The 144179-nt window shown below is 36.3% G+C and overlaps 2 protein-coding genes across 6 annotated transcripts; one reads left to right on the top strand and one right to left on the bottom strand.

Annotated features, from left to right (window-relative positions):
* Positions 1-61498: 61498 nt before the first annotated feature.
* On the bottom strand, positions 61499-90617 carry CEP44 (centrosomal protein 44). Of its 5 annotated transcripts, XM_087866585.1 has the most exons (13): positions 90058-90617; positions 88720-88828; positions 87732-87763; positions 82559-82697; positions 79707-79854; positions 78409-78555; positions 77914-78036; positions 69421-69591; positions 68191-68397; positions 67529-67604; positions 62767-62891; positions 62474-62511; positions 61499-61708 (listed from the first exon to the last, which is right to left on the bottom strand). In XM_087866585.1, exons 4-13 carry the CDS (start codon positions 82645-82647, stop codon positions 61666-61668), a joined length of 1167 nt encoding a protein of 388 aa, XP_087722711.1. In that variant the 5' UTR covers positions 82648-82697; positions 87732-87763; positions 88720-88828; positions 90058-90617; the 3' UTR covers positions 61499-61665. The 5 variants fall into 5 exon arrangements, with proteins under 5 accessions (XP_087722711.1, XP_045655375.2, XP_087722713.1 ...); XM_045799419.2 differs by lacking the exon at positions 88720-88828; XM_087866587.1 differs by lacking the exon at positions 88720-88828 and having other exon boundaries at positions 90242-90617.
* Positions 90618-90633: 16 nt separating this feature from the next.
* Positions 90634-141717, top strand: FBXO8 (F-box protein 8). Its single transcript, XM_045799421.2, has 6 exons — positions 90634-90887; positions 108276-108612; positions 111484-111610; positions 131720-131838; positions 132900-133096; positions 134508-141717. The coding sequence occupies exons 2-6, from the start codon at positions 108284-108286 to the stop codon at positions 134693-134695; spliced, it is 960 nt and encodes a 319-aa protein (XP_045655377.1). The 5' UTR covers positions 90634-90887; positions 108276-108283; the 3' UTR covers positions 134696-141717.
* The last annotated feature ends 2462 nt before the right edge of the window (positions 141718-144179 follow it).

Raw genomic sequence — 144179 nt, 5'->3', positions numbered from 1 at the left:
TTGGACACCTGTTTGGTCAGACACCTAAGCCTACTGCAGATACAGAGGTGAATAAGGCATCACTCCACTCTTAAAGTTGCTCAAAATCTATGTAGAAGCCAGGCTACACCTTCTTTTAGTCATGCCAATATGAACTGAGGTGGCTGGATGGTCCAAATACCTCTATTTCTCTTCTCCTTCCCTGGTCCCACCAGTCCCAACCACTATAGCCTCAGGATTTCTCCAGGGCTCTATGAATTCATTTCCTCAGTGTCTCCTACTCCCTATGAATCTCTCCTGAATTCCCAAAGCCCACGTCCTAAGAAGGAAGACTCAGCTGGGAAAGACCCCAGGGGACCCAGGACCAATTCTAAACTAATTATTTAACACACGCTTCCCATACCTATCCTAAGCACCAAAATAACACTCTAAGAGGAAAGAACATAGAGCAGGTGGCAAGACACCAAATAAAAAAATATCACTAACCAGTGACTATTACCTGAAATTGCATCTTTATGCAAGTGGGGGGGGGGGTGTTGGCAGATTTAACTCATTTCAAGGTAGGCAAACCTTTATGACAGTTCTAATAAGGCTCCCCTTGCAATCATTCCCTGAGCTGAAACGTATAAAGGGTAAATTAAGACTCAGCTCCAGGAGACTCAACTTGCTAGATTTTCTGAGTAAGGCATCTATTGTAATTTTGCTCTCCTAGCAACTACCGTGCTGGTCCCCAGCAGGGGCCCAAGGACTTTACTTTTGAACTATCACAAAACTTTTCCTTGCTGTGAAAGAACACAGAGCTTTCAAGCAGTCACAGAAGATAGACTTTTCCTTCCTTGCTCTCCCTGGAGAAAACTCTGAACTCCAAAGGAAAAAATAACCCATTATTTCCTAAGTCGGTAGTGGATTTGCTTCCCACAAAGGCACAGTAAATCCTTGGGAGAAATAGGTATCACTTGATTAACACTGTGGGCAAGGTCGGGTTTAGGTAGAACTGTGAAGTAGAAATACCATCAGCATCGTCCCAGGCTCTGCATCTCTCCTCCGTTTGGGCAACCCTATTCCTCTGAAGCTTACTGCTTCATGTCTTCTCCCACCCCACAAAGAACTGTCAGCCCTTATGAAAAGGATGGCCATTGCTGGGCAACAGAGACCTGAAAGTCAAACTTGACTTTGTCTCTGACATAGGGTACTTATCCCATCCTGAAAAGTAAAAAAAAAAAAAAAAAAAAAAGTGAATGCTAAAAATACCTAGAAATGCAAAAAAAAAAAAAATATATATATATATATATAAACATTCTTTAAATTACAGACCTAAACTATGAAAAAAGTAAAAGAAATTACCAGCAACCAAAAACAAGGAGGAAAAAGGAAGCTAGAATCATAAATGAATTGGTCTGGTGGTCCTCAGTGTTCTAAATTTCTTGTATTGTTAAAGGATTAGCTCTGGGTTCCGTCAGCTATCTGTGTTGAAAGTTTAAAGGTAACCACTAAAGAGCTAAAGTATGTATCTTCTAACCAGGGAAATCGAACTTAAAAAGCTCGTTATTCCATGAATAGTAGGGAAAGAAGAAAAAAAGTCATATTTTTAAAGTACACATTTAAAGAAGAAAATTCAATATATGTGCATCATCATAATAAAAATCAGTGGACTAAATCTGTCAAAGGACAAAGATTTTCAAGCTGGAACTTTTTAAAAAAGCCAACTACATGCTATTTCTAAAAGATACATGTAAACAAAAAGAATCAAAAAAATTAAAAGCAAAGCATAACAGAAGATACATACCCAAAGCAAAAGCATAGAAAAAGGTATGCATGACATACATAGAAAAAAAATGTACTAACTAAAAAAAGCTGAAATAGTTATATTAATATCAAACAAAAACAGATACTAAGACAAAATGCTTTTGGAGGGTAAAATGTCATATAAAGATACATGAAAAGTAAATCTTAGAGAATTTTTGAAAAAAATATAGATTACCTCTAAAACCCCCACATCAAGAAGAATTCCTTAAACAAGGAAAACAATCAATTAAAAAATGATACATTAAAAAAATCATTTCCAAAAGTATCCCATTACAAAATTAAGAGAAAAGCCAAAGCCTGGGGAGAGATATTTGTGAATAGGAGAAGTTCAGTGTGCTGAAATATAAAGAAATCAAGAAGCAAAAAGAAATAATTTAATGGAAAATATGCAAAAAATTTTTGTATGCAATTCACAAACTAGAAGTCCAATTGACCAATAAACATATGAAAAAATATATTCAACTAAACATAAACACTGCTAAACATATTTAGCAATCATGCTTTTTGGTATTTACCCAAAGGAGCTGTAAATTTGTGTCCGCACAAAAACCTGCACACAGATACTTATAACAGATTTATTAATAGTTGCTAAAATGGAGAGCAACCAAGATGCCCTTCGGTAGGTGAATGAATAAACTGTGTACACACAGAAAATAGAATATTATCGAGCACTACAAAGACATGAGCTATCAAGCCATGAAATGACATTAAAGAACCTTAAAGGCATATGACTAAGTGCAAAAAGCCAATCTGAAAAGGCTATGCAGTATATGATTCCAACTACATGACAGTCTAGAAGAGGTCAATCAGTAGAGGGATAGTAAAAAGATCAGCGGTTGTCAGAGGTTGGGAGTGAGAGTCTGAATAGGCAAAGGATTTTTAGGGCAGTGGAAAATCCTCTGTATGATGCTATAATGATGGTTGCATGTCATTATACATTTGTTCAAACCCATAAAATGTATGATATCAGGAGTAAATTCTTTTTTTTTTAAAGCCAATTGTATTTCTTTTTTTTTTTTTTTAAGATTTTGTTTATTTATTTGACAGAGATAGAGACAGCCAGCGAGAGAGGGAACACAAGCAGGGGGAGTGGGAGAGGAAGAAGCAGGCTCATAGCGGAGGAGCCTGATGTGGGGCTCGATCCCACAACGCTGGGATCACGCCCTGAGCCGAAGGCAGACGCTTTACCACTGTGCCACCCAGGCGTCCCATCAGGAGTAAATTCTGATGTATACTATGGACTTTGGGTGATTATGATGTGTCCGTGTAGGTCCATCAGTCATAACAAATGTACCCCTCTGGGAGATGATACTGACAATGGGAGACCCTCTATATGTATGTGGGTAGGGGACATATGAGAAATCTCTGTATCTTCTGCACAAATTTTTGGGAATCTAAAACCGCTTTTAAAAATAGTCAAATAAAAAAGATTTATTTATTTATCTTAGAGAGACAGAGAGAGAGAGAGAGAGAGAGAGAGAACATGCATGCACACGTGTAGGAGGAGGGGCAGAGGAGAGAATCTCAAGAAGACTCCCTGCTGAGCACAGAGCCCCACACGGGGCTTGATCTCCTGACCTATGACATCATGACCTGAGCTGAAATCATTAGCCAGTCGCTCAACCACCTGAATCATCCAGGCACTCCTCTAAAAAATAGTCTTAAAAAATATATATTTGCATATACACAACCTAGAAATAAAGGTACACGATACAACCACTATATCATTTCACACTGATCAGAATGGCAATTGTTGAAAACACTGGCAATGCCAAGTGTTATCGAAACTGTGAAATTATAGAGCTCTTTTCCACTGCTGGTTGAAGTATACCTGGGAAAAAACATTTTAAGTCCAATTTGTTAAAATCTAGCTGGGTTGGAAATGCATGCACCCCATAACTCAGAAATTCCAACCTAGACATATCTTCCGTAGGCCCCTCAAAACTGTGCATAGGAACCATAGAGAGGGAAGCTTACACCAGCAGGGGGTATAATAGCAAGGAATTGGAAACAAGCTAAATGTCTAACAATGAAATGGATGAATGTATTTTATTTTGTTGTATGTGGCTCTATTCAAGAAGTAAGCAAATGGCCCAGTCCTTTAGGTATCAATATGGTTGATTCTTATGAACACAATATCAAGTTACAGAGAAAATACAGTACAATTTCATTCAAATAAAATTTAAAGGTGTCCAAAATTGTGACATCTTTTTAGCAATACTTACATTTGTCACAATGCAACTGGGGAGGAAACGCAAACCATGTTGGCAGTATTGACAAGGTATTGTTTCCCAAGCTGGATGATCTAGACATGAGTATTCATTGTACTATGTCCTATACTGTTTGGTATGTTTTATTTCATATTATTAATTTTCTCTACATTACATATGTTGATATATCTAAAATATACATACATATTTACATGTTAATTTCATAATTTATATTTTAAATAAGTAAAAATTTAAAACGTCAACATTCTGACTTAAGTATCATTATTACATTTGAAACCAGAGAAGCTTTCTAGCAATGGAATATGGAAATAAAAAGCCCCTTGCCTTTAAACGATACTGCTCATTTTCTCTATCTTTCAAACTTTCAATCAGAGACAAATCTGGACACATGAGGCTTAGTTTTCCACTGTGCCCTTATAATTACTCCCAAACCAGTTATACTCTCTGATGGGTTCAAAATGCATTGCCTAAAGCTCATTACTTATGGCTTGCTTTCTAAATTGTTTGCTCTGACTGATCCTCTAGGAGTCAAGGACGCAGGCTTCTAAAAAATGAAATAACCAGGAATTCTCTGCGTGAACACTTCCAGCTCCAAGTCAGTCCTTGCAATCTTTCTCCTATCTCTCTTAACAGGAACCGTGTAACCTCAGTCTCCACGAGGTCCTTCTCCACAATTTCAATCATCAGCTCATCTGGATTACATTTTACTGTCAGGAGCAAGCTGATTACTGGATGCTTGCTGGTTGTTCTAGCAACTCAGAAAAATTCATCACTAAGCACTGAAACATACAGGGGAATTCAAGCTGTTATTTTTCCTATGAGATGTCCTATAAATGATCATTTCTTCTTCCAATAAAGTTATAGAAGTGGAGGTTTCTTTTTCTTTTTCTTTCTTACTTTTTTTTTTCCCCTAACGGATTCAAGCATATTCTGTTTCCATGACTCATTTGGTCCCTAGCAGTCATATTTTCTGAACTGAACTGCGTGGTGCGACAGGCCACGCAAACCTAATTAGTACAGCTGGGAGTTTGCAGCTGTATCCCAGCTCTCTCTGACGTCTCGCTGTAGCATCATTATGTCACAGTGTTTCTCTGCTGGAGGTGGGGAAGTAACTTGTGTAGTTTACTCTTTTTCATGATCAGGAAAATGGCAATGAGTCAATTCTGTTAAGCCCTCTGAATCTATTACAAATTTCCCAATTAATCTGAAGGAAAGAGTTCACAATACGTGCAAACATTTAGCTGTGATTGTGACCATGTTTGTACAACTGTGTGGCTGTGTTTGCAACCTTTTGAAAAAGAGTATAGCACATTCATATAGGAATATTAGGCATCCATTTAAGATTATGTTTGAAAATAATATATACTAGTATGGAAATCTATTCACAACATACTGTTAGGTGAAAGAAGTCAATATCAAAGCAATACACACACGTATATGTATTGTAATCTCTTTTTATATTTAAAAATATCAAGAATACGAAGTCAAAAGATATGTAACAGATGAAGGTAACAGTGGTTACTCCTATGCTGTTTTAATTACAAATGACTTTTTTTTTACCTTTTCGTAATCTGTATTTTTTAATCATGGTCATAACAATTATATATTATCTATATGTTAAAACAAAGAAAGAAAAGGAAAGAAATCCCCTGGATTTAAATCTACTTAAATTAAAATGTGAAATGACAGATTTACACGGACACCAAGTTTTGGGTTTTAAAGATGGAAAAACACTTCAAAAATGTGAAATCTCAATTTTCTTTCTGCATTGAATACATGAAAAAATGATTACTGGTATCGAAAAGCAAAATTACAAGAACATTTTATGTCAGCCTTTTGCAAAATTAATACAAGATAGAGCCAACTAAGGAAGGACTAGGAGAAATTAATCATATCAAGGAGCTACTAATTAATTCAAGCACTAAACCTCCTTATTGATGAAAGTTATCAACCATCCCAAAAAGGTGAATCCAAAGAACTTCGCGAATTGTTTCAGCTGTTATCAATGAGATTGGACACTTGGGCACGCCTGAGACAAGGTCGGAGCCACAGGCCTGAGAAAGAACGGTGATATATCCCTTGGTATGGAAATATTTTTTTTAAATGAGTGATTTTTTTTTTAATGTAGCTAATTTATTTATTTGTTGTAGAGAGAGCACGGGGCGGGGGAGGGGGGGAGGCGAGGAAGAGGAAGAGAGTCCCAGGCAGACTCTGCACTGAGCATGAAGCCCAATGCAGGGCTCAATCTCAGAACCCTGAGATCATGACCTGAGCAGAAGCCAAGAGTTGGCCACTTAACCGACCCCACCACCCAGGCACCCCTTGGTGTAGATCCATTTTTACTTCCTTAAGAATACCGGGCCTTAGGCAATGTTGTCTGTTACAAGTGTTTTAAGTATTTATTATTAAAGTGATGACTCACTAAATTCTACACCTGAAACTAGTATTACACTGTATGTTAACTAAATGGAATTGAAATTCTTGAAAAAGAAAAAAAATTATTATGATAATCTTTTACAGTTTCTTGGAATAGATTTTTCTCTCACTGAGAAAAGATGAAGACGTTTTTGAAATAGTGGTTTGGTATCAAAATGGCTTAACATTTATAAAAAATGAGATTGCCTTTCTTCTAGCATTTTTTATTAGTATAGTCATCTAGGCACTTTGGAATGGTGATAAAATCTTTAGATATCAATATACTACTAGGATTATTCTTAAAATCTTTATTTTTCTTAAATATGACTTTTTTCAATTAATCTTTGCAGTTAGTTCTATAAAAGTCTCTGAAAGGCCTCTAAGCTTCCAGTCACTCACCCTTGTGGAAGTAAACTTTTGAAACACAAAACAGAAAACACAAAAGCCCACCAAGTATGCTTTTTAAAAGATTCAATTGGCTTCCCATTGTTAAGCCAGAGTTGTTTTTCTTTTCTTTCTTTTTTTTTTAAGATTTTATTTATGTATCTGAGAGAGAGAGAGCGAGAGAGCAAGAGCAAGCAGGAGGAGCAGCAGAGGGAGACGCAGGCTCCCCAGTGAGCAGGGAGCCCGACTCAGGGCTTGATCCCCCAAGATCATGACCTGAGCCAAAGGCAGACGCTTAACCGACTGAACCACCCAGGCGCCCCAAGCCAGAGATTCTTAACCTCGCAGTGAGGTTGCAGATTTACTCACGCTAAATGTAGACACATTTTTACAAAGGAAAGAAAAAGCCACTTTGTTTCCTATTAACTGATCTACCATTACTCAAAAGCTCTCATCCTGAAGGGTAGCTGAAGGAAAGGAATCTGAAAAGTCAGATGAGGGGAAATTTTGGTGCATGCCCATCTACACAGTGTCAGATTGTTTAGATGAGTTGACTAAATGCTAAACCTCGGGCGCCTTGGAGGCTCAGTCGGTTAAGCATCTGCCTTCAGCTCAGGTTATGATCCCAGGGTCCTGGGATGGAGTCCCGCATCGGGCTCCCTGCTCACTGGGGAGCCTGCTTCTCCCTCTCCAGCTCCCCCTGCTTGTACATGTGTGCGCTCTCTCTCGCTCTCTCACTCTCTGTTAAATAAATAAATAAAATCATTAAAAAAAAAAAAAAAAAAAAACCTAAGTTCTATCTCCTCTCTTCATCTTCCTCCTAGGCAACAGCTTATGGGAAGTAGAGGTGACCCATGATATACTGGGGGGGGGGGGTTGAAGGTAGTGGGGGGCGAAGCTTATTTGAAACTCTTCATGAGTTTCTTCAGAGATTTCTCAGGACATTCTTCAGATCCTGGCTGGTCTGGACCATGAAGTGGCTATTCTGGGATCCTCCCCCCAGCCCCTGCCTCCCGGCGCCCAGCATTGGAAATGAAGTCCTACTGATCTCATCAACCTCCTGGACAGGTTCTTTGCCAGCCTCAACCATACTCGGTCCCTGTACACTGTATCCTCTTACTCCCAGCTAGGCTCTCCAGGCCGCCCAGCTCACTTCGCACCATCCTGTACTCCCAGCATATGGGTGCTTCTGTGTCCCAAGCATGTCAATCCCACCCCGAGGTCAACAGGTGCTTGAAGCTGACGCGTACACATTGTGTATATGAAAGGGCAAAAAGAGAAAGGTATGTTAATATTTTTCAAATTAGATCAATATATGACCTGTTCCCAGTCTACTCATCTAGTGTCATCTGGCAGCATATAATTCTGGCCAGACGGACATTTTGTCACAGCCTTTCAAATTTCCACTGTCTGCCAACATGGAATAAAGAATAACACTGACTAGGGGCACCCGGGTGGCTCTGTCGGTTAAGCATCTGCCTTCGGCTCAGGTCACGATCCCAGGGTCTTGGGATCGAGCCCTGCACCGGGCTCCCTGCTCAGGAGGGAGTCTGCTTCTGCCTCTGTCTGTCGCTCCCCCTGCTTGTGCTCTCTTTCTGACCAATAAATAAATAAAATCTTAAAAATAATAATAACACGGACCAGATTTACCCTCCCACCTGAAACAACCATAAAAATGGACAAGATATGAAACAATGGTTTACAGACATCAGACAACCAATAATATGGGACGTCTCATCCTTGAAGGAGAGGGAACAAGCAAGGTGAGCCCTGTATTTGTCCTAGCTCACTGACTAGAGACTTTCCAGATGTGGCACCGGAGAAAGAGCCCAGAAGTTTATTGACTGACCCGCATGGAGGAGACGGAGCTGAGGGCTCCAGGTGGGCAAGGCAGCTGTTGCTCACAGCAGAGAGAACTGGAGAGGAGGGACTTACACAGAGAGGGAGCTCCAGAGATCTACAGACGGTCATCCTTGAGTCCCCGGCTGAGTACTGATCAGCACTTGTACGTGGTGAGACTACCAGTAACTAGAGAAAGAAACACTCAGAAGGCACAGAGGACACAGCCCTGGGGCTCACCCAAAACTGGGAATAGCTCGAGTGGCCACCAGTGAGAACAGAGAATCTCATCATACAAGGGCCATTGGATTGAATACTCAAAAGATTACTGCCTTACTAATTAGCCCTAAAGACTGTTCTGATTCTACCTAACAAAACTTAAAATGAAGTAAAGCTATACACTCTTTACAAGTAATTTAGTAGTACAAGTAATTTACAAGTAATTTATCCTGGAATAAAATTCAAGAATATATAGAAATACAAAAATATCTAGCACCCAACAAGGTAAAATTTACATTCTCTGCATACAATCAAGACTAACCAGACATCCAGGGGCTCAGTTGGTTAAATGTGTTCTTTCGGCTCAGGTCATGATTCCGGAGTCTTGGGATTGAGACCTGCATTGGGCTTCCTGCTCAGAGGGGGAGCCTGCTTCTCCCTCTGCCTGCCACTCCCCCTGCTTGTTCTCTCTGTCAAATAAATAAAAAATCTTTATTTTTTTTTTAAAGATTTTATTTATTCGACAGAGATAGAGACAGCCAGCGAGAGAGGGAACACAAGCAGGGGGAGTGGAAGAGGAAGAAGCAGGCTCATAGCGGAAGAGCCTGATGTGGGCTCGATCCCATAACGCTGGGATCACGCCCTGAGCCGAAGGCAGACGCTTAACCGCTGTGCCACCCAGGCGCCCCATAAAAAATCTTTAAAAAAAATTTTAAAAGTAAGACTAGACACCTAAAAAGCAGAAAAATGTCCCCTTGATGAGGAGAAAAATCAATCAATAGAAACAGACCCAGAAATCATAGAGATTTTAGTAGACAAGAACATCAAATAGCTAGTATAATTGTATGCTGCATATTCAAGAAGCATTGAGCATGTGGAGACATGGAAGATATTTTAAAAAAGACTCAAACCACTACAGATGAAAAACGAAATGTCTGAGTATCTTCTGAACACAAACCCTTAACACATTCTGTTATCTCCGCCTGGAATACTCTTCCTCTCCGATTTCATTTGCTAAAATGTATTGTTACTCAGATTCCATCTCTATTATCACTTCCTCAAGGAAAACCTGCCTCATCTCCAAACTAGATCACACCCTTTGGCTACATGATGATACAAATCTATACAGGATCAATTTACTGTCCTTACCACAAATATACTTTAGGAGATTATATTAAATATTATTTAGGGGATTGTGTGTTTAATCCCTTCCTCCATCACTATCGAAGGTACCATGCTGACATGAGTCATGTTTGATTTTGTTTACTATCATCTCCAGTACCTTGCATAGTATTCGACATGTAAAAAAGATTTGATGTGGAAAGAGGAAAGGGGAGGGGGGTGGAAATAGCCAAGGGAAAGGAGAAAGTCTCTCTATATCTTCAGAAGGGTTTCAACCCAGAAGCATTATATATATTATAAAGTAAATCCAAAATGGCAGACAGTTTCAAATTTGACAGCTCAAATACACAAATCTTGATTGATGTACAAGTCTTGTTAAGAAAAACACGAAAGTGTTGCCTTTTCTTTAGCTATGGTCCCCAAGAGATACACAGAATTAGATTTCTGGTTCTGACACAGATATCCCTAATCTTTAACTTTATAATAAAATTGAACTTTGAACAACACGAGTTTGAACTGCACAAGTCCACTTACATGTGGATTTTTCCTAATAAATAAACGTATTTTCTCTTCTTTATGATTTTCTTAATAACGTTTTCTTTTCTCTAGTTTACTTTATTGTAAGAATGCAGATAACCTATAAAATAGGTGTTACTCAACTGCTTACGTTATCGGTAAGGCTTCTGGTCAACAGGAGGCTATTAGTAATTAAGTTTTGGAGAGAGTCAAAGTTATATTTTAACAACCTCAATGGAATACTTACAAGTATTAGATCTTTACTTGCTGCTTTGATTCTAATTGGGCCCTCAGATGGTAGAGCAGAAATCTGATGGAGACTGTAAAATGTACCTTTGCAGCAATAACATTGGAAAATTGGACCAACTCTATCCCTACTTATTGCGTGTTATAGAGGCTACTATCTCAGAATACCGGCGGAAAGAAGAGCATTGGTTGTACCGGGGCAATATGAGATATGGACAGGTTTTCTTTTACACAGCATCGCTAGGTGATTCCTTTCTTGAAAGATAATGTTAGCACTCTGATGATTGTCAAAAATTGGTTTTTGGGAGAATATTTAACTTCTGTATTATCATTTGTTGAATATTCAAATGGATGAGCTTAATTGATTTTAAGGTGCATTTTCTTTCGAGATAATGTAATGACTGCCAGTGTTGACTCTGCTACTTAAAATGTGTGATTAACAGGATTTGAATGTTTAAACATTTAACACTAAACATTTAAACATTTGAATTGGAAGTTAAAAATATGTTTAAATTATGCAAAGATGAGTAATGTCCTGCATAGCCCTGTTTGTCCCCTAAGAGAGAAGGCATCCATTAGCTCTCTGAAATTCTACCTAAGTAGTCTCCCAGTCCTCTTAAGATGGGATAGTCACTTTGATCTGTCTGTCCTCTGAAAAATTACAGACTACCCCAACTAGAAAAATGGGGTCCCCCTCTTCTTCCCAAGCTAGAAATTTGATGCAGTACTGGGACCCTTTAACTGTCACAATATACCTTTCTAGATTTTTCTCACAATAGGAAAATAAAGTTGCTGATATCTGAAAAAGTAAAGTGTGTTGTGATGTATCTTGTGCAAAACCTGTATTAGTTGAGAGAGGCTGTTATGCTAAGGTAACAAACATTACACATCATTTCTACCCACAATCGTTGACCAAAGCTAGTCACAAGGTTCCACATAATTGCATCAATTTTGAGAAATATGAGTGCCACTATCTCTAGTACAATCCTTATCACACTCTTTAAAGATATGACACTTGAGAAGAGAAATGCCAGCAATCTGTGTGTGTGTGTGTGTGTGTGTGTGTGTGTGTGTGTGTATGCTCATTTGCCCCTCTTGTGGCGTCACAGAAAACAGGGGCTAGGTTAATAAGAGAAGAAGAGTGCCTTGATAGTACTGCTAAAAGATAAACTGAAACATATTGAAAATTTTTAAGAGTTTCAGCAAACTTCGAGAAATGTGGTCTATGTTCCGACTGCTCCACTCACCAGCCATACCTCTGTCTCTCTCCCTCTCCTTGGACTTCCCTATTCTTTGAAACACACAATATTGAAATTAGGCCAATTAACAGCCCTACAACATTATCGTATAATAAACCCTAAGTGCTCAAGTGAAAGGAAGAGTCCCATCTCACATTTTAAATCAAAAGCTAGAAATGATTTTAGTGAGGAAGGCATGTCAAAAGCCAAGATCGGCCAAGACGCCTCTTGTATCAAATAGTTGGCCAGCTGTGAATGCGAAGGAAAGGTTCTTGAAGGAAAATGAAAGTTCTCCTCCACTGAACACACAAATGTTAAGATGAAACAGCTTCATTGCTGATATGGAGAAAGTTTGAGTGGTCTGGATAGAAGATCAAACCAGCCACCACATTCCCATAAGTCAAAGCCTAATACAGAGCAAGGCCCCAAATCTCTTCTGTTCTATGAAGGCCAGGAAACATGAGGAAGCTGCAGAAGGAAAGTTTGAAGTTGCAGGGGTTGGTTCTTGAGATTTCTGGAAAGAAGCCGTCTCCATAACGGAAGAGCACAAGATGAAGCAGCAAGGGCTGATGCAGAAGCCAGTTCTCCAGAAGCTCCAGCTCAGATAATCCATGAAGGTGGCTACACTGAACAACAGATTTTCAATGTAGACAAAACAGCCTTCTATTGGAAGAAGATGCCATCCAGGACTTTCATAGCTGGAGAGAAGTTAATCCCTGGCTTCCAAGCTTCAAAGGACAGGCTGACTTGCTTGTTAGGGGCTAATGCAGCTGGTGACTTCTAGTTGAAATCAATGCTCATAGACCACCCCAAAAACCTAGGGCCCTTAAGAACTGTGCTAAATCTACTCTACCTGTGCTCTATAAATGAAACAACATATGTGGATGACAGCACATCTGTTTATAACATGATTTACTGAGTATTTTAAGCCCCCTGCGAGACCCACTGCTCAGAAAAAAAGATTCCTTTCGAAATATGATTGTCTATTGACAGTGCACCTGGTCAGCCAAGAGCCCTGATGGAGATGACAATAGGATTCATGTTGTTTCCATGCCTGTGAACACAATATCCATTCTGCAGCCCATGGATCAAGGAGTAATTTTGACTTCCAGGTCTTATTATTTAAGGAATACATTTCTAAAGGCTCTAGCTGCCATGAATAGTGATTTGTTCGATGGATTTGGGCAAAGTAAATTGAAAACCTTCTGGAAAGAATTTACCACTCTAGATGCCATGAAGAAGATTTGTGATTCATGGGAAGGGTAAAATATCAACATGAACAGGAATTTGGAAGAAGTTGATTCCAACCATCATGGATGATGTTGAGGGGTTGAAGACTTCAGTGGAGGGATTGACTGGAGAGGTGGTGGAAATAACAAGAGAACTAGAGTTAGAAATGGAGCCTAAAGATGGGGCTGATTTGCTGCAATTTCATGATAAAACTTGAACGGATGAGGATTTTTTTTCTTATGGATGAGCAAAGGAAGTGGTTTCTTGAGATCAAATCTACTCCTGGTGAAGATGATGTGAAGATTGTTGAAATGACAGCAAACAATTTAAAATGTTACATAAAAGTAGTTGATAAAGTGGTGGCAGATTTGAGAAAATTGACCGCAACTGTGAAAGAAGTTCTCTGGGCAAAATGCTATCAAACAACATCACACACTATGGAGAAATCATTCTTGAAAGGTAGAGTCAATCGATGAGGCCGACTTCATTGTTGTCTTATTTTAAGAAACTGCCATGGCCACCCCAACCGTCAGCAACCACCACCCTGATCAGTCAGCAGCCATCAGTGCTAAGGCAAGACCCTCTGGCCACAAAAGATTATGACTCACCAAGAGCTCAGATGATAGAATTTTTCAGTAATAAATTATTTTTTAACTAAGATATGTACATTGTTTTTTAGACGTAATGCACATTCAGTAGACGGCAGTGTAATGTAAACATAAATGTTATATGCACTGGGAAACCGAAAACTTCACGTGACTCACTTATTGTGCTAGTCACTTTATTGAGGTGGTCTGCAACCAAGCCCACAGTATCTCCGAGGTGTGCCCGGGCATACTCCTTTCTAATACTCCTGTTGTCTTCCCCCATTCTCTCTTATACGCTTAAGTCATCTCTTCCAATGCTGCAGAAATAGCTGTCATTAACTTCACTGGAGGTAAATGTGTGCAGAAGTGGCTGTGGGGACAGTTTTGATGCTCCTTTTTAGCTTCCAGATTTCTAGCAAGTCAAGGAAGAGATGCGGGAGATTTAAGTTTTGCTTTCTGGGGAGAAAATCCAATCTTATGACTCTTGCTGGACTTAGGGGAGTAGAAACAGCATGAGTCCATAAGCCAGACTTGGGTCAAGCTGGAGAAGATTGGGTTAGATCAAGAAAGAAGTGGATGACAATGGGAATTGGAGGGGGTGAGGAATGGAGGTAATTAAAGATGTTAGTATCGGTAATAATGATGACAATAGCTAAAACTCACTAACACTCATAGGCTAAGGATGGTGTCTCCATCCCTGGACATCAACAAATTATTTCAAAACCAATGGTCATATTTTAAAACATATGTATCTGCAACTTCCAGAAAATGGTTTGAATAAGGACAAAAGATTATTTTATTTTCCTGATTGTTCAATAAACATTTGCTAAATAAAATTTTTAAGGTACTGTATTTCCCTAGAAATCTCTTTAAAAAAAAAAGAAAAAGAAAAACCATTATACTCATCAGACAAAAGGGTTTGAAATTCCAGGCATTGCCACAAAGTCACCTTTAAAAAAATTTTTTTTTGCTTGGGATATTTTGATCATGTGCTTAGATCTCATGATCTAAAAGGAAGGATACAGGAGCCATTACCCCATTTTCACAACTTACCGCAGAAGTATTTAACTGGAGGATGGCGAACCTGGTGGCAAGTTTTCTGGAAGTCACTGTGCTATCAACATGTGTTCTTCCAGGCACTCCTAGTTACATCAAGACTCTCCCACCACAGTCAGCTTGTGGTTGATTTGCCGAAGTCAGGGATCCGCTCTAACCCGGATGTCTGGAAGAGGGGGTGTTTGACCAAGCTGGGATTCCAGGAAAGTTACCAAGAAAGAATATCTTAATTGCTCATTAATTCGACCAAACTGAAATATACACCAGCATTTTCTGTTATGTTCTGAGGACACGAATGAGTAAGATATGGCTCTGCCCCTTGAATAATTGATACTCTGATTGGAGAAGTTCAGCCTAGAGAGGAAAATCTGTGATCCTTATAGCACACTCTAAATCAACTCGAAAATACTTTTAAGGAGCAAAATGCTGATTTTCCTGCTTAGAGACCATTTCAATTTATATTTATATTTCAATTTATATTTCAATTCCTCCTAAGGTATATATTATGTACATATTATATAACAATATATAATATATAGTAATATCTATAACAATAATATAAATATATAATGTAATGATATTCTCCATATGTATATGTGTGTGTGTGTGTATGCTATTTATAAGTTGTTTCCATATCTTGGCTATTGTGAATAATGCTGCAATGAACATTGAAGGCAGGTGTCTCTTCAAGATACTGATTTAATTTCCTTTGCATATATACCCAGAAGAGGGCTTGCTGGATCCTTCATACTGTTTCCCCACACAGCTGTACCTATTTACATTCTCACCAACAGTGCACAAGGGTTCCAAAAAGGATTAGGTCTTGAGACAGACAAACCAGGGCTTGAAAATATATTCGACCTGCTCCACGCTATGTGATCAAGGTCACCCCACCTTGCTGAATTCCTGTTTCCTTGAGGGTAAAAGGAAATTTTACCATAGGGTTCTGAAGATCTGGTGCTAAAGCCATTTTATAGTGCCTAGAACAATGTCAGGCATATACTAGTTACTAAAACAATTTTGCACCTCTTTTTTTTTCCTGCTCCTTTGCCTGACTCTACTCAGTCATGAAATTGGTAGCGCAGCTCGAAAGTAAACGCACCCGTTTGGTATGTATAGCCACGCTCTTCCAAAAGGGTTTGGAAACAATCTACTCCAGCATATTCGACCTCTCTGTTTTAATGTCAGCATGAATAAAAATGGAGTCATTACCTCTTGCTACTTTGCTGAGAGAACCGAGATGAGGATGACTCAGATGCTGTTTAAGACTCAATCTGAACATTCAAAAATAGGTTCCGTGTCAACAATAAGGCAGGGTAATCAGGTCACTTCTGCGGGCATGCTTGGAGGAGAATGCTCTGATCTCCATTACTATTTTAAAGCGCAAAGTATTGAAATTTGCCATGAGATTAGTTCCAAGGGGCCTCTCCTTTGTAATGCAGGGGACGGTTTCTTTTGTGAAAAGATTCAGGCAATTTCTCAGGAATGTGCTGCTTTGGAGTACAGATGCTGAGCACATGAATCAAATTAACTCTTATAGTAAAACATTAATCTATTCCCCTGGTGCTTTTCCCAAAAGTATTGAAAAGAAGTCGCTGAAAAATTGTTGCTAGGAAATTCTGGAGACCAACTGCAAGAAACAAAATGCAACTTCCGATCATTTGGGCAAGGTTGAGGCTTTTAAAAATGATGGTGATATGTTTCCCTCTAAGGTTAGTATATAATCCTCTTCATGGAAAGTAACACCTAGATTCTGAGCCCCAGGCCCATATTCTCTGACCGTCTGTAGCTATCTGTAATCCATACACCCTCCGAAAGAGTTGCTTGAATCCAGGATAGATTTTCAAGTGGAAAAGTCACAAGCAAAGAGGAAATCAGAAAAATGTGGGGGTTGGAGGGGTAGGGATTGGAGACAGTCGAACAAAAAGGAGTGAAAAATACATTTTAGGCAAAATTATCGGGTGCCTGAGCACATGCCAAGTTTTTAAGAAAAATAAACGTGATAAAAAGCATATGCCCCGTGGATTCTTAAGACACACTATTGATGAGTCGACTACCTCTCTTCATTAGCCTTGGTGAACCCAGAGAATTGTCTTTAGAAAACCTCTAAATTTCAAAATCCAAGATCATATTTATTATCAGAGCGAAGGCAAAAGTAGATAGTGATAAACATTGAAGAGGCGAGGGCATTTTAGTTGTTTTCTCTCATTACAGAACGACTGTAGTAAACTTACTCCTATTATTCATGAGTTAACGATTTTATTATTAACTTACAGAACTACAGAGAAAATAGACAATTTTATTTTTCTAGGGTAATATGTAACCGAATCAAAGCCGAGTTCATCTGCCCAATGCATAGCAAGCCCATTAAAACTGACCCGGAGACTTTGCAGGGAAGACAGGCAATTTATTGCTATGGCGCCACCCAGGAGAATGGGGAGCTAATGCTCAAAAGTCCCAAATTCTCTGCAAGTGAGGGTTTTTAATAAAGGACAAGACTTGGGGCAAGTGTCTCCTGAGAAGGTAGATGCCCTTGATTGGAGAAAATATTAGAGTCTTCCCTCTACTAAGGCATTAATATTAGCTCTTTATTTTATTTTTAAATATTTTATTTATTTATTTGAGGAAGAGAGTGAGCGAGAGAGAGAGCACAAGCAGGGGGAACAGCAGAGGGAGAGAGAGAGAAGCAGGCTCCCCACTGAGCGGGAAGCCTGATGTGGGGCTTGATCCCAGGACCTGGGATCATGACTTGAGCCAAAGGCAGACACTTAACCGACTGAGCCACCCAGGCATCCCTAGCTCTTTATTTTAAAACGCTCTACCATGCTACAGGTCTGTTATGCTTTAGTAGCATATATTATGCTTTAGGATCTTTCGATCCCAATCAGGTCACTTCTGTGGGCATGCTTGGAGGAGAATGCTCTAACTTACCCATTACTGATCCCAGCCAGGTAGTCGCAGCCCATGGGATTCGTTGGGCATCTGCATCCAGGACAGGCACAACACTAAACTCTTCCGAAGCACTCTCACACTCAAACCCCACAACAATGCTACACTGTATTACCATCCCGACCTCACTGTGGACCTCTCATTATAAGACATTTCACTTCTCTCTCATTGTCTAGCATCCATAACGTTTGGAGGGCGCTATGGAAGGCAGACTCAAAATGGAACCATTTGGTTGTTAAAGTCATTGCAATGCCATCGGGATGCCTGGGTGGCTTGGTGGGTTAAGCCCCTGCCTTTGGCTCAGGTCACGATCTCAGGGTCCTGGGATGGAGTCCCATGTCGGGGTCCTTGCTCAGCCAGGAGTCTGCTTCTCCCTCTGCTTGTGCTTTCTCTCTCTTTGACAAATAAATAAAATACTTAAAAAAAAAGTCATTACAATGCCTGATTCATGTGGAAATTTGCTTTAACACTACTATGAATGTTCAAGTGAGATTTGGAATGTGTCTCTCCGACATACACAGTCCCAGATCTATAGCCATCATTTTATTCCATGGACATTAAAATGACACGAAAGAACAGTAACACATGCAAATGAATACCTCAAAAATACCTCAAAAACATTGTCCTTGATGACAGTATGTATTTAGAATGAGATGTATGAATAAGTTAACCTCATTAATTAAGAGAAACATAGGATCCCTTGAAACTTGATGCTTAGTCAATGTTTCAATTTGCCCCTAGCAAGTACATTTTACAAAATACCCACCAAATGATACAGGGATTTTTCCTCAGCTTCATCAAAACAAAAGATGTGGAGTATTTTGAAATATGATATAATAAAAACGGCAGAATTTTATTCCTCTGCCTCATAAACTGGATTGCTTTAATCTATAAATCTAAAAGAAGGCTTTTTCCCAAATAAGAAATAAAGTGCAGCTGAATTTTGTGTAATTATTAGTAGGAAGAGGCAGAAATAAAGGAGTGGCTTAAAATTTCTGAAAGTTAAGATTTTGAAGCAGAAAAGCGTAAATGCCGTCCAGAGCTCAATGCCAAACTTTCTTTTCCTCTGAAATCGTTTTCATCCAGTTGGTTAGCCCAAGATTTATTTTACAGGTTTATTCTGCGTGTAGTCTCTGGCAGTGTTATTTATTAGACTTTATTAGTTTTAACTTACCCAACGCTAATGTTTTTTGATGAGTGGGTTTGGATCTTAAACCTTGCTAATCATGGATAATGTCATTACAGATTTTTGTTTGCTGAGGGCAAACCAAATTTGGCCCTTAATTTTCTCAGCTTTGTCTCCAACAAACGCCGAATGAACAAAATCCCAAACCTCTACTGCCATCCAGTGGTCCGTCTGAATTTTTGCAAATAAAATGATTTCCTTTACTGCAGCAAGCCATGATGAGCATTTGAAAAGGAATTTGTCCCCGTAAATTGCTAGAATGTTTTAAGTATTTTAACCTGAAGCAACTGAAAGCAAACACTTTTAAAAATAAACCATACATGTCTATTATATTTACATTATTATGAATAGTGTTATTTTTACCATTGCAACTAAACGATAAATACAGCAATAGCCCATTTCCATCTTACTGTGTTTCACATGTGATTTCTTTAACCTTTTATTATGATATAATTCAAAACTCATACGCAAAAATAATATATAGAATCCCATGAAGAGACCGCCAAACGTTTTTCAGAGTAATTGTACCATTTTAGATACCCACCAGCAATGGGTAAGAAATTCAGTTTGTTGGCTTTCTCATCCGCATTTGGAGTTGCCAGTATTTTTTTTTTTTTTAAGATTTATTTGTTTATTTGAGAAAGAGAGAAAGAGAGCAGGAGGAAGGGCAGAGGGAGAGGGAGATAAGCAGACTCCCTGCTGAGCAGGGACCACCCCCAGCCTCATCCCCGCCCCCGCTCCCCCCCTCCCAGACCTGGAGAGCAAGATTCCAAAGCTTAACCAAGTGAGCCACCCAAACAGCCCTGGTTTTGCCAGTATTTTTAATTTTAGCTGTTCTCATAGGTGTAGAGTGATATCTCGTTGTCGTTTTGATGTGCATTTTCTTAATACACATTCATAAATGAGGCCGAATAGCCTTTCATGTTTTTATTTGCCTTAAGCATCTTCTCCTTGGGTAATATTTATTTACGTCTTTGTCTATTTTCTAAATTTTTTTTATTGTTGACTTTTGCGAATTCTTTGTACATTTTAGCTATAACTCCTTTGTCAGATATGGGGTTTGAAAATACTGTCCCCTAGTGTGTGACTTGTGTTTTTTATTCTCTTAATACGGTCTTTCACAGAGCAAAAGCTTATTATTTTGCTGACATTCAATTTATCAAAAACATTTTTGATGGATCATGTTTTTGTTGTCATGTCCAAGTCCTCAGTCCTAGAGATAGTCTCTTTTGCTTTTTTCCTAAATGCTTTATAGTCTTACCTTTTGCATTTAAATCAATACTCTGAAGTGCATTTTTCAGGATGCCCATTGCTGCAGCACCATCTGTTGAAAATTCTTCCATTGAATTATCTCTGTACCTTTGTCAAAAATCAGTTGGGTGTGTTTGTGTATAACCGATGATTTTTATCTTGCTTTATATTGAACACATCGCATGATGAATCCCAACAACAATTTTTTATGAAGCTAATATAGAAACATCAGTAAGATGGGGCGTCCGGGTGGCTCGGTCGTTAAGCATCTGCCTGGGCTCGGGTCATGATCCCGGGGTCCTGGGATCGAGCCCCACATCAGGCTCCCTGCTCAGCAGAGACCCTGCTTCTCCTCTCCCACTCCCCCTGCTTGTGTTCCCTCTCTTGCTCTCTCTCTCTGCCAAATAGATAAGTAAAATCTTAAAAAAAAAAAAAAAGAAACATCAATAAGAGATCATTTTATAAAAATGAAAAGGAAAGCTCAATAAAATTAAATGGCTTAGCTAGGAAAACACAGAAAATTATTCCAAGTAATAATCACCTACTAGGTTACAGCCTAATTTTAAATGAAAAGCTGTATAACAGATCAGTAGAGAGCAGGGTCTTTGAAATGACTTCCATGGTTTAAATTCCAGTTGGGCTTTTATCAGCTACAGGACCTCGGTGCCCTAGCTACTAAAACTTTTCACGTGTGCATTTTGCATTTCCAAAGCATAAATAGTCAACTATCTCCTTGTGTTGCTGTTAGGCTAAGTTCATAGATGTAAAACACTTACTTAGGACTACGCTTGACATATTAAGAATGCAGTAAATGCCAGCTCTCATTAATCAAATCTGATAAAATATGTCTAATAATTCCAGAGACAGCTTGAATCAAACTTATCTTTTAGCATAAAATATATTCATCCTAAATCTTAAGCAAGTTCCCAAGTCCATTTCCTCACTGTAAAATGAGATTATTATGAGGAACAGACAAGCTCAGGCATTAGGAGAATGTATCACAGTGCTCAGTTATAAAGTATGTAGTCCTGTAGCAAAGACTACCTTTCTAAAGTGTAAAATACTGTCATTTTTTACCATTATCAATAAGATCAAACGTTTCTGAAGCCCTAATGTATATGTAAAGTATTGTTAGCTAAGAGGATTAAAAAGCAATAAAGGTGGTCCTTATGCTAGATTGCATCTTCTAGTCTACAGGCAAAAACTAGGGCAAACAAAATAGAAAAGGGAGGGAAGCTATTGCTCCTGTGGCTTATGAGACTAACCAGGTTCAATATCCATCATGCCTAAACATAGTTTGAGTGCTGGAGAACTCCAACACCAACGACTCTACTGACCCAGGTTTATATTATTTTTTTAAAGATTTTATTTATTTATTTATTTATTTATTTATTTATTTATTTATTCAAGAGAGAGAGAAGTGACAGCATGAGACGGGGGAGGAGCAGAGGGAGAGGCAGACTCCCTGCTGAGTGGGGAGCCCGGATGTGGTGCAGGCTGATAGATTCTGGGACTCAGGGATCACGACCTGAACCTGAAGGCAGACGCCTACCCGACTGAGCCACCCAGGTGCCCCGTCTCTTGACCCGGTGTGTAAAGACAGGGCCAACGTTTAGCAAACTCATGAAAATTAAATTTCTCTGATATCCTAAGAGAAAGAAACACAGATTAAGGAAATCTGCCGCAGAAGAACAGCAGTTTGATCGACTTAGCATACGTAAGAATTGATTACCAACAAAGAAAATTCCATATGGGACATTAAAGCACTGTGGTTACTTATCTCTTATGAAGATAATGATTTAATTCATAATTTATTGATAATTATTGATATTTATTGGTAAATACTGATAGTGTTATTTTTTTTAAAACAGATCACTATTTCGAGACCAAGGGAGAGTAGGCTACTTGTCTACTGAGTTCCTGGAGTCCCCTATTAACATCCCAGGGTGAGCCACATCACTGGCCCCACACCTCTGCCACCTCCTGTCAACTCACCAGTTTGTGGCATGTAGAGAGTGACACTTCAGCCCTTCACTGACAGCAAATACCTCGTAGAAGCAGAGAAGCAAGATGACTCAGGGAGGCCAACTGTACGGGCTACAGGCAAAGCCAAAGGCTGCACAGGGGAGTAGTTGCTGGGAAAGAAAAAAAACAAAAGAAAACAAACAAACTAGAGCAAGTTCAAGATTTAAAAAAAAAAAGTTATTCATATCCATGCTTGAAACTCAAAGTCTCTCTTAATCATAGGAAACAAACTGAGGGTTGCTGGAGGGGAGGAGTGGTGGGGATGGGGTAACTGGGTGATGGGCATTAAGGAGGGCACGTGACCTAATGAGCACTGGGTGTTGCACACAACTGGTGAATCACTGACCTCTACCTCTGAAACCAGTAACACATTATATGTTAACTAATTGCATTTAAATTTAAAAAATGGGAAAAAAAAAGAAACTCAAAGTCTCCTCTTGACTTCATTACTTTTTCCATCCTATTCTTACCCATTTTTGAAAAATAATAACATCGTACTCTTTTTCCTGTGTATTGCTTTGTTGTATATTTAGTATTTTGAAGACAGTACATCTTAGAATGGGGAAATATATATGTATTTCTTTTCAGGATTCTGTCCACGTCTTTTCAAAAGAAAGAGTCTTAACAGCATAGCCAAGATCTGAATGGTTAGCTGAAGCTGGACCATCTCTGGCACGGGGGTGGGAAAGAGAACTTGCTCACTGGGACAGGGCAAACTCCCGCCTCCTCTGAAATTTTCTGGGAGTGGTCCCAAACATGCATGTATGCTTCTTTTAACCAGTGACGACCTGTCTCTCTTTTTCCTCCCGTGTAAATAAGGTTCACAAACCCGAGGAAGTGTAATCATAACCAGTTTGGAGGGAGAGTGGACATAGGGATTGAGTCCAAGATTGCTGTTAACCTGTGGAAATGAAGGGGTATTGTTGGTTTTTGGCATTTTGAAAATAACTCATAAAACAAGAGTATCTGTACACAGCTTTATGGATATCAAAATATTCTCGTGTATATTATTTAAATTTCACCACCGAGATGTAAATAGCAAAGATATAATTGAATCAGTACAATAAAATATATAGCAGGAATTTGGGTTTCATTTTGCTTGCTAGGAAGCTTTGAATAATCCTTGAAACAGAATTGTCATTCTCTCAGGTAACATGATTTTATGCATGCAAAGAAATTTTTTAAAAAGGTGGAGAATTATATCAGAGTTAACCAAACAGATCCACTTACATGCAAATAGCAACCAGCAAAACAAAGTAAACTTCACTGGCAAATCCCACGACTCATAGGTAGCACTAAAATGTTAGGCAAACAACATATAAACCTATATTCTTTTTTTTTTTAAGATTTTATTTATTTATTCAACAGAGATAGAGACAGCCAGCGAGAGAGGGAACACAAGCAGGGGGAGTGGGAGAGGAAGAAGCAGGCTCATAGTGGAGGAGCCTGATGTGGGGCTCGATCCCATAACGCCGGGATCACGCCCTGAGCGGAAGGCAGACGCTTAACTGCTGTGCCACCCAGGTGCCCTATAAACCTATATTCTTGATGTGCTAAATTAAATAGTTCCACTTTCCTGAAGAAAAAGGAAAGGTTACATTGCCTGAAGAATTTAGCTCTTATTAACACTTTCCTCTAGGTAAAGATCAATAGCACATATCTCTGCGATAAAGTAAAAAGTAAAGTCAAGTCCAGTGAGTGAGAAATAAAGTATGAGAAGTCTTAAGAAAGGAAAACAACAAGGAGCATGGGCAAATGTCGAGAAGGTTCAGGAGAGGTGGGTTAGGGGATGGGTGAAATAGGCAGGTGAAGGGGATTACTAGCACGCTTACCTTGATGAACACCGAGTGACGTAGAGAACTGTTGAATCACTATATTGTACACCTGCAACTAATACAACACTACACGTTAATTACAGTAGAATTTGTTTTTTTTTTTTAAGATTTTATTTATTTATTTATTTGTCAGAGAGAGAGAGAGCACAAGCGGGGGAGGGGCAGACAGAGGGAGAAGCAGGCTCCTCTCTGAGCAAGGAGCCCGATGTGGGGCTCAATCCCAGGACCCTAGGATCATGACCTGAGCCGAAGGCAAACACTTAACAGGCTGAGCCACCCAGGCGTCCCAATTATACTGGAATTTAAAATAATTAATTCATTAATTTTAAAAAGAAGGTTCACGAGAATGTAGTACTTAAATTTTATATTGAGAAATGGGTAAAATTTGGATAGTCAAATGGAGGAACAAGCAAGATGTTTCAAGGAAAGGGGAAAGCAAGTCTGGGACACAGCTAGCAAAGCAGTTTGCATGGTGTAGACTGGTCACATTATGGACAAACGGGCATAAAGGTACTTGAGGCTAGACAAGCTGAGGGAACCACAGGGTCCTGGACAAAGGTTAAGGACTTAAAATTTTATTTATTATGTATTGTTTACTTATTATTAATTAAGTTCAATTTAATGAATTATTAATTAAATTCAAAATTTTAAAAAATTTATCCTTTTGAAAATGGGAAGTCATTGATGGCTTTTAATAGGAAAATGACATAAGTAAAGGTATTGTTTGGGAAAATTAACCCGATACTGGTATGCAGTCTGAATTAGGGAAGAGCGAAGCCAGAGGCGGGAGGACTAGCTAAGAGGCTACAGCAACAAGTCTCCCTGTAGATTGTCTGACCATCAGCAGAGGGAGTGGGAGCAGGAAGGCAGGATGCTGATCACTGATCCTGACCAGCACCGAAGGCTCACAACGTGCCGGCCCTGCCCAGAGCTCCCTCCGATCCTCTTAAACAGCCCTGTGAGGTGGACACTAAGCAAACTGCCCAAGGCCAATGTACCAAGTGTGTGATAAGTATATGACATTGAATACGCCCTCTGTACAATTGCCTCTGCCAGAGAAGCTCGAGGAAAGGTCAAGGAGGAAAGAAATACGCTTTCTTTGATCACCGGGGTATTTAGCCTGGCCTGTGAGCAAATTCCAGACAGAACTCAAAATTCTTGGGAAACTATGCTGCCCGACTCCCTCTGTTGAGGCTGGTCCCTTCTGAACTGCTCAAAGAAATGCTTCCTAGAAATTAAAAAAAAAAAAAATCATAGTAAACATTTTATTGTAAATATATTGAAAGAAGAAATCCACAGAGACTTCTAGATGGCAGAATTTCGACATTTTGGTGTTCAGACGTTGGCTCTCCTCATTTACATTCAGGGTACACAGACTTCTATCATATGCCTCTTTCACTAATAAGAAAGCGAAGCCTTGGGAATGCAAGCAGCTCATCCAAGGTCAAGCTGGTTCGTTACAGTGATCTGAACAAAATTACCATCTGGTCAATTACGCCCTAGATTCTTTCCAGTATACACCACCACCTTGCTATCTGGAGATGAGTTTATTTTTACGTAGTGGAAAAGAAAAAGGAAAAAGAGTGTGGCTGGTATTAATGAACTATCTCCACTGTTTTATACTTATTTTGCTATAAGCACTTCTGAATACTAAAATGTCTTCTGAGATTTCCTCATCCAACATTTGATTTATCATTATAAATCCATATATCAACAGGAGCGTTTTTCTGACTTCCGTTATCATAAAGAGGCATCGGCCTCTGTGAAAATCAATGTTGCTCATCTCATTAGCCATAAAGACGGTGCACCACGCTGGTTTCCTTAAGATGTAAGGGTGAAAACGATGTAAGTGCATTTCCTTCCCCATTTAAACTTAAACCACACATCTTATATATCTCCCTTCAAACACTCAATTGGGTGGGCAATTTGAGCTCTAATAGCAATGGATTATTCTCACCACAGTGAAAGAATAGAATTGAAATAGAAAAGAGCCAGCAAACTCATGTTACCCACACAGTGTTCATGGAACTATAAATTTCTAGCCACGGAAATTAGTATATTTATCAGACAACAGAAACTGTTAAAATTAATACATGGAATTAATTGAAGGGCTAAATGAAGTTTCTATAAAATTGGAGTGAGCAAATAGGTTACAGAGAAATGTGCCTATAATAAAAGGAAAGGAAATTCTGTCTCCAGTAATCAGTTCACATTTACCTGTGGTTTGTGAGATGCGTAAATCATGAGAAAAAACAATTTCCTTAAAGGTTTACTGACAAAATAAATTCTCTGATAAAAATAATGTATATTTTAAATAATTCTTTCAGATTTAAAAATTTAAAAGCTCAATCATTATGATGGCTTTGGAATAAAGTCTGCTGAAGGGGCACCTGGGTGGCTCAGTTGGTTAGGTGGCTGCCTTTGGCTCGGGTCATGATCCCGGAGTCCCAGAATTGAGCTCTGCCTCGGGCTCCCCGATCAGCAGAGAGCCTGCTTCTCCCTCTGCACCTCACCCTGCTCTCATGCTCTCTCACTCTCTCTCTCTCTCTCAAATATATAAATAGAATCTTAAAAATATAAATAAATAAATAAATAAATAAATAAATAAATAAATAAATAAATAAATAAATAAAAATGTCTGCTCTATTTAAGAATACTACTCTAGTGCCTGGTCCCCGGAAAAATGATGAAATAAACTGCCTTTTATTTTACTGAAACATTGTAAAAGAAGAAGTTAATGATATTGAGGGACTTTTAGAGGTCTGACGATTTTTTTTTTTATTATGTCTTGGTCACATGTGCAATGTAGACTTTTATTTTTAAACAAAGAACAAATATACTCCCAGTAACACTCTCACATCTTATTTAATCTAATTGCCAAATTGATTGACAGTTTATATTAGGATACAATAGGAGAGATTCCTGAAGAACGTGAACACAAAACCATTTTCTCATCTATACGTTTATTTGTGAATGTTGCATCGGTGTCACAGAATGGAAAAAACCTGGGACTTTTCCTTCATACCATGTTCAAAACTTTACTGATCTGATATGAGACACAACAAAAATTAAGCTAGAACCTCGGACAGAAATGGCGCTGACAGGAAATGAGTTGTGTCTTTTTACCAACATATAAGAATCCATTGTATAGGCTGCGATCTTAGAGTGTTTAACAGCAGCTGCTCAAATATTTGCTCTATAAGGACTCCTCCCTGCCCGAAGCCCGTCTAATATGAGCATGAATCAGCCAGGGATCTGCTGTCTGTCTCCATTAAAGCATCTTCTGAGAGTGTCCTGGAGCCTTCAGATGACACTGAGGGTGTGTAACATTTCATTGCGATGTCAGCACAGGTAAAAGTTACTTCTGTCAATAAGGCTGACCTTACTGCAGCTGGTTTGGTCTGGATTTGCTCTGAATGTGAGCTCCTCCCACACCTCCAATTCGAGTTACAGAGACTACCAAAGAAGGAATCAGGAACCTGGAGCATAATTTATTTGGGGGCTCTCAGTGAAGAAGGGAGGAAGTGGCCAAAATGAAAAACATAATGTCATTGGATGCCGGAAGAAACTGTTTCTCTGAATAAAATTTCTAGAAATGACACTTGACTTTGTAGTCAAAGTTGCGAAGAACACAACTACTTTCAAAATACCCGTGTGAGAAGAATGGTTCAAAAATAGTTTTATAGGGGCGCCTGGGTGGCACAGTGTTGAGCATCTGCCTTTGGCTCAGGGCATGATCCCGGCATTATGGGATCGAGCCCCACATCAGGCTCCTCCGCTATGAGCCTGCTTCTTCCTCTCCCACTCTCCCTGCTTGTGTTCCCTCTCTTGCTGGCTGTCTCTATCTCCGTCAAATAAATAAATAAAATCTTTTAAAAAAATGGTTTTATAAGGCAACTCCATTTAAAGAAAGACTCTTACATCATCATGATCTCTGGTAGGTGAGAGTAATTGAGTATTGAGGCATAAGGATATATTTGATTCAGGAAAAGGCAAGACTGAGTACAGATAAACAAGATCTGGAACATTCTTGATTTAAACTGAAGGATTAAACTGAATTTTACTACAGGTTAAAAATAACAGCCCACTCATAGAATGAACTTTGAAACAATGTGGACTCTTTCCTGTGTCTTTAATATTGGTGTAAGTCATGTGCTTTATGGGAGTTCATCTGACCCTTGGTGGTTTAGATACGACTGGATTGAACCCCATATTTCCATTTGCTACAGAAGTCCAAAACCATTCCTTGATTGTTGGCTACTTTCTGGACAGCTTACTACCTCATGACTTCCTCTGCTTCTTGGGTTCTTGTTCCATACATGCTGAAGAAGTGCTGCCTCATCTCGACCTGGGTGTAGAACAGCTCCTTTATTGTATTGTAAGCATGCGTGATTTTACTGATGACTGGAGAGGTGGGGGACAAAAACACATCAATTATGATACTGTCCTCTCCCCTAGGTCCATTTTTACCACTTACCAGAAGTTTTTCTCCTGGCTCTTTTTCTCTGCTTTTCTGTTTTGCTGGCTTGTCTCTTCTCTTGGCCCCACCTCTCTTACTCCACACTTCTCCTTCACCCCAACCCCACCTCCCATGCCTCTCAGCAGCAAAACAACACATTCCTCCCCTTATTTCATGCATAGAAGCTTCCTCCTTCTTCTGAAGTGACTAGCTGATACCTCCCAGCATTTATGAACGTGTTTTCTGAACAGAAACTGTTCACAGAGAAGAATTCTGGACTGACGGTTAGGACAATATTTTCTAACTCTATTACATTATGTCTGTATTTGAATAAGACAAATTTGGTGTGATCATGTTGAAAATCATTAGGATGGGGCGCCTGGGTGGCTCAGTTTGTTAAACATCTGCCTTTGGCTCAGGTCATGATCCCAGGGTTGTGGGATCAAATCCAGCATCAGCTCCTCAGGGAGTCTGTTTCTCCCTCTGCCCCTCCTCCCACTCGTTCTCTCAATCCCCCTCTCTTTCTCTCAAACAAATAAATATAGTCCTAAAAAAATAATTAAGATGGAACCAACAACTTCTCACAAGTTTACTTCATTGAATTTTTAGCAAATGCAGGGGAGGAAAAACTTTTCCTCTACCCTCTTAGGCTCAATGGCTGGGGACCTGTGAGTTGCTGTAACAAAAAACAGATTAACAAGGAAAAAAAGCAAACAGTTTTTATTGACGTTCATATTTTTTACATACATGAGGCTTCACAGAAAAGAAGTGAGAAACCCAAAGAAGCAGTTAGACTCAGGGGTTTATATATCATTTTAACAAGGACCAATAAATTGTGGAAAAGTGGTCAGATACAGGAAAGGGAGCTTGGGCTTCTAGGGCAGATAAACCGTGTGGAAGTGACTAGAAAATATACGGGGGGAACTAGTGGCACATAAAGGACATTTTTAATAAGGTTTGTCTATGTGGTCTGATCTTGGTGCCGCTCTCTATCTCTGGCTTGCTAAGGTTGCTCTCCTCATCGTGCTACAGGAGAGGGGAAGATTTATGCCCTGCTTTGCAGGAAGGGCAGAGGGTTCTTCTTACATTCCTTGTTTCTCAATTGCCTCCAGCTCAAAATAATCAATATGCCACAGTGGCATATTTAGGGGTAGCAAAGATATCCTGATCTCTTTCACAAACAAGTGAGGCATCTTTCTCCCCACTTTACAGAGGAGGGCTCTAAGGTAATGCTAGGAAACCTCCCCAACATGACTCTGGAGTAAGTGGAAGGCCTATAAAAATACTCTGTTCTGGGGGCTCCTACTCACAAGTTTCACGATGCTTTTTTATATGGAAACCAACAATCAACACAATTCTCTGAACATCTATAATACACATTTTGAAACTTGACTCTACTATTTTGTAGTATTTCTTGTGAGCCTTTTCTCCCCGACAAGACAGGAAGTTTTTCTAAGACCAGCACTAATTAGTGAACTTCTCCCCTCCTATCCCCAAGATTAAGAACCAGTCACCATATTTAATAAGCACTTTTAAATTCCCTTATGCTAATTTCACCCTTCTGTGTACCATAGGATAAACCATCTCATACAGATTTTAGAATAAAGGTGGTTTTATTGGTTATCTTTAAACTACCAGGAACCGGACTGAAATGATATGAATAAACATTTGAGCAAATTATTTGGAAGCATCATCACTCAAGATTAACCTTTAGTAAAATGCCATGAAATGCAGTTTTACATACATAAACCAGAAAATCCCATTTTCCCCTTACTGGTTTTTTTTGGGACATTCTGAGGAGTTCCTTTCTCCAAGGCTACCTACTCTGGTCCTTCTTTCAGTAGCCTAGAGGCATCATGACACCTCCCTCCACCTATCCTTCTGAGATGTTAGTCAAATAAAACCATTTAGTTGAACAGGATTAAGAGGAAGGAAGGAAGGGAGGAAGGGAGGAAGGGAGGAAGGAGAAAGAAAGAAAGAAAGAAAGAAAGAAAGAAAGAAAGAAAGAAAGAAAGAAAGAAAGAAAGAAAGAAAGAAAGAAAGAAAGAAAGAAAAAGAAAAGGAAAAAGAAAGAAAGAAAAAGAAAAGGAAAAAGAAAGAAAGAAAACAGGTTTAAGATAACAGCTATAAATGTCTAACTACTCATGGTGTATCTGATGCTGTTTCTTTTATTTATCTTCTCTCTCTCTCTCTCTCTGGCTGGGAAAAGGGAAGGGAAACTAGTTATCACCAGTTAACTAGAACATTCTTTGGCTTTTATTATGTCTTTTATGCCTCCCTTCCCCCACGGAGGCTTAAAGCCTTCTATTTCAGAATTTATATTTTTTAGTGCCCCCAACAAGTTTAGACATCTTCCTCTACCAGACTGCAGTCTTCAGCACAGGTAACAGTTTTTTCAAAAATATTTTGTGAAATAACGAATGAACAATTACCAATATGGAAGGAAGTTCCTCAGTTTCCCTTCATAATTTATCCTAATATTCAGTCAAAGTAGTTGGTCCCATGCGGGAGACTGTGGCTATTAAGTCCCTTTAGAGAAGACAGGGTACTTTCTCCATCAATCCACAGGGCGCCTGGCAACACCTTGGCCATTCAGATGCACTGTGACATTCCCTACAAACATGATCCCAAGCAGCTCTCTTATCTACCTAGTTTTCTGAGCTACATCACAAGGACTGCAGAGAGGTGATGAAAACAGAAAGGCTATTGGTTAGAACTTTCACATAGCTTGTCACAGCACACACAGAGAGCTCACCCTCCAAACATCACTGCTTCCCAGGAGGCTCAGCCAGCACTTCCCTGGGTATTCAGGGAACCCCTCTGAGAAGACAACTGGGAAGAAACAAATCAGAACAAGATTCTGATGTTGGATTTATCATTGAGTTTGATGGCCTCTTTCCAGGGCTGGAAAAGACAACACGATATGAGGCTAAATTCTCCTTCTTAGGACTTCTCTGGTAGAAGACAAAGTTCTATACCTTTTCCTTGCACACAGACAATTTTACAGTCAGTCCAATTCCTACCACTATTTTTTAAAGTGTAGAAAGGCTGATCGATCTCCCTGAATAAACATAACAGATACACCAACATGATAGGCAAAGTTGGGAATAAACACTTGGATACGCTTAGTGGAGACAAATCCGTAGTAAGTGGTTAACGACTTCTGGCCCTTGGGAAAAGCTGAGGAGTTCAAGTGAAGAGATGTGTTGTAGGATGGGGTTCTGTGGGGCGCCTGGGTGGCACAGCGGTTAAGCATCTGCCTTCGGCTCAGGGCGTGATCCCAGTGTTCTGGGATCGAGCCCCACATCAGGCTCCTCTGCTATGAGCCTGTTTCTTCCTCTCCCACTCCCCCTGCTTGTGTTCCCTCTCTCACTGGCTGTCTCTATCTCTGTTGAATAAATAAATAAAATCTTAAAAAAAAAAAAAAAAGGATGGGGTTCTGTGCTTTTGACACAGGAATGAAGAGGATCCCTCGGAGCCTGCAGGAAAAAAAAAAAAGCGTCATACCTATGGCCTCGAGTGCGCCATTATGGCAGATTGAGACATATGGGCAGCGTATCGCACCTCAAGCAACTGGTCTCCAAATGTAGCCTCCTCCTAGACCCTCTGACTCAAAAGAGCTTTAGTTTTATGCATTTCTTTAAGAATAGATCCATTGTTATTATCTTGAAATGGAACATCAGAAACCCATCAATTTTATGTCTTTCGCTTACCTGGAGTTCAAAGTATTGTAGCAGCTCTGGTTCTTTTCTGTGAGAAACTGCTCCAGGTTGACCCTGAGCTTTCCCCATATGAAGTAAATTGAACAGTTAGGGGTTTACGAGATTTAGCACATGAACTCAATGTCTACATTAAGCACCGTGTCGAGTTGGAATTACTTGCTGTTGGAAAATGAACTGCTATAATAGTTCAGAGTGAACACTGAGTTTTGTCAAAATTCTGTCACTTTCAATGACAATGAAAATTACATTTAAGAAGTCACGCTGCTTCTGGCTTTGCAGATGCGGTTTCCTCCGTCTCATATACAGTGAATCTGTGGAAGTAATCAAGGAAAGTCAAATGCCCACTGATGAAATAAAAAGGTTACTTAGGAAGTATTGGTTGATTTTGTTTTCTTAGGTATTCATCAAAAAAGTTCCAACTTGTTTTAGTGGTAATTAAAATCCTCTATTGACTTAACTTTTTAATTTCATTTCTCAGAAACAAGGCGCATGATTCTCATTTGCACAATTCCCAGTCGAAACCGCATTAGGTTTTTAAGCTATTGAATTGAACTTGGTGCTTTGATGCAGTAATTTACTAAACAGTTTAACGCCAAGCTATGGGAACTTGAAGACTGTAGTGAGTCCATGACAATAGCAAAGTTACCTCAACTTGTCTGCAAGTAGCAAATAGCTCCCGTGTTTTGTAAACTAATATATTTTCACACCTTGAGTAACATTGCCTTAAAAAAAAAAAAAAGTCCATCTTCATCAAATGAATATGAGAACAGAGGGCTCTATTTTAGTGAAAGAGGCCATCAAACCAAGTCCAGACCCTGAGGGGGTAGCACGGAGGTCTCGTTTGCTCAATTCCTTCTCTTCACCCACACAGCGTTCTTTTACTTGAGAAGGGTAAGCAGATTTTACAAACAAACAGGGGAGGGAATTGAAATTACTGAGCCTGAAGCAATAGGATTTTGGACAGTGGAGAGAAATCACCTGGGAAATATTAGAGCCTTGTTGTCAGAATCTTGGGGTCACATAGGAAGTTGTATAAAGAGGCCCACTGGGACCCATGGATAAAGTAGGAATAGAAATAACATATGGTAAGAGCGTGAGAGGAATCAGTCTACCTCTCAAATAATTAGTCATTTTATGCACGCAGGTGGACAAAAGAGCAACAGGCAACCGGTTAGTCTGAGACACGATGAAGACCTTTACACAGTTGTAATAGTTGCCAAGCTTCTCAATTACCGCCATGGTGCTGAGTATAAATATTTCATTTCAAAAATATTTTTCCAACTGTCTTAAATCCACTGTGGAGAGAGGAAGCAAAAAAAAAAAAAAAAAGAAGAAGAAGAAGAAGAAGAAGAAGAAGAAGAAGAAGAAAAAAACAGAAAACAGCATGCTAAGCCATAGGGGTACAAAGATGTACAGAACTTAGTCTGCATACATGAGGAATTCAGTCTTTGGAGGAAAATGTTATAGATAGGGAAACAGATGGATCGATTAAAATGTAGCCTGGTAAATTCTATTATGGAGATGGGAACAGAATGCTCATGGAGGACAGGGCAAGTACGTTCCTTGAGGGAAGTCAGGGTTCACACAGTATTTGAGATGAAGATATTGAAGAAATAACAACAATTTGCCAAGAAAAAAAAATGATAATGCAAGTTGGGGGGGGCGGTGGGGGCACCTGAGTGGCTCAGTCTGTTAAGTGTCTGCCTTCAGCTCAGGTCATGATACCAGAGTCCTGGGATCGAGCCCCTCATCAGGCTTCCTGCTTGGTGGGGAGTCTGCTTCTCTTTCTCCCTCCCATGCTTCTGTTCTCTCTCTCTCTCACTTGCTCTCTCTCTCTCTCTCAAATAAATAAAACAAAATCTTAAAAAAGAAAGAAAGAACAGTCCTGAAGTCTGGCATTTGCAGGATGAGCAAGAACATCAATGAAAGAAGAGCACGGAGTGCGTGAGAAATACAAATGCAGGACAGGCTTCAAAGCCTAGTAGCCACCAGAACAAAAAGGTTCTTCTCCCCGCCATCTGAGGCAGTGGTTCAGAACCAGAATTACCTGGAGGACAGCTTGCTAAATCACAGCTCTCTGGACTAAAGGGTTGTGCCTTCCGTTGGTCTGGGGTGAGGCCTAACACTTTGCCTTACTAACAAGTTCCCTGGAGTGCTAATTCTGTGGATCCAGGACCACCCTGTGAGATAGAGGGAGAGAATCTGATTTCATCCAGAGGGCAGTTGAGAGGCAGAAATGAGAGACAATGGAGAACTTTATGGGGAAGACATGGAAATCATTGGCTTTGGTTTATAGTAGGAGATACCACTAGTGTATGGAAGTCTGGTAACAGGAAAATAAACTAAGGATTATCAAATACTCTGAGCGATAAGTGAGAGCTTTCTACCTGGTAGAAACCGGAAGGAAGAAAAATGGCTAAGAAATATGTCTTAGGTAGAAGGAACGGGATTTGCCAACTTCTTGGATTTGAGAGTTGAGGGAAAGAAAGTAATGAGGAAGGACAAAGCAAGCATTGGCTCAGGAGAATAGGCCCTTAAGAGGGACATCACCTGAAGGATTCAACATAAGACACTGGAGCAGGTCTCAAGAAGGAGGGGTAGTGCGACCTCTATTTCTAGAAATATTGCTTTGTGGATACTTTTAAAAACATCTGTGTACAGTGCTGGATTAAAATACAAATCCTCTTTAGTGCACCGAAAACACGATGACACTGTAAATGATGATTATATGTCACTACGCTTTTGTCCGACCCATAGAATGTACAACACCAAGAATGAAAGTTAAGGTAAACTATGGACTTTGGGTGATTGTGATGAGTTAATGTAGGTCCATACTTAGTAAAAAAAATGTACCATTCCAATGAGTGATTTGGGTATTAGGGTAGGTGGAGGGGGGAGAGCAGGGAATATGTGGAAATCTCTGTACTTCCCTCTCAATTTTGTTGTAAACCCAAAACTGTTTTTAAAAAAGCCTTTAAAAAATCAAAATTTGTGACATATGGGAGTGACATACAGTGTCAAATGCTACTCAGAGGTTAAATAGGATACAGGGCAAAAAAAGCCTTCGGATTCGGTCAGAGGCCATTGTCTTCCAGAAAAAAAATAGTTTTCCTCAAAGAAGAAAAGATAAGCCAAACTAGAATCAGTTGGGGAGTATGTAGGAGTTAAGAAAATGAACACACCAAATGTGACTGCACTCTTAAGAACTTTGACATCAAAAAAAAGGGAGGATAGAGGAACTTGATGGAATGGTCGGATCAAGAGAAATTGGTGGTTGCTGGTTTGAGGGTAGGAAAGGGATTTAAGCATATCTGGAGGCAAACGCCAGTGGAAAGAAAAGATCCAAAATTCTTAAAATTAGGTATTACTGATCCAGCAAAGCCCATAAGTAGACAGGAAGTATTAAGAGATGTCTGCCAAAGAATGTTCCTTTTTCTGCTTTCTTCCCTATTAGTAATAGCTGAACAATCATCATTATCAACACTTTTTGAGTAAGTGTTGAATGTGAACCTGGATTTAAGTTCAGTTACACCTGATCTCTTTATTTTTTATAAATCAACTTCCTTTCAGTTTCTCGGCCCTATTCCACTGGGCTGCTGCGAAACTTAGTCCTCCTGAGACTCTGTCCCTGCCCAGGCCTGAGTTGTGCTCTGGTTCTGGGATCACGTGAAATGACATCCGGGCTTCTGGCACCTGCAACCGTCCTTGCAATTACCAGAGTTATCTCTTGTCCCTGTCAGTGTGGCCCTACGGCTTTGGCAGCCCTCAGCTACTCTTACACGGTAAAAACTTACTGGGAGCCTGCTTAAGCTCATCCCCCAACCCCCTGAGAAGCCCTGCAGTGCCCACCCCTTTGGGGAGTCTTGCCAGCTTTCCAGGCACTGGCATGGAGAAGGATGCAGACCCCTCTGCTCTCAGGGTCCACAAGCCCCCTCCTTTCCTCTCTCAGCTTTGGGGACCCTCTGTGTACTCTGGGTGAGCATTTGCTCCTTTATGGTTTTCTCAAGGCACTCTCTCTCTGTCTTCAAATGACACCCCACTCTTTTCCTGCTTCCTGCAAAACGTAAATTCTCTGAAAGTTTGAGGCTTTGAAGAACTAAGAATGATTTGCAAGCCAGTTTCATTTTTCTGTCCCGCTCCTAAACTGCTTGAGACATTGGGATGAGGGGCGGAGGACAGAAAGCAAACAGACAGTATGGGGCGGGGGTTGGGGGCGGGGATTACTCATACATATGCCTACACGTCACGTGCCAGCCTGTACACCACACATTTTACCTTTATTGGCTCCTTTAATACTCCTACAACCGCACGAGAAAGACAAGATTATCTTCCTTTTATAAATGGTAAAATTGAGGCTTAGGGAGATTATTTGTCCAGCTTTTAAAAAGTAGTGCATGGGGATGCCTGGGTGGCTCAGTCAATTAAGCTATTAAGCGATTAAGCATCTGCCTTCGGCTGGGGTCAGGGTCCCTGGATCCTGGGATGGGGTCCGCGTCAGGCTCCTTGCTCAGTAGGGAGCCTGCTTCTCCCTCTGCCTGCCTCTCCCCCTGCTTTGCTCTCTTGCTCTCTCTCTGGCAAATAAATGAATAAAATCTAAAAAGAAAAAAAGAAAAAAAAAGTAGTGCATGGTAGAACTGAGAATTCAGCTAAATAAATTCTCATCCCCAAATCCCTCCAACTAATCACTGCACTAAACCTCTGCCTTTATTTTCAAAAGATAAAATAATGTGGACCTTCACACATATCTACTGAAACAGCGAGGGTCTCAGAAAGTCTGCCTTTTATTTATGGTTATGTAGATTTTAAAGACATGGGTTAACTTCGTTTCCCAGAGAAATATATAAAAATGAACCTTGCTATGAATATAATATCAAGTATTTGAAAATTACTGTCTTTAGGCTTTTTGAGGACAGGATTAATACTTTTCTATGTCCCCCCACCCCAAATGGCTAAGACATTTCCTATAAAGAGTAAATAGTATTTAGTAATTTATATTCCCACCCATAAATATATCTGGGCTCTTACTCAGGAAGGTTCACTCAGTGCTCAGGAGGCTGCATGTTGACATGGAGAAGGCAGACAAAATGTCCTGGGAAAGCAGGGTCCTTCATTACTTGCTACCAGGAAATGATGTGCTTATCTTGAGACACTAGTACTTTTTTATTTTAGGAGCACTCCCGAGTGTGTTACTGATTCATCCTGTAGTAGGGTCAGCAATCTGGTTACCTACCTCCAAAAAAGGCGGGAATAGAATTGGAAAGCATAGAAACATCATGATGACCCCTTAGGGAAAAAAAATGAATAGATGATAGATAGATAGATAGATAGATAGATAGATAGATAGATAGATAGATGATAGATAGATCTATATATATCTTCTTTTTTATTATTATTATTTTAATCCCCTTTACTCAGTAATTCTACTTTTGAAAACTGAATCCGATGGTCTTTGGTTGCATCAGCTTGGCTAAGCTACAGTTCTCAGTTTCTCAGAACCACTTATCCAGGTGTTGCTCTGAAGGTACTTTTTAGATGTGATTGAAAACCCTTATCAACTGCCTGTAAGTAAAGGAGACGGTAAGATGGTTTGAGTGGGCCTTATTCGTTAAAAGGAACCAAAAGCAGAGGAGCTTCCCAGAAGGTGAAATTTTGCTTGCGGACTGCAGTTTTAGCCCATTCCAGAGAGTTCCAGCCTGCCTTTCCTGACAGCCTGCCCTCGGGATTCCCCACTTGCCTAGCTCCCTCCACAATCACGTGAGCCAGTTTCTTAAAGTCTTTAATGTATATCTCCTACTGGTTCTGCTTCTCTGGTTGTGAACCCTGATTGATATTTTTCAATAAAAGAAATAAAAGTAAGACGCTCACTAGAGCATTTTTATAATAGGAAATTTAAGTGTGCAGTATTATGAGATTAAGGTAATGATGGTACAGTCACTGGATGGGTTTTAAAGTTACATGCATGAAATTTTGGTACTATGGAAAAACATTAATGTTTGAAATGCAGGATAAAAACTGTATATGGAGGATGGTCAGGGTTATGTAAAAATGCATCCAAAAAAAGACAAACAAACCTAGAAGGGGACTTGTATTAGAAGAAGTTGTCTTTGGGAGATGGACTTATTTATTGTATTTTAAACTGGAAAGAAAAGGTAAATATTAATCTTTTAAAAAAAAGCTGGCCATTTATGTAAAGCTGCACATTCCTTTAGAATTAAGGACATTTCCAAGTATTCATAATTTTAAAACTACTGCTTTTAAATTGATTGGTGATTTTTCAAAGAAGTCTTGTGCCTTGATCAATTAGAATAGTCAGAAAAAAGCAAAGTACACAGAAAGCACAGATAAGATAGTATGATTCTGCTTAGTGAAGAGTTGCCTGAAATTAGATTTTGAGCTGGACATGTTTCTATCAAAACGAGCCATAATTTTAGCAGTTGTTATAATAGGCCCAAATCTTAACACTTACATTGGTTTCTCTGCACTAATATTACCAATGCTGCTCACAAGCCCATCTGTGTGGGTTCCAACAGCTCCCTGCACATGTATTTCAATATGTCTCCCTCTCTTAAGCTGTCTTTGGAAATGAACAGTTAAAAAAAAAAAATCCACAGTTTTTGTCAGAAAAACTGTGGGGAAAAGGGACAAAGAGACATAGGTGGGATCAGAGCAATAGACCCATGAGATTATTTAAGTAGTTAAATCCATCTGATGTGTGTATAGAAACAAGGTATAAAATGAATGTTCCTTGTTCTAGGATTTGTCCAATGAGGATTAAAAACTCAGTAACATACTTTAGTCCTAGCTGGCATATTCAGTTGTCTACCATCTAACCTATTATCACTTCTTAAGCATGTTTTATACGTACATTTAAACAGACATGAAATCTAAAGTAGATTCCTCTAGAGTGGAACCCATTGTTTTATGTGATTTCATGTGTGTTTTATGTTGCGTAAGTACCCACCCTCTCTATCATGAATACACTTATTGTGCAAGTATGTGTTTATAATAAGAAGAATAGTGATATTCTAATAGGTCAAATATAAAATTATATATATAATTTTTATATTTTAAAATTGTATAGATCATATATTTGCATATATGTATATAAAAGGCATGAGAATGTGGATTCCAAATAAAGGGTCAGTGGGTATCCTTTTTTTGCCTGCCTTCTGTCTCTGGGTCATGGAGTGACTCCAGATTTTCTGATTCGAAAAGAGTCAGACTTCTGGAAGATTTTGAGATCCTACAGCAAATTTAGGCTAGCCATGTCGTCAAATGCATCTGTGAGCCTCCCTCCCCCAGTGCCGCTGGGGGCACCAGCTTCTTTGCAAAAATACCCTGGGGAGATGTGCTCTTTAGTCAGCAACCCTGAACTCTATGAGGCCATCACCATAATTTCATACAGAGATTTTGGAAGAAGTCAATAAACTTTGGCAATGTGCTCTGGGCACATGAGCTTGTTAGAGAACACATGTAGTGATCACTGAAGAGTTGATGACAATTCGGGATCCTCTTTTTTGCGGCATCTGTTTTCATTTGTATTCAGTTGTTCATCTGCTATTCATTCAGGAGGGCTTATTAGTAGCTTAGACATATTTAAGCAGTTGACTAGCTGAATCTACACAGAAAGCTAAGAATACAGATAATGGTCAGAGAAGATTAAGGCAGAATTCATTATACACACACACACACACACGCACACACATTACAATAGCAATTCTTTTACTTGTAGCCTTATCGCTTTTATTTGCACTAGAGCACATTATGAATAATGTGGTTCTGAGGCAAGTGGACCATTCAGTTCTCTGATTCACGAGCTAGAGCTCCTGTGTTCAGAAGGTGTCCAGCCCTGTGCCGGGGAATAAATGTGGGCCTTTATCCCGGAGCATCAGATAGACTCACTCATATGTAAGGCATTATTTTTATGTGAAGGCAAGTATTTTATTAAATAGAATTCAAAATTTGTTTTGAAACAGAACACTTGGATCACATCAGGCTATATACCTTTCCGCCTCTATGACTACACTTTGACTCTTCAAGCCACGTTTCATTCACTCGTTCATTCGTAAACAGAACACCAAAAGCACAAGACATAAAAGAAAATCACTGGTAAATTGGACTTCATTAAAATGAAAAACATTTGCTCTTTAAAAAATGCTATTAAGAAATGGAAAGGCAAGCCAAAAACTGGGAGAAAATATTCACAACACATATGCCAGATGAAAGACTTATATCCAGAATATATAAAGAATGTTTACAATTTAATAATAAGACAAGTAACTCAAAAAAAAAAGTCAAACTGTTTGCCAAGATGGTTATAAAATACCTGCCAACAGTGTATGAGAGTCTAGTTACCTATTAACTGTGTGATCTTTGGCACGTAATGACAACTCTGTCTCAGAAACGATGGTAGAATGCAAAATAGTCACAATGAATCTCTTTCCAAGAAGCGGAGTCCATCACCCCCCACTGCACACCCCACCACCATATTTGAAACCTGGTAGGACTGGTGACTTGCTTTGACCAACAGAATACACTAGAAATGAAGTTGTGCTAGCTCCAAGCCTGGGCCTCAAGAGATCATGCAGCTTCTACTCTGGAGCTTTTAGAACCCCAAGACTACCCAGGTACAAGCCCCAGCTTATAGGGAGACTGAGAAACATTGTAGAGAGGCTCTCGTGTCTAAGCTAAGGCCTTCACAGACCAGTCAGGCTCTAACTCACAATGACCAGCTAGCTAAGCCCCGTCCAAATTCCTATCCACAGAACCATGAGTTAAAGTCAGGGTTGAGGTTTCAAGCCGTGAACTTGGGGGGTAGTTTTTTAATCACAATGGATAACTGATAATGGATGTCTCATCAGTGAGATGGGATAACACACGAATCTACCAAACTGGATTGTTGAGATTTAAATGAGATAATGTAGTCTGTCAGAGTAAGGAAGTACTCAAGTACGTTAGCAAAGATTAGTGCAATTGTAATTTTTGATAATGATTGTTTTGTGGGGGAGGAGCCTTTTTCAAAATGCTGGGACTTCATAGGGCCATGATATTATCTGATAATCTATAAAAGTTTCCATTTTGAAAAAATACATTGAGCTGTATAGGCTGAAAATGACTTCCTGACAGAAAGGTGGAGACACTTCTAGATGATGTCTGTTAAATGTAAATGCATTGTTGGTGCAGAGAGGAAGAAACTTTATGGCTGTTCTCTCTACTGATCTAACAGCTCACATTCTTCTATTAAATGAAGCTTTTTGTCTCTTGTGGCATCAAGTTGAATCAAACAGAAGTTTGGGAGGGAGCAGGGGAAGGAGAATGTGAAATTAATATGGTTAAAAAGACAGTTTCCAAGAGGACTACATGAAGTAAGCTTGAGCAGATTTCTGGATTGTTGTTTCAACATTAGTTAGGACTTTTAGCTGCATTAAATGTTATTGCGAACAATGATGCTCATCTGAATATAATATTCAAAATTTTATTCCAATGCGTCTTTTCATGCCCCCAAGCCCAAAACTATAAAATATATTTCTTTAATAGAGTCTTAAAACTGTAAATGCTAATCAAACAGTAATCCTTTTTAGTCTTCCTTATATTTTTTTGCATAATTTTCCAATTTTTACAGTCTTTCTCAGCAGCGAGTGCATTAACTGTTACACTAACAAGTGTTAATGTAGTTCCTGTCTTTTCCCGAAAGGACTATAAAACTGCAAGGCTTTTAGGATTTAAGGCATAGATATAAATATTCAACCCAGGTGTTTCTAAATCACCTTCCACAATCTCAAACCATGCTATGCTTGAATAGCTCTGGCAGAACGTCTTAGAGTGTCTTCTGTTTGTATCTAGTTATGTTACATCCAGAAGAAATGCATACAATAAAGCAAAGCCTGCTGACATATTTATTTTTAGGATAGTTCTGTCATATGAACTTTATAAGCATATTTGAAAATCCAGCTGTGGAAAGGTATGCATACTAGATAAATGGCTATTGGGCATTTGCCAGACCACAAAGTTAAACTCTACGTCGCAAAGAAAAATTCTAAACCAATGTTATAGAGCAACTCATCCTTTTAAGTTAAATCTTCAATTAACCACCTAACTTCTGTCAATATCAATATGGTAATCTTTTTTATGCCTATTAAAAATAAGAAAATATATTACAATGTTTTTCTGAGACACTCCTAAATGTGATGTCTTCTGGCTTTTAAAAGTCTTGTCTTATCTAAAGTGTTTCTATAAATATGAATGTCCTTTGTGCCCAATGTAATCAATTTTCCATTTTCAGTAAATTCCAAAGAACTCTACCCTCCACAAGAAGTGTTGGCTCAACATCCTGGTGGATTGTTTCTATTAGCAAATGCATTATTTAGAGAGGAATGTCTCCATGTGTTCTAGACTTCAATTCCAAGAAGGCAGTAGGTTCAACCCTAAGCATTATTTCCCTCCAATTAGAAACAAAATGGCATTTATTCCTCCAAAAATAGATTGCTTGAGCCAGAATTTATGGATATGTTCACCCTGAATAATTTTCTCTTTAAACTAAGGCACACTCTGCTTCTAGCCCTATGGATTGAACAAACATCTGGACCTGAACAGTAAGTAGTTGTGATTAATGCATACATACATTGCTTGCAATCTTTGGTCGTTCAAATGTAAAGCACATAAAATTTCTGTCACTTTGAGACCCGGACCACTTGGGGAGATATTTTGTCTTAAATATGGTCATAAAAATAAAAGTGAATTTTGTTTGATTGAAATGATGTGAAAAAAGTGTATGTTAGCAATTTGAGGTGTCAATAAATACAATGAAAGGCGCCAAGGCCTATAAGAAAAAGGCCGGCCTATGGAATTGGTTTATAAGATGTGGTCGATGCAATTAGTGCAATGAGTCTAAAGTGTTGCCGGTGTTGCACGTTCAAAGAGAAAGCAAATGCTGTCCCCATTATCTTCCTTTCTTTCCACTCCCACAGCTTTTTGTTGCTCGCTGAAATGAATGGCGTGGTTCAGTTTAGAATGTATAATCAACACGGGAGTAGCGATCTTAGATACAAAGGACTTAATTTATTTTCTCATCACTCCAGCTTACATGGAACATTCTGACCTTAGTGTGACTACCAGTCTTACAACAAACCGATTTTCCCTGCCCAGCCCTCTCTCTGCTGCTTTCATTGTTAAGCTGTGTATTCATTCCCACCTTGCTTAGCCAATGTTTTTGCCCCTTTTGCTATTCTGGTTAAGTATACATAATACTTACGTGAGGACCTCACAAGCAGTGAGAGGAAAGTAAGGATGGGCTACTTTGGTTCCTCTGTAATGTTTGGATTTTTCTCTAGTTACCTTGTGCCAATTTTTGTATGTATTTTTTCCTAACGTTGATACAAATATTTAAATTAATGAAGCAGGTCCTCTATTTTAAGAAGTCATGTACTTTTCTACCCTCCATGGCTCCCATTTACCATGACAATAAAGAAATATGAAAGCTATAAACCCACATGAAGAGAATGGGTGAAGGGTTAGCAGCAGAGGTTTTAACAAATATCTGGCAAGTGGAAATCAGATGAACAGTGTTATCTGTGCAGGAGGAAGAACAAAGCCATAGGATGGGGTGTACCCATTCAAAGAGCTGGAGCTGTGAAGGGAGCCCCTTTTCAGGCACAATTCTGGAGAACCTCTAGACTTAGTAAATGAGCTCCACATAAATGTGAGAGTGTGGCAAGGAAAGAAAGACATGGGATCCAAGAAATAAAGATTAAACACAGGAAGAAGGCCAAGGAAAGTTCCATAATGCATGGTGAATTTGCACTTAAACAGAAACTCCCATAGACGAGTATAACTTACAGACATAAAGTCAGAAATAGATATCAATTACCTGAATCACTGTTACCTTGAAACTACTTCCTAAAGGAATAATAATACATATCATCAAAGAGTTCCATGCAGAAGTGTATATCATGGCACTTATTGTTTTTAGGAACTTTATAAATCAGCAAAATACACCAAGAGAAAATTATTTAGAAGATTATGGTGTCGTGCGTGGCATGTTAAAGGTCAAATGTTCAACTTTTTCATGAATATTTTGCAGCTATTAAAATCCAGATTGCGCATTTGAAAACATATTTAATGATGTGGGAAAAGCTCTTGGGTTTCATGAAAGTAAAAATTACGTCTAAAATATAACATTTATTTTTAATAATCCATACAATCACATAAATACACATAGGTAGAAAAAAGTTAAAAAATAGATACACCAAAATATTAACAAAGTTTGTTTCTTTGTTATGCATTTAGTACAAATTTGCTCTTTGTACTTTTAAAAATTGTCAAAATGAAAATGGTCTTTTTAATATGTTGAAAAATGAACATGTGGTATATATTCAGAATAAGAACAGAAAAGCTTGTATATTCTTATATAGTCATTTTATAGGAAGTATGAAATTTGAAGCTAAAATAAGTACTCTTATCTAAAAAATTCAAGTTTACATATTCTTTTTGACCTAAGGGTAGAGGATGTTATTTGTAACTTCTCCAAACTCATCTTTAAAAATTTAACAGGACAGTTCAGTAGTCTATTTTTACCATAAATCTATCTTAAGCAAGAATGTTGATAACCTGAAGGTTAACATATATTCATTAGCTTTTTTTTTTTACAAAATCAGAACAACGTAATCCAAACAGTCTTATCCTTTTTTTAAACCTAGAAACAAAAATAAATAAAATAATAAAATTAAAGATAAAAATAAAATTTAAAAAAACCTCATGAAATACCTTTTGAACTTTTTCCCTTCAGTTTCTCACAGTGTAACATTTTTAGTTCCCATGAGTAAAGTACATTCTTAAAGCTATAAAGTGTGAGAACATTATCCTGGAAGCAAAATGTTGTTGTTAAACCACCAAATATATTTTAACATTGACCATTTCATAACTTTGAAGATATACCAAGACAATTAAAAAACCGGTCTCCTTCAACTTCAGCTGTTACAACTTAAAACAATCAACTACAACTGTACCACGAGGGAAAAGGCTAACGGCTTTTTTGAACATTCTTATGATTAACCCTTGTTAAAATGTGTAATTTTTGTATGTTTGAGCAAAGTGCTTTCCTGGGTATTTTCCTATTCATCCTGATTCACCTTCCTAATGAAATCCGGGAAGTATATAATGGCCATTACTCTTCACATTCCAGTCTTAAATGCTAGTGGTTTGTCATAAATTTTCCTACGTAACTTCAGATTTAAAAAGCCACTTTCATTTATGCTGTTAAATGATACTTTGGTCCAAGGAAGTCAAGAGCAATTGATACCACTAATGAATCATGGAACTTTACATCAAAAACCAGGGATGTACTGTATGGTGACTAACATAATATAATAAAAAAATATATCATTATAAAAAAAGAGCAATTGATACCATCTATGTTGAATTCGACTGGCTTCAGTTGTATAATAATAACACGGTATGATAACTTTTGCATGACCAAAGTATTATGGTTAAAAATCATAGTAGCTGGGTAGTTCTTCTTTGCCATGAGAAAAACATTAAAGAAATAAGGGGGATTTTCCCTAAAAATTACACACAAGTTTCTGGATACATCATGATACCCATACGGTCTCTAGTAATTATGGCAGTATTTTGGTTCATGCAAATGAAAAGTCCGTAGGTAGATTTGGTTTTGAAAGAACCTTCCTCCAGCAATTCTGATACTGTTTTTACCATTGTGCCGTTTAAGATACTGGCTTCCTCTTTAGGTTCACATGTCAGCTTTTCACTCAGGCACAAATAACTATCAGCTCCAGAGTCGAATCCTCATACTGCATTGTACAGAGTAAGAGAGTCTCTCCTGGTAGATAACACGGAAAAGGAAAGGTTTTTCTTTCTCAAAAAGACCAAACACCTTAAAAACAAAACAAAACAAAACAAAAAAAACAAACTCCTTGTCCACAGTTGGGTGACCTGCTCACCTGTCAGTCAGTATCCGAGAATACCTAGAATGAGTTATAATGTAAGTGGGCTCACACCTGAATTCAAGTCACTTAAAACTACACACCTCATAGGGTAGGTCTATCTTCAACTTTTTGAGGAATCTCCATACTGTTTTCCAGAGAGCCTGCACCAGCTTGCATTCCCCCAGCAATTGCACTACTGGGTATTTACCCCAAAGATAGAAATGTAGTGATCTGAAGGAGAGTATGCACCCCAATGTTTATAGCAGCAATGTCCACACTAGCCAAACTATGGAAAGAGCCCAGATGTCCGTCGACAGTTGAATGGATAAAGAAGATGTGGTGTGTATATATATATATATATATATATATATATATATATATATATATACACAATGGAATATTATGCAGCCACCAAAAATCTGAAATCTTGCCATTTGCAATGACATGGATGGAACTAGAGGGTATTATGCTAAGCAAAATAAGTCAATCAGAGAAAGACAATGATATGATCTCACTGATATGTGGAATTTGAGAAACAAGGCAGGGGAGCATAGGGGAAGAGAGGAAAAAATGAAACAAGATGAAACCAGAGAGGGAGACAAACCATAAGAGACTCTTTAACTCAGGAAACAAACTGAGGGCTGCTGGAGGGGAGGGGAGTGGGAGGGATGGGGTGGCTGGGTGATGGACATTGGGGAGGGTATGTGGTATGGTGAGTGCTGTGAATTGCAAATGATGAATCACAGACCTGTACCCCTGAAACAAGTAAGATATTATACGTTAACAACAACAACAACAACAACAACAACAACAACAAAACTGTGCACCTCAGAAAGGGAAGGCATTGTTGCCCATTAAGAAATTTGGGTGAAATCCCCAAAGGAAGAGAAGTATGACAGTGCACAGCAAATAAGTGTCTACTATATCTATCACAATTACATAGATTATTTAGACTTCCTCACTTTTCAGAGAAAACAACCAAAACAAAAAACTGTTTCTATGGTCTTTAATTCCATGACCAAAACGAACAATGTAACATGTTTTTTGACTTGAAAATAAGTCCCAGATGGACAAATCCACAAAGACTGTGTTTTCCCATGATTGGAAGAGCAGAGAAGACAGGGATAGTCCCATGATGTATCAGAAACTGTCTTCAGTAGTACGAAGGAAACACACAGTATTTGTGTCCCTTAGGAGAACTGTATGAAACGACTACCAGAAAATTATGATTTATGCAGAAACTAAATCATTGTTTGGGGCAGACATTGCACTAAATTTAGATCAATTGTATAAAAACAAGACCAACAAATCAATATATTTAATTATCTGGAATTATAGATGGAACATTATTTATCCTATCCCATTTGAAGACATGGCTCTTTAAAAGTGACTTCCACAGGACAAATATCAACATTGTTTGGTGACTATCATCCAGGCGAGACAGAAACATCCTTTCTTTTCCTTATCCCGCTCGTCAACCATTCTTTGATTCTATTTCCTCAGTATTTCTCTTTTCTGTCTCGCTTTTGTCTCCAATAGTATTACTTTGCTGTAAGGCCGTGTCTCTCTGGGACAGTGTATCAGCTCCCTAACCAGTCCTTATGCCTCTACCTTTGTCATCTTCTAATTCCCCTTCTGAAACTCACCCACCACCCTGGGGAATCTTTGTAAAATGAAAATTCTAGTCTTCATGGCTTCCCCTTGTTTAACAAGGTAAAGGTCCTTAGGGTGATATACAGAATTCTACCTCTCTACTCTCACTTCTCATCAAGATTACTAACTTTTTTTTTTTTGGCAATTTCATGCAATGCTACTATGAATAAGTATCAGCTGAGAGTCATGGGGGATAAGTGCTTAGAGACCCTGGGGTTCCTCTTGGAACTTTTTTGTTTTCTACCAAATCCCTTCAGTAACTTCTGGAACCTCCCAAAGTTCCACGGTACGCAGTTTGAGAATTAGGGCCCTGAGGTAAATTTCCCTGTCTGGGGGAAGAAACCAAGGCTCAGAGGTTGATCTACTTACCCCAGGAACCCTTAACCAATGCCATCAGGAAGGAAAAGGTGGGGAAATATTCTGGAGTGGGATGAATGCTCAGATGGTGGCCTTGATCTCAGGCTTTGTCTGCCTCCAACAAGGCCACTGAAATAGTTCAGCCCCACAGGTGTGCAAATTGAGGGCTTCAGCCAGTGTGACATCACACCTGATCCTGTACCCTTGGCATCCAGACTGCCAGCTCCCCTTCTCAATCTCACTGGTTTCACTAAGGATATGAGTAACATCAAAGGAGGAATTTGAGCACTGGCACCACTTTCTAAATGGCTCTATTGGGGAAAACCATGGCTGGCAGAGCAGAAAGGGTGGATAAGGACAGTGTAGGAAACATGGGTGTGGAATGATCTGGCCTTTCCCCATGGCTGGCAGTTTGAAGTCTTTTGCCAGTTGAGGCTGAAAGTCTTTCCAGGTTGCATGTGTAAAGGGAGACCATCTCCAGTTCTTACAGTTGGTTCGGCTTGCCAGCCAAGCCATAAGCGCTAGCACGTGCCTCTTGTTGACCCTGTGTTTTGTCCATATGAACATCTAAAGTATTTGAGAGATACAAGGGTGTTGGTCTTAGAGCTGTTAAACCATCCTAACATTGGCATTTTCTCAAACAGTCCAGAGAGTTATCCCTCGGTATACACACCTGGACTTTGGAATGGTGGGGGTGGGGGTGGGGCAGTCACAAGCTGCATCTTCTTCACACATACGATAGGTGTGCACACTGGCCTTAGCTCCAGTGCCCAGTTCTCAGCCTTCAGGACTGGAATTCCCACATGGCTACAACTTAGTTGTTTTCCCCTCCTTGGTGAGATTTCTGGGCCTCTGTGCATATATGGTTTCCTCTACTCATCAAATCAATGAGGTCATAAATTCCCTTTATATACTTAAGGCCGTATAAGTTAAGCTATTTGTGCCATAGATGCAGGATGCTGAAAATATGGTCAAGTAGCTTCCAATCTGACATATTTGCAGGGCTACCCTCTGTGTGAACTGCCAATTCTTCAGGAAGCCCCCATCTTTCCAGACAGTAATTCAAGTATTTAGTATTATGTCAAATTTATTTTCTGTCTTTTATGGATTGTGCATTTTGTGTATCAAGAACTATTTCCCTACCCCAGTGTCATGAAGATAATCTTTTTTTATCAGTGCTTATTCAACTTTAATAGGCATATTTTAAAATGCATATATAGCTCAAAGGCGATGTTGATACTGGTGTTTACAGACCTTACTTTTCTATTTTCATATTTATATCTTTGATCTGCGTGAAAATGATTGTGGATGGTGTAAAAAGAGGTTCTAACTGCATTTTCCCTTATACTGACAGCCACGTGTTCCCACAACTATTTACTGAATAATCCATCCCTTCCCCATTAATAAGTAATGCAATATTTTTCTATATCTTATTCTATACAGTCTATTTGGGGTCTCTCTGCTCTAATAGCCTGACTGCCCTGCACTACTACAACTGTGGAAGAACTCTAATTACTGTTAAAATTACTACAGTTTTAGAAAAGCCACACCCCATTCCCCCTCAAAATTGTCTTAGTTATCTTTGGGGACTTTTTCTTTCTTAATCTCTATGATCTTAAATTCTGGAGTAAATTCTGAAGAATTTGGTTGGAATTAATAGTGATGACATTATAAACTGGGTGAGGATGGACCATCCTCATTGACAATTCCTAGCATGACGATGGTAGGTCTCTCCATTAATTTGGATTTTCTTTGTTTTTATTTTACATAAGTTTTATAATTTTCTACATGAAGATCACAACATCTTTTTATTACATTTGTAACTATGTACATTCATTATCTATTCCTTTCATATATATGTACATATATGTATATATGTACATATTTTATGTACATATATACATATATATATGAAAATCTCCATTCATGGCTCCTCTATAGAAATAAAAGTGATTTTTGTATATAGATTTAATACCCCCAAATTGACCAAATTCTATTACCTACAAAAATTTGTCTAACTGATTTTGGTTTTTCTACATAGCCCTTCTCATGGCTAAAAGTCAGTGATAAAGAGAAATCTTAAGTAAAAAAGCAGAGTAAAAAGAATCTGTAAAGGAACAAAGATAAAAATGAGACTTCTCATCAGAAATAATGCAAACCAAAAAACAGTGGAGAGGCATCTTTAAATGGCAGAAAGGAAGAAGAACAAAGCTGTTCACCTAAAATTGTCTATCCAGCAAAAACGTCTTTTTTTTTTTTAACATCTTTTGAAAACGAAAGACTTTTTCAGAATTCATCACTAGCAAACTAGTGAGAAAAGTTAAAGAAGCCCCTTCAGGCAGAAGGAAAATGATACCAGGAGAAAATATGGCTCTATATAAAGGAATAAATAGCACCAGAAATGGCAAATACGTGGGCACACGTGATTTTTTAAAAAATTATGTAAACCTCTTTAAAAAAGAAGGAATTATTGAAGCGAATTTAACGACAATGTTTTGTGGAGTTTATACCACATGTAGAGGTAAAATCCGTAACAAAAGGCTTGAGAGGGAATGGAAATATGTTATAATATTCTTGTTGAACTACCTGAATTAGTATAATATTATTTGGAGGTAGCCCGTAACAAGTCAAAGATTTATACAGCAACCCTTACGGCAACCACCAAAACCAAAACCAAAAAAAAAAAAAAAAAAAAAAAAGTATACCTATAATAAGCCAATGAAAGAAATAAAATAGAAACATTAAAAAATTCAATTAGTGTAAAATAATGTAGGAAAAGCAGCCAGAACAACAACAACAAAAGGAACTAAGACCAAACGGGAAACAGAAAACAAATAAGGTGGTAGATTTTAAACCCAACCATATCCATAATCAAATGAAATGTAAATGACCCAAACACTCCAGAGATTTTCAGATTAGATGAAAGAGCAAGACCAAATTATAGATTACCTTCAGAAAGTCCATTATAATTACACCCACAGATAACTTTAAAGATGGGAAATAATTACTGTAATAATACTTTCTAAAAGAAGGCTGGAGTGGCTATATTAATGTCAAAGTAGATTTCAGAGGAGAGGCTATTACTAGACAAGCAGGGCCATTTCATAATGATAGTCAATTTGTCATGAGGAAATAGTCAAAATGTTTATATGTCTATAATAACAGACTCCCAATACATGAGGGAACTAAATGTTTTTTGTAGCCACCAACTACAGTTATAGTTGGAGATTCCAACCACCCTTCTCTCAATAACTAATACATAGATCAATTGGATGTTATTAAAATTTAAAATTTCTGCTCTTTAAAATACACTGTTAAGGAAATAAATGAGAAGCTAGATTGGGAGAAGTCTTCACAAAACATGTACCTGACAAAAGACTCTTACAGCTCACTAGGAAGACGACCCTAATTAAAATATAGGGAACATGGGGCACTTGGGTGGTGCAGTGGACTAAGTGTCCGGCTCATGGTTTGGCTCACGTGGGGATCCCAGGGTCGTGAGATCGAGCCCCGTGTGGGAGCTCTGCACTCAGCAGAGTTGACTTCAGATTCTCTCTCCACCCCCCTGCCCCTCCTGGTTGTGCTCTCTCTAAAATAAATAAATAAATCTTTAAAAAATAAAATATAGGGAACAGCTCTGAACCAAACTTCACCAAAGATACACAGATAGCAAATAAGTATGTGATGCTCAACATCTTAGAGAAATGGAAACTAAAATTGCCATGAGACACCATTATGCACGGCTTCAATCAGGTCTATTCACTGCACCGTTGAGGGAAAGATTACCGCCCTATGGAGATGGCCCAACATAGGACACCTAATACAGGACAGATGAGCTCAACAACAGTTTAAGTTCCATGTACTCACAGCCTGTGGGAGGAAGACACTGCATGCCATGCAGGGCCACACGGGAGTAACACCGGGAAACAGGGAACAGGTAGGGGCTGTGGGAGGTACACTTCATAGCATTATGAGGTGCCCCCTGGTTGCTGCGTAGGGATGTGATTGGCTTCTCTGAATAACTCTGTCTGGCATGAAACGTTGATAAAACCAAGTGTTGGTGAGGATGCAGAGAAATGGAAATAATAAATTGCTGGTGGGGGAAGTAAAATGGTACAGCCATTTTGGAAAACAGCTTAGCAGTTTCTCAGAAAGTTAAATATAACTTTATCATGTGACTCAGCTATCATTCTTAGGTATTCATCCAAGAAAAATGAAAATGTGTATTCAAGCAAAGACTTGTATTCAAATGTTGGAACAGCCTCATTCATAGTATCCCCAAACTGGAAATAACCATCAACTAATGGCACAATACAGAAATTGTGGTATTTCTACATAATAAAATAACTACTCAGCAATATTAAAGGAATGAACTACTAATACACATAATATGGATGATTCTCAAAAGCCAAATACTGTAGGGTTACATTTACATGAAATTCTAGAAATTATAAAATTAAAATGACAAAATGCAAATTAGTGGTTGCTAGGGACCAAAATTGGAGGGAGAGGAGTAATTACAAAGTTGCCTCTTCTGTATGTTGATTAGGGTGATGGTTGCAAGAATGTATACACTTGTTAAAGCCTAAATTAGTGAACGTGATTGTATTTAAATTATTCCATAATAAGACTGATGAAAACACATGAGGGGGAAAAAGCCCTCAAGGCCTTAGGATTCTACTATCAGCAAATTATCTTAGGGCAGGTGCTGTTTTAGGCAAGTTTGAGACTCTAAATTTGTTTTCTCTTGTCCTGTAGGAATTTCTTCTCATTTCCTGCCATATTTATTGTATTTTCTATTGAATATTTGATGATTTGTTGCAGGATTTTTTTTAATTTTTAAAATATCTTGTCTACCATATTGCTACAAGCAGAAATTTCATTTTCTCTCAAAATTCACTGGCTTATAGTACTTTAAATGAGACCTATCTACTTTTGTGTAAAATTTCCTCACCTTTTTAAATGGGAGAAACTCCTACTAGGGCTAAAAATATATCAATGCTTAAAATATGGAGAATGATTTTAAAAGTTAACAACTTGAAAATTAATGCTACATACTATATTTCGCATTTAAATACATTACCAGATATAGAAATATAATAGCTAAATAAACAGCTGATTTTAAATTGAAATTAGTTCAAGTTGAATTTAGAAATCAGTAAAAGTTGTCCATAAAATTTGAATCATATAGTAACATGGGGTTAGTGTTCATTTACCAAAGCGTTCATTTATCAAACCATAAAATGAACTGAAAATGTCCTAGGTAGCAGGCATGGTCTAAGTGTGGAGGGCACATCAGTAAACAAAACTCAGGTTGTTTCTCACACAGAGCTTATAGTATAGCAGGGAGGACAGACCTTATGCAACGATTGTGAATAATGGCTTTAATAATGTACAAATTAAAACGAAGAAAAATTACAGGGTGCTTTAATAGTATGTAATGGGAACCCTAAAGCATGCTAGGTACTTAGGGAATGTTACCTGAAAGAAGTTATGTTTAATCTGAAACCATGGGGTAAGTAGAAGTTCCTAGACGTGGTGGAGACGATAGGAAACAAAGACTTGGGTTGCTGTGCTTGGGTGGCTCCATCAGTTAAGCGTCTGACTTCAGCTCAGGTCATGATCTCAGGGTCTGGGCATTGAGCCCCATGTCATGCTCCATGCTCAGCAGGGAGTCTTCCTGTCCCTCTGCCTCTCCCCTTCTGCTTCCCCCTCCTCCTGCTTGTGCTCTCCATGTCTCTCTCTGTCTCTCTCTCTCAAAATCTTCGAGGAAAAAAGAAAGAAAAAGAAACAAAGACTGGGAACTAGGAAGCATTTCAGGTAGATGGAACAGTATAAGGTCACGGCAAGTCCAGCATATTCAAACATTGAAAAAGCACAGTATATAAAGGGTGAAAACCTAATCCTAACCCAAAGGGTGAGGGAAAATGGAACAGAACATGCTTCAAAAAATGTTGCAAAATTGAGAAAAGGATAAATGGAATACTGAAATGCTTTCACATTTTAACACTTTGATTTTTTTTAATCTTCATTCAAGCATTCAACAGTGGTGGCATTTTTTAGTTTTCTAGTTTGAATGTCAACAGACTAACAATAATCAGAATTTAAAAACACAAGTGATTCTAAACTAGTAAGAATCACTTACTGAGAAGATGACAATACTGATTGGGTAAGTTGATGAATGCTTAACGGTTCCTGCCTTCCTTTCCTCTCTACTCAAACCCAATCCATCTATTGATACCGCTTCCTAAATATATCTTCTTAAATATAAGATGCATTTTTTCCTCTCCCATTTTAACACTTCTCAAATTGGATTGTACATAACAAATGGTTTTTTTTGAAGAGTTAATGAGACTTTTTATCACTGAATTTTAATTTAAATGTAAAATATGGACTCCCAAAATCACTTTCCATATAGTCAAGAAGGTGACTCTGGGACATGATACTGAAAAGTTAATATGTATGCAGAGGAGGATTGCTTGTAACCCTTTGGGATATAATTAAGGTAAAAAACTGGGAAATTTCTCAGCATACACACAGATATTTCAAAGACAGAAGACATTGGTATGACCTACGCATGTTTAGTGAGGAATCATTTCTGATCAGACACCAAACATTGATTTGTACAAAGTTTACACCTCATTTTGGAAAAAGAATGTTCTAACTCTTACACATAATTTAACTGAGTAAAGGAAAAAAAATTAAATGCATTCAAAACCCTAAACTATCCATTTGAAAGGGGAAGAAACCCAAGATACTGAACATGGGTTATAAAAAGTCGCATTTAGATGAAAGCAATTCAAAAGAATCAGAATTTGAAAGCTTAAATTCAAAAGTTGATTATGATAACAAAGCAAGAGGTATGTTAAGTGGAAATTAGTGCTCCTCAAACTAGGTAGCTACAAATTACCTTGGGTTCTTGGTACAGTGCAAATCTGATTCGTAGATGGTGTGAATGGCTGAAGATTTTGTGTATTTAATTAAGATCCCAGTTCAGGACCAATTAGGCAAAACAGCAGACCAATTATTAATGTAATATCACTCCCCATGCAGATACTAAATTGAAGATAGTCCTTAAACAAGATCAATTTAAATGCAATTTACGAGGAGTCTTAAATGAGAAGAACTACATTTTCTCAATCCCATTATTTCCCTCCATCTCCACTGCCATCATAAACCGAGTCATCCTTACCATCTCTTTGGTAGATTACTGTAACGGCCTCTAAACAGTTTCTCTGCCTCTAGCCTTGCCACCTCTTACTCATTCTCCAGAATGTAGCACAAAAATGCTTCAAAAACTCAAATCTGGTTAGATATTCTGCTGCTTACCTTTTCCACTAAATACAGACTGTCCCTGGGGCCTGGATGAAGGGAACTCTCACTATCCTCCTCCCACCTACACACAATGCATGCTAGTCCTAGTGAATTTCCTTCAAATGACCTTCCTCTCAAGACCTGGTTTACACTAGCCCTTTTCTTAAACCTTCCCTGGCTATCCCTCATTCATCCTTTAGGATTTACGTTAACAGCACAGATTAACAGCACTTCTTAGAATTCTGCCTTCTCTCTCCCCAGATTAGTCAGATGTATCATACTTCCTTGTCAGTACTTACAAGACGTTATTACTTATTTGTCTTTTCCTGCTCAGCTTTTAGCTCAGTGAGAACAGGAACCAATGTTTATCTTGTTCTCTGCCTATGGCCAGTGTCTAGGTGCACCGTTTGAGACCCAGGAAACACTTCTATCAACTGTGAGTTTAAATCATTCATTAACATACCAACAAAGTACGCTGACCCTTTTCTAGAACACATGCTGATTAGATCTTTCTTCCCTTAATACATTCCATTGAAAGGATATAGCATGACTGACCAGACTCCAACTTTCAACTTGATAAAATCTTACTTATCTGGAAACCTAGATTATAATTTCATTATAATTTGATATTCATTCAGTCAACAAATGACTAATTTGTAATGAATAAACAAGGAAACGAATAATCAAAGGCTAGGCACTAGGGGAAATAAACATTGGAAGAAAGGCTGAAAACCAAAAGACAGAGCCAATGGAGATTAAAGTCATAAACAAATAATAACTATGAAATTGGTGTAAAAATCAAAAGTATAAACATGGCACTAAAGCAACAAAGAGATAGGAGCATATAACTTGGCTTCTGAGTTGAGAAAAGCCTTTTTAAGGAAGGTACAGTGTCTTAGAAGATAAGCCAAATGGAGGGAAAATCATTCTCAGCAAAAGAAACTCTGAGAAACAAACTGAGGGCTTTAGAGGGGCGGGGGGTGGGGGAATGGGATAGGCTGGTGATGGGTAGTAAGGAGGGCACGTATTGCATGGTGCACTAGGTGTTATACGCAACTAATGAATCATCGAACTTTACATCAGAAACCAGGGATGTACTGTACGGTGACTAACATAATAAAAAAATATAATAATAATAAAAAAAAAGAGACTGTGCAAAAGCACACCTGAAGCGAGCACTATGCACACCGACAGTAGAATCGTAGGTGACGACTCTGGAAATACAGACGGGAAATGAAAAAGATCCTCACTGTCCAGAAGTTTGGGCTTTGCTCAGTAGGAATAAGGGAAACTTAAAAGACATTTTAACCAGCAGCATAGCATAATCAAAGGAACATTTCAAAAAACACAATTTCCTGGTAGTGTGGCTCTATTAAAGGAGGCAAGACTATAAGCAGAGAGATCAGTGAACAGTGCAGACAAAGAATAGAAGTGGGAATGCAGTGGCAATGGGAAAGGAGATTAACGGATAAAACAGTATAAAGGGTAGGACTTGCAGTGGGATTAGGAGTAGTAATCTCTGGCTGAGTGACATTCTGTATTGTGTTCTTGATAGCAACTGTCACTTTGTAAAACAAAAACCAACAACCTGAATTAGGATTTGGAGAAGGTTAATACATATTTCTTCTCCAAAGTGGGGGATGAGAGAAACAGAAAGTGAGTCAGTAGTAATGTACCTAAAAATGATCAATCCTGGTACCATTTGAATTCAAAGGAGTAGTGTTACATTTATAACAATCATTAACCAGTCCGTATTTTATTTTAAAACTTTTTCATAAATATCCTAACAGGGATACATTCTTAGAGAATCTCAGAAGTTAGTTTCAGAGGCATCAAGATAACTAAAGAAGTAGAAACACTGTCTAGTGAGGACCCAGAAAGAAGGAACCAAGTCAGGGTAAATTTTACTGATATACCGAAAAGTGAAAAGCAGTAGTAGATGGGAGACCTGCGGTTCTATCCACAGGGATGATCAAAAGACATTTAAAAAACAGGTATAGAATAATTTTAGTGCATACCCAGTAGTGTGTTTGACGATTTCAACACCAAAGAAATTGAAGAGCTATACCCAATGATTTCATAAACTGACTGCTGTCCAAGTAGTACAGCTCAACTTCAGTGAACTGAATGATTGGGTACAAATTAGGACTTACTCCACGGTATTCAGCTTTCCCATCTGAGTCCCACTGTTCAACTTTCTTGGGTAATTAATACTGATTCTTTGCTTTTTCTTACCACCTATCCATAATATAAAATTCAAATAATTTACACATTTGAGATACTTGAGTAAGTCCTCTTAATTTTAAAATGTTGAGTTGAACATTCTGCATTTAAAACCCTTTTTTAATAAAATCAAATTACAATATTCTATGAGTGATTTAGTTGGCTTCAGAGAGAAAAATAAGGCGGACACAATATATAGTCCCCATTCCTACAACTATTGGCTATAATAAAAATCATTATAAAATTAATATAAATTTTCACCACCAACACCCGAAATTTGCATGTTCTCAGTGCTGCTACTGCTGTCAGTACTGGTTTTCCAGCTTCCTTCATTCTGTGAATAGTGTAAGAAACCTGCCATTTTCACTAGAAACATTAAAACTCAAGTGACACAACAATTAAAGTTTTAATTTTGTAGTTTAAAGTTTCACACTACTCCACCTTTTCACCTTCTCTACAACTTTCAGCTTGAAAGGAAAGAGGACAGATGAACCTGGGGATTGTTAAAAAGTAAAAATTAAATCTATAATGTTGTTACTTGAGCTCCAAAAGTGTTGTAGTTTGTAAAATTGACAAGGTCCTTTAATTTTTAATGCTTCCCCAAGTGCCTGTCAATTATATAAAGCTGTGCGTAATGAATGGTATAAAATGCTGTTCCAAAGTCTTTAAGTTTTTATTTTTTAGTGAATATATTTATTCCATGTACATTACATTAAGAATACTAGAATACAAAAATACAGAGCTACTTTTTCTAACTTACTAATCCTTATGGATTGTCTAGGATTTTCATATTGTTGATGTTACTTTTCTTTAATCTGTTCTAACTAGTATTTTACCTTACACATTCTTCATAGTGTTCCTATATAATCTTTATCCAGACCTATTCACAAAGTATAGTACAGGTAGGGCAGCACAAGCTGCAGATGCCTTTGTTGGTAGTATAATAAACACCTTTTATCCAGGTTATGGGAGAATTAAGTGAATGGAGTTAGTGAAAATTTCAATTAATTAAGGGTTTAATAATGTAGCTCCAAATAATCTCTTCAGAATTCTCCTCTCTCACTTTCTAAAGATCCTCAAGTTAAATCCAAAGGGGTTTACTATTACAAGCTACTTACCAAGTTATCTGAGAAAATTTCTAAAAGAGTTAAGAAATAATTTGGCTCTTTCTTCAATAACTTCAACAAAGTCAGAATAGCCTTGTTTTCTGCAAAGATTATGTTGTCAGGGTAGTACAGAGATTCTTAGTAAGTGTAAATGTATAGTGTTATTATGAGTTGATTTATTAGTTCTTGTTTTAAGTTTTTACATAAAAATATAATTTATTTATTATTATTATTTTTTAAGATTTTATTTATTTATTTGACAGAGATAGACAGCCAGCGAGAGAGGGAACACAAGCAGGGGGAGTGGGAGAGGAAGAAGCAGGCTCATAGCGGAGGAGCCTGATGTGGGGCTCGATCCCATAACTCCGGGATCACGCCCTGAGCCGAAGGCAGACGCTTAACGGCTGCGCCACCCAGGCGCCCCTACATAAAAATATTTTAAAAACTGGATTCCAAATTTCCACTTGATAATAAGACATCTTTTACTATATTTTCAATAGCTACTTATATTTTGCATACTATCTGTAAATTAGGATTAAAGAAGTTTCAAATCATCTAATTGTACATACAATTGACCCCTGAACAACACAGGTGTTGGGGAGCCTACTGTCCACGCAAATTTGCATATAACTTTGGACTCCCCAAAAACCTAACTACTAATAGCCTACTGTTGACCAGAATCCTTTCCAATGACATAAAGTTGATGTAACACCTCTTTTTTTAAAGATTTTATTTATTTAATTGAGAGACAGACAGAGCAGGAGGAGGCAGGGGAAGAGGAAGAAGCAGACCTCCCAACTGAGCAGGGAGCCCAGTGTGGGCCTCCACGGGGTCTCCATCCCATGACCCTGGGATTATGACCTGAGCTGAAGGCAGATGCTTAACCGACTGAGTCAGTAGGTACCCCATACATACTGTATTCTTACAATTAAGTAAGCTAGAGAAAAGAAAATATTAAGAAAATCATAAGGAAGAGGGTGCCTAGGTGGCTCAGTCCCTTAAGCATTTGCCTTCAGCTCAGGTCATGGTCCCAGGATCCTCTGATAGATAGGAGTCTCGCACTGGGCTCCCTGCTCAGCGGGGAGTCTGCTTCTCACTCCCACTCTCTGTGCTCTCTCCCTCTCTCTCAAATAAATAAAATCTTAAAAAAAAGAGAGAGAGAAAGAATCATAAGGAAGAGAAAATACATTTACAGTACTGTGTTGGAAAAAAATCCACGTACCAGTGGACCTGCGCAGTTCTTGGCTGTTCACCCCTATGTGTTGTACAAGGGTCAACTGTATATGTATGCTATATAAAACAAAGAAAGGGAGGGAAGAAAGACACAAAGAGAATAGGAGACTTACTTTTTCTTCTGTGTTGCACAAGAAAACCTGAAAAATGTTTCTTTTTTTAAATAGAGTTTTTCAAAAAAGGAAATATAAAATAAGTTTTATGGAAAATCACTTGTTTTAATAAAAAGTAAAATACTGGTATATAAACCACAAGGTGGTGCTATAATTCCATGCTGGTACTGGTATTTTAGACGTTAATAGATTTTTTCTTTTATAACTGTAATCTTGATATTCTATTTTTTAATGGAAAAAATCAAAGTGGGTTCATTAATTCTAGAAATGTTTACTGAAATTCTACTAAATTTAAGCTTGTATGCTAACTTTAAAAATTTGTAAATGTTGAAGTCTTATGACTAAAAACATTACAATACTAAAAATGCCTCAAGTTATTTCTACACAGAATTTAATGTTAATAAAATTAACTTTTAATGTTAGTCTCATATGACAATATCACATTGCATACAGAATATAAACAAATAATAAATAAATATAATACAATCATATGATCTATTAAATAATAATAAAAAAAGAAAAAAAAACCTCCTTTTTTCCTTCCAAATAATGGAATCAATTTTCTTAAAGATTACCCAGGGCTATTATTACATTTTTTACGTATAAAGTTTAAAAAAGATCATTTGTCTAGTAATGTATCTAGTATTTTAAAGTGCATTTCATTTTTCTCTTGATTTAACTTCATCTAAGACCTTTTCTCTCTCTAGAAAAATACATAACTTCCCATCACTTAAAAGAAAACAAAAAACCATACTGTGTATCTTGTAATATTGGATGGCCACCATCTGTGTCTGTGCTGCTGGTCTTAAAATGTGTTATGGAATACAGCACTAAAATACTCAACACATTTTTCATGTTGAACTTTCTGACCTGTTGCCAAATACAAAAAGAGAATCATATCCTCACTCTTTCAGTGTTAACTGAAAATGTATTACTACTTTTTGATTAAGCATAAAATCGTATTTTTATTCAATTTTCAATGAGCATTTTTAACTTTTCATTACAACATATTAGCTAGTACAGATGGCAAGATGGTATGCACGAGAGCCTCCTGGGTACAATACGCAAGTCCCAATTGGAATGTTTCCAACAGGATGTAAACCACGGTCCACAAGCCTGTACTTTAAAAAACATATTACTTAGCACACTGCCAACAAATGTCAACACAAAAATACAGTGCTGTAATGACTTCACTCTGTAAAAGAAATGTACTGGCACGTAAGTTTTCCTTAAAAAAGTAAATCAGAGTAAAGAAATGTAATCATAGCATAAAAGTAAGTATTTATTCAATATTGAAACAACTCATACCAAATAGAATTCAAATTCTTCATAAAAATATTGCAGTATATTAAAATTTATAGAGAATTCTTAAAATATACAACATGTACAGTAGCCAAAGTCCTAGAGAAGTTCACGCAGAAAATTCTATAATTAGTGATTTGGACATTTCAGTAACTCTGCGGTTTCTTCAAACCTGCAATACAACAAATAAATAATATTAAGTAAAAAAAAATTCATAATGAGGCATAGGATTTAAATGGCTGAAATTATGCTTTTGAACCTAAAATAAATTACAGTGTTTTTCTTATCTATAGGTATAAATAATAAATTAAGTATATACTATGGCCAGAGGGGAGAAATAGCAACCAAAGTCAATTATGACTCTTTAATTCTTAGAGCATAAGTTATTTTAATATTTATCAAATTTCAAAACAATATAGTTCATTAAAGTAGTAGGATGCATAATAATCTTATATAAGTTCATTTCATATTTCTTTTTAATTGCTCTTTAATAACCATTTGTAGTTTCACATTTGTATAAGATACAAGTATCATTTTTAGTAGTGCTTACCAATAACTGAAAGACTGGCAATACTCTAATAATACTTAAAATGTCTCCAAACCATCCACTGACATATATTAAATATTTTGCTAAATCAGTTATCAAAAGTAGATAATACTCTTAACTTTCAACCAAAAATATCTCTGTACTGTTTAATCCCACAATTAATTCCATTAACAATGTTTTACATCACTTGTTGGAAACCAAAACAGTGACTCATCTCACAAACACATAACTGTAGGTAGATTTATTATCCACTGGAGTCCTGAAGGAAATTCCACACCTGATTGAGAGACCTTTAAGGTTTGAAACACATATGCACTTTCTATATATACTGTAATCCAATACAATTCCCTATAGAGAAATGAATTTCTGTTGCCCCTTTCTGTTACTTACATTTTTTTCATCCTTTCCATTTTCTGGATTGTTGTTTCCTTTAATTTAAAAAGCAACAAATTTAGGCGATTTCTCAAAGTAAACCATCATCAAAGATGGACCATGAACATATAAAACACACTCTAAAACATTGCATTAAGTACTATTTACTTATCATAAAGAATTTTTACGAGAGATGAAGATTTACAGTTTCACTATTTTTCTTGCCAACGGCATCTACAACTAAATCTAATGCTTGCTTGTTCTCCCGACCTTAGAAAGGAATCATCTACACAGCTGCCAGCTTTTCTTACCTCTGAATTCTCTTTCAAACCACAGTAACTACCAGTTGAGGTTCTGGGAGTTGAATCTGATGACACTGTACTATAGCCGGAGGATAGAGGAACACTTGTTTGCCTCTCCGCTTTGCTCTCTCTACCTGTGGAGAAATTCATTTTTGGGTTACCTTTTCCTTTCACAGTGGAGTCATATCTAAAAATTTTATGTATAAAAATTTTATGTACACAGGGCGCCTGGGTGGCACAGCGGTTAAGCGTCTGCCTTCGGCTCAGGGCGTGATCCTGGCGTTATGGGATCGAGCCCCACATCAGGCTCCTCCGCTATGAGCCTGCTTCTTCCTCTCCCACTCCCCCTGCTTGTGTTCCCTCTCTTGCTGGCTGTCTCTATCTCTGTCGAATAAATAAATAAAATCTTTTAAAAAAAATTTTATGTATAAACTGAAGAAAAACAGACATTTAATATGAAGTGGCTGCTGTTATAGACCCAGATAAATTTTTATTATTCTTTTAAGATAGCGACCTAGACATAGAGATTTAGATGTTTAAAATAGGCCAATAAAAATGACAAAAGGTACTGTTACCTTTATGACAGAAATCAATTGAAAAAATAGGCAAGTTCACAATTTTTAAGTATAAGCTACTGACTCAGGTATATTCTTAAAGCGGTGGTTAACTATCACTAACACTGACTATACTTTTTAAAAATCGAGAAACATTCTATCCTAAGTTAACATGTATGGAAAAAACGACGCTTAAAATTCAGGGTTTACAGATTTCTTTTTCAAAGAATTGAACAACTTTCCACTTTTGGTATGCTGATACCATTTATTCAACAAAATGATGGCAATTTTTTCCTACAACTAAACCAATTATAAAACATCACAGATAAGACATGCTGCTATTAAATCAATCACATAAGCCATATGTTTTAGTCAGGATACATATGGCTGCAAAATCAAGGCCCCCCAAAAACAGACACCCATTTAAACTGGTAAACATAGGACAGTTTTATTGTAAGCCTATACAGACAACCTCAATTAGGTAAAAAGTATTGCCACCTGAGGACTGAAACAACTAGACTTTTACTTTCATCTCACACAGAGCCAGGCTCTTTTGTCTACTTCTCTTCCCTATTTACTCCATTCCTCTGCTTGCTTATCGGCATGAATTTGAACAAAATGGCCAGCCAGCCCAGGCTCAACATCATTTGACTGACTTTGTACCCTAATTCCAAATTCCCAAGAGAGAGAAAATGATCTGGCTTTGGATTAGTATCTCCTGGGTTAGGTGTCTACTTTTGATCCAGTTGGGTCAAGATCACATGGTGATTAGCTACACCCAGATCCTTTAGCAGGGACTGTTGGCAACAGATAATTTCAAGGAATAATTTGAAACTAGGCAGGAACTACATCTACCATTCCCTAATCTTGGGTTATTTTCTATGGATAGAGAGAAGTGTCCTCTGAACTAAGCTGTTGAAAAATGGGGGGAGGGAGGGCTGAGTCCTAGGACAGGAAATAAAGAGTGGGAAGACAGAATGGAAAGGTGAAGGAATGGTTCTCTGTGTTTTGCTTTCTGGGGCCTAGACTTGGAGGTATCTATCTAGCCTTCAAGGGTGTACCTCATGATGGGAAAAACCTGGTATCAGGCAGGATAGGGGGCTATTCCCATAGAGGGTATTCCAGAGATTACAGAATAGGGCATATACTGAACACCAGCCATATTTGATACCCAGAGCAGGTAAGTGTGTATTACTTTCTGTGACAATTTTTCCTATTGTTTTCCTGAGCCTTTAATATAGTCTTCCTTGTTTAAACATAATGGCTTCTTAGCTGGACTAAGGGAGATTTGAGAAAAGAATTGGTAACTAAGCTCAGGTTGGAAAGGAAAGGGCCCTGAGAGTAGTGGCCCCTAATTCCACTGTTGTTTTGGAGTTTCAGAGTCACTGCTAATAGATCTCTGCAAAGAAAGGGTATCTCTAGGATCTAGATTTTCTAGTCAACTCTCTCCATATGACCATTAATCTTCCACTGCCAACTTTGGAGAATTATGACCTGATTGCATTAAGACACTAGTTGGGTCCTTTGCCATTTAACTACGTAAGTTATCTCCCACTTTTTGAAAGTTTTTCGCATTACGCCACTTTGTTTTTACAAAAGACCCACATTAGTATCTGTTTTTGCTAACCAAAGAAATCAAGGAGGATGTTGACTTTTATGAATAAAGGTGAAAAATGAAAATAGTGTTCAGCATTTGTTTTGCAGTGAGTCATTATAGAGGCCTCACACACCCTGAGAGGTGAGAATGGCCCTGCCAAGCACCTTCCCTGGGAGCTACACTCAGCGGCTCGGCACCAGGCCTCCACAGCTTTGAACTGTTTCTGTGAGCAACTGTGCTTTATCACAATTTAACTGTGCATCCATTAGAAAGATGTGTCCTTAGGTATCAGAAAAGCCTAAGAAAAACATTGTTTTTTGGGTCTGGAAATGCTCGAAAAAATTTCAGTATAAATTAGTGGTAATTGCTTCTCTGCTTTACACCATTTAGGCATATGAAAGGTTTCATAGTAATGCTCTTCTGATAGTGGGGAAACCTGTAATTTGTAAGCCGGTACTTGCCAATTAGGGAAAAATTTATGTCCAACTGGTTTCTGGATATTTTGTATTCTGTGTATCATACATAATTTAATATTTTCAAAAGTGAACTCATTATTTTTTCCCAAACCTTCTCCTTAATTCTCTATTTTATTAAAGGGTAACAATTATGTATCCAGTCACATAAGTCAAACACAAGTGATCAGTCTTGACTTTTTCCCTCTCCTTCACCACGTCTACTTCTATCAGCAATCAAGGCCTATCAATTCTAACAGCTAAATAAATTACTTCCTCTTTATCCTCACTATCATAGCCTTAGTAGACACGCCCATTATTGTGAAATAAAGATCACTGAGGAACCCTTAAAATTACTGTCCTTCCCTGTGTTACTTTCCTATAATGAATCACTGTTTTAAGATGACCTCTATGAAACAAATCTGATCATATCAGCTTTGCTAAAAATCTGCCTATGACCCCACGTAAACTCCATGATTTTGTCTTTCCACTCTTCTGCTTCAATTTTCTTCATATGCCCACATGTACCCTTCCTTCTAGTCATACTGGAACCACACTCTTGTGATACCATAGCTTTATTAACATTTTTCTTGGGAGAAGAAAGGCACAAAAAGAACCAAAGCAAAAACAAAGCCTCAACAGTCATGGCCTATCTGGTAATTAACAACTAGATCACTCTATCCCCTACTGAACATAAAAAATTTCATAGAAAATGAAGGTCCCTTCATTACTGTGACGAAACAAAATAAGACGGCTCTGTCATGCATGAATATAGACAAGGATACCACGTAAGCAGTAAACACACAAATGACCAGATATAGTCCTCTCCCAACTAACATGAGTGCTTCTTCTTTTCCACTAACAATTTCAGCCCCTTCTTCATTCTTATCATCAGTCATCAAACTGTTTCCTGCTTCTGCTATCACCCAAACTAGAAGAACCCTTGCTTCTTTAAACTGTCTCCAAAATCACCCAACATAAGGCCAATCCTTATAATAAAAGCCTCTTCTCACTGATTTTTACCAAGACACAGAGACACGTTACAGCTCCCCAAGGAAACACTTTCTGATTAAAGGAAAACAAATCAGGTACTTCACAAAAACCATTCCTAACTTAACATAATCCTAAAATCAGGTTGGAGAATTATTGCTATCAACTACCAGGTGAGATCAAACTCTGCTTCCATGTAGCATGTATATGTAAGGTGCAAAGTGTAAGAATTTATATATAGACTTGACTCTTTTAATTGATGACAGTTGGATTATAAACTTTTTGAGACCAGATATTTACCTTCTTCATAATCTATAACCCATTTCAGATGGTTGCCTGTCTGCTCATCAGTCTAAGTCACAGCATAGCAGCTTAAACTTATATATACATATGTTAACTGAATGGGTTAAAGGTATGTTCTGTCATAATGTTAATAAAATTATAACCATGAAAATGCAAAAGCGAAGTTGGAAAGGCAAGGGTTTGGTTTTTTTTTAAGATTTTATTTATTTATCTGACAGAGGGAGGGAGGGCGGGAGAGCGAGAAAGAATGAGTGTGCACACAATCAGGCAGAGCAGCAAGCAGAGGCAGAGGAAGAAGCAGGTTCCACTCTGAGCAGGGAGCCTGACATGGGGCTCGATCCCACAACCCAGGGATCATGACCTGAGCCGAAGTTAGATGCTTAACTGACTGAGCCACCCGGGAGTCCCAGGAAAATGCAAAATTTGCAAATAGCAGGCATTCAGTATTCTTTTGCTATATAAAAAATTGAGCTCTATTATATACAGATATTGGAGATAGAAATACGGACCTAATTTCTGTCTGCTAGACAAGGTAAGATCTTGACCTCAAGGATCTCAGAGTTAAGATTTGGAATTTGTTAAACAAATGAATGAATGAAAAATGCAAAGAGGAAACATTTTACCAAATCTGAAATGTGTAGTTTAATAAATTTAGTGCCCGAACCACTATGTCATGTAAGATATGTAAGCTGGCTTTTGAAGCAATCCTTGCCTTCAGTAGTCTGTAAGTTCAATACTGTCTTTGTTCTAGGGGCTCTACAATTTTTAAAAAGTAAGGCTTGGGAATATTAAAATTATCAAATATCTATATAAATTATCCTCCTGCAAACTCCTTACCATACCACCAACACCACTGCCATAAGATTAAAACTTACCAGGATTCAGAATATCCATGTCATTACTAGATTCATAGTCTTCATTCATTTCACTAAAGTTTACATATTCATTATTCTGGAATAATACAGATTAGTATTTAGAATAAAATGAAAAGAAAAACGTACTCATTTTATATTCTTACTATTAAACATAAATACAAAGATGACATGATGAATGTTTAAGCATTTTTAATTGAACCAGAAATCGAAATCCTGCGTAAATAAAAAAACGAATTTCTTAGATTTGACGTGGCCATGGCAAATTTAGTTGACTGTTTCTATGAAATTTAAATTTGATCAAAGTAAATGAGTGAAAACGGGAAGTCATAATTTTATTTCTTCCTAGCCATTTTTTCTTTTACCAGTAAAAATAGGCCATTTATGCTATTAAAGAATATAATTTCAAGGTTCTCATAAAAATCAAACATTACCTTACCTTATTTTAAATGCTTAGAGCTGTTCAAGTATTAACAGCTCTAAAAGCTGACCCTAGAGAGTTTGGCCAGGTTATCTTAGTTGATAAAGAGAAAAACAATAACCACAACAACAACAAAATAGGCTGTAGCTAAACAGGACCTCATTTCAACTAAACATTTCCCCACTGCCTTAATATTATCTTAATCAGCTTTTCTAAATATATAAATGTTAAGGAAAGAAAATACCTTTTTAGACAAAAGCATTTCTGTTTCAAGAAGAGTGACACGACTTAGAAGATTAGTCCAGGTTTTTTCATTTACCATCACTTTTCCTTTCATTTTTTCTTCCAAAGAGTCTAATCTACTCTCTACCAAAGTCAGTTTCTGAAGCTTTTCTTGGCATTCAGCAAGCATAGTCTGTAATGCAGTAATCTCAGGACTAATTTTAACATCCTAAAATGAATAGAGAATAGAGAGGTTAAAAATTGTATTACACAAACTGTAATTCCTTTAAAAATCCACGTATCCCCATTTTCATTGCACGGTGTCATTTCAGTAGTGACAACAGGCAGTATAGCATGAGAGTTGAGTGATCTGTAGAGGCGGAATGCTTGGACACGGAAACTACCTCATCTGAGGTATATGACCTTGGTGTCTCAATTTCCTTATATATACTAAACACACACACACACACACACACACACACACACACACAAAACCAGTATCTACTTTATGCGGTTCCTGTGAAAATTAAATCATTTGCATAAAGCTCTCAGAACAACACCTAGTGGTATGAGAAAACTGTCACTAACTAGCTTTTTTGTAACAGCCCCTAGCACAAAGCTAAGAGGGAGTGACAAATGACAGTGCATTGAGACTGTTCAGTTTGCTATAAAAAGGAAATAAACTTCATTACCATGTGGTAGTTTTTATAAGGGACAACTGTATACTGTGATGTAGAGAAGTCACAAGAAACAAAAGAAAGATAGAAAAAGAAGTTTAGCAGGAGCAGTACAGATTAGATGCTATAATAGGGGCTGTGGCAATAAAGTAATAGAAAAACGATTCTAAGAGTGAGACAAAAGGACGGCAAGGGCCCAGGAAGGAAAATGAAATGGCAGGAGTGTACCAGTTTTTCCATTCATTAATGAACCGAACAGACAGTAGAGAACCCTTACTGTTCAAAGTAGTATTTCTCTGTCTCTCACCGGACTAAATTTCCTGAAGTAAAGTACTATCCCTTACCTATCTTTTTCTTACCCATAACACCTGGCCCAGTACCCTAAACATAAGCAGCAAATATCCACTGAATCATATAGAGTACGCTTACTTATTCTTAAATAATGGTAACAAAGGCGTTATATTATGATTAATAATTCGAAAGGCTAGAGACATTCCAAAGTTTAGATGCTGAAGTAATCATGTACATCAAAGTAAATAATACTGGCATCTGTTAAAGAAGTCCAAAACTCTTACTTGTTGTTCAGACTTGATTTCAGGGAACGTTACTTCAGGAACCGTTACTGCAGTAGTCTTTAAGGCACACACATCAAATGCTTCACTGACATCTGTTACAGTACTTATCGTGTCTTCAGGAATGTTAACACCATCTTCATTATACAGGTGACGGATCACCACAGCTTTTTTCTGCATAGAGAAAAATATGTCAGAGCTACTTCAGTGGTTTCTTCATACGATTATTTTAAACATAGACATAGTAATTTTGCAGAAGAAATATTCATCTTCCCTTTAAGATTTACCAGTTTAAATAACATATTAAGGTATATATCAAACACTTGATTAAACTATGATTATATATTAAACACTATTAATTACTATTACTAATATTTTGTGTGATGAAATTGTGGTCCTGATTTTTAAAGCATTCTTATGTACTAGAAAAATTGAAATACCTATTCAATGATGTCTGGTATTTGATTCATACTGTTTCAGATCTGGGGGGAAAGATGCTAGAAAAGTGGTTACAATAAAGATGAAACAAGATTAAGGAGGGCTTGATACACTGCTGAGAGTGGGAATGAGTACTTTTTTAAAAAGATTATTTATTTATTTGACAGAGAAAGAGAGAGAGAAAGAGAGAGGCAGACAGCAAGCACAAGCAGGGGGAGCAGCAGGCAGAGGGAGAGGGAGAAGCAGGCTCCCTGCTGAGCAGGAAGCCTGATATGGGGCTCAATCCCAGGAGATCAGGACCTGAGCCCAAGGCAGATGCTTAACCAACTGAGCCACCCAGGCGCCCTGGGAATGAGTACTTTTATAAATGTTTGAAACATTCCATAATAGGTTGCCACATAATTCACATATAAATAATCAAGAACTGGCTCCATGAGGAGGATCCATTATATTTTTTTTCTAATAAACAAGCCAGAAGATATTAGACCTTCAGCTAGTAATTCAAACTTAGTGACAAAGGGAAAGTTCTAAGAGTAAGGCATGAGGTCATACTATGCATTCACACAAGACTCTTCTGCCTACTCCCTTTACTATTGACAGACTGCATATGCACTACAAAGATGTCATATAATATAAGATAGAATGCACGAATCACACTCCATACAAGGTATTGGGAAAAGAGACCATTTGCTTTAGTATTGACTCAATCTCTGCCTATAAAAGTACTGATTCCAACTTTTCTAAGTTGGATTACTTTTAAAATTTACTCAAATTTCTGATAAATAAAGATCTGGTGTCAATGATGAAATTTTGATTAATAACAAAGAATACTTTGTTTCAAGAAAACTAAAAACAAGTTTAATGCCTTGAAATGTTGCACCTTATTAGGACAATTTAGATTATTACTCAGCCCCAAAACTGAAATAGAAGATTGAAAAATATATTTAGTTATAGTAGCTCATATTTAGTAAGTGCTTACAGTGCCTGTGCTAAGTACAGGAAGGTTACGAAAAAAACAGTATAAGAAACTTCCTGTTCATATAAATTCTAGTTAGGGAAGGATATTATATATAAACCATTTAGAAATTAAAAAATAAATTTGTATAAAACTAACAAGAGTTGGATAAGTTAAAGATTCAAGTGTACGAGAAGTATGGGCACTTATTCAGAAACATGTATCTTTTAATTCTTTTTCTTATTGCTGTTATTACCTGCAGCAAAACAGGTATATTTAAAAAAAAAAGTAATTAAGAACATTTTTCCTCCAGTAAAATGTCTCTTTATTATAAAGGCATAAAAGTATCTTTTTAATAGATTCTATTAATATAACTCATGCAGTTTGGATTGGGGAGAAATAATTCTCTAGATTTTACTTCAGCCAGAAACTATTCATATCTTTTACCTAATTACACCTTAATTATTTATCTGATAGTCTATCCTTCAATCTCAGAAATGGTCTGCCCAAAGTGGAAGACAGCTGAAAATATACTAATTAGTATAAAGTAATATTTTGGCCTTAATGGCTCTTGAAATGCATTGGACTCATTCAGCCACTAGTGCTCAAAGGAGAAGAGGGTAGGTAAGATATTTACTAACAAAGAGAAAATATTCAAAAACCTAACCCAAAACCAGATTATAGGTTTAGGGACTATCAATCACTGGATAATATACACTCCTGGTATAAAAATATGAACGTATGCAAATGAATCATCATAACCTATCACAAACTAATGGTATGCCCTTCATACATTCCCATGTTTTAGAAAGACTAGATACATAATTAAGAATACATGTCTAGGGGGGAGGAGTTAAGATGGCGGAGGAGTAGGGGACCCCTTTTTCAGCCGGTCCCCTGAGTCGAGTTGGATAGGTACCAGACCAGCCTGAACACCCACGGAATCAGCCTGAGATGCAGGAAGATACATCTGGATCTCTACAAATGAACATCTCCAGCGCTGAGTATTGAGGTACGAAGCGGGGAGCCGTGAAACCGCACACAGATATTGGAAGATAAACGGAAGGGGGAGGGAGCCGCCGCGATCGGGCACTGGGAAGTGGTAGCCACCTACACGGGGGAGTGGGCAGACTCGCGGACCAGCACCCGTGAGAGAGCAGTGAGAGAGCAGACTGAGACCGTGAGCCGGGGAACGCGCGCCACCAGACTGAAACGGAGCTCCGCTCCGGTGTGCTCACTGGAACCAGCCTGAGACCGGGAGCTCCGGGAGCGCACGGGGGCGGCTGGCGGTGTCGGACACAAAGGACAGAGACGCGCCGGCCCTGGAAGTGAGGGCTGGGATGCCGGGTGTGGGGCGCACATCCCGGGACGCTGCAGGGTTGAGCAGCACCAACAGTAACAGAGTTAAAGTGGCCAGAACATCAGTGGAGAACGGTCCGTGATCCCTCTGTTCTGAGACAGAGGCTGGGATTCGGCCACTGCTGCTCTGACTCTCAGAAGAGGCACAGCAAACTGCCAGGGAAAGCCGCCAGAGAACAAAAGCCTGGAAATACCGGCTCACAGTGTGCCCACCCCCATCCGCCCTCACAGGGGACAGAGACTCTACCCAAACATAGATGCCTGGGTATCGGCATGGCAGGCCCCTCCCCCAGAAGGCAGGCTGAAAAATCAAGAAGCCCACATCCCTAAGATCCCTATAAAACAAGGGCGCACGGCCTGGGTCCCGGTCAATAATTTGGGCTCTGGACAACCCCGCAACCTCTCCTCATCAGAATGATGAGAAGGAGAAATCCCCCCCAAGCAAAGAAAAGACAATGAGTCTGTGGCCTCTGCCACGGAACTAATGGATATGGATATAACCAAATTATCAGAAATGGAATTCAGAGTAACAATGGTCAAGATGATGTGTAGACTTGAAAAGAGTATTAACAAAAATGTTAATGAGAATATAGAATCGCTAAGGGCTGAAATGAGAGCGAATCTGGCAGAAATTAAAAATTCTATGAGCCAAATGCAGTCAAAACTAGAGGCTCTGACAGCCAGGGTGAAAGAGGCAAAAGAACATATCAGCGAATTGGAGGATGGGTTAGTAGAAGAGAAAGCTAAAACAGAATCTGGACTTAAAAAAATCCATGCTCATGAATGTAGGTTACGGGAGATCACCAACTCAATGAAACGTTCCAATGTCAGAATCATCGGCATCCCCGAGGGGGTGGAGAAAAACAGAGGTCTAGAAGAGATATTTGAACAAATTGTAGCTGAAAACTTCCCTAATCTAGCAAGGGAAACAAACATTCGTGTCCAAGAGGCAGAGAGGACCCCTCCCAGGCTCAACCATGACAAACCTACGCCACGTCACGTCATAGTGAAATTTCCAAATATTAGATCCAAGGATACAGTATTGAAAGCAGCCAGGGCAACGAAATTTCTCACACACCAAGGCAAAGGTATCAGAATTACATCAGACCTGTCTACACAGACCTGGAATGAGAGAAAGGGTTGGGGGGGGCATTTCTAAAGCTCTTTCAGAGAAAAACATGCAGCCAAGGATCCTTTATCCAGCAAGGCTGTCATTCAGAATGGATGGAGAAATAAAGACCTTCCAGAATCACCAGTCATTGACCAATTTCATAACCAAGAAAGCAGCCCTAGAGGAGATATTAAGGGGGGGTTCTATAAAGGTAAAAAGGCCCCAAGAGGGATACAGAACAGAAAGTCACAATCTATAGAAACAAAGACTTTACTGGCAACATGGCATCATTAAAATCATCTCTCTCAATATTCAGTCTCGATGTAAATGGCCTAAATGCTCCCATAATGCCACAGGGTTGCAGATTGGATAAAAAGACATGACCCATCCATTTGCTGTCTACAAGAGACTCATTTTGAACCTAAAGATACATTCAGACTGAAAGTAAAGGAATGGAATACCATCTTTCACACCAATGGACCTCAAAAGAAAGCTGGGGTAGCAATTCTCATATCAGACAGATTGGATTTTAAACTAAAGACTATAGTTAGAGACACAGAAGGGCACTATATCATTCTTAAAGGATGGATCCAACAAGTGGATATGACAATTAAATATATATGCCCCCAACAGGGGATCAGCAAGATACACAAGCCAACTCTTAACCAGAATAAAGAGACATATAGATAAAAATACATTAATAGTAGGGGACCTCCACACTCCACTATCAGAAATAGACAGAACACCCATGCAAAAAATTGACAAAGAAACAAGGGCTTTAAATGCCATACTTGACGAGTTGGACCTCATATATATATAGAACACTACACCCCAGAACCAAAGAATACTCATTCTATTCTAATGCCCGTGGAACATTCTCAAGAATAGACCATGTTCTGGGACACAAAACAGGTCTCAACCGATACCAAAAGACTGAAATTATTCCCTGCATATTCTCAGACCACAGCGCTTTGAAATTGGAACTCAACCACAAGGAAAAATTTGGAAGAAACTCAAACACTTGGAGACTAAGAACCATCCTGCTCAGGAATGATTCGATAAACCAGGAAATCAAAAATCAATTTAAACAATTTATGGAGACCAACGAGAATGTAAACACAATGGTCCAAAACCTACGGGATAATGCAAAGGCAGTCCTAAGGGGGAAATACATAGCTATCCAAGCCTCACTCAAAAGAACAGAAAAATCTAAAATGCAGTTTTTATATTCTCACTTCAAGAAGCTGGAACAGCAATAGAGGGACAGACTTAATCCACGCACGAGGAAGCAGTTGACCAAGATTAGAGCAGAAATCAATGAATTAGAAACCAGGAGTACAGTAGAGCAGATCAACAGAACTAGAAGCTGGTTCTTTGAGAGAATCAAGACTTATCCAAAAGAATAGAGAAAAGACCCAAATTAATAAAATTATGAATGAAAAAGGAGAGGTAACAACCAACACCAATGAAATTGGAAGGATTATTAGAAACTTTTATCAACAGCTTTATGCCAATAAATTAAGCAATCTGGAAGAGATGGAGGCTTTCCTGGAAACCTATGAACTACCAAGACTGAAACAGGAAGAAATTGATTTTTTAAACAGGCCAATTAATTATGAAGAGATTGAGTCAGTGATAAACAACCTTCCAAAAAACAAAACTTCAGGCCCGGATGGTTTTCCTGGGGAATTCTACCAAACATTCAAAGAAGAAATAATACCTATTTTCCTAAAGCTATTTCAAAAAATAGAAACAGAAGGAAAGCTACCAAACTCATTCTATGAGGCCAATATTACCTTGATCCCCAAACCAGGCAAAGACCCCATCAAAAAAGAGAATTACAGACCAATTTCCCTAATGAACGTGGATGCCAAAATCCTCAACAAGATCCTTGCTAATAGAATCCAACAGTACATTAAAAGGATTATCCATCATGACCAAGTGGGATTCATCGCTGGGATGCAAGGATGGTTCAACATTCACAAATCTACCAGTGTCTTAGATTTTATCCAGAAAGAAAAATTCAAAAATCATATGATTCTCTCAATAGATGCAGAAAAAGCATTTGACAAAATACAGCATCCTTTCCTGATTAAAACCCTTCAGAGTGTAGGGATAGAGGGTACATTCCTCAATCTCATAAAAACCATCTATGAAAAGCCTACAGCAAATATCATTCTCAATGGGGAAAAGCTGGAAGCCTTTCCCTTAAAATCAGGAACACGACAAGGATGCCCACTCTCGCCACTATTATTCAACATAGTACTAGAAGTCCTTGCAACAGCAATCAGACAACAAAAAGGGATAAAAGGTATCCAAATTGGCAAAGAAGTCAAAATGTCTCTCTTCGCAGATGACATGATACTCTATATGGAAAACCCAAAAGAATCCACTCCCAAAGAAGTTATAGAGCAATTCAGTAATGCGGCGGGATACAAAATCAATGCTCAGAAATCAGTTGCATTTCTATACACGAATAATGAGACTGAAGAAAGAGAAATTAGGGAATCCATCCCATTTACAATAGCACCAAAAACCATATGTTACCTTGGAATTAACCAGAGACGTAAAGGATCTATATTCTAGAAATTATAAATCACTCTTGAAAGACATTGAGGAAGACACAAAAAGATGGAAAAATATTCCATGCTCATGGATCAGAAGAATTAACACAGTTAAAATGTCCATGCTACCCAGAGCAACCTACACTTTCAATGCCATCCCGATCAAAATACCGATGACATTTTTCAAAGAACTGGAACAAATAGTCCTTAAATTTATATGGAACCAGAAAAGGCCCCGAATCACCTAGGAACTCTTGAAAAGGAAAAACAAAGCTGGGGGCATCACAATGCCGGATTTCAAGCTGTACTACAAAGCTGTGATCACAAAGACAGCATGGTACTGGCACAAAAACAGACACATAGACCAATGGAACAGAATAGAGAGCCCAGAAATGGACCCTCGGCTCTTTGGGCAACTAATCTTTGATAAAGCAGGAAAAAACATCCGGTGGAAAAAAGACAGTCTCTTCAATAAATGGTGCTGGGAAAATTGGACAGCTACATGCAAAAGAATGAAACTTGACCAATCTCTCACACCATACACAAAGATAAACTCTAAATGGATGAAAGACCTCGATGTGAGACAGGAATCCATCAAAATCCTAGAGGAGAACATAGGCAGCAACCTATAAGACATCGGCCAAAGCAACCTTTTTCATGACACATCTCCAAAGGCAAGAGAAACAAAAGATAAAATGAACTTGTGGGACTTCATCAAGATAAAAAGCTTCTGCACAGCCAAGGAAACAGTCAAAAAAACTAAGAGGCAGCCCACGGAATGGGAGAATATATTTTCAAATGATGCTACAGATAAAAGACTGGTATCCAAGATCTACAAAGAACTTCTCAAACTTAATACGTGAGAAACAAATAAACAAATCATAAAATGGGCAGAAGATATGAACAGACACTTTTCCAATGATGACATACAAATGGCTAACAGACACATGAAAAAATGTTCAAAATCATTAGCCATCAGGGAAATTCAAATCAAAACCACACTAAGATACCACCTTACACCAGTTAGAATGGCAAAAATTGACAAGGCAAGAAACAACAATTGTTGGAGAGGATGTGGAGAAAGGGGATCCCTCCTACATTGCTGGTGGGAATGCAAGTTGGTACAGCCACTCTGGAAAACAGTGTGGAGGTCCCTTAAAAAGTTAAAAATTGAGGTACCCTATGACCCAGCCATTGCACTACTGGGTATCTACCCGAAAGATACAGACGTAGTGAAGAGAAGGGCCATATGCACCCCAATGTTCATAGCAGCATTGTACACAATAGCTAAATTGTGGAAGGAGCCAAGATGCCCTTCAACAGATGACTGGATTAAGAAGTTGTGGTCCATATATACAATGGAATATTACTCAGCTATCAGAAAGAACGAGTTCTCAACATTTGCTGCAACATGGATGGCACTGGAGGAGATAATGCTAAGTGAAATAAGTCATGCAGAGAAAGACAATTATCATATTTCTCTCATTTCTCTCATCTATGGAACATAACAACTAGGAAAATTGGTAGGGGAAGAAAGGGATAAAGAAAGGGGGGTAATCAGAAGGGGGAATGAAGCATGAGAGACTATGGACTCTGAGAAACAAACTGAGGGCTTCAGAGGGGAGGGGGTGGGGGAATGGGATAGGCTGGTGATGGGTAGTAAGGTTCGCAAGTATTGCATGGTGCAGTGGGTGTTATACGCAACTAATGAATCATCGAACTTTACATCAGAAACCAGGGATGTACTGTATGGTGACTAACATAATATAATAAAAAAACATAAAAAAAAAAAAGAATACATGTCTAGACCACATAATACAACCTTCCCAAATCACTGCTATTCTATTGGGGGAAATGAGGCAGAAGTAGGAATTAGAAACATAAAGAGAAACACTTTTTAATTTTACATTTCTATCCTCTTACAATGTGAAGACCATCTTCTAAAGAACATGGTATACTATATCTGACTAAAATGTTTTACTAGCTACTAGTCAGAAAGTGAAACTTGTACATTGATTAATTAGGTAGATAATTCTTAGCACTTACACATTTTCTTTGTATATTCCTACCTTTCCTGAAGTCATAAACCTGCCCGTGATGTCAATGCCAACAGGTTCTGTAGATGTCTTCTCAGTGCTTGAAGAAGGTTCTGACTTAACAGAACTGATTTTCTTTCTTTGTTGTGATGGAATCTTAAAAAAAAAAAAAAAAAGTATTAAGACTAATTTTATGTGAAAGCTGACATATATTTAAATTATATTATTTAAATGTTCATATATGAAATACAACTGCCAAATGATAAGACTGTAATTAGAGACATGTCTTGAAAACTAAGTGAGGAAAATGTGTTATGCTTGAACTGTTAGCTTAGGACTAGTAGATCTGTCACAAAAGTATAAAAACAAGTGACCAGTATTTAAAGCAAACATAAGGTATACAGCCACCCAAATCTGTGAACAATGCAGTAATTATACTTCTGTGTTAGTTTGCTATGTAGGGTATTGACTTCATACATTAAAATACTGGGCCACTTGGAATAAGTTAAAATAAATTAATAAAATTACCTTCTCAAGACTACTCAATTCCTTGTGCTTTTTCATCACACAATTCAAAATATCACAAATAATTTGGATTTTCCATTCTGCAAATCCACATTGGAGAAACTGCTTTTTTGTCAAGATTGGTTTATAACTAAATTGATCACGAAGAAGCTGTAAAAAGGGTAAAGACCAAAATCCAAAATGATAAACGGCCACCTGGTTAGGAACGTAATACCATCTTTGAGAGGAGAAGGAAGATCAAGCCATTAGATTAAGGGTATTAAAGAGATTTGCAGGGGTGGTGTGAGTCATGAGGTAGGAGAGGTATCCATGTAGAAAACAAGTAGCTAGGAAGTAGCAGAGACTAGATGGCTATGTAGGGAGATGAAAAAATATAGCCAATGATCAAAAAGTTCAAATATCCTCATGAGTACTAGAAAAACTCTGTAACTTACTAGATAATAAAGAATACCATACCAGATGTCAGAAAAATCATAATTTGGTTCATTCTTCCATGGCATGACTTATTAGACAAGTCAGTAGGCCTCTGGGTTTCAATGTCTCATTTGTAAAGTGAGAGAAAGAGATTAACTAGACCAGCAATTTTCAAAGCCTACATTATAGAACCCTAGGATTTCTTAGAAGTACCTCTTAGGTTTCCATGAAAGCTTGCTGGGGTTAGAGGCAAAGATAGGGAAGACTAAACAGAGACTCTACACATAAAAGCTTCCATTTCATCAAATGCAATTCACTACTTTAAAAAAAATCTGGTTTGATAAATGGGTTTTACTCTTTTAACAAGAATGAGAAAACCAGTGCTTGAGTAAAAATTAATGATAATCTGGAGGTATTTTTTAATCATATGAGATTAAGTTCAGTGTACATAGAGTACAAATGTAGATACTGGAGTAGATATAAGACATGGTTCCAGACCTCAAGGAACATAAAATCTCAAAGTGGTAGTTCCCTCTTACTAATAACTAAATTAATCATAATTCTATAAACCACAAACTTCACTCAATAAAGTCACATTTCTAGCTTGTGCCAGTATGCCAAATTTTACTAAAATTTGATATAAAAAATTGATATAAAAAATGGTAACCAATGACAAATTTTTACCAACTGCCACTTATTAGATTATAAAACACAGAGGGAATTTAATTATCTTTATTATAATAGGGACAGCATCTAAATGAAAACATGCATATGAAAATATTGTCAACTGTATGTGGTACACATATATTTAAGAGGTTATTATAAAACATTACTCTTAAAAAATGATTCAATGGCTTCTGAAATATTTATTTCATAAACTCAAATACCTTATAGACAGTATCTATAAAGCGCAAGTCATTCTTTGCTATGAGCTCTATGTTGGATTCCATCAGAAGTTCTGCTACATAAGGTGAATATGAGGTAAGGGAATAGCTGATGATGGGCAAAGATGCTGCTGTATCTCCCTTTACCAAACTGTTCGGGAGAAAAAGAAAAAGATATTTAATGAGCATAATTCCACAAAGTTAGATAAGGAAAGAAGTTTAAAATATGGTGTCAATAATTTATAAATTAACACTTACAGCCAAATAATTAGGAGATACACAAAACCCTTTAGATTCCATCCCCTACTCTAACTCAGTATAGACAAATCACTATGAAATAGTAAGTTTATTTACTTAAACAGCTACCTCTTTGGTACTAATACAGTCTATTCACCATAGTGTTTGAGTTTCCAAAGCTTAGCCTTACTTGATCAGTCCATTTTCTCTAATTAAACAAATGTACCACCTTTAGTGCTTGAGTACACTTTATGGTTTTCCAAACACTTGTTACATTACCTCATTTGCTCTTTACAATAAACCTGCAAAGATAAAATATTATGAATGCTACATTGCAGAGGGGAAAACAGGGCTGGAAAGGACATCTACTATAACTGGGCTGATCAGTTTGCAATCTTCCACTCGTGTCAAGCAGAGTAGAAATCTGTGTCTTAGTACATACAGTATGCTAATTCCTCCAGTCTAGAAAGGCATCCCATTCTTTTCTGTCTGTTATTCACTCTTATGAATTATTTGGCAAATCTCAAGCCTTCCAGGAAGCCATCCTCAATTTTCTGATCCACAATGATCTCTCACAGAATGAATCCCAGGGCATTTAGTGTCTTTTGCCTCCTGCTCTGTCTTGTACTTGTCTTTACAAGAGGACCTTATTTTCTCAATGTGAAGTACCTTCACTGGTTCTCCCACAACAAAGCAAGGAGGTATTTGTTCAATTAGCCAGTTCTATGTGTTCAACGGAAGCACAAATGCACTTACAGAAAACATTTGTTTTCCACAAAATTCAAGACATCCATAAATTTCCGCATCCTCACCCAAATCTTTTTAAAAAGGCAGGAACTAAGTATATAATAAAATTACATTTTATTTTTCAGTACTGATATAAATTATTTATTTTATATTTATGGGTACGATAATACTCTACCCAATGAGAAAACTGCTCTGGCAACCTTGTCCACTAGTTCAAAACAGGAAATGAAAACAATGTTTTGAGCAGCAAAATCTGTCCATTTTATGCACATTATGACTAGAAGACAGCCGGGGTCTACATTTAATACCTCTTGTTTTAATTAAAAAATCTTGATTATCTAGTTTCTAGGGACTTTGATTAGAAATAGTAATAAAACAGATATCATAAACTGGCACACTGACACAAACAGGAGATGCTGAGAAAAAGGTTAAAAATGGATAAGGAATCATGGAACACTACATGAAAAACTAATGATGTACTGTATGGTGACTAACATATCATAATTAAAAAAATGGATAAGAAATATAAGAATCAAAATACGTGTGGGGGGGAGTGTATAGGTGGGTGAGGGGGGTAACCCGAATAAGCAGCAGCAAGTAGTGTTACCTATCTCAATAAACCCTGAAGAGTACCATGTTGTGAAATAGTCTAAATTATTGTTCTTAATGATACTCTTGAGTCAGTTAGAAAATCAAATGTTTAGATTCCAAACTCAAAGGACAAGAGAATAATCATTATATTTTCCAAGTATTCCTACCAGAATGTATCTTAAAATGATGTTTCAAGTAGTAAGAAGAAAATGTGGCTATTCAAACTGGGTAAGTCCCAGTGAGACAAGAAAGGAGAGCTGTCCCTGTTTTAACGAAGCAGGATCCGACTGCCAAATGCTGTGGAGCACCTTCTGATTCTCACACAGACGGCCTGGAATCGGTCATTAGAGCTCAGCTTTCTCCCACGGTCCTCACTATCCTTTCATTTTGCCATCTCTTGGGGTTAGTTCTCCCTATGGTCCATCCACGCACATATGTAAAGCACATCCCTAGAACATCCCCTCTTACATGTAAAGCACATTATTCCAGGATTCTCTTTTTTTACTGTTTTAACCAAGTTTTACTCTACTACTTGAACACATAGCTAATCTGGACTTGTCCCTTGACACTTACTCATTGAATAAATGTCTAGTTAGCTACTAACATGTGCCAGGCACAATTCTAGATGTGGGGATAGTGCAGTGAACAAAACAAAGTACCAGTCTTCAGCTTATATTCTAGTGGGGAATACTTTTAATCAATAATCCCAGATAAGAAGAAAGAAGTATTAAGGGATAGAAGATGACAAGAGTACCATATTTAGATTAGCATGAATATAGAAGAAATGCATGTTACTACATACTACAAAACCAAATAAATCATATTTGGAAAGTGAAAACTACAGTGAAAGGTTCAAGTGCGGTCTATTAAATGAGTTAATAACAATCTTTGCGCAGTGTAAGTTGTCATACAAAATCCATTAAGTAGAATCTTCCAAATCAAAAATACCATCTAACTGAGTGTGAGAGGATAGCAAATTATATAATTAATGAGATCCAGTATACTTTAATGAGTTTAGAAGTTGTATAGAAACCATACGTTGTAATATTGTGGTTCTACTTCTAAAAGGTGTTTTAAACCTCTTGAGTTAGAATTTTTCATTGATTCATACTTAGAAAAAAACCTGTAATTCCTTGCCTTCTAAAATATTTTAATCATTTCAAGGAGAATTTTAAAACGACCCAGGTAAAACCATTCTCTACTTAGATACACCATCAATGTCAAATCTTACCTCAAGTCATTATCAAAAAGAACACAAAAAAGTTTGATACATAGCTTACCCAACACAATCCACCTCTTGAGGATAATTTAGTGAGCGAAGCACTTGCTCTAGGTTCCGTAAGCTTCTTTTTAGGTCACCTGTTGCCATTATGTAACATTACATTCAGCTCCAGCTTTTAAAATAATCTAATTTTTCACCTAAAAATAAATCAACAGAACACTGGTTAAGTCTATTTCTGAATCTTCTCTATTTTGCTCACATCTCTTACAGGCACTTACCATATTTATCTTATCTTAGCTATTTCTCAGCTAACTTATCTACCCTACTGGTCCAGTGCTCTCGTCTATCTACAATATATAAGATATGCTTTTTCCTTACAAAAAAATAGGTTTGCCTTATGTTCATATTCTTACAATGTGCCTCATGATACTCTCCCAAATATTTTATTTTGAACAAAGTACCATTTGGGAAGAGACATCAACCCAAAATAATCTCCATCAATAACTATTATAGATGCTTATTTATGATTACATAATAAAATCAGTAAAAAAATGGAGACAAAGGAATTTATTACAGATTTAGTCATTATTCCCAGGGCTTTGACCTCATATAGTTGCCAATAAGATGCTTTACTTAAAAAATAAAGATAGATGAGTTAAAAAAAATTTAAGATTTGGCTTGTAAAATATGGTAGATTAAGTGCATGTTATCTTTATTTCTTTTGTTTAAACATCCCTAAAATGAAAGTAAATGATTAAAAACCATATATACTCACCAGGGCAAAATGAATTAGAGGGGATTCCACATGACAGGAGAAGTATCAACAAAATTTTGGAAGATGGAAAGCAGATGAATAAGTGAAAACCAACCTAGCAGAGCAGAGACAGTCTAATCCTATCTGCCCATTTAAGAGGAAACAAACAGCGAGCAGCAAGATAAGTTCAGAAATGAGGGGCCCCTAATGCTTAGGAAAGGCTAAGGGGTAAGGCCAAGGGGGCTGAAATAAGGATGATTATTTGAAAGTCCGTGTAAGGAGCTGCTAAACCCTAGATTTTTACTCTCCTTCCCGCTTTACCCCCTCCCACATATTTTGTTCAGCTAGGCAACTACCTCTCTGCTTCCCCAGGTTTACCAATGAGATTTTAGATAATATCAGAGCAGAATTAATAAATTTTTTAAAAATCAGTTGTATGTCATTAAAATTTAAAACTTCTTTTCCAAAAAGACTTAAGAGAATGAAAAGATAGTTCACAGACTGGCAGAGAATATTTACATACACATACTGAATAAAAGACTTGCTCCCAAAATATACAAAGAACTCTTATAAGAGTAAGGAAGAAAAAAAAAACAAGCCAATTAAAAAATAGGCAAAATATCTGAACATACATCTCACCAAATAAGACATACAGATGCCAATCACATAAGATGCTCAGTATTACATATCATTAGGTGATGTGAATTTAAAAAAAGAGAGAGTAATACCACTACAGACCTATTATAATGGCTAGAATCCAAAAAACTGATGATACCAAATGCATAAGGAATATGGAACAACAGAAACTCTCACTTATTGCTGGAAGAAATGTAAATGGTGTAGTCATTTTGGAGGACAGTTTAGCAGATACCAAGCTAAACAGTCTTACCATACAATCAGCAATCATGCTAACAAGGTATTAACCAAATCGAACTGGAAAAGTATGTACATATAACATCCTGCACGCAAATGTTTATAGCAGCTCTATTCATAATCGTCAAAAAGTGAAAGCAACCAAAATGTCCTTCAACAGGTGAATGGATGAAAAAAAAATCGTGGTACATACATAAAACAGGATATTTAGTCAGCAATAAGGAAATAAGCAGCAACAAAAAGACATGGATGGACCTTACTGCATCTTCCTAAGTGAAAGAAACCAGTCTGAAAAGGCTACATACTTTATGATTTTAAATATATGACATTCTGGAAAAGGCAAAACTGTAGTGACAGCGAAAACAAGAGAGACCATGGTTAAACAAGGATTCAGAGGGAAGGAGAAGAGAGGGTTAAATAACTAAATGTAGGGAAATTTTTAGGGTAGAGAAACTATTCTGTATGATACTGCAGTGGTAGACACATGACAGTATGCATTTGTCAAAACCTATAAAACTGGATAGCACAAAGAGAACAGAACCCTAATGTATGCAACCTTTAAAAAACCATTTAGAAGTTGGTAAACCCCAGGACAGAACGCAAACTGTGACAACAGAATCTAACTATATTACCAATGTGTGAAACAACCTCATAGAAGGGGACGGGTGGAAAAGGTGCTAACTAAGTAACTTTGGAAATGAGTGCAAGGTTAAAGACAAAACCACTTGCATATAAACACTGTACCCTAGTTTATAAAGTTGTTTCCCATGTACTTATGAATTCTGATACTTCTATGCATACACACTGGAATTGAACAATTAAGTAAACATATGGCAGAACAGAAATCAAGTATCCTACTGCTAGAGTGGGAATTTATAGATCAGTAAGGAGAGGAGACTAGAATGAGCATCCCTGCCTAATCGAGTAGAGTTAGAAAATTCCAGTATGAACTCATGTTCAGCTTAATATAGATACAGATAGTTATATACTGAAGTACTTCCAGATATGTGTAGACAGCTAGTGTACACACATTTCCTTTCTCTGCCAGCTGAAAGTGATTAAAAGCAACAACACCCCAGCAGTAAAGAGTAAACCTCACATTCAGATCTTAGTGTGTATAATGTTCTCCCATAAAAGGAACCAGGACTCACTGTAGAAATGGTTATTCTAAGACTGGGATAGACGATATACAAGATGAGCCTGAAGTATTACATAGTTCCAGAAAGTGAGAAAGTATACACAAAACAAACCAATCCCAAAGTAACGGGGTATGTCATTAGGACACAGGAGACAAATGAAACAGTTCCCAATGATCAAAGGTGAAACTATCTGAATGACAAAATTAATTTAATACTATTGGATTATAATCCAAAGTATAAGCAAAACAAAAAATGAATTACTATAGTTCAGTGCATTAACAAATCAAGGAGAAAATGTTATCATTTGAATACATTTCATAATTCAACATTCATTCGTAATGTAATTCTTAGGACACTAGAAATAGAAGGGAATGGTGCGCCTTTGATAAAGAATATCTACAAAACAAAAACAAAAAACAAAAAACAACACCCTACTGCAAACATCACACTTCACAGTGAAATAATGGAAGCTTTCTTCCTGAGACTGGGAATGAATCTTGTTCCCTCTCATCATTTCTCTTCAACATTGTACTAGAGGTCATAGACAGTACAAAAATGCAAGAAGAAATAAAAGGAGTAAACACTTAAAAGGAAGAAATAAAATTGTCCTTATTCACAGATGATATAATTGTATATAAAAGGGTCCAAAAGAAATAAGTGAATTTAGCAAGGTAGAAGGCCAGTCCATAAAAACCAGTTGTATTTCTCTGTATCCCTCAAGTAATTATATAACTTTTAAAACAAATTTTCTATGTATAAACCAATTAGCCTAAAAGTATCATAAACGTGAATAAATGTAGTAAAGATGTATAAGACCTCAAAACAAAAAACCCTAAAAGATTACTGAGATGTATTAAAGAAACCCTAAGTAGAAAAAGTATACAACTTTTTTATGGATTGGAAGACTCAAAAAACTTGATCCACAGATTCAATGAATTCCACCCACCCACCCAAAAAAAATCTCTCAAGGCTTTTTTTTTTTTAATGGAGATTGACAAGCTGATTCAAAAATGTATCCAGAAATGCAAAAGATAAAGGATAACTAACACAATCTTGATAAAAATCAAAATTGGAGGACTTAACCACTGGACGTCAAGACTCATAAAGTTACATTTGGTTCCTCAGAGAAACAAACTGAGGGCTTCAGCGGGGAGGGGTTGGGGGAATGGGATAGGCTGGTGATGGGTAGTAAGGAGGGCACGTATTGCATGGTGCACTGGGTGTTATACGCAGCTAATGAATCATCGAACTTTACATCAAAAACCAGGGATGTACTGTATGGTGACTAACATAATATAATAAAAAATATTATTATTATAAGAAAAAAATAAAGTTACAATTGGAATTAGTGAAAATATGTACAAATAGAAAAATGGAACAGAAGAGTCCAGAAAAAAACCATGCATATATTGACACTAGATTTATGACAAAGGTGATGCTGACTAGCCTTGGAGAAAGGATGGTCTTTTTCAATAAATGGTACTGTGTCAACTTAATATCCAGATAGAATAAATAAATCTTGACCCCTTGATGTAAATGGTACCTCACATCTTTTACCAAATTAATTCCAGGTTTGTTGAAGATCTAAACATAAAATGTAAGACAACCAGGGTTGCCAGAGATCATAGAGGAGAATATCTTTGATCTTCAGATAGAGAAAGATTTCTTATCTTATGACTGTTAAAATGAGCCACATTAAAATTAGCAACTCTGTTCATCAAAAGACACCTTCAAAAGAGTAAAAAGATAAACCACTGAGAGAAAACGATGCTGCCGATGTATCAAACCAACAAAAAGACTCATATCTAGAATATGTAAAGAATTTCCTTCAAAGCAATAAGAAAAGGAAAGACAATAGAAAACGGGAAAGAGACCTGAAGAAGAACTTAACAAAAGAATAAACATGTGAAAAGACATTCAGTCTTATTTATCATTAGGATATTCCAAAGTAAATCCAAAATGTGAAACTGTAGAACATCTGAAACTCACACAATGCTCTGGAAGGGTAAATTTGTACAATTATTTTAGAAAACTTTATGGTGATATCTACTAAAGCTGACACATACAGGGCCTATGAAATGGGAATACGACTCCAGAGAATATATGTACGAAACAGTATGGTATGTATATGTGCACCAAAAGACAGGAATGATATTTGAAATTTTAAATAAAATAGTTCATTTTTTAAATCCCAAAGAAAATACCATGGAATTATATTTTTAAATGATTCACTGTATGGTGTAGGGCTTTCATTAGATTCTCAAAGATCATTCCCAAAAGAGATTCATATAATGAATAAATATTGATAGGTAAATAAATGGTTAAGAATCTTCGCCAGAAAGAGCTAAAAGGCTTCTGAACTGTAAGTCTAGTCAATCAGTAAGGCAACACTCAGTAATACACTTAAAAAGATCTATTTGTAACTGTCCATGGACACTTCATAGAAGGAAAATATATAACAATACCTTGAATAATGAATCCTCTGGGAATGAAGCTCCTTTAAAATGAAGTCATTGACATTAAAAACAAAACAGAACAATTCATAAATCAGGTAGGGTTAGTATAATCTTTTCCCCCAGTCAACATTCTAGCAGTTACCCAGGACACAAAATACCTCCTTAAACACTTTCTCTGTATTTATACATAACTAGAGGTAATAAGGTCAGCAATTTGCAAATCCTAAATTTAGTAGGCTTTCTGTTTTAAGGCCCTAGCCACCAAATTCTGCTTTCCCCCCTCTTTAGGAACACAGCATCTTCCTGTTCCAAGACTCCTCTCCTTTAGCAACATGGTAAAGAACAGGTTACTGAGTATAATTTATACACTCATGCATGGATTTCAGTATTTTTCAGTTAATCAATTACTTCTAAATATTTACATTTTTAGGCAGAGGGAATTTCACGTACTGCCAAATGGGAGATAATAAGAAAAAGAAGTGATCCTGAAATAACATTATACAAAATATTGGCCAAGAAAATAAGCCTTATTTAACAACTTTTAGGATGACTAGGGAATAGATAGAAATGGGGATGCAGTAAGAAAGGACTTCCCAAGACCAGCCTTTACTTTCCTGGGAAAGATAAAGTGGGAACTAATCTGGTTGTAACTGCAAAAAAAAAATATATATATATATATATATATATATATATATATATATATATATATATATATATATATATATATATATATTCTTGGGTACTGCCACTGGCCAATGTAGCATTGTATTAAGTTCCAGACCCACCTATCTTAAGATGATTCTTCTAAGGGTACCTTTTCCTCCTAAGACATTCTAAAACTTTAATATAAATTCTATCTCCCTCCACAGACTTTAATTCTTCCAAATGTATATTCCATGTCTCTAGTACATGTAATTTTGTTTTATTTAACACTTTATGGTATCTTTCCTTTCTCTGAACTCCTGGAACATATATCAATGTCTCATATTATTTCTACCTCTGATAATGGACTTTCTGACAACAAAGTATGTCCTTGGAACACATCCTCTTCAGTACCAGCAGAATAAATATTTTGAAGAAGAGTAAGATACAAGTACAGGTTGGATCTGTAGGTGAAGGAGATAAGTAATAAAACAGGATAGAAAAAATAAAGGGATTTTAAAAAAGTGAGTATTATACAAAAAATGACAGCTACTGTTCTACATTTTCATGAAAGCCTTTGCTAAATCTACTATAAAATTGGAAAACACTAAAACTAAGATAGTAAAAGAAGACAATCTACAAGTTATGCACATTTTAGCACAGTACTTTCAGAAATGAAAAATAACTTATTTTTTAAAAAACTGATTAACGTTTTCACTTACAACCCTTATCAAAAGAAATTAAGAGAAAGGAGCCATTACTCCGCTTGTAGCACAGATTCAACTATTAAGATGGACTCAGGATTGCTTCCTAGCATCCTCCAGAGAGGTCTCTCTGCAAGTCAGACCTGCTACACTGAACTTATCCTGGGGAGACTTTGTGAAGAGTATACAATAGCAGTTTACGATTTTTAATCTAGCTCAATCTCTTTGCGATTAGAGGTCTTAAATGATGCCTCCCAATGAAATGCCATTGAACTCAGAGTGATTTTTCTTCAGAATGAAGCAAGTATGCTGACTTTAATGATTATGGTTCATGGCTAAGAGTTTGCGACATACCTTACAACACTAAGATATTATCGAAAACCCGTGTATCAAAAATAGAGTAGATATGAGGTAAAATTAAGTTTATGAAATTTTCTCAAAAGATATTAGGGGAAATACTGATCTAACAGGTAGAAAGGTCTGGAAAAGGGAAAACAGAAAATTGGGAGAAAAACAAAGCGGGTACGGGACAAGAATAGAGCTCAGTAGGACTGCTATGTTCACATATAAAACTGCTCACGAATATAAAATAATTGTGTATAATTTTAGAAAAATAGTCTTGTGTACCCATAATTTCGGAATCAAAATGCCAAGATCGATTTTTTTGCAGAAAGGGGAAAAAAACGTAAGTTGTCTAGAAGGTAGAGAAATACGGCAACCCAGGGAAATGCAAGCAAGGAAAACTCACTACTTTCACCTCTTCCTTCTAGTCAGCATTTCGGAGGAGTAGTATCTTTCCTCAGCTCATAGGTTCCAACTGAAGGAATCAGTCTGTAAGTTCCCAACGCTAACCCTAAACTGAGAGAATTAGCTGCCACGATTCTTCCCATTTCGCTGTTTATCATTAGGCTATACCAGCTGGGTACACAGGCATGGCGTACCTAGGGATTCCCTCCCTCCATTTGATTTAAAAGGATGAAAAGGCAGACCTGATCATTCGCTCCCGCCCGCGGTTTCGGTAAGGGCAGCAGAAAGAGGCTTCCCCTGCTTAACCTGGGGCACACTCTCGCCAGCCTCCCCAGCAGCCGCCGAGCAAAGAAGAGGGCCCCGAAGGCCTCTGGCCCCACACAGCAGGGAGAAGGGGAGGTAGCATATGCGACCAGAGATAGCCACCGTAGCACAGCCTCCAGCAGCTAGTCGCTGCGGCCGGACGCTTCCACCTCCGCGCACCCCTCGAGTCGACCGTTTGTATTTAAACAGTGGGTCGAAGCCCGCCACGCGCCGCGGGAAGACCTTCAAAGCTGCCGGCTCCTCGGTGTTTCACGATTCCTCGCTGCAGATTCCACACCACGTTTGTCCAGACCACTGAGGAGACTGACTCCGCGGAGAGGCTTTTCATCGGCCAGTCCGATCCCAAGTTACAGCTTAAAAGTCTGTCTAGTGTTGATGCTTAGAGTGGCTCGGGGTGGGATGTGAGAAACGGGGAATCTATAGCGAATCGTAAGCACCGGGGATAAAAATGCTTCTTCTCTAAGGCTCAGAACCCTAACGTCACTTCCGGCAACAATAGGAAACGTCAAAAGTCGTACAGTCGGCAGCTCTGGCTGCTGCAGCTTGAGGTACGCTGAGTTCAAGGGATCCTGTGCTGCTTCTGGTATTCTCACCGCTGATACCTCCACCGGCGTGAACAAGTAAAGTTTGAACCGGCTTCTCCATGGCCTGGGCACCAGTTCCCGGCTGAGCCATTTTCTCCTTGACTAAAAGCCCCCGCCCAGAGGCCGATTCGTCGCGGCGGCGGTGGGGATCGCAGGTCGCTCAGGTACAAGATATTTCAGAGCTCGTGCCTCTTTACTCTGCATACCCTTACTTTTCTTCTCGAAAATAAAGACAACCAGTGTTTGCCAGTTGGCAGAAACTTGCCAACCAGCAAGACTTTGGGACCAATGGCAGTGCAGGGCATTTTGAGTGACAGCCGTAATGGCTTATTAAAATGTGGAATCTGTATCAGGAGGCGGGAGTAGGTGTGTTCCTTGTGTTTCTAGGCCACTGGAGTATAGGTTAAGTTGGGACCTCAGGTGGTGTCCCAGGCTCATTATGAAATAAAGCCTAGAAATGGCAAAGATTATTCTTTTCTAGCCCAAGTGTTGCTTTTCAGGTAGAGTGTTTTCTTGATGCATAGGCAGTTTTCGGTTCTTTACTTACTTTTCGGTAATATGAATGCAAACACTTTTACTTAAGGTCATAATGGCTTTGACAGGTGCTTCAGCCATCAGACTTGTGTTACAAATGTGGCAACTTCTTAATTTGTCTCTTGTTTGTTTCTTTGGAACTGGTCTCTACTCTCTTGTATGTCAGGTGTTCCTATTAAATATTATTAGATGAAGTTACATAAATTCCAATCCTCACTGAAGTTTTTTGTTTTAATTTTTAGGTTCTGTATGTATTTAGTAATTTAATAACTGAGTCTACTTGTTTTAACAAATTGAATTTTTGTTTTCAAGGATCCTAGATGTTTCTCTCCGAATCAATGTATCATGATTTTGTTACTGCAAAGTGAAGCTAATTTATGTTTTTCATTTCCACTTTCCTTCTCCTTTTAATATTATAGTATGGAAACCATATTTATGAGATAGGAGGGTTTTTATCCCCCTAAGAAAATGGTTTACAAAATTGAGCAGATCTGAGAATGAAGGAAAAATTTTATTCTGTTTTTCAAGTTGAGTAGGATCTGCATGAGCAAAGCATATCACAACTGATGATTGTGTATTCCTTACCCATTACCATTTTATATGGTTGACACTACCAAAATAAACATGAGCAAGGATAGCTCTTAAGAAGGAAAGAGGTTAGAAAAGCTAGAGGTAATGCTTTTCTAGAATAGAAAGAATGCAAGTCATTGGCAGTCTTTGTGTTGGTGTGAGATCAAATAAGAATGGGAGAGGTGAATCTTAGAAGTGTGTTTTTCATGTCTGTTTTCAGGATTATTTTTAGGTGGCAGGTACCACCTGGCTGTCCATCCCCAGCACAGCTTTTGCCAGTGAATCACATAGGCTTCTTACAAATTAACGGTACAGGCTTTCAGGGCTTGTTGTCACACTATGATCTACGGTAAAATTGCATATGCTTCTTTCAGGTTTGAAAGATGCTGTAAAGCCTTACCTGTTAGTAAAGTACTATTCAGGTTTATCTTTTATAACTAAGTGCTTAACACCAACTTAAATGTGTCAATTCTCAAATTATAAGTTTGGCTTTTAAATTGAGATTCCCTGTCAGGTTTATATATTTCATTTATAGTACATTATGCCAATTAACGAATGTGACTTTGGGCCTTATATATTTGCAAAATTTTAAACAGATGCTTGAGAAAATAACACAGTTGAAACACTTCCATCCACAAAATACCTTGCAATAATAACTGCTAAATAAGCTTAAACATGCATTATAAATTATTATATATGATCAGTTTAATAGGGAATTTCTGTGTGTTTACTGTGCTTTTGTGTAGATTAAAAGAGCCATTTTCCTCTTTTCACAATATAAAACCATTGATTTCCCAAGAGATTATCTTCTTTGATCACAGTGCATTGAAGTTAGTCATTCAAATTTATGATTTTACAATTTACTAGTTATCCAAGTGCTATGTACAACTACTTTTTCTACATTTTGACTCAAATTTGGAAACTGAGGCTAATCCTTTGGCTGGCCTGTGATTAATGCATCAAAATCATTAATCCTGAAGTCTATGAAATATACATCTAACTCATGTTGCTTTCTCATTGAATTATTTTACTATTTTAAAACAACTTTGATGAAATACATCCACTTTTAGGAATTTGTATTCCGTTTCTTTCTCATCATTTTGTTTTTTCTGACAAACTTATTGATATATATTCTATAATAAAACTAAAACATCCCGATTTGAATAAGTTTACATTGTATTTGGGACAAATACTTTAGTGACATAGAGGTGATAAAAGATATCTGTGGTTTCAAGTTTAGGCATTAGGTTTAGTCATAAGCATAGGGGAAAAGAGTTGGAAAGAACAGATGCTTATATACACACATACAGCCCTCCATCACCTCTTCATTTTATTTATTTTTTTTTTTAGGATTTTTTTCTCATTTAATTTTTATAGAATCATAGAATTTTACAGCTAAAAGAGACCTTAGGGATTGATCATCAGGTTCAAAACCCTTGTTTTACAGGTGAGGAAACTGAGACATAGAATTTAAGTGACTTTCCCAATACAGTTAGTAAAGAGAAGGAGCCTGAATCAAATCTAGGTTTTGTGTCTGTCTCTTGTCATTACTAGAAATTTTCTCATCTCATTTCTGATTTTCCTTATATTCAGGCTGCCCTCAATATTTTAATATCTTGTTTTATTTGTCTAAAAGCTATTCAGTGAGAATTACACTTTTTGTTTTGCTTTGTTTTTTAATTCCTCAAATCTCAAAGGAATGGCCATTTTGGTTAGTGAGCATTGAGTGTGGTGTGCCCCGAGGAGGTGGGTTGGGATATGCTGCTGTGGCAGTTGCTGATTACACGGGGTTCGAGTAAATAGTGCAGTTAAGTAAGAACCAGTGTGATTAACAATAATGCTGGCGAGAAGTATAAATGTTTTTACTTTAAAAGTTAAAACAGGTGAGAAGCATGATAAATTTATTTTATTTAAAGATTAAAACAGTGGAACATTTCTTGCAAAACAAGCCAAAAAAATTAAATAAGGCTAAAATTCTCAGCTTTTTTGGTTACATTTAAATAACACATTTTAATTTTTGCATTTGTTTAAATGCCGTTTGGTAACACTCATTATAGAATCAAATTAAAGAACTGGAAAAAAAAAAGCTTCAGAAAGTAATATTGTAAATCTTTTGAATTAAAAAAAGAAAACCACCCTACAAATGGTATGCTTTTTAGTAACACAAACTGCCTCTTGCAGGACCAGATCTTTAAATTTAATGAGTGGGGTTTTTTTTATGTGTTTAACATACCTTGTGACCCTTTAGTACTTAGCTATTTCCCTTTTCTCCTTAGAAAGACCTCCTTGTGGGCTTACCCTTCCTTCTTTTTCTACAATTGTTGCCATTCAGTTTTAAGGGTGTGATTGGTTATCATGGTTTTTTCTTCTCTCTCTTTTTTTTTTTCTTTTTTTTTAAATTCTCCACCTAGTGTGTTCTAAACTACTTTGGTGGTCTGTTCTTTTGGAAGTAGGGAAATAAATGCTGGGCTGCCCATTTGATTCTAAATGTATCGTAGAAAATATTTTCTCACAGAATTTCTCATGTTCTTATGCCATTGAGTAATATCACATCATTTAAAGATTTTTAAAACCTAAAATAATCAAAATCTAGTTGCTACTTTCTAATTGAAAAATATTGAAAATCTCTAAAAAGATAAAAGTAAGTGAATTTCCTCATCTTTAAGTCTTAATAAAATTAACATTTTAGAGAACACTTCTGGCACACATTTTAGCTCTTTATCTGAGATAACAAATATCTTAACTCAAAATTCCACTATTCAGATGTTTAAGAATTACTGAAGAATTTTATAATGAGTTATTTTAATTAGATTATTTATATGTCAATCCTCCCATACTGGTGATTTAACATGTTTGGTCAGGAAGAGACTTAGGTAGTTGGTTTGCTTTTGATCCCCAGACTCATTTCTGTTCTTCCCATCTTCTGTGTGTATTTTCTACTTAAATGGTATGTAAGCCATTCTTCATTATGTAGAGTTGTCTCCACAGCATGCGCTATTTGAATGCTTGGTGCCAAGGAATTACTAAAAGCACTAGTGCAGTTACCTTTCTCTTAATAGAATAGTATTTTATTTGATGTTTAATTTGTTACCTAGAGACATTTTGATTGAAGTTGCTTAACATTTTACAGATAAGCTTTATATTAGACATACCAACAGCTATTAATAAATCCTATCTCATGCATTTGTGGAAATATTCTATTCTTGAAAAGAGAACAAGACATTACAAATACAGTCAAAAATACTATTTTAGAAACATAGCCATCTACTGGATAGAAAAGTGTTATGGTTCTTAGAAACTTTAATAAATTGGTGACTAATATAGTTGTTGGTAATTAATGTACACTGCCTTTAGATGAAAGTGTCATTGTGCTATGTTATACCAGATTCATTTTGTCTAAAACTGTATTTCACTTTTTAAAAATGAGAAAACTACCTCTAAAATCATGTCAGAAAAGTATTGCTGTTTCTTGGATTTTTGCATAAGAAGAAAAAGTGAGTCAGGACCTACATACTGTTTTATCAATTAAAAGATGCTTTTATAGGGGCGCCTGGGTGGCACAGCGGTTAAGCGCCTACCTTCGGCTCAGGGCGTGATCCCGGTGTTATGGGATCGAGCCCCACGTCAGGCTCCTCCGCTATGAGCCTGCTTCTTCCTCTCCCACTCCCCCGGCTTGTGTTCCCTCTCTCACTGGCTTCTCTATCTCTGTCGAATAAATAAATAAAATCTTGAAAAAAAAGAAAAGATGCTTTTATATATGTTATCTCAGTTAAGGCTTACAGCAATCCTGTAAAATAGACAGTAGTGATTTCCCCCACTTTATAGGAAACAGAACCTTGTTTGAAATATCTAGGTCACACAGCAAATGGCATATTTGGAGCTATAACTTTAAATTCACCCTCCAGAGTAGCAGTGTCAAAAAAACTTAAACATTTTTCTCAAGCAGACATCATATAGCCTACATTTCTCTAATCTCAGCATAGTAAAACTAGAGATAAATTCTAAAAACCAAAGACGCCTGAATACTTTAAAAATAGGCTCTTCCAAATAATTATTACATTGATGCACAATAAAAATATTATTATTAATGTTGCTGTTATTTTAATAGAAATGAGGATATATAAGAATTTAGGAGATTTAGATAAAACTTACTCTGATTTTTAAAATTTTTAATGAGTCATTATTTCTATACATTAAAAACAATATTAGTTGAAGCAATCTAAATTAATTTACATTAGTTTATGTACTTTGATTTTTAATGAGGTAATTATACCAATTTTCTCTTTAATGTATTTTGCATTTACATTTTTTTTAAATCAAGGAGGAGGCACACTAATACCAATTCTTTAACATTTATACCTTTACCAATTATTGATACAGCCTGTGTAAATAGTTAAAATATAGGATTTGCATCTTTAAGGGTTTGTATTCCTTGATCATTCTTCTTTTGACCTATATGGTAAATTCCATGAAGTCAGAAAGGATTCCTAAGTTTTTATTTTTTTTTTAATTTTTTAATTTTTAAAAAATTTTTAAAGGTTTATTTATTTGAGAGCGAGCGAGCACAAGCAAGGGGAGGGGCAGAAGGAGAGAGAACCTCAAGTAGACTCCCTGCTGAGCCTCAGAGCCCTATTTGACTCTCAGGACCCTGAGATCATGACCTGAGCCAAAATCAAGAGTCAGCACTCAACCGACTGAGCCATCCAGGCACCCCTGATAATTTTTTATAGCTGTTTATTGAGGTATGATTCACATACCATAAAATTCACCCATTTTAAGTGTACAATTTTGTCCCCCCTTTCTTGGGGTAAGTGTGGATGCACATGCAGTTTGAAGAAATACACAGAGAGATCTCTTGTACTCTCTACCTAGTTTCCATGGATGGTAACATTTTGCAAAACTAATATACTATCACAACTCATTGACATTGACATTAATACAGTCCATCTTTTTTATTCATATTCCCCCAGTTTTGTTTAGTTTTGTTTTTTTTACTCCCATATATAAATAGGTATATGAAATTCTACACAGGTTCACGTATCTGGCACCACAGTCAAGATACTGAACAGCTCAGACACCACAGGGATCCCTCATGCTACCCTTTTATGATTATACCCACTTCCCTCCTGGGTAATGATGGTGAATATGTCACCACATGCTTATGTGCCATTTGTTATATCCTCTTTGGTGAAATGTCTGTTCATGTCTTTTGTCCTCTTTTTAATTGAATTTTTTTATTTCTTTCCTGTTGAGTTTTGAGAGTTGTTTATGTATTCTAGATACTAGTTCTTTGCCAGATATGAGATTTTCAAATATTTTCTGTCACTCTGTACATAACTTGTGTTTTCATCTTCTTCACATGAGTGAGTTTTTGATTATAGAGGTACACCTTATCAGTTTTTTCTTTTATGGATCATACTTTTGATGTCAAGATTGAGAACTCTGCCCAGTGCTAAAGCCTTAGATTTCCTTCTATGAATTTTAGAAAAAGTTTTACAATTTTATGCTTTACATTTAAGTTCATGATGCAATTTGAATTAATTTTTAAAAGATACGTGAAGTTTAGGTCAAGTTTCATCTAAATCAGTTTTTTTTTTAATCATTGCTTACCATTCATCCATTTGTTCACTCAACAAACATTTACGGAGCTCTTTATAGATCTAAGGTGCCGTTTGGTACTGGATTTATCCATGTAGCCTATTGTGTGGAATCAGTTCCTCATCTTAGTACTTATAGTCAGTTCGTACTTTGCATGGTACCATGTTAACTGAAATAAGCATATTAGAGATGCGCCCTTGCCTTGCACAGCCCCATGGTCACTATTAATAGTTAGCACAATACTGTACAAAGCAAGGACTGCCCCTATTCAACCATACCTAGGAGATATTGAGGGTTTGGTTCCAGACCATCACAATAAACTGAACACCACAGTAAAGTAAATCAAATGAATTTTTCGGTTTCCCAATGCATATAAAAGTTGTTTATACTATAGTCTATTAAGTGTGCAATAGTATTATATCTAAAAAGTGTACATACCTTAATTAGAAAATACTTTATTGATAAAAGATGCTAACCATCATCTGAGCTTTTGGTAAGTCATGATCACTGATCACAGACCACCATCACAAATACGAAATGAAAAAGTTTGTATTGCGAGAATTACCAAAATGTGACACAGACACAAAGTGAACAAATACTGTTGGGAAAATGGCACTGATATACTTGCTTGATGCAAGCTTGCCTCAGACCTTCAATTCGTTAAACTATTCTGTGAAGTGTAGTAAAGCAAGGTCTGTGTGTATATACCTTTTTAAAATTTTTATTTTTTAATAAATTAAATAATAAACTTAAAAAAACACGACATGATAGGTGAGTTCCAAAAGTATTGTCGTAATGAACATGTTTGAGTAAATATTAGTATTCTATAATCAATATGCTTAAAATATGAATCTCAACAATTATAATACTGATTTTAAAGATCTAAAAAATTAACCTATTCATAAAACACTTTAAGATTTAAATTACTGGTGTTCTAAAGATCTATAGTAGAAATTTCCTCTTATTAATTGACATTTATTTTGTGATACTGCCAAAAGAAACTTTGACATGTTGAATCTTCCCATGAAGTCTTGAAGTTTTCATTTCTGGAAACATTGATCGTGATTAAAGATGATGGTAGTACTTAAGTGCTAAAAAGGTATCTGTGTTCTCCCTGACTGATGACTAAGTACTTGACCTTACTTGCCAAATTTTGGTTTTATATATATAAAAATCTAGGCGAAGTCAGCTGCTGCTTCTTACTTTATATATTTACTAGCTTTTTTTTCTCCTAGCAGAGGTAAATGGCATTTCCCCAAATTTCACAGATCCTAAATTAATGAAATTTAGAAGCAAGACTATAACAACTCAGGTAATTAAATCCAAAATAATTGGGTGTACTCTGAAATGGAAAAGGCAACATAAGGTTATTATTTAAAGAGGGTTGAGAGATGAATACAAAACTACCTGTTATTGTATATTACCTGCTGTGGGCTAGGTTCTCTAAATGTTAGCCCCTCTAAGTCCCGCGGGATAAGAATTATCCATTATTGGGACACCTGGGTGGCTCAGTCAATTAAGCATCCAACTCTTGGTTTTGGCTCAGGTCATGATCTCACTGGTGGTGAGATCCAGCCCCATGTGGGGTTCTGTGCTGGGCATGAGATTCTCACTCTCCCTCTGCACCCTCCCACACACATAAATAAATCTTTTAAAAAAGAATTATCCATTATTTTACTGATGAGGAAAATGAAGACCACAGACTATAGGTGAATCAGATTCTGTGTTGGAGTTTGAGCCAGATCTTTTTTCACATCAAAGCCCGTGAGAAGAGAATCTGCAGCTGGGAACAACAATGGAGGTAATAAGCAGTGACAGAGAAAGAAGAGATGAGAGCCAGTGATGAAAAAACAGATGGTAGATTGCCTTTGCCATCTGTGGGCTCTAACAGTTTGGGCATAAGGTTTGGTGGTTAAGAATAAAGTCTTTGGGCTCAGACCTAAGTTTGAATCCTAAATTTTACATTTGCGAGCTAGGAGATCTCAGGCAAAGTCGCTTAACCTCTACTGGGTCACAGTTTCCTCAGGTATAGAATTAGAATAATAATTTCTACCTATTAGGATTGTTAATGAGTATTAAAACGAGATCATATATAAAGATCACATATTTAAAGAGTGCTTAGCACAGAGAAAGTATTAAATGGTGGTTTATAGTACAGAAACAATATTATTGTTTAATATTTTTATTAATATTACATATGTAATATTATGTACAGAAGGAGGGAACACAGCCGGGAATTCCAAGCCTTAAATATGAACACAAAAAGAGTTAAAGGGGGTATTTTTTTTCCAACTTTCTTTAAAAAAATTTCCTCCATCCTTTAAAAATTCCTATCAAAAATGGCAAAAATGATTCTTGCTATTTTGATATTTTCTTTGACAGGAGTCTCCTACTTCTCTTAAGGCATAATGCTGGGCATTTATTTCCTTAGTGATGATTTTCAGTGTGTATTACACTAAACTCTCAAGCGGTAATTTTTAAACTGCACGCACATCTAACAAAGAATTTTTTTCCAATTTACATGCTTGGATTCCACACCAGATATCTGTTTACAGAAAAGTTGTAAGAATAATAAAAATAACTAGTATATACTCTTTACCCAGATACATCAATTTGAAAATGTTTCCAACATTGCTTTATCACTCTCTTTATATAGAGATAGATATTACTATTCTTCTGAACCATTTGAGACTAGGTTGCATATACTATGCCTTAACACTTCAGTGTGTTTCCTAAGAACAAGAATATACTGTGATACAGCCACTATACAGTTACCAAATTCAGGAAATTTAACATTGATATAATATTTTATCCAATCTTCAGCCCAGATGTCTAGTTTTTCAGATATCCCAAAAATGTCCTTGAACTATTCCTTAGCTTTTCTTTGGCTTCACAGTATTTTTGAAGATAAAAAATTCTGTCATTTTACAGACTCCATTTGGGTTCATTCCTCTGATATTCCTCATGTTTAGATTCAACTTACATACACATGTTTGGCTGGAGTACTGCATAATTGATGGTGTGCCCTTCTCAGGGTATCATGGCCAGAGGCATATGTAGTCCATTCGTCTGTAACTGATAAATGTTTTGATCATGTGGTTAAAAACTATCTTCATAATTTTTGGTAATTAAAGAGTAATACGTGAGAAGATACTTGGAGATGCTGTGAATATTCCATTCTAAATCAGATTCCAGATCCAGCTTCCATTCATAATTTTTGCCCAAATTATTTTTCCCACAATGATTATAAAATGATTCTTCTAACCCTTTATTCCTTTTATCTTTATTAGTTAACATTTTACTGTAAAGGAGACCTTTCTTTTCTCCTTTATTTATGTATTTATTGATCCTCAGTGTAAACTCATGAATCCTTTTTTTTTTGCGATGAATTATAATCTATTACTGTCCTTATTTTTATTTTGATGCTCAAATTGTCCTAGGTTTGACCAATAGGAGCTTTTTCATAATAGCTCCTAACATCCCTTTTGACATTATCTAATTGCTTTTGTTTTGTTTTGATTTTTTTTTAGCTCACTGGCCATTCATAATATGCATTTAAGAAACACTGCCTTAGGATTTTCTAGTTAGCCCTTCGGAGGGTCCCAAGGAGATTGGAAAGGTTAAAGTTGGTAGAAAGATGTATCTTTTTGCCATATTTATATGTTACAGAGCTTCAGTTGGTTCCTTCTCTAAGCAAACTCTCAAAAATATATGATATGTAGAGTTTATGATTTTGTTTAGTAGATTAAGATTAAAATTAATTTGTTAACTTTTGCCAAAGAGTCACTGGATGAAATCAGCAGTAAATAAGCCAAGCAATCTTTGTGCAAATGCTTTAGCCACACTTTAGTGATTGAACACTGGATCTTTGAGACAATAACATGTTGATTTGTGGGTGTATGCATCTGTATAGAGCTGGTGGCCCTTGCTTTGGGATGGTTGGGTTGATAGCCATTATGCTGGGCCACTTACAAATGTTAGAAGAGAAGGGGAGTCTTTTCTCTAGGGTTCAGTTTCTTTACAGGAAACACTTCTTCATTCAACCTGGATAAGGGAAAAGGGTTAGAGTATATGCCTAATCATTCTAGACACTTGATGCATGTATGTTGAGGAATAGCTTTTGGTCTGTCATCCCATATTATTTAATTTTCATAAATATTGTAAAGAGGCTAATCTTTTTCATTATTGTATAAAGATGGAAACAGTGACTCAGTAATCCCTTGATTTTTGTTTCTTATTTTACTCTCAATTATTTCCATACTTAACACTCTGTTTTGGACTCCCAAAAGCCTTTTGAGGGCTCAGCTTAATTCTCTGCACTATTCCATACTATCTTTCTCCTTCCTCTTCATGGCTTCGTTAGTAACCACTACTCCTTCCAATTTTTTGTTACAGGAATCTGTTGAAATGTTTTATCTACTCACCAGCCTATTGTCCCTCTTTTAGGCTTAAGTTTTCCCTTTTTAAAAAATTTCTTTTCTCTCATTTTAATAGGAAAGAAAGGTGATTAAAGATATATATTCAATCTTAAAATTTTAACAAGAAGCTAGGAGTTGACTATAAAAGATTTTTCCAAAACTAAGTTAGAATACTTCTTTTATCTATTACTGTCTAATTGACATCTCACGATTCATATTAATGGGATGGTACCTTACCATTTGTATTTATCCCAGTCCTAGCTTAAGACCTGGCCCTGAAATCATGTTAGCATGAATCAAAATAATTTTAGAGTTTAGACTATTAAAATCAAGCTATCTAATACTGAAAGAGCTTTTCAGAAGGAAAAGCACCATATATGCATAATAACCCTGGATGTAACATGCCTAAAATGTTGTCAGGTAGAGGTGAGACAGATCATTTAGAGGTAATAGTGTCTGTTTGCTCCATAAATGGACCTTTACCTAAGCAAGAAGCTTTATGCACTCTTATTGATAAATATTTTTCAAAGACTTTGTTTATTTTTGAAAATTGCTGGAATCTTCCTAAAGTCATGTAAATTTCCATTTATGTTATCCCAGATATTGTGCCATGGTAGCATAGGACTTTAGGAACACAAAGTTAAATTTGAGATGTAAGATAATAAACAAAAATACAAAATTCCTTATGCATGACATCAAATTAATAAAATAGCTGTCTCTTTTAGCTAATGTAACATATTTATCCACATTACCACTGAGTATTCAAAGCTGTTCAGTTGGGTTACCCATCCCATAACCAGTAGTGCCAGGTTTTTGAGTCTTCTACCCACATGAGACATTTGCATATACACGTACTTATGTATGAGTACATTTGCAAGTAGTACAGAATCGAACATAAATATTTGGCCCTTACATGAAAACAGAATATAATAGCTCTGAGATAATAGGGAGCATTGCTTGCCTACTGTATTAAAATGATCAAAATTATCTAAATTGTTAGGCTTGTTTGCATAACTCCAGGAAAATAGAAATTCTTGAATAATATTCATTTGCATGTTTGGCTGTTGCTTTATTTGAGATTCTCTGTACCATTTAAAAAGGAGTTTTGAGATTTATTTTATTTTGCATTAATCATTCTCTGTAAAATGTAAATTTAAACTTACTAAATAGTATCTAAATCTTTGTTTATAATTATCATTATCATTCTGAAAAATAAGAAAATATAACATCCTAATTGCCTTGATTTTTTCCCCATAATTTTTTCTCTTCTCTGGGGGGAAGAATTTCAACTTTGAAATCTTGCATGGAATTTTTGTTAGAATAATTTCTCCTCTGTAACCTACATAATTATGAAATTTTATTTCCATCGAATGAGAAATAATAAAGCACTGTTTCTGACTTTGGAAACCAAGAGAAAATATCTTTGGTTTCATTTTGAAGGTCCTTAGAATTTTATAAATTCTTTGAACTTGATAAACTTTAAACAAAATAAATTCAAATTTGGAGGAAAAGACATGGGACATTTTAAATAGTATTAATTACAGTCGAACTTCCGTATTTGCAGATTTTGTATTTGTGAAGTCTCCTCACTAAAATTTATGTTTTTATCCCCCAAATCAATATTCCTAGCACTTTCACAGTCATTCTCAGACACGTACAGGCCTGTAGAAAATTTGTGTCTCTGACGAGCTGTTCTCATGTAAGGTCAAGGAGGGCGGTGCTCTGCTTTCTTGTTTTAGCTCTCATATTGTAAACAAGTGTCCTTCTTGTAATCTATTTAGTGGCACATTTTTTACATTTTTGTGCTTTTTTGTTGTTGATTTCAATGTTTAAAATGGCCCCACACTCACTGCTGAAGTACTGTGTAGCATCCTAAGTGCAAGAAGGCTGTGATGGTGCTTTAGAGAGAAAATGCCTGATAGATGAGCTCTGATCAGGTTTGGTGAGTTCAATGTTAATGACTCAACAGTGTATATTAAACAAGGTGTACTTAAACAGAAACACACATAAAACAAGATTATGTATTGATTAGTTGGCAAAAATGTGGCCAGAAGCTTGCAGGAACCTAACCCCATGTATCTCCTAGGAATGATGGTTCAGTATTGGCTAATTCACTGTAGTGACTATAGAACATAACTACCAGGAATTACAAGAATTGACCGTATTTCTTTTATTTGTACATTAACTAGACTAACTGTGCTCTTATAAGAGTATTGTTTCCTAGAAGTATCTATACTCGTCAACCTGTTTTGAATGAACAAATTATCAGCAGTGATTTCATCACAAAAGCCATATTTACAACAAAACTATTTAAATACAAAAAAAACTGTTTTGTGTTTAATTTTTTTCAATTTGAAACTCTGTATATTCAGTGATTACACTATTGAGCTTGATATTTTTTGGACTGAATTCCTGGCACAAATGACAGAGTACCGTATCTTTTATAATGTTATGTTTTAATGTTGAAAATCTTTATACTAAGATTTTATTAAAACTTTGATAAGAAATCTGAAGATTTTATAGTTTGAAGTCAGATTTTGATTGACTCAGTTCAGACACATATTTTCAAGAATTTTGAAATCATGTAAGACCCCAGTATGAAATTCTATCATATTTTATATCTTTTAGAGCCAGATGTTGACACATTACTAATAATAACACAAGGATCTGTTTCATGCCATTGTTACTGGCACTATTATAAGACTTGCTGAGGTTTGAAATTTTTCGTGGAACATAATACAGGCGCTTTTGTTTTTCAGGTTGGGGTTTAGTTGGTTGGTTGGTTGGTTGGTTTGGTCATCAATATAAAAGAATTGCATTTATGAGCAAATGCTGGTAAATGGCTGAAATATCATGTAACTAAAGGAGATGAAGAATTGTGTGTATCAATATGAACAAATGAGTTTATTCAGCAGGCATAACATCTGGACAACTGAAGTATCATTAAGTTGTACTAAAGTTCTTATTTTCATTTTATGAAAATATGATCTTGTCACAACAAACAAATAGCTAACATTTTCGTAGCTGTAGAATGAACTTTATATGCATTATCTCATTCAATACAACAACCTTTTGAACTATAGATATTATAATTATGTAATATGCAAATTATCACATTACAGATGAAGAAACTAAAGCTTTTAACACTTGAATTTCCCAAGATCCTGTAAATAATAACCAGTGGAGTCAGGACTTAAACTCAAGTCTGTTCAATTTCAGAGTCCACAACATTGTGCTCACTCTGACTTACTATATAGCTTCTGCTGTGGATATCATGTCGTTTTGAGAGTTTTATCACTTTTCTGACAGTTCCACCCACATTCCACATCCCTGTTACCCCAAGAAGGATGGGGATGGAACTCTATAAACACCCTTTCCTTTCCCCAAAGCATAAATTTATGATATTAATCTTCCTCAAGTGGTTTGCCCAGTATGAACAACTGCTTTAAAGGGAATGGAACATTCCAAAAGGGCAATTTGTGGTAGTATTCATCAGTAGGAAAATAGAAAATGCAGTTTCCTTTGTCTGAATTATGTGTACATGAACCTCGAACTTCCACCCTCCCCATCAAGTTTTTTTCCCCCTCCAAGAGCCAGCTGCTAGCTTTACCTCTTTCTACCTGCCGGATGCTTTCTGAATCACATTATCCAGTGCTCAATTTAAGTGATCCCCATTAAAGTCCAGAGCCTAGGGAAATCACCCTGATTCTGTGTTCCCTAGCAACATCCCTGAGAATAACAACAGCTGCTTAACAGCTGCTTAACCAGAAAGATGCTGCAGGGGAAATACACAGAAATTGATATTAAATGCTTTAAATCTTGAAACTTCAAACATTATAGTTACCATGTTGTATTATTTACCTTAGTGGTACAAAAACAAAAGAGAAAAATAAGTGTAATCATCAAAGAAAGAGGACAAGATATGCTAAATGTCCTTAGCAAGCAATGTGCTTCTAGGTATTTTCTTGCTCTGATAAACAGGGAAATAGCCATGATGGAAATAAATACCTTTCTTTATGATTTTGAATCTTAAAATGTTAAATTTGTGTCAATTAAATTATACTTAAGTTGTAATGTGACATGGCATGTTAAACATTCAGCAAATTTAAAATTCTTACAAATTTTTGTTGATATTCCTTATTTTTTCTGTTAATCATTTTTATTCTTTGTGTCGTTTGCCTTTTCCAGAATGTCAGATAATTGGAATCATACATTATGTAGCCGTTTCAGATCATTTTCTTTCTCTTAGTAATGTGCATTTAAGTTTCCTCCGTGTCTTTTCATGGCTTCATAGCTCATTTCTTTTAGTTCTGAGTATTTCATTGTATGAACGTACCACGCTTTATCCATTGACCTATTAAAGGAAATCTTGGTTGCTTAAAAGTTTTGGTAATTAGACTAAAGATGTTACAAACATTTGTGTACAGATTTTTATGTGGACAAAAGTTTCAATTTATTCGGGTAAATACCAAGGATCACAAATGCCGGATCACATGGTAAAAGATACTGCCAAACTGTTTTCCAAAGTGACTGTACCATTTTGCATTCCCACACCTTTGCCTTCATTTGGGGTTGTCAGTGTTTTGGATTTCAAGCATTCTAATATATGTGTAGTATTTCTCTCGTCGTTTTGATTTGAGATTGTAGAATAACACATGATGTGGAGTGTCTTTTCCTATGCTTATTTACTACCTATGTATCTTTTTAGGTGAGACATCTGTTGATCTTTTGCAAATTTTTAAGTGGGTTGTTTTCTTATTGTTGAATTTTAAGAGTTCTTTGTATATTTTAGATACCAGTCCTTTGTCAGATAATGTTTTGAATTTTTTTCTCTGGCTCTGTGGCTTGTTTTTTCAGTCTTTTAATATCCTATATTAAAAATACAAATTTAATTATTATAGCGTAATCACTAATTTAAGAACTGCTGCCATTATTGTGGTATGTATTTTAGGGATGAAAGATAATTTTTTATGGTTTCTTTGTAAAAATAAATTTCCCCACATTTACAAATTATTAGTATGTTCCTTCTCTTTGACCCCCGCCCCCCCCGCCATCACTTTATACCTTAAGCTCTTGGGATTCCAAGCAGTTCACTATAAAGGAGAAAAGTGAAAAATTATCCTGAACTGTTTTTCTGTTCTGATCAATAAGTAACCCATTACAGTGGTCATTATCGAAATAATAGCCAGTAACTCAGTAAATATACATGTGGAGAATGCCTTTTTAAATACAGGAAAAATAGTATCTTTGACATTCTTTGAAATTCCTAATAATTTTTAAAATTTCTAGTCACCCCTGGGTTTTTTTTCTTTCTTTCTTTTTTTGTTAGTTCTCATTATAAACAGCTAATTAAAGCTACTTTAAAGATAGGCTATGCTGTGAAATTTATTTTAATGATTTTATATGAAAATCAGTCCCTCCCAATTTTTAAATTACATGCACACACTTAGTAGTCAGTCAACTCAGATTTATAAAACAAGAACATTTTGTTTGGAAAAGAAATCATGGAGCTATCTATATTAGTTAAAAGCTCTTCCTGATTTCAAGTTTCTCTATGAATTTATTTGCCTAGGAAAAGTTACTTAGTTTAAAGCCAAGATCAAATAGGAAGTCTAGGCCTGTAGTTTCCTAATATTTGTATACTAGACAGGCCAATGTTTCTTAACAGAAACAGATAAATGTAGGGCCACTCTGGTTGGAGGTCAAATGAAGGTAGAGGAGGCTAGAGTATACTCTCTTCTACCTTTTCCCAGGTACCTCAGAGGAATCCACAGGGCTATATGGAGAAGAACTGGAAAATTAGTCTAAATTATGATTTTTATTTAAAGAAACAACAAAACCAAATAGTCATTACTAAGCTATTTATCATGGAGTTCTAGGTGTCTAATTTATAAGGTTTCTGAATTAGACTTCAGGGCCTATGTTACATTTTATTACAGTCTACAACTTAAGTGTAGACTGGCAAGAATTAAAGGAAAAGCCTGTTTCACAGCTGTTATGCATCTGGGAGTTTGGTTAAAAGGGGCTAGCTTAGCTTTGCCTGAGTTGTGATAAAAAGCAGGGTCTAGAGGCCTTTTAACTAAAGTCCTGTGCTCTGATCAGAGCTGTATTTAATACTGGCCCATAAGTCCACATAATTATAATTTGTAAGAGTCTTTAGGACATCAGTAACTTTTAAATCTTACCATGTGAAAAATGATTATGTCACCTATGGACTTTAAAAGTAGCTAGCAAATTGGGATAAAGGTGATGATCAAATCAAATCAAATATTTCTGCAACTTTCTCTGTCCAAGTTTTGTACTTAGGATGTTCCAGCTATTCTTTGTAATATACCACTCCTTTTAATGTGCTTTAATGAGGAATGTTAATTGTGGTAGACTAATGCTTCGTGTCACAGTTAACCTTCTTACTACATTCTGGCTTTCTCCCAGGCTTGCAGATGGGTCAGGGGCTGTGGAGAGTGGCCAGAAACCAGCAGCTACAGCAAGAAGGTTATAGTGAGCAAGGCTACCTCAGCAGAGAGCAGAGCAGGAGGATGGCTGCCAACAACATTTCTAACACCAGTCATCGTAAACAAGTCCAAGGAGGCATTGATATATATCATCTTTTGAAGGCACGGAAATCTAAAGAACAGGAAGGATTCATTAATTTGGAAATGTTGCCCCCTGAGCTAAGCTTTACCATCTTGTCCTACCTGAATGCGACTGACCTCTGCTTAGCTTCATGTGTTTGGCAGGACCTTGCGAATGATGAACTTCTCTGGCAAGGGTAAGTTCAACCTAACATGTTTGATTCAGATATCTCTAAACACGATCATGCTTAAATATTTGTTTTTAACCTCTGTTTGTATTTTGACTTGCTTTTTGTTAAAACCCGGAAAGATAATGAGTCATCCTCACAATCAAATTTGATATTGGGGAAAGGAGGACAGTATAAAAGAAAATGACTTTATAGTTAGAAGTTACCAATGAAGAGGTGTCAGTTTATTCTAAAAATGCAAGTTGTTGGGGTGCCTGCCCGCCTCGGTAGAGGGTAGAGCATGCAACTAACTCTTGATCTCAGGGTTGTAAGTTCGAGCCCCACATTGGATGTAGAGATTACTTTAAAAAAATAATAAAATATCTAAACAAACATACAAGTTAAGTGAGAGTTTATAATCCAAAACTTACAGTGTTCACACCCCTGGTATAGTTTTTGCTTCCTGTATGAAGATTGTTTACTAATTGATATACTTCTTTCTATCACGGAGGTGCTTGTTAACATAAACTGTGGTGAATGTTTCATCTACTTTTTATTTTTTCTAACCAACATTTCATCAATGAAGTAGGAAAATAGTAGAATCCAAGGAGATAATCTGCTTACGGAAGTGAAAGTAGACTATAGAAATTATAGTAGTGATTATATCAGTTTAAATTTAACCTACAAATTTAAGAATGTTTGGAATAGAATCTATTTTATACATAACTTCAATTACTCCTTAAATAGCATCATATACTTGAGTTGTAAATATGTTAGCAAACTTAGAAGAATCTTTGGATCTTGAGCTTTCTAGTATATAAGGTTTTTTTAAATCTCATTATTTCTAGTGATGTAAAACATGTCTAAAAACAAAGGTCTTTTTGTGACTTTAAATAATTTCTAAATGAAAATCTAATTGATAGAATTAATAAATTATCCAAATAACCAAACTTTAGTAAAAATGCATTACCAACAATGACATTTCTAACTCAGGCTTTCTGATGCTACAGAATTATAGTATTAATTATATAGTTAATTTATCAACCTCTAAATAGATAAAAATCATCAGTATCACCCTGTTACTCTCTCATTGTCTTGTTATAGTGAAGGTGCTGTGGAAGTGAGAGGAAATTCTATTAACTAGTGGTGTTTATGGTTATTAATTTCTTAATCAGTAAAAGAAATAAAAATACTTTAAAACTGGTTCATTCTTTATTTAGAATTTCTTGTCTGCATTTTAGTATTCCCAGAAAACTTAATTTGTAATCCTATATTTGAACTCTGGAAAAAAAAAGTTAATTTCTAAGCTTATCTGAACTCAATCAGAATGTCCTCTTTATCTGGGATTTAAATCTGCATGTTCATTTCAAAAGAAATGCTTCCTTTATTGTTACCACATAATATGCCTATTTTTATGACATTTGTGTTTTTTTTTTCTTAGTGATAAATTGCTTCTATTTTAAATTGAAGGCCAGCTTAGTTTTTATTTTAACTTTGGATGTGTCGAATACTTATTAATGTTGCGAGGTTCTGTTACTTTCACATAGCTCGGTAATAAAAGTCAAAAGCTATAAGACTAAAGGTTCTGCTAAAATATTGATAATTTTCTAAACAAGCTCCTACACTCACTATTTTAGAATCAGGAATTTCATTTGGTTGGTAAAAATAATGCATGGATATAAATAACTATTAAGAAGATATTCTCATTAAATCACATATTTTACTCACTATCCTCACAATTTTTGAAGTTACAGGCTGAGACAGTAACTTTTTCTTGTTACCCTATGCATTGTATGTGTGTGACAAGAAATTTGAGTCAATCAATAATGAATATCAGAAAATGAAACTATTTTAATATCTATCACTACAAGTAGGTGTTTTTGAACACACAAAAATCAGGTAATTTTGAGATAGAGTCATTAAAAGTGCACTAAAATATAATTGCAGTATTCTCTGTGTCTCTAGAGTAATGCACTTATATTTAATATCTATGATCTAATGATCCAGAATTTCTAGGCATTGTAATAAGATAAAATGAGATAAAACTTTAGCTTTTGAATAATAACCAGTAGCTAATGCCTTTGTATGGAGTTGGACACAACTATCCCAAGCTGAAAAAATAATATGTTTTGATATGAACTATTAGCATTTTAGGTTTCATAGAATTTTAAAACAATCATGTATACTGTGATGGTAAAAAAAAAAAACAGTGGTTTGAAGCAGCATCTTAAAAGCAGCTATGCTTCATGTTATATCCAGCTTTTGATGTATGTACTGAAGTGATAGCATTATAATTTCTATGTTTATATTTCCTGTTAACAATATAAATATTGTTAAAAAAAAATAAAGGTCTCCCTCTACCTAGCAATCTTTACCCCCATTCAAATCTACTTTGCAATAGAGCATAGTTACTTAATCCTGTTTAGTTTCTTGGTTAGGATTTCTAGCTCTGGAGTAAGACTCCTTGGGTTCAAGTCAATTTTTTTATCTTTTATCGTGTCTGTGTTTCTTTATCTTTAGCACCAACATCATAGTGTTGTTGGAAAGATTAAGCAGGTTAATACTAGTATAATGTTTTAAATAGTGCCTGACGTCTAGTAAACGCTGGGTAAATGTTACAAATAGCTGTCATTGCCATTATTAGTAATAGTTTCTATTTAACTTCAGATAGTACTCATGAATATTATTAATCTTTAACTCATGTTTATTAAGTACTGTCAGAATTGCTAAATTGAAGGCATTTGTCGATCATACTCTAGTAAACAAATTAATAAGCACAGAATTAAACATTTTCAACTTTAGAGCTATAAATTTCATGTTACTATTTTATCATGTGTATACATGTTTAACTTAGGAAATTAAATATAGTAACGTTTTCTTGTTTGATTTTATCTTTTATAGGTTGTGTAAATCCACTTGGGGTCACTGTTCCATATATAATAAGAACCCACCTCTAGGATTTTCTTTCAGAAAATTGTATATGCAGCTGGATGAAGGCAGCCTCACCTTTAATGCTAACCCAGAGGAGGTAAGTGAAGAACTTGAATATTTGTAATAGTTGAACTTTATTACCACCTTACTGCAGCTTTCCAATATAGTAAACTTGCAAGTAAAGTAACAAGTCATTGAATATTCCCTTTCAAGGAGGAAATCACTGAGAAGACCACTAAGTAAAGTTAATGCTGTATAACATAGTCATTTCTCTTTACCTTACCAACTCACATTTTAAATCTTTCTACCTGCTCATGTTGTGTGGCAGCTTCCATGACATATATGCGGTCCTCTATCGAAAATGATTAAAATGTGACTACAGTATATGTGGAGAGCACAATATGTTCATCAAATTTTATCTGCAGCATTTTCTTCCTGTTTTATTTTTCTGTTTAGTAATGATGCTACTTTTATCAGAGACAGTCACAAAGAACATTGTTCATTTGTGACACATCAAAATGTTGTCTTCTTAATGCCTTTAACAGTCCATGTTGCCATAGAAACTGCTTATAGATTGTCATAAAATTGAACAATTTTGTATTAACTAATTATTTCTTACTATAATGTAAGAATGATCAAAATGTGAAGACCATTCTTTCACTGATTTTTCCCCTCATTCTCATTTTAATATATATTCTGGAAAGGTTCAGATTCTCAGAAATGTTTTTCTTTTTTCCTCAGAAATGTTTAAATGCCTACTAGACTTATTCTTAGAAATCTAACAGAAATTATACAACACTCAGAACTACTACTTCTAGGTGAATTCTTTTCTGTGGAAAAATTTAACTGGCAGTTATTTTAATTTAATTTTCAAAAACCCAACTTTTTTTCATTTGTTGTAGCGGTATTAAGGACTATTTAAATTAGGCAGTCGAATATTTTTTAAAAATATCTTAACTTTTGCTGTGTCATAATTAGAAATCTGTTTCCCCCATGCAAAATATTTGAATATTAAACAAAAATACTGATTTTATAAATATGCATATAATACAAATGACATTTTAAAAATTAGGTTGATTTTTACTTATTACATATGATTTCTTAAATTTCCCTTGTATACAAATAAAAAAATATAACACCATTGCAAAGCTTTACTGATACACCATACATTATCAGTTAAGTCTTAGCCCCACAAATGTAAATATATATATATATAGTTTCTTAGTGATAAATTGCTTCTATTTTATATATATAAATATATATATAAAATATATATATATTATAAAGCCTGATATAAATATTTAAGAAATCTGTTCTCTCACTGCTGTTTAAGAGTTTTGATGTTCCGATTGAATAGAGGACTGATACTTAATTTAGAAGGCAAATGAATGGATAAACTCATAAATTTAGGTTTTGTAACTTATCACTTGATTGGAAATTTTTTCTGATGCATTTTGTCATAAAATCCACTTCTTTTTACTTTATTTTTGGTCAAATCCAAGTTCCGTTCCTTCTAAATATATGACAACAGTAAGCATGTCACTTTTTGATCTTGTACTGTGGCATAGCTACTCTGTACAAGGGATTCTTTTACACCTACATATTTGAAGAATGGCATGGTTTCAAAGACTTCATTATTCTGTTTATTAGAATTTGACATTACTTGTAGCTAATTAAAATAGTTCATATGACAAACTTTATAATAAGATACATATTTTGCATTAGTCTCTTAAGTTAGTCAAATGATGATTACTGGAGAACCTTGGCAGAATAGTACAGTGTTTTACTTCAGATACATAAGAATCAGGAAAGGCAGCTATTACAAGCCCCAGTCTTATTATGCCCAATTTATCAAGGGATTCTGGTTCCTGTCATGAATTATACTGATAATGAGTAAAACTGTCATGTTTAATTCATATCACTTGCAAATGTTACATTCTAAGGAAAGTATAACTTGGTAAGTACTGAGTTGTAGATTTACAAAGTCAGAAAAGTTGGATGTAACTGCTGATATTGATTATGGTAAGTAGTCATTCCTTGCTAAAGGAGTACCAATTTTTAAAACAAATTATAAAGTCATCATTTTTATGCAAAGATGAAACCATAGATAGGCCCTCATATACTAGGATATGATATGGATAGTTTTAAATATCTAAATAGGAAAAGCTAGATGTCAAAATATGTTTCCATCTTTGCAGCTGCACATATCAGACTATAGAGTTCTTGTTACACCTCCTCTACTGTGTTTGGAGGGGTGGGCAGAGAAAAAAGGTAAAATTAAAAGACCTCTCTTTAACAAAACTTAAAAAAATTTTTTTTTAAGTTGAATGTTTGCTAAGAGAGAGGATTGAAGTTATTAATTAAAATAAGATTTTTAGATCTTCAGATTATACTTATCCATCCTACCTTCCATTGTTATTGAGAGTTGGCTGTATTTTCTTTTTCTTCACCCCCTTGCCTGACTTAAAAGATATCCTGGAGCATTCCAAAAGCGTTGAATTCACTATTCTGAAAGGGGCATAGTGCTGTCAAGAGGCATACAGCTGAACCTTTCAGAGTGACTTGTGGTTCCAGAATTCTGATTCTATGCTTTTATGAACATCAGTAGCTTCACAGGTGTTACCTGATAACAAAATAGAATCTATCTTTACCAGAATGTACCTGTGTTATAAATAGGCAAAGAAGGACATTGAAATAAATACACCTGTAGATGCTGAGAATGAGGAAAAGCATTTTAATAACTATATTCTGTACTTTATTTCATTGACTAATATAAATAAAATCAGCTTGGTTGTTTATCCAAGTCAAGCCTTCAGAATTAAAATCATGTAATTGAAAGAGTTATCCTAATAGATGTTTTTATATAGAACTTATCTGTATGAGTCATACTTTAACCAGGTCTTAGAATGACTCTTACCAAGTTTTTTGAGTGCTAGAAATCAGGAAGTACTTTTTGGAGGTTGATTTCCCCCCCTTATTGGGGCACTATCATCAGATGTGTTATTTTGGGTTCTTTTAAGCCTGAGAAGTAAATTAGTTTTGATGATATGTGTAAATATAAGTGTTGTTTATTGTGAGTACCTGAGGTAAGATGTGTATAATTGTTCAGTATTATAAAAAGTCTACTTTTCCGTAATTTCTAGTTCTGTACTTATCATTTTGATAGCAAGCATCATTAAAATATTATAAAAATAAGAATACTTACAGCCACAGGGAACAAGATTCTCCAAAGGACATCGTTCATGTCACGGATATGGGTAACCAAACTCCACAGCAACTGCTGGCAGTGGCTCATGGGGTGGGGGAGAACATCCGCACAATTTGTGGTACGATTATCTAGCACGCTGTTGTTATCTGCATGATGTTGTGATCTCAGCTGTATGTAAAGTCTTGATCTTGTGCATGAGCTTGTGTACTTTGTGGCAGGTGACCACATTCTAGTAAAGGAATGTGCTAAAAACCATCTGTTTACATTAGGCTGTATTTCCCCTGCATGTACAAGTTACGTGTGTTGATTTTATTCTGCTAGCAGTATTATAATAAAGTAATTCAACTTCTCAACCAACTAGCTATATTCCTTGATCTCCATTTAGTATGAAACAGTTTCTTGACTTAGTTATTTTTAAATTTGGAATCTGAAAAATTGGGAGCAAACATGGTTTAATTTCAGTATGTTATAGGTTTTATTTTTGTTTGTGTAAATATGTTTTTTAAAAAATTTTTTTAAATAATATTCTTGGGAGGCCTGGGTGGCTCAGTCAGTTGAACATTGGACTCTTGGTTTCAGCACAGGTCATGATCTCAGGCTCTGTGGGATGGAGCCCCTCAGCGGGAAGTCTGCTAGAGAGTCTTCCTCTGCCCCCACACCCGTGCCCCTCTCTCTCTCAAATAAATCTTAAAAAAAAAAAAAAAATTCCCATTGGGGTCAGGTAAAAACAGTCTTTTAACTATATAAGCACAATTTTCTTGCCTTCATAAAGGAAGACCCACATGCATGCATACAATTTATGCATAATTATTAGAATGATCTGGGATAGATTCTATTATGAGAAATATTTTAAATTGGACCTGTGCACACATTTTAGATGAACGTGCATAAGCAATTTATGTTCATGATAATGTATTCTTTTTGCTGTTGGACCAGCTAAAATATAAACGGGGAATTTGTAGTTCTCCATTTTAAAAAGGAACTCAGGAGTTTATCCTCAGACATTAAATCTTACTGACTTTTTGCTCCAGTATACAGCAATAAAATGTTCATTACCATTACTTCATAGCATAGCAACAGTGATGAAAAATAATTTTTATTTTTATTCCTGGGGCTAGAAAACTCTGATTGGTATCATCAGAATATACAGATAAGCATTTTCCAAATATATTCTGTGGAATAATTATTCCACAGGATAATGGACATAGTCAAAGGAGTCCTCAAGTCTAATAAATTTGATCATGATAGGTTATGATTAGTTGGCTTATTTAAAAAATAACTTTCAAAGTCTTTAATACATTGATGCACATTGTGAATACGTGTTGTGTGCAGTATTATTCAAATTTATTTGACATAGCGTTAAATTTATTTGACAGTGTCCTTTTTTTTCCTTTGGTAAAGTAACATTCCAGCAGACACGTTCTGTGATATGTTAGTATAGATTATCCGTATCTTACTATGTGTAAATAAATATGAGTTCCTAAATGGATAAACACCTAGCTTGAATACCTTCGTGTTCACTGACAGTTATCTGATGCCTATTTTACCAGTAATCTTTTTTCTTTTGAAAGTCTATGAATTTATATTTGTTTTCTTTCCTTTTGTCTGATAGTATTATAAAAAATAAATTAAAACTGAGAGTTGTGCCTTGAAAGACTGAGAGATTTATCCATGTTCTATATTTTGATTATCATCTAATATGTTAAGGAAAATGTTACTTTGTAAAATAAAACCTTATAGAGATATTGAATTCAAATAATTACCTTTAGACATTGATACAAGTATTCGTATTAAGTAATTTATACAGATCATTTATCATTACATCCTTGATATTTCATTCTCTATACTAACTCTGTTATCTCTTGCAACACAGATATTTTCAGCGAAGACTGACAGGCCACTAAGATGCTTTTAAGTTTGGCAAGTGTACTGCCCACTTTTCCCTTTATGTATCACCTAGGGTATTTTGGCTGGAACGAACAGACAGTTTAATAGTGGCTTAACCGTATATATTTATTTACTCCAAAGAGACCCAGAGGTGGGTATCCCAGAGTTATTTCAGTGATAGACTGATCTCATCACAGACTCTCAAGGTGTGTTGACTTCTGCCTTCTTTTGGTAATAAGTTGGCCACCGCCACCCAAAATATCACATCCTCGTATGAAAGTATCCTCAGCACAAAGATGGGGCAAAACAAAGAAACTTCTCCTCTAATTCCTTATGCTTAATAGGAAGAAAAATATCTTTTCAGGAGCCTTCAGTGTACTTCTGCTGATTTCTAATCCACAGACTGAATCACATGAACATCCCTAGACCTATTGAGAACAGAAAAGAAGGGATTACCTGATTGACATAGAGTTACCGTGATTTAGCAACTGTGGCTGAGATGCTATAAGCAATAAAAAGAGTGAAATGGCTTTGAGGCAGGCCCAAGCATCTGCAACAGTAGTTTTACTAGTGAGCCACTTACAAAATTTGTTATTCTGCTTCTATTATTTCTGGGCTCTACTGGTTTAGAAGCCTACCAAAAGGAGGAATATTGGTAAGTGGCACAACAATTCAGATTGGTTGCTGAGACTACCTTCTTGGAGTTTTAGGTCTTCCTGCCACTGAGCAAAAATGACCAAAAAAAAAGAAAAAAAAGGATAAAGGTCGATAATTACACTGTGGTTGAAGTAACAAAGCCCAGTTATCAGTGGAAAATAGTTTTTCCCACAATGTGGGGAAAACAGAAAGATAGAAGTGGAACTCAGGAGCTGTCTTCAAGGTTCTTCTAGTACCACTATATCCTATCATAAAAATAAATTTTTAAAAAATCACATAGCCCTATGTGGGCAGGGTTTATTTTTTTTATATTATATTATATTATATTATATTATATTATTTATTTATTTATTTATTTATTTATTTATTATTTTTTTAATGATTTTTTATTATATTATGTTAGTCACCATACAGTACATCAGGCAGGGTTTAAATCACATCACTTAGACTACTCACTAGGTAAAGAACTTCAAACAGCTGAAAAGATAGCTCCATTCCCAGCCTCAGGAGTTGTACACAGAGTATTCCAACATAATCATGCTAATTTTATTCCTTTTGGCTTGGCATCCACTGCAATCCACCTGTAAGATTGGAGGAAACATGTGCAGAGAAAATTTTAAGTCTCAAAAAGAGACAAAAGAAGGTAATACTATATCTATGTGTATGTGTACACACCTGTATGTGTATATACTTCTGGAACTAATGTATGAGCATATAATGACAGGAACAGATGCGGCCATGTTGCAGCCATGACGGCTATTAATAACACAGGGAAAATAGAGCATTAGGAAGGAAGAATAGGGTCCATGAGCCTAACAACCCTGGAGCCAAAATACTTTGAAATTTCTTTTTATATTAGAAATTAAATACCTTTACTTTTTTGGATAGGGGTTCCTGTTGTTTGCAATCAAGAGCGTACTAATGCATTGTCATCACTATCATCATTATTTATTACCCAAACTCATTAAGAATTTGATATGTAATCCTGAACACAAATTATTTTTATAAGAATAAACAGTGCTCATTTTCATTAACAAATTAATTTTATCCCCAATTTGCTGATGAGAATCTAGTCAGAGCAAAGGAGCTAGCTGACACTGAAAGGAGTCCCTCATTATATATAGCTTAAAAAGCTTTCTCCTCTATTGGAATTATTTACTCAAAAGAGCAAAAATACTCAAGTTGATTGTCAAAACCCCTTTCCCTTGATTAAAATTAGAGTCAAAGTGAAAAACTGTGCCTCTCAGACACTGAATATTATCCTCTCACTAGATAATTCAATATTTTCAGTCTGGTTATGACTAGTCAGGTCATACTAAACTGGAGGCCATTCACTTTTTTGAGGGCAACATGGTATGTGTATAGGTGTGTATGGATATATCTTATCTCTTTTTAATCTGATCCATCATGTGTTAATTTTATGTTTAAGTAGGTAACTTTATCCTGTGTCTTTTAGGTCAACTTTATTTTACACCCTGCCGTGACCATAATAGATCTTGACTACCCTCCCCTTCCCTTGTCACCAAGAGTCATTCCAGTATGTGGTATACAATGACCCAACAGAAGTATTTGGACTCGGGGTAAACCTTTTAGAAGCTTCAAAGGGAAACAAATTTCCCAGGCCCTCTTTCGTCTTAATCTAATTGAAAAAGAGATTCAGACATAGAATATTCTATAGCTTGTTGATCAGTCAAACCACCGGATGCATTTTGCTTTTGTTTTCCCCAGTATGTCATGGGAGATACTGTTATCTCATTTAATGTGAATTATCTAGGGTAAATAGAAATTAGTGGACAATATATTAATCTAGGACTTTCAACTAGAAGAAAGAATAAAGTTAGAATATTTTAGCACCACAGCACCCATACTACAAATTTTAAAATGTGCAGTGCTGAAATGAGCAAGATTTTTTCTTTGTTTGAATTTTACTTTTGTTGCCAATTTAGATAAATACACCTGGTGAGTTTACAATATTGTGGTAATATTTTAAGTACATTTCAAAGAAAAATCTGTTTATCTTTTATTTCCTTCCCATATCCTGACCATCTTAATACGTCCATGTTCTTTGTTATCTGATGTGACCACAGTTTCAATGAAACTTGACAGCACTTTCTAGACCTAAGTTCTCAATTTTAATGTCCAAAGCAGTTTTCTGTCCTACACATCTTGTCTGAATGTAGCAATTGCTAATACCAATGTCACAGTAAATGTCAGTCTTAAAGATGAATTCTTTATCAGAAATCTAAATAGTATTTCCTCAGTTCTTGGATGTCATCAGTTGTACAGCATCCATCAAATTAACTGCAGCTTTTGAAATATGGAAGTATGAAGGAAACACTACAGTAAATGCAAATTTTTTACCAACTAACTATAGTATACATTTATCCCTAATATTATATAACATTTTCTTTCATGTCATAAAGATTTTGAAGATGCCTTCTTTATAATAAAAATGTTAAGATCTTTGTGAATCACTTTGGCCATTAGCAGGTAAAGATAGCATCAGAGTGACCCATTGCTTTTTTATTATTTGTACTGGGACCTCCAACTTTGGAGAGTTTATAATTTGAGGTATTTCAAAGTACACTGGAGTTTTGATCCAACTCATAGGTTTTTGTTGTGGTTATTTTCTGTTCTTTTTTTACCCCTTAGTTTAATTATGTAATCCTTAAAAGCCGATAGCTTCTCTTGAAAGCCACCTGGAGGCTTTGTACAGATTCAAACATTCAATTCAACAAATATTTATTAAGTATCTCTCCACTTACTAATTATATGACTTAAACCTTGGCAAATTATTTAACCTCTGGGCTTCAGTTTCCCCGTCTATAAAATGGGGACAATAATATTTGTGATTCACAATATATGTTACTGTGAATATTAAATGAAATAGTGTATGTTAAATGCTTAGTGCCTCTAAGCGCTCCCCAAATGTAGCTTTATATTTATACTAGAAGTACAACTATAACAACTTAGACTATCAAGAGCCAAGCACTGCTGTAGGCATTGGGGTTCATCCTCTCTCGGAACTTTCAGATTCTAGTAGATAAATATTTGACACCTGCGTAATGTTCCTTCATAATGTATGTATCGGTCACACCAACATCTGCTAGCTTTAAATGATGACACCCTTTGTTTTTAATTTCATTGTCTAGCATGTGATGAACAACCTTTTGCATATACCGTAACCTTTTGTGTCAGTGGTGATGCTTATTTTTTATCTTTTTGAGGACATTTTAAACAGTAATTAGGTGTCCAAAATTATGTTCAAATTAAAACCTGTGTCATGGCTGAATATGGTGGTGGGACGAACAGATACTTTAATTACCTGAATAAGTATACACATGGGCTAGCAGTGAAACTACTGTTTAAATTCCAGCTTGCTTCCCTGCTTGTCTACCATTAAGGTTTGTAGTTTTTCTTAGTGTTGTTTATTTCAAAATTGTTTCGGAGCTGTTAAAATATATTTATAAATGCACATATTAGAATCTAGAATGAGAAAATTAATTTTTATTTATCAAAGTCAAGTCGATCATTTAAATAGTTCTGTTTGCACGTGATTTTTATAAAGCAGGAATTCGAAATTAGCAAATATTATATTCAAATGTGTCACTTTCTCATTAGTTTGAATTATTATTAATTGTACCTTAACCTAATAGAGTTTTATTTCCAGATTTTGACTAGAATGTTTTCTTTTTCTGATTTACAGACAGTTTAGATAAGAAGGGGCCTTTCCAAGAAGTTTACTTTAGCTACCAGCAACTTGTCAATAATAGTAGTAGTAGTGATTTATCATTAAGAATTGCTTTCATGTTCTTCATCTTATTGATCTATCCCAGTCAGCAGATTAACACTTTTGGGGACTATTAGAACTCAAAGCGTGACTCTTTTTCTGTTTGACTCTATTAAAACTAATTAATAGGAACTAGCTTTTGTTATTTAAAACCTGGATAATGACATTTATATGATTTTGTCTGATGTCATTGCTTTCTCTCCTATGAAAAAAGAAGCACAATCATCTGTCTTACATTTCTCCTCCATTTCCCCTGGACTCCATTAGAAAGATTTTCCATTTTTCTTTAGATCTTCTTTGAACTATCCCTCCTTTATGTGAGATTTCCCATTGACGTGTTCTGACTAGAAATGATTTAGGGTGTATGTGTGCCTATTCTTAATAGTTGATCAACATTGTACACTCTGCTGTATGGAAGATTCCTCCATAAATTGTTTTGGAAAGCTGAAATCCTTGCCACTTTAAACAAGGTCTATAAATAAGCTGTTTCATTCCATATTTCATACTCAAAACTGAATAATATGATTCTTCATTATCCTCCAGAATGTTTAATTCTGGCCACTTTCAGTAACTGTATAAGAAGAAATTGGCTGACCAATACACCAATGCAAAATGTTTATAATAGGGGAAATTGGATGGGGTGAGCAAATTGGGGGAGTGGAGCCAATATGGGAACTCTTTACACTTTTGTTCAATCTTTCTGCAAAACTGAAACGGCTCTAAGAAATAAAATCTATTAATGAAAAGAAAAGAAAAGGAAAGAAAGAATTGGCTGCAGTATATTAGCACTGTCTCTCCCCAACTGTCACTTCCCCCACATAAGCATGGACAGTATGTGCTCTCTGTTCTTCCTAGGGAAGAGACGAGTGGAATCTGCAGTTCAGATTTCAAACTGACATCAAAATCATCTTCACATTTCTGTCCCAATTGTCATGACGTCCTTTCCTCTTAATTATAACTAAGTCACACAGAAGCTTCCACTGACTGCTTATAGGCACCTCAATAAGAGGAAAACTTTTCTTGTCATTCTTATAATCTTTTCAGATGGGACAACTTTAAAAACTTTGGCATAGTTTTTTTACTTTAGTCTTGGACTCTAGTGACTAGATTAGGAATAACAATTATGTAGGTGTGCCTGGGTGGCTCAGTCGTTAAGCGTCTGCCTTCGGCTCAGGTCATGATCCCAGCGTTCCAGGATCAAGCCCCGCATCGGGCTCCCTGCTCAGTCGGAAGCCTGCTTCTCCCTCTCCCACTCACCCTGCTTGTGTTCCCTCTCTCGCTGCCTCTCTCTCTCTGTCAAATAAATAAATAAAATCTTAAAAAAAAACAATTATACTATTTATAAACAGCTTAAATTAGCATGAAAAAGCAATAGCTGACATTTCTACAGTATGCTGAAGGTCAGTGTTACAACAGAGGAGAATGGTATGGAAACTTACAGAAGAAAAGGCTGCAAAAGCTAGTGGGTAGAATGAAATGAAATGACAGAAGAAAAGCTTCCATACTTAGTCTTAAAACTTGCTCATTAAGTAATCTTCTGCATTTACTTTGCAACTAAAAAGCAAGGTGTTAATTTATTACTTGCACAGTGTATATATCCCCAGATGAATTTCACCTGTTCAAGTTCTATGTGTTTTTTCCCTTAACTATAGAATACATATGCTCTGATTACGTAGGGAGAGTGAAGCCCTCAGTTTGTTTCTCAGACAGAGGGGAGGGGGTGGGGGAATGGGATAGGCTGGTGATGGGTAGTAAGGGCACGTATTGCATGGTGCACTGGGTGTTATACGCAACTAATGAATCATCAAACTTTACATCAAAAACCAGGGATGTACTGTATGGTGACTAACATAATATAATAAAAAATATTATTATGAAGTTAAAAAAAAAACGTAAGGAGAGAACTGCTTACTGACCAGAAATTAATAGATTTTTCATTTTGCTTAAGTGATTCTGAAAACACTATAAAAAAGAAGAAATAGTGTCACCATCAGTGCTATTTTCAAACAAGACAATGTGGATGCTCCATTTGACCTATAGAAGGCTGCCCTCTCTCTGATGTGCTAATTATTTTTTACTATCCAGAAAATAAATATCTATAACATTTTTTGTATCTTAATTTTTACATTAAGATTATTATTTTTAATGTGAAAAGATGACATTTCAATTGTTCATTTCACTGTGGCTAAAATACATATTTGAATATTACTGTATCACTTCTCACTGAAAGAAAAGGTAGAAATCTAGACTGAACTGTGTTGTTTTATAAATATCTATTGTTAAAATTTAAGGATTGTTATTTTAAAAGTCTTCAGATGTCCTTTAAAAAATGAAATGTAGCATCCAATTTGCTTTCTATTATCTAATTCTCCTAAGTGTAGATTTATTACCTGAAAAATAGTAACCATGGTTCTGGATTTTACATTGTATACATAGGCAAATTTGAACAAAATTAGTTAAACCAAGTTTTTTAAAAAATATCTTTATTATGCCATTCTGTAGGAAAACAAGGGTACCCCCAATTTTGTTTTAGTAATGATTTCTGTTATTGATACAAACTGCTGCATAATGTTTCTGCCAACTGTCAGTGCCAATAGCCAATACTTTCAGTATCAGTGGTCAGCGCGTTTTGTTTTTTTTGTTTTTTAATTAACAGTGTATATTTTTTAAGTCAGTTTTAGGTTTGCAATAACAGTTGGTTCTTTTTCATTTGGTTTTGCATACCCAGTTTTCTAGAATTCACTGTGTTAACTGTATAATTTCTGGTCCTGAACATATGTATAGTAGATTTTGCTTTTGAAGCATACTGTGGATAATAATGATTTGAATCAAAACAAAAATAAGGCTTTATTAAAATGGGAGAGAAAATGCGTTTATTGATGTAATAGAAGAAATGAAAGTAGATGTATCTTAAAACATGAATTGTATGAAAAGAGGCATTCTTACAATAATAAAAAAAAATAGATGACTAAGCCCTAACACATTTTTTCTTTTTCTTTTTTAAATTTAAATTCAATTAATTAACATATAGTGTATTATTAGTTTCAGAGGTAATTTAGTGATTCATCAGTTGACTATAACACCAGTCTCATTACATCACATGCTCTCCTTAGCGTCCATCACCCAACCCCCCCTCCCCTCCAGCAACCCTCAGTTTGTTTCCTATAGTTAAGAGTCTCTTACGGTTTTGTCTCCCTCTCTGATTTCATCTTATTTTATTTTTCCCTCCCTTCTTCTGTGATCCTGTTTTCTTTCTTAAATTCCACATATGAGTGAAATCATATGGTAATTATCTTTCTCCGAATGACTTATTTCACTTAGCATAATGCCCTCTAGGTCCACCCATGTTGTTGCAGATGGTAAGATTTCATCTTTTTGATGGCTGAGTAATATTCCAGTGTGTATGTATGTGTGTGTGCATGTGTGTGTGCATGCACGCATGCGCACACACACCCCACATCTTCTTTATCCAACACATTTTTTCTTGATTCTAAATTCCTTCTTGATATTGGTGTAAACAATCTGTTCATGATTTCTTGAATTATTTGTTACCTCCTACACAAATTACATCAAAACAGTTCACCACTCTAATTTGATTGTGTAAGTCCTGGAGCTATCATTTATATAAGTTTTTAGTAACATACTCTATGGAGTCTGCTTTACAAAATTTCTTTCTTTTTTTTCTTGAATTACTGCAAACATCTGTTCTTAAAATGAGATGGGATGAATTTACATTAACATCACAAGGGTTCTCCCTGCTGCTTCGCACTCCTTTTGTTTATTCCTAGTGGATTCCCAATGTATCACATGTGGAATTTAAGAACGGAATAGGAACTTATTCCTAGTGGATTCCCTGGATTCCCATTGTGGATTGAAATCTTTATTACTTCACTGTGGGATCCAATTCAGCTCTCTTTTCTAATTCTTTCTAGATGGTTTATGCACCCTAAGAAGAAAACCAATATGCGCTCTGCTTTCTGCCTTTATCAGTTTCTTAATATATCTATCCCTGAACCAGCACCGCTGTCCTGTCCTCCAGTCTCAGGAAGCATTATCAGGTCCTTAAGTCTACATTCATGATCCAGGATTTTTCTTTCCCTCTTTTAATCAGCTTCATTACTTTCCAGAATTCTTTTATATCACTTAATTGGTTCCTCTGCTTCTTCCATCCTTGTGGTCATTGCATCCAGTCGGTTTCAAATATCAGTTTTTGCATTTTTCATTTTGGCCTGATTGGTTTTAAGTTCTTTTATCCCTGCAGTAAGAGACTCCCTTGCTTAGTCTTGTATGCGTTTCTCAAGCCCAGCTGGTAACATTATGATTGTTGCTTTGGAGTCTGGATCAGGGGGTGCCTGGGAGGCGCAGTCGTTAAGCGTCTGCCTTTGGCTCAGGGCATGATCCCAGTGTTCTGGGATCGAGCCCCACATCAGGTTCCTCCACTAGGAGCCTGCTTCTTCCTCTCCCACTCCCCCTGCTTGTGTTCTCTCTCTCGCTGGCTGTCTCTTTCTGTCAAATAAATAAAAATCTTTTTAAAAAAATAAAGTCTGGATCAGGCATATTACGTACCTATTTTGATTAGATCCCTGGTCGTGACCTTTTCTTATTCCTTCTTTTGGGGTGAATTTCTCCATCTTAGCATTTTGTCTAGATCTCTGTCTTTGTGTTAGGAAGGCCAGTTATGTTTCCTGCTCCAGAGAGTAGTGGCTTTATGAAGAAGAGGTCATATACTGTCTAGGGCCTGGCATTTCAGGAAGCGTCTCTGGTGTGTGCTGTGTGCACTCAGCCGCTGTGTTACGGCTGCTCTGTCCCTCAGATCAGTCCTCTGCAGGGTTTCTTCCTTGCCTGCAGTGGGAGTGTTTGGACCTTGGCCAGAGTGTGATGAATTTTAATTCCACTTGTGTTTTCAGTCCTTCACTTGCTCCCCTTTTCTCTACCTTGCTGCTTTCATTATCTCTTATTGCTTCTTTGTCAGTCTTTTCCTCTCCCTGTTGGTTCTCTTTCTTTCCTCTTCTGACATGCATGGGTCAAAATTGTCTTTAAAAAAAAAAAAAATTTGTGTCTCTTTTTGACCTTTAATGTTCTTTAATATTTTTCCCTTCTTTGTACTAATAAATTTTTCAAGTGACTGGGCTATCAGTTTCCTTACCTTGAGCTTATTCCTTAGCTTTCTTCTTAGACTTGAGCCCCCATCACTCTGTAGAAAGTGCCTTGAAAGGCACTACTTTCTTTTCTCCAAATCACCAAATCCACTACCTTCTTTCCCATTTTCATCTCCTTGAGCTACCTAAAGGAAAAAGGAAACTAGCCATGTTCTATGCTAGACACTTTCATATCTTCACAGTAGCCACTTAAATAAGATTTTTACTAATTAAGAAACTAAGGTTCGGAAAGTTTGAGTAAATTATGTTCACAAAGTCACAGAGCCATGATTTGGTCCCTCTTCTGAAAATTATGCTCTTTCAACTGTATGAGGTAATTGCATTGTGTACTCTTTTCTTTACATTTCAAAGACTTTTAGCCTCTGGGACATTATTCTGTCTCGGCCTTCTTCCATCTCTGCCTACTCCTTTCCTGATTGTTCTTATTCAGGATCCTTAGTCTGTACCTTCAACCCACACTTTTTTCTTTGTCATATTACATTGTCAACTGCCTACTTTGCCTTTCTAGTTTTATCTATCATCACCTGAAGGTCAACATTTTGAAGTCCAAACTCATTACTGTTTTCTTTAAATCAACACCCTCAATAACCTGTGAGATTTTCCCCCTGTCAGTCTTTTCCCTTTTCATCAAAGACAGAAACATCAGTACCTTTATCTTTCACTTTTCATTATTCCTTGGATTGATTGCCAGCATGGTAACATGTGCTCTCACCTCTTATTTTCATTTACAAACATAACATATGTGGATTTTTTCATATGTTTTTAGGATAGATTATTTCCTTTGCATTTCTGTTGCATTAAGCCTGCACAACTGTAGTAGCCTACTGTCTAATTTCCCTTTAATTATTTCTCTTTATATTACTGTCAAATTTATATTGTAGGCCATTGTTTCATCATGTTAAAACGCCTTCAGAGGCTTCCAATTACATATAAGGGAGAAAATAAACTACTTCCCTTAAAACTCAGTGCTATTCCTACTACAGTCTAGTTCCAAGTCTGGTTCTCAAACCCAAGATAGTTCCCTATTTTCCCGAAAATTGCCTGATTTTTTTATTTTATAATGCTTTTGCTCATCTAATACAACATCGACTAAAATATTCATCTCCAGTGTTCCCCTCATTCGGAGCTATTTAAACCACTACCATTCCTTCAAAGTAGATATTCCAGGAAAACTTATCTAAATGTCCTGTCCCACAGTGATTTTTCCTTCCACTGAACTACTGAAATGCTTATTTTCCACACCTGTTCATTTAGGCCCTGTTTGCCTTATACCATTGATTTGTCATGTATGCATATTCTAGTTATTTGTGTCCCTGTCTCATCTCCCCAGGTAAACTTTAGATTTTCTTAGAGCGAAAATGTTTTATACTTCTCAATGTCTGTCACTGAATAACTTGCGTATATCCCTTGCGCTTAATACATTTTAAATGAAGATGTAGATAATTTTAATGTGTTTGTTCTGATTCAATGTTTCAGAAATGCTTTTAAAGCAGATAACATTCCTCTCTCTCTCTCTCTCTCTCTCTCTATATATATATATATATATATATACACACATATAAACAGACAAACGTATATCTGTTTTACGAACTAGTCTTTGGGTATTCATCATATATTTAAATCTAAAGTTAAATGGATACTTCTTTTAAAAATCACATTACTGGGGCACCTATCCTATTGTTGGCAGCTAGAAAGACTAGCCCATTTGTCTGGTTATAGAGTGGATATTAAAATTTGGATTTTTTTTCCAAATTAGTATTTATGATTATTTATAAGAATATCTCTTTCTCGGGCACCTGGGTGGCTCAGTTTGTTAAGCATCCAACTCTTGATGTCGGCTCAGGTCATGATCTCAGAGTTGTGAGATTGAGCCCCTCGTATGCACTGAGCGTGGAGCTTGCTTAAGATTCTTTCTCTGCCCCAGCCCTTCTCAGGCACATGTGCTCTGTCTCTCTTAAAAAAAAAAAAATCACATTAGTAAGGAATTTAGGATTTGTAATTGAGTGTTATTTTATGATTTTCCAGAAAAATATGAATCTTAATGTATACATCCCATCTATTTTCATGATAGGAATTTTATTTATCCCACTGTAACTTTCCTTTAAAACTATTTTTTTTAATAAAATCCATTTTGGTCAATACCTTCTAGATGACAAAAACTTCCCTTTATGCTATGGAGCCAATTCATTATAGGACTGACACCATCATGATTTAGCTTCGAGTTATATGACAAAAATGTTTTAGAATTATTCCTATGTGAAAAAAAAGGAACTACACTATGACTGTAACAATTCAGATAAACCTGCAAGTTGAACAGTGTAGAGTTTGCACAGTGGAGTTAAAATGTATATAGATTAAGCAATCAAAGTAAACTAAGTAGTAATAATGTGAAGCTTAAGCAAATTTATTTTGGAAATGTAAAAAAAAAAAAAATCAAATAAATGACAAACCATTGGCCTTGAGCAACTTGGCTGTAATTGCAAGTGAGGCCTTCGTTACATGGCACTAACCTCCCCCACTACTGACACTCAGTAGCCATACTTCTACATCAGCTAGAATAGGGATTCCTAACCTGCAGTCCTTAGAGGGGCTTCAGGCATTTAGTGTGTATTTTAAAAATGTGTATGTGCATTATTCTGGGAAGAAGTTCTGTAGTTTTCATCAGCTTAAGATCTTCACTAAAACCATACACAATGCATGTTCTTTTTCCTTATGGTAAAGCCTTTCAGGTGTCATAAAGTCTTAAACTTCTTTCCTAAGTATCTTCTTTAGGCCTAATATCAGTACATTCTTTAACTCTTCCTTATCTAACAGGGATTCTAGACCCTTCAACAATCTTATCTGGTCCTGATTTCCTTTATCTAGATAAATTCTGGTTTGTCAATAGCCCCACAAAATGTGACATCCAGAATCTGACACTTTTGTAGTGAATTATGTGGGCAATAGTGAGCTATAGCCTTCCCTTTTTCTGGAAACTGTTGGTATAGACTAATAATAATGTTCATGATTTCCTTTGTCTGTGAGACACCACACATGTACTCTCACTCTGCTGAAAGCTCTAGTCCTGATTAGTAACGTGCTCTGTGGTCTGGGGCTCTCTCTATACCATTCTTCTAAAACTACATTAAATATTAAAAAAATACTTATACCACTAGCTAAACAAATATAGAGTTATTCAACCAATCTCATACAATGTTTTCTTTTGTAGTTCATTGCTTACATAACAAGATAGGAATTCGGATGGTTGCCACCTTGCTTATTAAAGAAAATTATAATCTGATCTCATTCCTTTTCCTATTTCACACCCCTTGACCCGTCACTTTGATAGCCCTTCTGAAGTATTCTTCCTTTCCAGAGAAATCCCAGGCTTGAAAACTGATGCCTCCTTTCCTCATAAAACCAACAGAGTTGGTTTATTTCGATCTGTGTCCCTCGTTGTCAGGATTGGGTTTCAAGCTGTTTGTGTTCTTGCTTACTCCTGTGTATATGATTGATTTTGGAGACTTCAAGTTAGGTGAGGGATTAAATTCTTAAAACATGTATTCCTTAAAAAAGGAAATTATCAACAGCATACTTTTAGGATACTTACATGAGGCAAATACCAATGCTAATTTGTAACTAAGGAGCATCAAATGATATTAAAAGACCTATATCATATGATTAGAGAATTATGTTCTATTCAATGGATCATTTAGTGTTTTTTAATATTTTGTATAATTTTAAAAATTGATTAGAATTAGTTTTACATCTCTTAAATATTGATTAACAAGTAGGTATAAATAAAGAACCTATTAAATAATATTTAGTTGACATTCCTTGGGGTTTGAATAGCTTAGATTAAAATTAAGCACTGCAAATACTTTTGAAATATTGTTATTCTCTTAAATGGAGGAATTTTGGAAAAAATCAAACCTGACAATTTTTTACTAAGTAGATGAATTAAAACATACAGTCAACTCTCGATTATTCAAATTAATGGAGGAAAGGATGGAACAAGCATTACTATTTCTTTAGTCCCTGCCCCCTCAGACAATTGCTGAGAGACTCATTCCAAACAAATTCTTTGGCTTTCCATCTTTACCATGTTGCATTTCCTAGCCTTGTATCCAGGACGCAGTCTGAAATACTGCTTACAATTGAGTTGACAAGAAAGTTTCATGTTATCACATTCTGCTCTTCTTAGGCACATTTTTTAATCCAGAGCCTTAGCACTGCTTTTGTACTATTAAAATTCACATGAGAAACTGATAACATTGTCATTAGGATATTATCCTCATGGCTCATAAAATTAGTTTTATATTAAAAAATCTTATCTTTGAATTATAATTTACAGATGATTATAACCTTTCAAAGGCATTACCTCATGGTACCAAATTGCTTTTTAATTTTTTTAATAGAAAAATTTTATGAGATTTTATCTCGAAGAGTCTTTCATAAAAATTCTTCCAACTTTTTGAATTCTTAATGGGTGCAATATTTCTGAGTAGTATATGTGTTTGTAAAAGGGAAGAAATGCTGAAGGAATTTATGTGTGAAAACAGTATGTTGTGTGTATATAATACATCATTTTCTCTACTAATTAACTGCACACAGTGTGCTATTATCCAGACATAAGTATTCATGGGAATGCATGTATCTGGATAACTATGAGTTGACATAAACACACCTGCCTTTTATTTCAATAACTGCGCATTCAAATCCACATAAGGCATTTATTTGAATGTGATCTCCATATACATGAGAAAACATTAGTTTCAGTGTTCAGTTTTTTTGTTGATGTTTTGTTGTTGTTGATTTAAATCTAAAATAGGTACAAACTGTGGATAATGCTTCTCTGGAAAACTTTGCATGCAGGGAAAAGGAAATTCAAAGATAAATCCTATGAAAAAATGTTATATTTTGCCTCACTATAAATTGAAGCTAAATTCTTATGGAATATAGTGATGCTTAAAACCAAAGTATATACACACCATAAACCTACCTGGAACTGTGCCTACTTTACTTTAAGTTAAATAATTTAAGTATTTTTCTTTACAGAATAAAGTTGTTGATCTTTGATTTGGAGAATCTCTTTTTCTCAAGAAGCTTTTTCCTTGAATAATGTATTAGAATATGTCTAAGAAATCATGTTTTCTATTAGGCAGCGGAAGTGTTTGTTACAGGCTTATTTTAAAGTCTATATAGTAGTTTCCCCTCCCGCCCAGCCACCACCACAATATAAGCCATATTTCTGTATAGTTAGTTTTAACTGACATGAGCCAAAAAATTGAATTAGGATTTCTTTAGGAGTCTTAACTTTGAATTTCCTACTTTTCATTGCATGTAAACTATCAACCACAAGTAATAGTTTCAGCTCAAGTTCTAGCTTGTATTTTGCATGTTAAAGCTATAAAAAGTCTATTAATGCTGGAAAGAATTTATGGCTATTGTTCTGCTATCGCCTAATTGTTAAAATTTATAAATAAAGACTGACTTTATTTATGTAGACTTGTCTTTCTGCTTTAGGGAGTGAACTACTTTATGTCCAAGGGTATCCTAGATGATTCATCAAAGGAAATAGCAAAGTTTATCTTCTGTACAAGAACACTAAATTGGAAAAAACTGAGAATCTATCTTGATGAAAGGTAAAAAACAAATTTTAAGTTTTCATCAGAAATGAGTTAAGTAATGCTTTTAATGAGTTAAGCTTTACTTTTAAAACTATACCACATAGCAGTCATCTAGTTAAGAAATTTTTCTCACAGCTATTCGTAACTGCCATTGTAGCCTGAAAGCAGACAAACAGTATGTAAACAAACGAGGATGGCTGTGTTCTAATAAAATTTAATTTACAAAACTAGGTAGTGAGCCATATTTGGCTCACTAGATATAATTTGCTTATCCCTACCATAAATAATTGATAGAAATTAAAGATTATAATCATATAATCATGGTTGAGTTCAGCAAGAATTGAAGCATAATATAACAAAGGATGACGATTTATTAGATCACCATTGATAAAAAAAATACATATACACATATACTTACACAAATATTTGTACACATATGCACACACATATACTTACACAAATATTTATATAATTGTAAATATCCCAAATGTACATAAGTAGAATTGTTACATCCATAAGATGGGATGCTGTTGAGTCATTAAAAAGAATGACTTAGATCTGTGTGTAAAGACATAAAAAGCTGTTCACCATATGCCATATGGAATAAGAAAAGCAAATACTAGAAAAATAGGTACTGTATGTTGACATTTTTAAAAGTCTACAAAAATAGTTGTTACCTCTGGTGGTTTGGATTGCTGTGGAAAGTGAAAACTCTTATTATTCTCATAGTTAAAAACATAAAGAATTCTGTTGCTGTTTGAATTTAGCCAAAAAGACCCTTGAAAAGAAGCTGCCCCTTTTAATATTGCAAAATTTATTTTTTCTTCATTTTATAATTAGAATTACTAGCTTCACCTTGCTTTGTTATCACCTATTCACAAAAGATTTAAAAATTATTTAATGTCTTAATCAGAGTTGGATTTTTTAATTTTAAGGATTATGTATACTTTATAGCATTAGCTGATCTGAGAATCAATAATAAGGTATTTTCATCCAAAAACATAATTTATGAGTCCTTATCAATTTTTTAGTAGAGAAATGTTAACTAAAGCTGTATCTTTTTCTTTTTCCACTAGGAGAGATGTCTTGGATGACCTTGTAACGTTGCATAATTTTAGAAATCAGTTTTTGCCCAATGCACTGAGAGAATTTTTTCGTCATATCCATGCCCCTGAGGAGCGTGGGGAGTATCTTGAAACTCTCATAACAAAGTTCTCACATAGATTCTGTGCTTGTAACCCCGATTTAATGCGAGAACTTGGCCTTAGTCCTGGTAAGAATATATATCCATTCCCCCTTCCCACCTCCACGTAAAAATAGTAGTGTATGAGACATTTTTTCTCACCATGGGGAAACATGCTTTCAGTGATTAGAAATACTTCTCTTACTACTTATAGCAATGACTAATTCTGTAGAATACATTTATGTGAGCTTAGAATAGTTTGTCATAGCTGTCATTTATAAAAACACAGTTTTTGGAAGAAAGTTAGACTTAGCTATAAATTCATTAAAATTATTCTTGATTGAGAATTGAATATTACTAATTTAACTAAAAACTTGAGAAATTATTTTTAAAGCTTTTCATAGTCCATATATTACATAGGTAACACGTAGAATTTTTCCTACTAAAATTTATTTTTAATACAACTAATTTTTATAATTTGTGAGTATGAGTATATATCTATATATGTGCAATATAACCTGAGTATCCTACATATTTTTTCATTTGACAGAGCTTTACTTTTCTCTTCATCTCAAAAATTTTATTGTGTTTATTAAATGGAGATTAAAAGAACATGTACCCATCTTATGAAATTTGTTGAAAATGCTTTTATAAAATAACATAATATTTAACTTTGCTTTATTAAGACTGCAGGATTCTGAAATAAAAACCCCATTGTAATAACAAGTAGTTGTAGCATATAATACTAAGTATCCTGAGGTTTGTTACTATTTTGATAGTAAACATCAGATATTGCTTTGGGCATGTATAAAGACATTTCATTGTTGTTGTTGCATGGTGCTCAGGTTTAGCAATCTTTTTCCTAAAAATTTACTTTTGAAATTAATACGTAAATTCCATGGACCTTAAAAATACGTATCTCAAAAGAGGATATTAATTTAATTGTCTTATAAGTTGTTTACCTTTTTTTTTTCAAGGACTGTTAATACATGTCTTTGTCATTAAATATTTTCCAATTAGATTTTTACAAAAAACATTCTATGTAAATAAATATGTGGGTTTTTTTTTTAATGGGAAGACAAATATACTAACAGTACAGGTGTATTTTATGGATAGTTGAATGGGAGTATCACATTTGAAACAAAGATGAAAATAAAACCAGTTCTGAGATTTTTAAGTTTAGAATGAGCTTTCACTATAAATTCCTAAACTATTCTAAAATGCTTTATGAATTGAAGGAAATACTCACTAAACTGGTGTGCATTCAGGATGATCAAGCATCCCTGTTTGTCCAGGACTGAAGAGTTTCCCAGGACATGGGATTTTCAGTGCTAAAGCTGGAAAAGGCCTAGGCAAACTGGGATGAGTTGGCCATTCTATGTTTAGTTTATGATCTAATCTTGATTTCTTTAAATTATACAAATGTTTGCGTTAAATAATGCCTTTGGGACCACATTTTTCAAACCACCTAATAATTTGACGTGTTTCTTTTTAATTCCAGATGCTGTCTATGTACTGTGCTACTCTTTGATTCTACTTTCCATTGACCTCACTAGCCCTCATGTGAAGAATAAAATGTCAAAAAGAGAATTTATTCGAAATACCCGTCGTGCTGCTCAAAACATTAGTGAAGATTTTGTAGGGCACCTTTATGACAACATCTACCTTATTGGCCATGTGGCTGCATAAAAGCACAATTGCTAGGACTTCAACTATTCAAACTAAAGTTACCCAAGGACTTATTTAGCAGATATGGGGGTTACATTAGTGCTGGTCATTCTAGCCTCTGTATACAATCAAGCTCGAGTGTACACCTTTTTTTTTCTTTTACTATTTTCTTTTTTAGTAATTTCCTTGGGGAACTAAAGAATTTTGCAGAATTTTTCTTAATTTTGCTTATCATGTTTTGCACAAAGCAGAGCCATTGTCTGACACAGCTGTTTAAGAATGTTAAACTGACATTATACTCTAAAAGGTGGTGTATTTGTGCATTAGATTTGCTTGAAAAACTACTCATTTTCATTCTTTTTTAAAATACCATGTAATGTGTACATATTTAACTAAAGAGATTTATAATCATAATTATTTTATTGTAAAGATTTTAACTAAAGCCTTTCCTTTTTCTCTCAAACCGAGTTCTGAAATTTATTTGATTCTGATCTGAGCTCATTACTGTCTTCATAAAAGTTGGATCTGACTTGGATAAAAACCAATACCAGTTTCTCTTTCCTTTGAACTTTGAAAAGAGTATCGAGTTATTACTAGTAATAAGCAAAACAGGCACTTATTTTTATAAAATAAACTCGTCACTTGACTTTCCATTTTTAAAAAAAGTTCTGGGTTAGTCATTTCTCAATAAGTCCTTTAAACTACTTGAGATAGCAAAATGTGTTAAAATCTAGCATTCCCATACATAGGAACAGAATGTTATTAAAACATATCTCTTGTAATTAGTCAAAATTTACCATTCTCTTACCTTGATAATTTCTGTTTAGAATCAGTTGAGAAAGGGGTATTGTGAAAGAATAAATTTTCTTCATTCATTCATTCAAATATTTACCAAGGACCTTCCGTGTACTAAACACTCTGCTAGGTAGTAGCAATACTTAGACATGGGCCCTGCCTTCAGAGATGTTACATGACTGGTAACGAAAGGAAAAATACTGCTTCTTAGAGAGCAAATGTATGAAGCATAGCTTAATTAACAATTTTTTAATTATGAAACACTTAGCATCGAAATGATAAAGAACAGTATATTTATATGATAAGTTAGAAGTCTCCTGGAAATACTGCTAAGTGAAAAGCCTCAGCTTTGAAATGAGACGCTATGTGATGAGTAGCGCCGCTAGTTTAGGGGGTGGAACTTGGAGGTTTAGAAACTTTTGCTGGAAGTGTACAGTCCCAGCTTCTTTCCAGATCTGGTCCTAAGTAAATAGTGGTTGGTCATATTACAACTACAAGTGATGTCCTACAGAATTTTCAATGACAAGACATAAGATAATCAAACAATTTTGAAAGTCACTTTAGACTGGACGTAAACAAGTTCTCAGATCTTGAGGAAAATACCTAAATTTTCACATTTGCATAATTTTTTTTAAAAGATTTTATTTATTTATTTGACAGAGAGAGACAGCCAGTGAGAAAGGGAACACAAGCAGGGGGAGCGGGAGAGGAAGAAGCAGGCTCCCAGCAGAGGAGCCCGATGTGGGACTCGATCCCAGAACGCTGGGATCACGCCCTGAGCCGAAGGCAGACGCTTAACGACTGCGCTACCCAGGCGCCCCAATATTTGCATAATTTTGAATTCTATGACAAAGTAGTTCTTTGTAATTTTTAACTTCAAAACTAATTTATTGGAAAGTTTCAGAAGACCAACAGTAATGATAACATTTTATCATTTTTATTTTCCCATGAATGGCAGGCATCTTGCCCTCTCTGTCTCCTTTTCTTTTTTCTTTTTTTTCTATCCATTAGGTTCTTTCTACCTCTGTTTTAGCTTTACTCTCTTTTCTTTCCTTCTATTTCTTTTTTTGTATCCTCCATTTCAGTTTTCCCCTTTTTCCTGTTTTATTTTTTCCACCCTGACCTGATTATAAATGTAGATTGGCAGTATTCTTTTTTTAACATTTTCTTATGAAAATTCTCAAACATATAAAAATTAAAATATTTTACAGAGAATGCATATATAACCACTATGTAGATTTTACAATTAAAATATTACTGCATTCACTTTAGCACATATTTTTCCATCCCTCTGTCCGTCAGTCAACCTATCATTGTTTTAATACAGGTAATACAGGTTTCGGACATCACAGGACACTTTCTTGCTATATAGAATTCAACTTGTATATTGTTAGCTAGAGATCCACTTTTTAAATTTTTTTTTTCTTTATAGGTAAAATTTACATTCAGTGAAATACGTAAATGTAAAGTGTACTAATCCATGAATCTTAATAAATGCATACACTTGAGTAAACCAAGCCCATATCAAGATATATAACTTGACAGGGGCGCCTGGGTGGCACAGCGGTTAAGCGTCTGCCTTCGGCTCAGGGCGTGATCCTGGCATTGCGGGATCGAGCCCCACATCAGGCTCTTCCGCTATGAGCCTGCTTCTTCCTCTCCCACTCCCCCTGCTTGTGTTCCCTCTCTCGCTGGCTGTCTCTCTCTGTCGAATAAATAAATAAAATCTTTAAAAAAAAAAAAAAAGATATATAACTTGACAAAACCTATTTACAGTTAATATTTGCACCACTTCACTTAAAATATAGAAACCTTGTAACCAGATAGGGGTGTTTACCCACTTCCTCCATTCGTTATAGTTGTCATATGAATTACAGATAGCATACATTACAAACTCCACACTGTAATAATATGCTTTGAGTGGTCATATATACTTTAAACAACAGGAAAAACGTTTGTTTATATTGACCCACATTATAATTTCTAATGATTTTATTCCTTTCTGAAAATCCGAGTTTCCTTGTAGTATCATTCATGACAGCCTGAAAAATATTAACATCTATGACAGTTCAGGTCTGCTGGCAATTAATTATCCTAGTTTCCTTTGACATGAAAATATCTTTGTTTTGTTTTCCTTTTTGAAGAATACTTTTGCCGCGTGTGTAATTCTGCATTGACACTTTCTTTCCCCCTTTTGCACTTTAAAGATAGTCCTCCGCTGTCTTTTGGCCTCCAATGTTTCCAGTGAGAAGTCGGTATATCCAAATTGTTTTCTCCCTGTGTGTATAAAAATCCCATTTTCCTCTGACAGTTCTTTTGTCAAATATTCTTCAGTCTCATTTTTTCCTCCCCTTTTACACATATGCTAGAACTTTTGATATCATCTTACAGATTTTTTAAAATCTTTTTTTCCTCTCTTCTTCAGCTGGATTATTTCTCTTGATCCTTGCTCTAGGTCACTGACTCTTCTATAATCATTCTTCTTTTAAGCTCATTCAATGAACTTTTTTAATTACTATACTTTTTGGTTCTAGACATTCCTTCAAGTTTTTATAATTTATATTTCTGTGCTGCTGAGATTTCCTATCTTCATTTACTGCAAGCACATTTTCCCTTACAACCTTGAACATAGTTAAATAGCTGCTTTAAATCTTTATCTGCTCATTTCATCTTCTTCAATTGTCTCTTCTTTTAAGAATAGATCACATTTTCCTGTTTCTTCATATGTTAGTAATTTAGACTTTGTCCTGGACACGGCAAATAAAATATGTAGAAACCCTGTATTATGATACATTTCTCCAAAGCCTTTTTTTTTTAAGCTAGAAGTTAACTGGCAGAACTCAGTTGCGAGCTCTTGCTCCCCTGAAGCAGCTCAAATGTCAGGTCACTTCTTTGACCTGGAATCTTTTTTCTGTGTGTACATACGTCAGAGAGAAGCCAGAGTTTGGGGCACAGTACATACACAGAAATTAGGGTGCTTACTCTTCTTTACTTGCCATTATTTATCTCTTCATTTTCTTGCAGTTACTATTGCCCCAAACTCTGCCCCACGGTTCTTCAGGTCCGTAAAATGAAAGCTGCTATGATGCAGACTGGAGGCCGCCCTCAGGCAAAAGCCAAAAAATGGGAAATTCATCCAACGCTTTTCTCTTCTCCCACGTATTCTTTTCAATGTCAGCCTGAAAAATATTATTGAATCAGCCTTTATTTGGGTTGCTTTCCATTTCTATACTTTGTCCAGAGTTTGTGGTTTTACCTGTTCAAGGATTGGTCTGAAAGAGCTACTGGGCCATCATTTGACGTAGAACCCTCTTTCCTTGGGCAGTATTCTTTTTACTACTTTCTATGCTTACTGAATAGAGATTTGTTCCTGGTATTTTAAAAACTAGGTGACTATAAATTTACATGTTTATTTTTTAAAAACCCATCATAATAAACATTTACTGAACGCTTAACTCAATTAGAAATTCAGTGTTTTCCAGTGGAGGCCCCACTGGCTTTCGGGGAAGGATGTTCACTATGGGAAACTGCGCCCTACAGTAGAGAACATCAACATGCCTGGATTTTGCCTGCCAGATGCCAGGAGCATCCCTCGGTTATTGTGACATACAAATAATGTTCCCACATGTTTCCAGTTGCCTGAAGTTGGAAACCAGTGGAACTTCTTTCTGATAAAACAAATTTATCTTTCTAAAACACAGGCTCCGTATGGCACATCTGTTTAAAGTCCTCAATGTCTCCCTTTCTACAAAATTAATCCTCCTAAGCATGGCATATAAGGCTGTACTATCTGGGGGCAGCTGGGTGGCTCAGTTGGTTGAGCATCTGACTCTTGATTTCGGCTTGGGTCATGATCTCAGGGTCCTGGGATTGAGCTCTGCGTCAGGCTCCATGCTCAAGTGGGAAGTCTTCCCCACCCCCACCCCCACCCATGTACACACACTCCCTCTCTGAAATAAGTAAATCAATCCATCAATCAGTCAATCAATCCTTAAAATCAAACAAAAAAGGCTGTACAATCTGGCCTCAGTTTATCTTTCTTTAAAGCCTCATTTCCAGCGTTCCTCAAATGTGATTTATCTGTCTTTGTCTTTTACAAGTTCGTCTTTCTGTGATATCCTGCTCTCCCTTCTATATCTAAAGTTGCCCTACTCATCATCTAAGATCCACCTTGGATATAACTTATTCAGCAAAGCTTGCAAAGTCTGCCTTTCTATTATAAGGCCTGAACTAAGTAAGTGACAGAGGACTTAGGAGGAATGAATAAAAAACTAACAAAAACTGAAAATTGATGGGATTTAGTGATTTTGAAGGAAGGTGTTTGGTGTAAGGATCTGGTTGTCCTATTATCAAAGGGAACTACTAAGAGAAGCAACCAGCGGAGTGATATGGAACAGATAACGATCCCACCTTTTGGATATTTTGAATCTGAAAATATCAGTAGAACATTGGTTGCAGCTGGAGAGTAAGGCTAGAAAAAAATCAGGTCTGGATATGTAAGTTCGGGGGTCATATTCGTATTTGAAAGGTATTTTGTTAAGTGAAGCACTGGAGAAAACTCCTCTAGGAAGTTTGTTGAGTAAAAAGAAATGCTTGGGAAGCACAGCATTTTAGGTTTTGGTAGAGAAAAAGAGGGTTTGTGAAGTCCATAGAAAGACCGGGGAAGAATGGTGTCTGGAGAACTAGGGAAGTGGTGTTTCAAGATGGATGCCAACTTGTATTTGGTACAGTTCAACCAAGTGGTTTTTTTCCTATCCACACTTAGGCTTCTTTGAGTCTACCTTTTCCACTTAAGGCTGAGTTCTTTAGTTACAGTAGTGCTAATGGCTTTTATATTGTCTCTGACCAAATATTCTCTTCCCCAATGGGTAATCTGAGCTCTGCTGAAACCCACAAGAGTAGTTATGGTCCACCGCAACTCAGGCCTGTCTACACCTTCCATCCCCACTAAGAGCTGTGCTGCTTCAGGGCTAGAACATACCGTACCAACTGTACTGCTAGTGCATTTTTCCTATATACATAATTACCAGTTAGGTTTTCTAATATATAGGTTGGTTTGTTTGTTTTTTAAGAAAAGAAGGCAAGGGAAAAAAGTGCTCAAAAACTTTGAGTCATCCAGATTTATCATCAGCAGGATTTTTCCTAAGTACATTTGTTAAAACTAACACTCTCCGGGGCGCCTGGGTGGCACAGCAGTTAAGCGTCTGCCTTGGGCTCAGGGCGTGATCCCGGCGTTATGGGATCGAGCCCCACATCAGGCTCCTCTGCTATGAGCCTGCTTCTTCCTCTCCCACTCCCCCTGCTTGTGTTCCCTCTCTTGCTGGCTATCTCTATCTCTGTCAAATAAATAAATAAAATCTTTAAAAACAAAAAACAAAAAAAAAACTAACACTCTCCAATCTCAATGAACCCTGTATTTTCATCCTTCCATTAATTTTGCTGGTGTTTTTTTTGTTTTGTTTTTTTGTTTTTGTTTTTGAAAGCTCGTAACCTCTCCCTCACACTTACCTGTTGCAGTGTTATTTGCCCTTCAAAGTCCTCTTAGACTCTTTCCTCTCCAGGGCAACTGTTCCAATTCTTTCAGGTGGAAATTTTATTCTTATATCTCCCTCAGTACCTAACATAGACCTTGCCCAACTGAATTATTTTAGATCTGGTTTAGTTTGTACATAAGCACATAGGAAGATGGCTTTAATATGTCCATTTTTTAAAAATATATTTGGAGCTTTCAGGTGTATGTGGTTTATAAATTGGAACATATTAGAGTTAATTAACTTCTTAAAAATATTTAAAAACAAATTCAACCTGTGTATTATTCTTGATATAAATTCATCTCTAGAGGACTTCTGATTTTAAATATTTAGATGAATCACTACTTTAAGATTGTCTTTTTTTTAATCTCGATTTAAGCCGTTGATATTTTTACTTCTCTAAATTGATCTTTTACGTGTTTTACAATATGATTAATATGGTGCTTGATGAGACTAAGCGCATTCAGGAGTCTTAACATTTGAGATAACAATTTGTTTATTGTAATTGGAGTCTGTTTTCCTGTGTTTAAAATGAACTTCTTAAATATCATGCTGTTAACTGCCTAGTTTCTTTTTAAGCATTCCTAACTGAATATGTCCACTGTGAGAAGCCATCCCAAGGAAATAATCCAAAATAGGGAAAAGGCAGTACTTACATTTTAGTTCTGTCATTGTTTTTAATTCAAAGGGAAAAAAAAAAAAGGAAATAACTGGAATGCCCAAAACTTGGGGCTGTTCAAACAAATAACTAGCAGATATTTGAGTACACGCTATGTACCAGACACTACGTTAGGCACTGGTCAAGTAGACCAAAATACGTCTTCATCGTGTATCACCGTGAAGCTATGATGTTTATGAATAATATGGGAAAGCAGTTACAAATCATTATGAATACCAAAAGGATATGAAATTATGCATATATGTATATGTATGTATGTGTGCACACACACACATTACAACTTACTATAAAACACCACAAAAATCTGGAGTAAAATATACCAAGATATGGATAATGAGCTTATTTCCTCCTTTGAATATTATTAAGGATCATATATTTTAGATAGAACTAAATAAATTCCCTGAGCTATTTAGAAAATAAAGATAAATGGTGTCCCTAAATTAACCAGTATAGTTTCCCCTCAGAATGTTTCCATGTATTTTTATTCAAAATTTGTTTTATTTTTAAAAGACATTTGGTTGATCTGTTAAATCATTTCTGGACAAATGTTTTGTTTTCAAGCTTCGAAAAGTGGATTGTTTTATATTATTTTTGTCTCATCGAATTAAAGACCAATAAGAGAAAGAGACCAAATCTTTACTGAAGAAATTTTCATTTGTTAAAAGAAAAAAAAAGAATGGCTTTCTTCTTGGCGCAGTTGGACAGGAAGGTTGGATTTAATTTAAAATGATTAATGAGATTTTGTCAGGCTCCTTGACTTTACCACCACTGCAGTTTGTCAGTGCAACAACCCGGGGAGCCCGGACGCCACTCTGTCGCCCAAAACCACTCTCCGGGGAAAAAATTAACTGGCAGAAGTAGTGCCAGGTACACGTCAATGGCATTGTCTCCTGGGTATCGACAGTTTAAATGTCTGAATCAGAAATATGTAAATTTTGGGGACACACATACCTAAGATAATGGTTTCACTCTCTTTGCAAGTAGCTAATCACTTTTTAAATATTTCAGTGGTGAAAGAAAGAAAGAAAGAAAGAAAGAAAGAAAGAAAGAAAGAAAGAAAGGGAAAGAAAGAAAGAAAATGTAAGTTGTTGACGCTTTCCAAAGGAAACTATGTAAAGCCAAAATCTTTACTAATGTCTCTCCTCCCTAATTTATTTTAAAAATTAAAATAAAAGGGATTTTAGGATCTCAGGTTACTTTTCTGCTTTCCTTTTTTTTTTTTTTTTAAGAATTAAGGTGAAGCATTCTTTAAAAATGAAATTGTTTTTCACTTTTGAAAACACGTCTTAGCAGTCAGTATGACCCAGTTTTATTATCAGGTTTTTAAATTAAGCCAAAAGATTGTGATCTGACTTAACACACCCTTTTATGCTCATTCTTGTACTTAAGTTTAAAAACAATCAATGTGATTAGCTAAAACCAAATTAATGAGTATGGTCAGTTATGCATCCATAAAGCAATATGTATTTTTGCTTTGGTGTTAAGCTGCAAAAGAAAACAATACCAGTGTTTATCATCTTCTTTAAAAGCCTGTCTGAAAGAGTTCAGGCAAAAGGAATTGATTCTAACAAAATCTTGTTGAAGGTTTGAGGATAGGATAGACATCTGAAGACTACACTACCTTTGTGGAAGTTTAACATAATGAATATTTGCCAATTTTTATGCAAACAAAATGTGAACAGAGAATGCTTTCATGTTAAACAGTTTTAGAGGAGTCCTCTCTCTGAATTGTGAATGTGTGCAACCCCAGGAGACAGACCTCTGCCAGGGCCTGACTGCCAACGAATCTGCCTGCAGATTTACAGAGAAGTGGAAATGTCTAGAAGAGTTGATCGAGGCCACTGTTCTTACCATAAGGACAATAAAAGAAGGAAAACAGAATAGCTCTGTGTATCTACCAGCACTCTCCCACCCATCACATTGCCTCACAGTGAGTTTCTGTCAAGGCAAATGTCATTTCCCATCCTGAGGCCATCAAATAGTTTATTATATCTCTAAAACTCTCAAATTATATACACTATTTTTAATAAGTATCAATTTTAGTGTTGCAATCTAGCTACTTTGTTATGTTCCCCCCCCCAAAAAATGGACTTCAGTATCCAATGTAGGTAATCATGTGTATGAAGGGATTCAGTTATTCATTTTATTTCACTTTGGAGATATTTGTTTTTACTGCATAACTCAAAAATATATATATTTTTTTCTCCTTCCCTTAGTTAATCTTGGAACAAAGAAAATAATGCATAGGATTTTCCAAAATGCAACCCGAAAAAAGATTATATAGCCATTGTCAATAATAAGCCAGAGGAATGAAAAACTCTTGACTGAGGCCAAGCTCAGTTTAGATTAGGAGAAATCCAATGCCCTTGGAACAGCGTTCCCAGGGTAGCATTTATTATCATGATGAATTTGTTGGTTCTGGGTCTGGTTCTCAGCCTCAAAATCTGGTTTTATCAATAGACCTCAAGCAATGTATTTTTCATGGCACTGATTTTTTAAA

This window comes from Ursus americanus, chromosome 13, assembly GCF_024610735.1.
Source record: "Ursus americanus isolate L20-20 chromosome 13, mUrsAme1.1.p, whole genome shotgun sequence".
Lineage (NCBI taxonomy): Eukaryota > Metazoa > Chordata > Mammalia > Carnivora > Ursidae > Ursus > Ursus americanus.
The sequence above is the reverse complement of the archived record's forward strand: the minus strand, read 5'-3'. Positions and strand labels throughout refer to the sequence as shown.

What these genes read in the sequence shown, in the direction of transcription:
- FBXO8 (XM_045799421.2), top strand. Translation starts at nt 108,284, where the DNA reads ATGGGTCAGGGGCTGTGGAGAGTGGCCAGAAACCAGCAGCTACAGCAA. An exon ending in GATGAACTTCTCTGGCAAGG is followed by an intron (nt 108,613 to 111,483) that starts GTAAGTTCAACC and finishes TATCTTTTATAG; the next exon opens with GTTGTGTAAATCCACTTGGG. An exon ending in TTAATGCTAACCCAGAGGAG is followed by an intron (nt 111,611 to 131,719) that starts GTAAGTGAAGAA and finishes TTTCTGCTTTAG; the next exon opens with GGAGTGAACTACTTTATGTC.
- CEP44 (XM_087866585.1), bottom strand. Translation starts at nt 82,647, where the DNA reads ATGGCAACAGGTGACCTAAAAAGAAGCTTACGGAACCTAGAGCAAGTG. An exon ending in TTATAGATACTGTCTATAAG is followed by an intron (nt 78,556 to 79,706) that starts GTATTTGAGTTT and finishes CCCTTTTTACAG; the next exon opens with CTTCTTCGTGATCAATTTAG. An exon ending in AAATGCTTTTGTCTAAAAAG is followed by an intron (nt 67,605 to 68,190) that starts GTATTTTCTTTC and finishes GTATTATTCCAG; the next exon opens with AATAATGAATATGTAAACTT.